Raw genomic sequence first — 121,793 nt, forward strand, 5'->3', positions numbered from 1 at the left:
AATTCTTTCATTTAGGACAGTAATGGAACTTTTTAGAAGGAGTAAATTCATTCAATATTATCAAAACCCATTCACTTATTCTCTGATTTGTTCCAGGGCTGACTATACTATAGATAGTGGCTATAGAATGGAATCCAATTCTACTAAATTGAGAAAGATTTAAAAATAGAAACTGAAAATCTCCCCTTGCTGATATAGGAAATGGGATAGATCACTGAACACCAGCTGTAATTGGTCAGGGTATTTCAAGACATAACTTCCTTAAGTAATTCAATTTAAGGTGAATTTTGAATAGACATTTTTCCAAAGAAGGCATAGAAATTACCACTAAGTATATGAAAAGGTGTTGAACATTACTAAACATCAGAGGAATTCAAATCAAAATCACAATTAGATATCATCTCACACATATTAAGATGGCTATTAGAAAAAAAATAAGTATTGACAAGGATGTGGGGAAAAGGATACACTTAGGTACTGTTGGTGGGAATGAAAATCAGTGACTACACTATGGAAAACAGTATGGTTACTCCTCAAAAATTAAAAATAGAACTATCATATGATCCAGCAATCCTACTTCTGGGAAAATAGTCCCAGAAATAAAAATTAATATCTCAAGGAGATATCTGCACACCTACATTCACTGCAGTATTATTCATACTAACCAAGACATGGAAAAAATATATATGTCCATCAATGAACAAATAGACAAGGAAGCTGTGGTATATGCATACAATGAAATATTATTAATCCTTATAAAGAAGGAAATCCTGCCATTTGGGACAACATGGATAAATCTGGACATTATGCAAGACACAGAAGAAAAAATACTATATGATGCCACTTAAAGGAAGGTTGAGATTTCTTAGCATGGCACATAAAGTTCTCTCTCATATTTCTATTATTCATTGTTGCTTTAATTGATTTCCAGTAACACAAAAACATTCCTAGTCTTGCTGTTTCCAGTATTCATGCTTTAGTTTATCCTGGCTCACTGCCTGAAAAGCCCTTCCCAGCCCCATACATTTGTTCTAATACCCAGATTATAGTGTTGTGCCTCATTTTAGTTCTAAGGCAGCGGTTCTCAACCTGTGGGTCGCGACCCCTTTGGGGGTCGAATGACCCTTTCACAGTGGTCGCCTAAGACCATCGGAAAACACATACATAATCACATATTGTTTTTGTAATTAATCACTATGCTTTAATTATGTTCAATTTGTAACAATGAAATTGGGGGTCACCACAACATGAGGAACTGTATTAAAGGGTCGCGGCATCAGGAAGGTTGAGAACCACTGTTCCAAGGTATAATAATATCAAATTACTATCATATACATAATATAACCAATATAATATTATATACCAACTATACTTAATAAACATTTGTTTACAATCATAGTAGGGCAATTATTCTGCTGTTTGAATCTCTAATCATTGGCCAGAGTCACCAAGTAAGGAAAAATCACAAGAATGAAAGAAAAAAAAAATCTATGTTAATTTGCCACTAGGTGGAAGCCAAACTTCTAATGACTTATTCATCCTGAATGCAACTTAGTACTTATCAGTGTATGAAATAATTATTTTGAGAATGAAATATGTATTTTCCTCTATTATTGCCATCATTAAGAATAATGGTAACTTTTTCAAAATTGGAAAAACTTGCTCTTTGGCTTCCTTACAACCAATTACAAGCAGTAGTTTAGAATATTATAGCAAGAGATGTAGGCTAAACCTAGCCATCTGATAGCTATGATAATTTCAAAAAAAACAATGATAATTTTTAAACAATAAAAGTAAAAGTGGAACTGTCAAATAGCCAGGTGGTCCCATACTCTTCAATAGACTCTGGGATATCATTAACAACTAAAAAAGTAGTATTCAATAACTGCTAATGTTCCCCAACTCTTTAAATGAAGTATAAATTTAAAGTAATACATTTTATAACATATTACAGAAGATATTCACACTAAATGTTTAATATAATAAAAATATTTAGTACCTCAAAGTAGCCACCTTTTTATTCAATAGTTCACACTAAGCAACATGTCTTGAAAACTATCATAAAGATATAAGAAGGGACATTTTCATTTGTATGAATCCTAGAGAACCATTCATTTATTCCTTCAACAACTATTTGAAAGTATGCTCAATTCTGGAGGTATAGAGTTAAACAAAATGGGCATCCAAAAGAGATATGCCCAACCTCCTGAACATTGTGGCTCATGGGTAGAGCAGGCTTTAAAAAAAAAAATCAAACTTTAAAAAGTCAAATAGAATAAAGTGGGTTGTTTATAGATGTGTTAAAGGTTTAAGTTTTATTTAACTGTAAAAGAGATATATGACAAATGAGAACTTTGCCAAACAGGTGAGAGGAAAAGAATTTCTTTTAAAGAAAAGAATAACAAGGGCTTAGTCCAATGACAGCTTTAGGAATTGAAGAAACTAGCATTTAAAATGGGTAGAGTTGAGGATACAAATAGAATGAAGAGGGATGGACACTAGAGAGGTGGTAGAATTGTTGACTTCTAGGCATTATTCTGGGACAAAAGTTAAACTTTTGAAGGGTTTTATGTGGTAAAATTACATGGAAAATTGATATTAAATAATAAACATAATTTGATTGTTGGGTTTCAGTTATCATGGTTTAGCATTAAGACCAGGAGAACATTGTGCTAAGTGAAGTAAGCCATTCAGAGGAAGACAAGTACCATATGATTTCACTCAGATGTAGAGTTTAATGAACAAAATGAACTAATAAGCAAAATGGTAACAGACTTATAGATAGAAAGCAGGCTGACAGATGTCAGGGGTAGGGCTAGGTGGGGGTTGGAGAAATTGAGATAGATAAATAAATAAATAAATCTATACTAATAATAGCCTAGGGCCATCATGACCTAAACAACCAGATGGATGAATGGTCACCAGGAAGTGCATGGAGTAACTCTCGGTCCCTCCCCTGCAGCCCACAGGCTCCTATCACAGCAAGGCTGGTGGCCAGCGGCCTGGTGGGGCAGCAGGGGGGGATGGGAGGGGTGAGGTGGATGCAGGGGCCAGGGCAGAGGCCTAACAACCTCACTGCTGCTGCAGCAGCTATGGATCAGAACCCAGAGAGGCCCAGAGAGAAAGAGAGAGAGAGAGACGGGCCTGATCCACAGCCACCACAGCTGCTGGCGAGGCCCAGTGAGAGAGAGAGGCAGGGCCTGATCAGCAGCTACTGCAGAGGCTGCAGATCAGACCCAGAGAGAGGCCCAGAGACGCTGACTGGAATAGAAACCGACCAATCAGAACCTAATCTGGGTGAACTATGAAGGCAGAACCTAAGATGGGGGCTGAGGAGGGGTTTTAAGGACAACAGTTATTTGGTGTAAGGTGGAAGAAAGTGGTTCAATTTTTTAATAACCAGTTTGGCACTATAGTGCATATGGCTGGCTATTAGTCCAGATATAGGGATTATGTCTTTTTGTCTGCAAAGGGCATCTCCTCCTGCTGAAAAAGGCTCCCCCCTCCCCCATTTAAGCAATCCTATCCTATGTAATCTATCTATATCAATAAAAGGGTAATATGCTAATTAGACCGGGTCGATCGGCCATCTTCTGGAAGTCTGACTTCCTTCCATACAAAGCCATGGTGGTGGGGGCTGAGGCAGAGGTAATTAGGAGTGATCAGGCTGGCAGAGGAAGACAGTTGGGGGCAACATCAGGCTGGCAGGGGATTAGGGGCAATCAGGCCGGCAGGAAAGGGCAGTTGGGGGTGAGATCAGGCCAGCAGGGGAGGGAAGTTAAGGGCAATCAGGCCAGCAGGGGAGCAGTTAGGGGTAATCAGGCAGGCAGGCAGAGGTGGTAATGGGGCAATCAGGCAGAGAGGCAGCTGAACAGTTAGGAGCCAGCGGTCCCAGATTGCGAGAGGGATGTCCGACTGCTGGTAGGGATCAGGCCTAAACCAGCAGTTGGACATCCCCCAAGGGGTCCCAGATTGGAGAGGGTGCAGGCTGGGCTGAGAGAACCCCCCTCTCCCGTGCCCAAATTTCGTGCACCAGGCCTCTAGTAAATTAATTAATTAATTAATTAATTAATTTAGAATCACTTGAGGTGTTATAAATGCAGGTTCCTGGGACTCATCTCCAGAAGATTCTAATTCAACCACTTGGGGGCAGGGCCTGGGAATCTATTTTAAAAGCTTCCTGATGTGCAGGCAAGGATGGGAGCCTTTGTATGAAGTATCTGCTGAAGAAGCAGAAGTGAAGCCCTCTGAACATGTGAAAAAGCATGTTTGTTCCAGGAATTTTCACTCCATCTAGAGATCATGACCACGGCAGCCTCACTGATGATCCAGCATTGTGTTTTAAACAAAAATTGTTTTGTTTCTTTTCATCACAAGAAAGCACATAAGAAATATCTACTTAAACTGGTAAAAACGTACTAACTTACCTTTAAAAGTACTTTAAAATTTTTTTTAGATTTTAAAAAGTCTTTATTGTTGAGAGTATTACAGATGTCCCCCCCTTTTTCTGCCCATTTCCTGCCCCCCCCCCCCCGCCACCCTACCCCGGATCCCACCCTGCCCCAGGCCTTCACAACTCTATTGTCTGTGTCCATGGGTAATGCATGTATGTATATAAGTTTTTCGGTTCATATCTTCTCCCCTCCATGCCTTGTACCATCCTTGTATAATGTACATAACTTTGCAAAGTAAAACTAGTAAGGCCTCTCTCTCCATTTCTCAACCCAGCCCTCTAGACAAAACTATCACTAGTAACAGGAGTGAAGAACACTTCCTAAGCATTTATGTAGAGAATTTAATTTTTTAAAACGCCCACACAAGTTCTATAATTCAAGATTTTGGTTCATTTACTAGAAAATATGTTTAAGGCCCTGGAGAGTAAAAAAAAAAAAATCACTTTTTTTTCTATAGAAATAAAGAGGACCCATGACAAGAATAGGTCATTAGGGAACATAAAGATTAGTAGACAATGAGAAAATGAGAAGACATTGAACTACACAGAAATTGTAGAGGAGAAAGAGTTTATTCTCATAGAAAAAGCCCAATAATGGACACAAAAAGAGGATGGCAATTTGGTCAAATATTTTCAGTGTAGTTCTAGTGGTCGTGGAAAAAAAAACAACTATTCTGAGTTGTAATATTGTGGATTCCCCAGATCATTTCCCAACCCTTTCCATTCAAGTCTTTTTTTATGCCATTCCTCAAATCAGATATTTAATATTCTAATTTTGGCATTTAGCTAAATTATTACAAGTCTTTTAAAATGTTCATTGTTACTGTATTATTTTCAATGTTAGAATATTTTTATGTATTTGCTTGTATATTTATATTTTATTATAGTCCATACTAGATTGTAAGTTTCAAAAGAACAGAGACATTATAAACTCTTCAGTGTTTCTATGCTGGTATTGTACACAGGGCTTATGAATAAATAAGTGACTACATACATGAATAAGCAACCCCCCAAATGTCTTCCATTGGGATCAATTTTATTTATATAATTTAGTTTGATGATATATATGTTATACTTGTAGATATCGTAGATATAGAGGGTTGAAGATAGATTGTGACTCTTGCAATCGTATTTTGCTGTTGTTGGACCTCGGGCCTGCTCTATTAGAAAAGTTTTCTATCCTCACTGCAGGAAAACCTTCCCAGGAGAATGCTGCACCTGCATCATCCACCACAAGGGAATAGTGGTCTCCCAGGAGCCTGGGTTCACTGGCTCATAAAGTTCTTCACTCCTCCTCATAACTCTGAGCTTCTGACTCTCTGTACCATAAGGACTGGCAAGGAAGAAAGCATTCGTGAGGCTAACTTAGGAGCTGCAGAGCAGCAGCCCTAAGCTGTCACTGTCACCTGCTATGTGTGGTGACAGTAGCTCAGAGAGATTAAAAGTGAATGAAGTTAAGCAACTTACTTGCTTAAAATGGTCAGGACATTGACTTGCTTCTGTAACCTCTGAGGCCGAATACTAAAGAGATTCCCTGTGAAATCATCTTGTGCTGTAGCTTATTCCAATGCGTTGAGTGACCCTGGGTTTCTACAGTTAGCTTTACCTGTGCTGTACTCTGGGGGGCTGTGTTATCTGACTATTTTCAAGGACAGCAGATGGTTGAAACAAAGCTGTGATTAAATACTTTTCTTATCCTGAAAATTACCTTCAAACAATCATGTCTGCTTCTACTACCAATTCCTCTGTATTCATTCTTACAGGGTTCCCTGGCCTGGACCAGTACTATCCCTGGTTTTCAATTCCTTTCTCCTCCATCTATGCTATGGTTTTCATGGGAAACTGCCTGGTGCTGCATGTGATTCGGACTGAACCGAGCCTGCATGAGCCCATGTTCTACTTCTTGGCCTTGCTGGCCCTCACTGACCTGTGCATGGGGCTGTCCACAGTGCACACGGTGCTGGGGATCCTGTGGGGGCTCAGCCAGGAAGTCAGCCTGGATGCCTGCATTGCACAGACTTATTTTGTCCATGGTCTCTCCTGCACAGAGTCTGGAGTCCTTCTGGCCATGGCTTTTGATCGCTTTACTGCCATCTGCAATCCTCTGAGATACAGATCCATCCTGACTAATAGCAGAGTCATTCATTTCATGGTGACCATTGTGCTGAGAAGCGCTGTGTCCATTCTTCCTGTCATTCGTCTGAAGTTCTTCCATTACTGCCGCCCTCATGTCCTCTCCCACTCTTTCTGCTTGCACCAGGACCTGCTCAGGCTGGCCTGTTCCGACATCCGCTTCAACAGCTTCTATGCCCTGGCTCTGGTGATCTGTACCCTGCTGTTGGATGCTGTCCTGATTCTCATCTCCTATGTTTTCATCTTGCATACAGTGCTGGCAATTGCATCTCGGGAAGAGAGGCTCAAGTCTTTGCAGACCTGTGTTTCCCACCTCTGCGCTGTCCTGGTTTTCTATATTCCCATCATTGGTCTCACCATGGTTCACCGCTTTGGGAAGCACCTCTCGCCTTTGGTTCATGTTCTTATGGGCAACATTTATATTCTCTTTCCACCCCTGATGAATCCAATCATCTACAGTGTCAAGACCCAGCAGATTCGAAGCAGGATGAAGAAGTGGTTTTCTTTGAAAATGTAGGGAAACCTTTGAATTTTATTCAGCAAAATGGTTTTTTCCCCTTCATTGATTAAGGTATTACAAATGTGTCCTTACCCCCCCTCACCCCCCATCTTGCCCTCACCCTTACCCTCTATTGTCTGTCCATTGCTTATGCTTATATTCATGCATACAAGTCCTTTGGTTGATCTCTCTCCTTTACCCCCACCCTCCTTATCCAGGAAAATATTTTAAGATAAAAACAATAATGCTAGTTCCCATATGTTCAATAACCTATAATTTGTATAATATTTTCTAAAAAGTTCTGTTCTTTTATGAGGACTAGAGTATTAAAAAAAAAAAAAAAGTTAGTGCTAATAGTAGAGAGGTGGTAGAACTAAGTTTTCCTAACACACATTCCAGAAAAGATTTCTGAAAGCTTGCTGGAGGATAATCATAGCCATTATGGACATGACAATAAGTGTCTTTGCATTTTGTTGACATTTTCTTTCAGCATGGTTATCATAGGAAAAGTGTGTTAACCTTAGTTTGACAATATTTTTATTTAAAAGTAGCCACATTTCTGTTTAAGATTTTGGAAGCATGGTTATAGTTTAGACTTTTTAAAAATGGTGTTCATATCAAAATATATGTGCATCCCTAGAGGAGAGTTGTGCTGAACTGTGATACTGACCCTTCCCTCTCCTATGTTCCTTTTTTCCCATTAATGACTTAGTGCAAGTCCATTAAAGGGATTTTGAAATGCAAAGATTTATGATTTATCTATTTCAAAGATATTTCTCTTTAATTCTTTCTACACTCTGAAGATATATCTTATTGCATATAACTTTTTCATTTAAATTTTTTTTAATTTATCTTTATTGCTGAAAGTATTACAGATGTCCCCCTTTGTTGTTGTTGTTCTTTTATCGCATTGACCCTCTCCACCCTACACTTGCATATATATATGCGTGTCCATGGGCTATGCATATATGCATATAAATTACCTGCTTTACCAACCCCCCCCCCAATCCCAGGGTATTATACTAACAAATATAAACCAGACAAGACAAGTATCACATGTTGTCATTTTACATTTTTATACATATTTTATCATTATCATTTCTTCATGCCATTTTAAGTTCATAAAATTTTCAGAAAAATATTTTAGAAGTGATTGCAAAAGCACAATTGAGAATTAATGGTGACCTCTCTTAGAGTAATGGTTGTGAAAATAAAAATATAACAAAGATGAATGATATTGTGGACAAAAAGGGGCCACATGTTAACCTGACTAACTCAGGGATGACCTGTGTGGCAGCCTTGCAAACTCAAGATGCCTAAAGTAACCATAAAGGATGGTCTGAAAAGAAAACCTTGAATTAAAAAGCAGTTTATAGTGGGTAGTCATGTCCTAGGTTAGTATCTTCCCTGACAAAGATCAACTTTGATCTTCACTAAACCGATTTTTTGCATCTAAGATAACATACCTTCTGAATGTCAGGGTAACTTGTAACTCCCCTTTTTCCAGACCCCTCAGGGCACAATCAATGTGCCAGGGCACCAGGAACAGAGACCACAAATTCCCTCATTGTTATTGTTAATTGCTGACTTTTAACTATCCTGCACCCACCTAATTAAAAAAAGCATGTGTCTATCATTTTACTTTTTGTCCAATCCCAGAGGTCCCCTCCCCTTTGTTTTCTCCTACCCCCTAATCTACCACCAATGGAGTTAAGGTAACCCACTCACATCTCCTCTTTTGACTGTAATCTATAAAACAAGGTAAAAAAACAAACACACAGACAAAAAACACCCACGCCATTCTCGGGAGCACTATCTCAATACTTTGAGATTCTGCTTTCTGGCAATCGTTGACTCAAATAAACTCACAAAAATATACCACAGGTTTGATTGTGGAGTTTTTTTTATGTTAACAACACAATATATAAAAAGTTTTTAATAAATGATTGTGGGTTGGTTTCATAATTGATGCTTAGGTTTTTGATGTGAAACCACGTTGATGGTGCTGGGGTCCAGCCCCAGCAGGTCCAGGGGTTCCCAAAGGTGTGGACAGAGTCAGCGAAGAAGGAATGACATGGAGACAGCGTTCAGGTGATCATTATAGCCAGGTTCCTCCTTTTATTGTCCTCTTACATCTCTATTTATACTATTTGATCTTAATCCCATCCATTCTATTCCAAAGGTTAGGGCGTTTCTTATCTCCATTCCAAGGTTACTCTATTGTTCTATTAAACTACAAGGAAGTAACTGAAGGAGATTATTCTAAGTAAAGATTATGTAGTTTAATGGTGATTGTTGGTAGTTAAAGTGATTAACTACCCACCTGGCACTTAGTTAAGAGGCTTTACTGATAAAAATCCTCACCTGGGGAAACAACCTTTCTCGGAGAGGTGACCTTGGTTAAAACACATAGCGCTTAAGAAGGGGAGCAAACATATTAAGAACAGTATACCATATATGCCAGGTCTCTTGAAACATAAGCTGTGCAGATGTTTCTTCCCTGCAATGACTGTGTCAAGCAGCAAGGATGGACCGGCTTCCAGAATGATGGTATGTCATTCAATGAGATAGTGACAGAGAATTACTATTGTTTATAAAAGGGGATAGTGAAACCCACTTTGAATGCTTAAATTTGAGGTGTCTGCGGAACATTTATAAAAATCCATTTAAATTCTTAAGTACTCCCAGTGTTTCAGATGCAGTATTAGACACTACTAAGGTACAGGAAAACAGTAGAGAGCAAAAAGAGGACTTTGCCTTCATTATAACAGGTGATGCAGACAAAAATTATTAAGGATACATCTACACTTACAATTATGATAAATGCTATTATTAAGAAATGAAGGGTAGCCCAACCACAGTGGCCCAGTGGTTGAGCATCAACCTATGAACCAGAGAGTTGCCGTTCCATTGCTGGTCAGAGCACATGCCTGGGTATGGCCTCGATCCCCAGTGGGTTTCAGGAGGCAGCCAATCAATGATTCTCTCTCATCAATGATCTTTCTATCTCTCTCTCCCTTCCTCTCTGAAACCAATAAGAACATATTTTTAAGAAATGAAGTGTAAAATGACATTCTAATAAAAAACTCTGAGCAAGGAGAAAATGAATAATGACTTCCCTAAGCAAGTGGTATGTAATTGAGGTCTAAAGATAGAGGGATAAGTAACCTAAGGAATATAAAAGAGAAGGAAATTTTAGAGAAACAATAGGAAAATAAAAATTGAGAACATATTGGACCATCTGAAAAACAAATGAGTAAGTGACTATGAAACTTCAAGTATAAATGTTGAAAATTAAACAGAAAGAGGGTTATGAAAGATGAGATTTTACTTTAGTTTTAATTCTTAGAACAATATGCAATTACTAATGAATTGCAATTAGAATGATGAAATTGTGGACGAAAGGGGCCACACGCTGACCTGACAAGCTCAGGGAAGGCCTGCGTGGCAGCCTAGCAGACTCAGAGACCTAAAGTAACCACAAAGGATGGTCTGAAATTAAACTTTGACTAAAAGCAGTTATGGTGGGCAGTTATGTCCTAGGCCAGTATCTTCACTGACAAGATCAACTTTGATCCTTACTGAGCCCATTTGCCTTTTTGCCTCTAAGATAACATTCCTTTGAAGTGTCTGGGTAACTTGTAACTTCCCTTTTTCTGGAACCCCTGGGGCATAACCAAATGTTCTGGGCGCCAGGGCAGATACTACAAATTCCTTCATTATCATGTTGATTGATCCTGCACCCACCTAAGGATGTGTCCATCATTTTACTTTTTATCCTATCACAGAGGTTTCCCCGCTTCGCTTAATCCCACCTCCTTAAATCTGTCACCAATGAATTTCATGTATAAATACGAATGTAACTCTGCCATTCTCCGGAGCACTATCTCAATTCATTGAGGTTCTGCTTCCCGGCATATGTCGACAGTTTGGCTCAAATAAACTCACAAAAATTCTTTACAGGTTTCAATGGTTTTTTTACGTTAACATTAATTGGCGTAGTCGGCAGGATTCCAAAGCAGCTCACCCAGGACCATCCCTTGGACTTTGACTCGGTGCTAGGATCCAGCAAAGGGCCCATTGAGCCCGCCGGTTCTCCGCCCATTGGGTGAACATGGGTGAGTTTCTCTTGGATCCAGAACCTTCCCTTCCTTTGGTCGAAGGTCGGACTTTATTTGAGCTGTTTTAAATCCTCGAGGTGGAACCAGGGTTGATAAGACCCCAGGTTAAGGGTTCAGAGCAGAACCCAGGGTAAGGCAGGATTGGAGGAAAAAATGGGAGGCTGGGTTTGATTTAGGCTTTTTAATTAAAAGGCTTTCTGAGAGTCTGAGCAAAAAAGAAAACCTTCGCTGTATAAATGGCTTTACTAGGGGGCCACCTTAAGGCTTGGTCTGCCCGGGCCCTAAACCTTTCCTGTGGTTTTAGACAGCCGGGAGACAAACTGAGGCCACATTTGACCCACTGCATAACATGTCTAGAAAGTTTGCTCAGACTACAGATATTTAATAATGATAAAAAAATTAACATGGGAAATTGTGCCTCCAAGGCCAGAAACTCCCGAGACACCAGCCCTCATTTAATACTCCTGATAGGAAGCCTTTACTTGCAAGTATTTTAAAATATTAACTGAGAAATGGCTAAAATGCAGTTTGTTTGGGGTACCTATGTTAATATTTTGCATGCAGAAATTAGAAAATGCCGGCTCTGAAATTAAACTGAATGAGTACATGGGAAGCATATCTTGATTTGAAAATTGGAAGCTTCTAGAGAAAAGCACAGGAAAAATTTATTCTAATAAGATGGAAATTAATAAAATTTTAGAGACTGTCTCAGAACTATTCTGAAGTTAATTAATGTCTACACCCTGTTTTTTCCTTTAGCCCATTGTTTGTTTGTTTTTTGAATAGTCCATTGGGAATATACTGAAATTCTAGAGAGGGGAAGTTCCTGAACCAGGGACAAAAGACACTGCTTTGGTAGTTTCTAATGCTGGACATTCTTTGCTGTAAACTTTAGTGTGTTCTGTGCGCCTTGATGTTTTTGTGTCTTTGTTGTAGTGAAATAGGAAAAAATTTTAAAATGTCTTTCTATTAATCATGACTTTGGGAAAATACGCCATTTGAGTCATTTGCTGAAACTTCCCCAAAGCAGGATGTGGGGAAGGGGAGAAGGGAACTCATGGTGGTCCAATATGGACGCCTCCTCCCCAAGTATTCTGATTTAAAATCTCCTTCTCGTAATTGAAAAGTTTTACAAAATTTAAAAATGCGTCTGGTACTTCTGTTCACATGTAAAGAGAAAAGCTGGTTTAAAACTAATGCGCGCAATTGTCCTCTTTTTGGACATTTAGATAGAGTTTTAAACTGGAGTCTCTTCACACATGTACAGAATAAAACCCAAGACTGATTATTTCTTAGAAAAAAAAAAATGGCGAATTTTACCCAGGGAAGAAATGCAGGCTTGTTCTAGCAACAAGCCTCCAAAAGAAAATTCAGTAAAATTGTCTCTGTTACAAAAATTTGCCGAAGTAAATGACTTAATAATAATAATTGGATTTGAATCTCAAGAAATTATGTAGCTACAAATTTGCTTCTTGACTTTCCCCAGAGAAAAATGGTCGTTTTAAAGTCAAGGGCTGGGCCAGGCCTGTTTTGCCAGCCTCAGGTGTGGTTTTCCAGAGCTGCTGGGAACTTGAGACCTTAGAGTTTACTGAGTCAAATGATAAAAACTTATGTCTAGGTATTTTGAAGTGACATAATACATAATGTTGATCTGAGTATGCCTCGTACGAAATCTAGAGGGTAGAATTGAATCTGTTGGTTGATTGTGTCTTATATTTTTGAAGTTTATTTTTAAAAATGTTACTGATGTTAAGGTTCGGGTTGAATTGGGAGAAATGTGTAGCTGTGGTAGCTAGATGCCTAAAATGTAGAAATTTTTGAGAAAATAATTTTTGCTTTCTCTGAAATAATTAGGAATTCAAAATATGCTGCTTATTGGTCTGATTTAAAAAAAGAAAGAAAGAAAGAGGATTAACTCTGTGATCTCAACTGAAATTCTTAATACAAAAAACCAGTTTAAATTTAATTGCAAAGAACTCGCAGAGCCAGGTGCAGACAGGAGGCTCTCAATGGGGTAGGGTAGCAGCTGTCCCGTCAGGGACTGGACAGCCAAGAGTCAGGATCCCCGTGGGGGCTTCTGCCAGTGATGCTCTGGTGTTTGCTTTTCACAGATTGGGAGTTTATGAATTATTTTCAATGCTGAAAACACTGCTTGCAATAAGCCATGTGCCTCATTTTAAAATCTTACATATTTATATTATAGAAAAGCAAAGTTTTTATCAAATCTACAACCATGCCACCTTTAAATTTTGTCATTTGTGGACAGCTTTATTCTGATGCATTTGTAAGGTATATTATATGTTTAGAAAAACCCATGAAAAGGACTCTGACTTAATCTAAATTGCAGGTTTTTAAGCAGGTCATATCTTTGAACTGGATGAAGATTTATAGAACTTCAAGGAATACCTGAATTCAAAACCTACTGGCAAATAATCAGGATAAACAAAAATAACTATGGGACTAAATGAATTGAGGATAATTATTCTTATGACTGTTTAAAATATTGTTGACTTTTAAATCTTTTGTTTCCCAAATATAAGGAAAAGTAAAGAGCAGACATTCTGCATTTTAGGAACTTACAAAATTGGTAACAGATTCATTTCACAGTGCACTCCCAGGCGACGAAGATTTCAAAGATCATGGCTTACAACCAAGAGATTTGGTGTGTTGGAAAAGATACCAAATAAAAGACTTTCTCCAACCTCGTTGGAGACGACCTTACCAGGTATTACTAACTAACCCATGTGCAGGTAAACTTAAAGGAGTTAGCTTTGGATTCACATTTCTCATTTGAAAAAGGCACCTGACTGTGAATGGACATGTACTTCCATCTCTGACACCCATCTCCATCTGGAGCGGAGATCAAAGACTTTTCAAGGATGAGAAACAGCAGAGGTCTTTCAAAGATGAGAAGTTGCTGACCACGGAGGCAGACAGCTATCCCAAGATGACGTCAAAAAGGCCTGTATACTCACAAACTGATATTGCTAGCTGTGGTGATCCAAAGTTTTTAATGGGGAATGTTATCTGTCTTTGTTGTTTAAGTATGTGTCTTTGTTTAAAATTATTTAGCTAGTAAAATTTCTGTTTGTGTCTCTTAAAAAATATATGAATGTATTGCTAATCTGAGGAATGTTAATTATTTACATGTCACCTAAAAATTAAGGCTAAGAGTTCTAACTAACTGGAAAGTATGGCTTAGGTGTGATGGAGGAAGGTCTGAGGCATGGCTATGCATTTTTGAAGGCTATGCATTTTTGAAGGCTAACTTGAAAGTGTGAAATTTGTGAAGGTTTTGTATGTGATGAGAAGGAAAGAGAAATGTTGAAAGAAAGTTGAATACATGATAGGCCAGTAAGCTGAAACAAGTAAAATAGGGAAACTGAGCAGAAATCCTATCTTCCTTAAACCAAGGACACTTGGGAGTAAATGATTTGCACTTGCCTCCCTAAACAAAGGTTAAATCATTTATGTCAATCTGATTAGTGTTATTTGCTGTCCACACCCAAGGACAAATGAAGTTAAAAAATATTAAGCCTTATTTTGATTAGCTCTTTTAGAATGTATGTTAAGGAATTTTAAAATTGCTCAGACCTTGCTGCCTTGGGTCCGGTTCTGCGTGTGTAAGAAGGGACAGAGTAAGGTTTAGCAGCAGGAGTGAAGAGGCAGGCAGGGCAGGAGCAGGCCAGAAGAAGCTGGCAAGGTCATCCAAACCACCCAGGCGCTATCGGCCAGAGCCGCCTGAGGCAGACCTCCTCGGACTGGCAACAGCTGACTCTGACTGGGACAGACTGGGCTCTTTCCAAATGGGCCCCCATGAGTCGATGGTTGAAATGAAAATCGGAGGCCAGACTGTGAACTTTATGGTTGATACAGGAGCAGAGCACTCCGTAGTTACTCAGAAGGTAGCTCCCCTCTCAGGACAGGAAGTCACCATTATTGGAGCTACCGGGGACCACAGCTGCAAAATGTTCTGCTGCCCCCGTTGATGTCAGTTAGGAGGCCACCAGGTGGTTCATGAATTCCTGTGTTTGCCAGAATGCCTGTACCCCTTTCTTGGATGTGATCTCTTACAGAAATTACAAGCCACCCATAAGCTTGGTCGAGATGCCCTGCGAGTGCCACCTTGGACTCCGTACATCCTTTCCAACCTGGGGACTCAGTGTGGGTAAAGAAGCTCACTACCTAAGGACTCACCCCAACTTGAAAAGGACTATACACTGTCGCCCTGCTGACGCATCCAGACCTGGCTACACCACTCCCAGCTCCTGCACCAGGAAACGGCCTTGATCCCGGCAGCCAGCGGCCTCACCCGTGAGAGCCAGGAGGAGGCTCGACGTCCGCAAGAGTGGAACTGGACTTCAGTGAGGACAGTACTAATGGGGACCGTGGCACTAGGGCACTTGGTAACTGTAAGAACATTTTTTTTTTTTTTCTAGCCAGTGAGAAAGTCCAGGGACAAGTGGGGCTAGATGCACAAGGGGACAGAAGAGCAGGAACAGAATAGAGAATGCCCCTAAAATAAGTGGGGTGAGTAAATGAAAATTAAATGTGCCAAACTGGCAGTTTAGAAAAATTAATTCGGTCTAACTACTTGTAGTTAGAGGGCAGTACAATCCCCTAACTAGTAAAGATAAGTCCATGATTTGACTCATGTACATAAAACCAGTGGGGAATGAAGTATGGTACCTATTTGCTTTGCTTAACAGTGGAAAAATTATTTTGATTTTCTCAATTGTTTACATCATCCCATGCGATTGAATGACCATCCCATTGATTGTGATCTTACTGGTTTTGGAAAGCACATTCTTCTGTACCTGGGAAACAGGACAGCACAATTATCCTAGGTTGTTTTAGTGACCACAGATAATGCATTCCAGTTGACTCAGTGGTCCCAAGGCCAGGGCAGCGCAATTACTCTAAATTTAATAAATTCCTGGCAACTCAGTGGTCTCAAGACCCAGGGGCTCTGGATAAGGTGTTTCTGTCAATTCAGTGACCCCGAGACCCAGAACTATAATTCTGCTTCTGTAAACTGTTTTGTTTTTTTGTTGTTGTTTTGTTGTTTTGTTTTGTTTTTTTGTTTTTGCGAACCAGGTTCCTCATTCCAAACCCTGGTATGTAATCAATACCTTTGTGATTTTTGTGTTCATGGTATGTAAATGTTATACTGGATGCAGAAAAGCAAAACTTAAGACAAACAGCAAAAAGACTCGGATCATGATGGCTCAAAAATTAGAAATGATCCAGAATACTTTTTTAACCAGGACGTATAGGACCTGACTGCCTCCCATTTACCTGCCCTTTTTTAAATAATAATAATTCAACCTTAAATGCCATCTAAGGTTATGGACTTGCCCCATCCCCAGTGGTCCACCTGTTCAGCAAGACATGCTGACACTGAGACATCCTAGGAATGAGCCTTCCTAGCACCATGGGACTCCGTTATCCAACCAAAAGGTTGGTCATCAATGCATCCTTTGGATTGATTTATGACCAAAAGGGGGATGTGTGGACGAAAGGGGCCACACGCTGACCTGACAAGCTCAGGGAAGGCCTGCGTGGCAGCCTAGCAGACTCAGAGACCTAAAGTAACCACAAAGGATGGTCTGAAATTAAACTTTGACTAAAAGCAGTTATGGTGGGCAGTTATGTCCTAGGCCAGTATCTTCACTGACAAGATCAACTTTGATCCTTACTGAGCCCATTTGCCTTTTTGCCTCTAAGATAACATTCCTTTGAAGTGTCTGGGTAACTTGTAACTTCCCTTTTTCTGGAACCCCTGGGGCATAACCAAATGTTCTGGGCGCCAGGGCAGATACTACAAATTCCTTCATTATCATGTTGATTGATCCTGCACCCACCTAAGGATGTGTCCATCATTTTACTTTTTATCCTATCACAGAGGTTTCCCCGCTTCGCTTAATCCCACCTCCTTAAATCTGTCACCAATGAATTTCATGTATAAATACGAATGTAACTCTGCCATTCTCCGGAGCACTATCTCAATTCATTGAGGTTCTGCTTCCCGGCATATGTCGACAGTTTGGCTCAAATAAACTCACAAAAATTCTTTACAGGTTTCAATGGTTTTTTTACGTTAACAAAATGATCAAACATGTATGTAAGAACATCTGTCCCATTATTGAATTGATGAGAAAGAGTAGAGTTGCCAGCAAAAAAAAAAAAAAAAGATAAGAGTCTTACTAAAAGGATATAGTAATAGTTGAGTAGAGAATTGTATCTCTTTTATCCTAACATTTCAGGAAAGATGAAGTTTAAAGGTAATTCTTATTCTAGATTTTATTTTCTCTTCAAATCTGTATAATTAAACCATGTTCTGTGGAAGGCTGCTTTCTCTTGTGGCCTTTGGTTTAAGATACCCTTTCTAAAGATGTAAATTTCTCTGCAATTCACCAGATTTCTAAAATGAGCAATGTGTGCTCTTTGTGACTGGCCCTGAGTACTGTTTGGAGTTATCAATGATCCACAGCTTCGAGGTTGCTGATTGCCTTTGGAAAGGACCAAGATGTGTGTCAGGTCTGGTTTTCCTAGCCCAGGGTCCAGAACAGGTGTGGGCAAACTTTTTGACTTGAGGGCCACAATGGGTTCTTAAACTGCACTGGAGGGCCGTCACAAAAGCATGGATGGAGTGTTTGTGTGAACTAATATAAATTCAAAGTAAACATCATTACATAAAAGGGTAGAGTATTTTTTTTCTTTTAGTTTTATTCATTTCAAATGGGCCGGATCTGGCCCGAGGGGCAGTAGTTTGCCCAGGGCTGGTCCAGAAGGAGATCAGGCAGACTCAGAGCCTCCAGAGATCTGCCTCTCCCTGCAAGCTGATTGTTATTCTCAGTCTTAAATAGCCTCAGGATACCAACCACAGCAAGGTGTAGACTCCACAGGATGAAGGGAGAGGTTTTTCAACAGGGTGGTGCAATTGCTTCCCCCAGGCAAAAGCTGCCTGGATGTCAAAGTTCTCCTGGAGAAAGATGTCCAGGGGAAAACTGGGGTAGCTGCCTTCTAAACTCTAACCCCAGAACCCCAACCCTGGATAGATCCAGAGACACAGAAACATGGAACAGGCTGTAGAATCTCATAGGGAAGGCAGGGTTGGGTCGGTGGGTGGGTGGGAAGGGATCAACCAAAAACTTGTATACATACGTGCATAGCCCATAGACAGAGACAATAGTGTGGTGAAGGCCTGGGGCAGGGGATAAGGGGGGAAGGGGTCAATGTGGAAAAAGGGGGGCACATAATACTTTCAACAATAAAGATTTAAAAAATAAGTAAATAAATACTAAAATGAGCAATGGAGATGTTAAATGAAAGTCACTTCCTGCACCCACGTACCTTTATCTTTCCATGTTGAACAGTTAGTGACTTGGGATTCTGTGCTGCGATTCTGACCACCTTGCTCAGACTTTTCTCATTCAATGTCTGTGAGGTAGACTTTGATGCCTGCCTCATCCAGATGTTCTTCTTCCATGTTTTTTTCTCAACAGTGGCAGGCATCCTCTTCACAGCGGCTGTTGACCGCTAGGTGGCCATCTCTAACCCACTCAGGTACACCACTGTTTTGAGGAATTTCACCATTGCTAAGATAGGTGCCTGGGGCTTTTACTATGGGCTGTGGCTGTCATTTATAGGACCCTTTCTAATTAAGTGAATGAGGTTTTGGAAGTCTAATGTGTTATCCCACTCATACTGCTCACATACCCAGATATCATTGAACTCTCCTGTTGTGACCACCACATCACAAGCATCTATGGCCTCATCGCCATTCTCATCACCTTCAGAGAGGACTGTGCACTCATTTTCCTCTCTTATTTGAAGATTCTGTCACTGTGCTAAGCATTGCCTCTGGGAAGAAGAGTTCGAGGCCCTTAACACTTGTATTTTCACATCTGAGCTGTGCTGCTGATCTATGCCCCTATGCTGGGGATATCCACTATGCATCATTTTGGGACACATGTTCCAACCATGGTGCACATTCTCATGGGCTATATATACCTATTATCCCTCCTGTTCTCAAGCCTGTTTTATGCACTGTTAAAGTCCAGGAGATAGGCATCTGTACTTTGGGTGATCTACTGAAATTATAGCCCAGAGAACTTTAGAGTCATTTATAGATTTCTGTAATAATTCCTATGAAATTAACTTCTAACTGGAGCAAAGGAAATATTATATATATAATGTTTCTGAGAAATATTCCTGTGTTTACAATCCTCATGCACTTGTTTGTCTTTCTCACTATTCTAGAATTTTTTGAACAATATCTTATGACCTTTTATTTACCACAAGTAACTAAACTAAGATAGGTAATAAATAATTGTACAAATAAAGAGTGCATTCTCAATAATCTATATAATCATGAAGCCCCAATATTCATGGAAATCAGTGATTTGTTAAAATATCAGTGATTTGTTAAAAACATAAGGTATTCCATGATTTTTCACAACCTATCCTTGAAATTATGTTTAGTTTTCTCAGCTTTCATTTATGAGAGTTTTGTCTTGCTTAGTATGACTTTAAAAGTATATTCTTCTACTTTACCATGTATATAACCTAACTTGTTTGAATCCATTGACAAGTATACAGTAAAACTTAGATAACAAAGCAGAAAATTACAGAATAGATTGAAATCACCATTAACTAGTATTTTGATATGCCAAATAGTAATCTTTGTCTCACAATTTTACTTGCCGATCAGGATTTTGCTGCATTATGAAATTACCAGGTATATAACTAAACTTAAATAAACTAGTCTATTAACTCTTAGTAGCTGTTGGAAAGTGTGTTGCTAAGTATATTCAATAGAGGAATGATACATTTTATTTGAACAGAACCCATTTTAAATATTTTTGCCTCCAAGCAGCCATTAAAATAGCATAAAAATAGAGAAATGTCAGTGCTTTTGGTAGGTTCATGCCCTGCCAAGAATGGGAAAGGAATACTTCATGACCAGTACATCAACCTCTCAAAGGCTACATGGGGCCTTACATATTCCTTGCTCCCACATTTTGCTGTTTGACTATGGCTTTTTTATACCTATTATATGAAAAAACAAACAAAACAAAAGTTTTCAAAACATTACTCTTAGAAAGCAAAGTTTTATAGACATGCATGAGAAATTCATAATATTTCTAAAAGGTTGAATCAGTAGGAGCTTGGAAGTTTCACACATTATCTCACCTGTGCCTCTAACCACTCTATTACCAGCCTACCTCACCCTCAGTCTAGAGATTCTCTGGAAAATATGTGAACACTTTTTGCAGTTGTTATTTTTAGTTCCTTACTTATCTTTCTCATCTTTATTTTTGGAACTTAGTGCCCTTCTGTTTCCTGGTAAAAGAATTTTGTTTTTCATTGAAGATTGTCTATTTGTTTTAGACCAGGGACATGTCTATTCTTTCCATTGAAGTATTCATACTAAAAAGGAATCAAGCAATGCATGTGACCTATACAATATATATTGGAAAAATTAAGAAGTAAATGAATGGTTGCAAATCATTTGAGACATAAACCACAAAGTGTAAAACAAAGAATCAAGACCAAAATCTATGCCAGGAAAAATTGCATAAATCGTATAAAGAAAAGCAATTGAAAGATTATTTTGTTTGGATCAGTGCAGAGATTTATGATTAAACAATGTCTTTTGAGAGCAACTAAATGATGAGAGACTGAGACCTATATTTTGGTATGTAGGAAAATTCTAAAAGAATATCATATTATTGAACCCTATCTTGAATGTTTATCACTAGAAAAGGAAGCACAATTTTATATTATTCAGTATTTTCTGTCTTATAGGAAATAGTTTCCCAACACTGGTGATAAAAGTGGTCATGGGTGTCAACAGAAAAAATGTCATGATGAATTCAGATTGGCAAATTAAAACAGGTGATTTACTAGATCTCTTTGAACAAAAAGGGTCCATGATTTCAGAGTTCAATGTTTAGCACTTGTAAACATTGGTAAATATTTGCAATTATTATTTTTACCATTACTGCTACATTGTCCTTTTCTGTGCTGACATGTGATATGTAGATATAGCAATTAGCTTTACAAAAATAAAAAAGAAGTTAATTTTTCTAATTAACTTATTTTTTCAGGGAGAACAAGATATCTCATAAGAAAGAAAGTAAAATATAATTAATTTTTGAAAATAAGATTATATATAAAGACAGTTGGCATTGATCTATAACTCCAAATACTAAATAGCATCTTAATTCTTTAATCTCCATTAAAGGAATCTTCTTATTTTAATGGTATTCTGTAACCTTTGCAATAAATGTGTCTCACTTTTCTGGGTATGCAACATTTAAGGAGTCAATTTTTGTTTTCACTCAGGTAAATATATATCTGTAAACTTATTTTAATTAATAATAGGTTGGTGTTTGTCCTTAGTCTTATGATGTATGTTCTCCACCAAAAATTGGGGTTTGTAACATAGCTGATATACTCCTTTCCTAGTCAAGGTTGTATATCCATACACATAAATTGTTATTTTAAATGGTAAGCCTAGTCAGCTAATCCAAATACTGATTGTGGTCTCAGGTGCTAGGGCAATCACTCAGCATGTAAAATACCCAAAAGACTTCTCAGCCCAGAGGATATTCCTCGTGTTGTTTTTATAAATATTGATGGACAATAGAGATGACTATATAGATGCATCTCTTTCTTCTCCGAATTCTTATAAGCTAAACATTATTATCTCGCTCATGAGACCTAATACTTAAGACCTAAGAATATCACGAGGAAGAAACATCTGCTTTTTTATGCTCCCAAAGATTCTGAAAAATCATGCATTTAAAAGGTAAATTAGAATAGCTTAATGGTTAAAAATCTGGGTTCTGCACTTAGGATCCCTGGATTTTAAAACATGCTTTATATACTTACTAATGATATGACCTTGGAGAAGTCCTTCAATGCTTGAGTTCCCCTCTGTGTAAAATTGGACACTAACAATAGCTACATCATATAGTAGTGGTGATCATTAGATTAGATAATCCACATAAAGGGGTTAGAATAGTTTTTAGGAAAAATGTTTAGCATTTGTAAACATTGATAAATATTTGCAATTATTATTCTTACCATTACTGCTATATTGCCCATTCCTGTGCTGACATGTGATATGTTCTCTGTTTAAATATGCTGATATTTTCTGTGTGATGATTACACAGCAAAGACAGGCACTGAAAAGGAAGCAAAACCTCTGTCTTACAAGGCTAAACACAGTGGTTGCACCTCCATATTGTTAACAAAATAACTATTAAAAAATATCTCTCTCTTTGAGATTCATTAAAAATCAGATCATCTCTTTTGATGAGAATTTTTTGTCTTTTTTTTCCTCATCTGAATTGTCAGAGAGGAAGAGAGAGAGAGAGAGAGGGAGAGAGAGAGAGAGAGAGAGAGAGAGAGGTGGGGGAGGAAGAGGGAAGAGATGTGTGAAGGAGAATAGATTGAAATATTTGTTGATCTACACATTAATAATATGTAAGCATTGCCCAGCCAGTGTTGCTCAGTGTTTGAGCTTCAATCCATATACCAAGAGGTTAACCATTCAATTCCTTGTCAGGACACATGCCTGGGTTTCGGGTTTGACCCCCAGCAGGGAGTGTGCAAGAGGCAGCCAATCAATGTTGATGTTTCTCTCTCATAGTTGTTTCTAACTCTCTCTACCTCTCCTTCTTTTCTCTCTCTAAAAACAAACAAACAAACAAACAAAAACATATATTAAATAATAATAATAAATATAATAATGTGATATTGGGTCCTACTACCTTATTAAGGGCTGGGATATTTACAAAGAATTTCAATTAACTAGAGGGGTGATAGTTAGAGATCTTGACATACAGTGTAGTTTTTCACCTACCTAATGGTGTGACTCACATGAAAGCCAGAGCCATGCAAATTCTAGATTTCAATGAATAATAAATCTAGCATTTATTATTCATAACTTTGAAACTTCCTAAGATTTATAGTCAAAAAGTCTTCATAAGCATAGTTGGTGCCTTTGCAATCTACTGCATTTGATTATAAACTTGACTAATTAAATTAATGTTTTATAGTCCTGGTAATAAATAATTTTACATGTCAGTTATTCTTTTAAGAAAATCAATTTTATTTTATGATTTGTGCTATATTAAAGTAAGAACTGCTGTTATTTTTTAAAAAGCTGATATTATTTTATTTGAGAATATGAAAAGAATATTTCTCTATCTGTAGAAAGCTCTTTCAATAATAGGCATTGAATAATTATGAACCTGATATCCTTCAGTGACTTTCTTATTCTGAATGAGAATAGTCAATACTCTGAATTTTTGTCTTCTTTGACTCTATTTAATGATCCTTAAGATTTAATGCTTATTAAGGTGTGAATGATATTACAATTTTAGCATAATAGTTTAAATTTCACATTAATTCAACCATTATCTTCAAGAGGTCAAATGAGAGACAGATGAATAAAAATTTTTTATTTATTGTAGAAAAATTAGGCCAAATGAACATATTTTATGTCCTTAGGATGAAAACAGAATAGGAGTCTTCATGCTGGCTCCAGTTATAGATCAGTCTACCATCCAACCCACCTCCTGCCATTAAATTTGTTCATTACAGAATGGAATATTAATTCTCTCCAGTGTTATATCTAGTTTTGTGAAAAGATAAAAAGTTATGTTTGGGATTTAAGAATTTATTATCAAGTTAGAATGGCAAAAACTATATACATAGTACAGTTAAAAGTTTAAAACTCATATACATCAATTATGTGAATATAGCAATTAGCTTTACAAAAATAAAAGAGTCAACTCAATTTTTCTGATTAACTTTTAATTTTTCAGGGAGAACAAGATGTCTCATAAAAGAGAAGTGGTTTTCCATAAGCATTTAGTTATTTAATGTATTTCTCAAAACATTTTATTCTCCTTCTACCTCATCATGCCAAAATTAATGATTAGGATTTGAGTAGCATGAGAGATTACTCATTTTCTACTATTACTTACATTCTCTTCTCTCTGTTTTCTATATAACAGATTTTGACTACCTCTCTTTAACAACATCCAACTATACATCCACTCCCCTCATTGCATTTCTGCTAACTGGAGTCCCGGGATTAGAGGACTTCCAAATCTGGATCTCTATCCCTTTCAGCTTTATGTACCTTTTGGCTGTGATAGGCAATGGCCTGGTTATGGCAGTGGTGGCCTGGGACAGGAGTCTCCATGAACCCATGTATTTGTTCCTGGCCATGCTGGCATTCAATGATGTCCTTCTCTGTACTGTCACAGTGCCCAAAATGCTTCTCATCTTCTGGCAGGGCCCTTCCCCATCAACGTTTCCTGCGTGTCTCACACAGATGTTTTTTGTTCATGCTCTGTTCCTCTCTGAATCTGCTGTTCTACTGGCCATGGCTTTTGATCGCTATGTGGCTATCTGTGCACCACTCCGTTATGCAACCCTATTTACAGGCTCTCTCATCAGCAAGGTGGCCTTGGCTCTGGTGTTTCGAAGTGTGGCTGTAGTTACCCCTGGTGTCCTCCTCATTCTTCGTCTGCACTTCTGCAGGAGCAACATTATCCGCCATACCTACTGTGAGAACATGGGCATTGCCAAGTTGGCCTGCAATAGCATTGCCCTTAATAGCATTTATGGGCTCACTGCAGCTCTCCTCACTACAGGGCTGGACTTTGTTCTCATATCCCTGTCCTACTGGGTAATCCTGAAAACAGTCTTTAGACTACCGTCTAGAGAAGCCCAGACAAAGGCCTTTGGAACCTGTGGAGCTCATATATGTGTCATCTTGATATTCTACACTCTGGCCTTCTTTTCCTTCTTTACCCATCGCTTTGGAAAACATGTGCCCAGGCACACCCTTATTCTCTTGGCAAACCTCTACTTACTGGTGCCACCTACCATGAACCCCATTGTTTATGGGGCAAAGACTAAACAGATAAGGATGAGACTACTAGTGCTCTGTAACCATTCAAAATGATCCAAGGGTTACAAAGCAATGAGAACAGGGAGTCCAGGATGGAGGACTAAGCTTAAATGTCATCTGAATTATTCTGGGCAGATCATTCTCCAGAACACCTAACCTCCGGATAGAGCTTGAAATATTCATATTTCCAAGTGTTATCTCCATAACACTGGGGAACAGGAAACTAAAGGAAGTGTTCAGGTTCTATCAAGAAATATCTCAGCATATTAAGGTAACAAACAGTGGAATATCACTATAACAGCATAGAGGATTTGGGTATTTTTTTAAAATAATACACAATGCCTCTTCTGTGTCAATTTGCTATAGACAGGACAAAATGTAAACTACTTAAATTCAGGGATTGGTTCTGATCCTAAACTTATTATTACATTCAGAGGGCCCAGAATATACAAAAAAAAATTTAATAAATATTTGTTTACTAGATAAATGCCTTAGCTAATCAAATAATAAATGCTGATGATTTTAAAATACTAGTTTCGTTTCTTTTCAGAAATCATCCCCTAAGCTCCCAGAAAATATCTCCTTCAATATCTCAGTTTAATAAAGGTCTTTGTTGTTGCACATAATAGAAATTTACCCTGATTAGATTAAGTAAACAAAAAAGCAGGTTCTGAGTAATGTCATGACATCCAAGGATGATTTGAAGATCTATGACTCAGGAAGGACAAAAGCCAGGCTGCTCTAGAGCCTCAACAGCAGGAAAGCATGGACTTCTCTAATGGATTTGGTGATATTATTCTGTCCCACCTGCAGTGATTATGGAACAAGAAATAAAATTGCCCCACATTGGGTCAGGTTGCTAGACCTGTATCAATCAGTTATATTCCTTCATATTCTGATTTAATAGGAATGAAACTGTGGCAGAGCAATTCTCAAGAGAAGAAATCATAGCAAATTGTCAGGATTATGTTCACTGGATTCATGTGGCTCTTTTATATAAGCACATGCAATTTTCCTAGTTTAGCTCTTCCCACACGGAACATTCTTGCTAATTGCATTCTATAGCACTTGGCACATACTTTATCATCTGAAAACCTATCTTCCATAATTCCTGCAGTGTAATCCCTTTTCCCTTCTCCTCTTGATTAATAAAAGAGCTAAATTATTTCCTTGGCATCAGACAATGAAAAGGGGATCATAAATATAATGTAAATACATTCATGGTCTAGTGGTTGAATTAATTAGAGTGAATGCCTTGAAAATACTTTCTATCATTCTCTTTATAAATGCATATGGTTCCAGATTCTATGTCTATACTTGTTCAAAGATGAAAGCAAAGGGGAAAAGGAAGACTTTTATACCTTTCAACATTTGTATAGATCTTAATAATAAGTACTATGCCGTGTGTCTGCCCTGTGCTTTTGGAATAAATTGGTCTATTTCCTGAAGCAAAAATAAATAAATAAATAAATAAATTAAATAAATAAATAAAAAGTACTATGTTCTCACGTCTTATTCTAGCTACTGTTGGAACTGTGCCTCAAAAAGTTTATTACCTGTAAGAATCAGCATTATGCTTTATGTAAAGAGGCATTTAATTATTATTGAATATATAAATGATAAAGAAATGAATGAAGAATAATGAAATGAATCTTGACATAAAGAATGAATAGTTGGGTGTATTTTTTTTTTATCTTGGAAGAAAATATTTTACCTGTCATGAGCCCACATTTCATATCACTTAACATTTTTATTTCAAAATTTAGGCATATGGAATTTCCAAGTACCTATTTCTGCTCTCTGGTTTTAACTCAAGTATGTTTGTTCCCACCCCTCTTTACCTTATTTCTTGATTCTATTTCTAATTACCCCTCTCCTTTAGCACATTAACCTTGATGAAAGAGATAACAACTAAAAATAAAGCAAATTATGTGAATATAAAAATTAGATAATATTTACTGTAATAAATAAAATTGATAGTAAAAAAGGACATTTTGAGGAGAATTCAAACATTACCATCAGTTGTACATTGTTTGTATTAGTAACATTTAACTATTTATAAACATCTTTAAATTAAGACCTTCAAATACAAAATATGCTTTTAACCTATGAATGCTGAATACACCATTGCTAGCACTTATGCTCCAAAAATGAAAGTTTTATTAAAATTTTGACAAAATATATTTTATGTATCCAATTAGTCAACTTTATGACTTGCTGTTTAATAAGTTTCGTAGGCAGTCTACTTCATCCAAGCTTTCATTCATAACCAATCAATGATTCTCTCTCATCATTGATGTTTCTATCTCTCCCTCTCCCTTTTCAGAAATCAATAAAATATATATTTTTAGAAAAGATAGTCACACTGGTTCCATAATAAATAGCTAACACCCTAATATATAAAAAGCCAGGGGCCGTCATGACCAAAACAACTGGATGGACTACTGAACAGCAGGTTGCATGGGACGACCAGGCCGGCAGGAGGGTTAGTGAGGGACAACCAAACAACTGAACAGCAGGCTGCGTGGAACAACCAGGTGGCAGGAGGGACAGTTGGGGGCGACCAGACCAGAGGGTGGTAAGGGGTCAGTTGGGGGCAACCAAGCCACCAGGGGGACAGTTAGGGGCAATCTGGCCAGGAGGCAGAGGCAGTTAGGGGTGATCAGGCTAGCAGGGGGAGTGGCAGTTAGGGGCAATCAGGCAGGCAGGCAGGTGAGCAGCAAGGAGCCAGCAGTCCCGGTTTGTGAGGGGATATCCGACTGCCAGTTTAGGCCCAAGGGGTCCTGGATTGGAGAGGGTGCAGGCTGGGCTGAGGGGACCCCCCCATACATGAATTTCATGCACCAGGCCTCTAGTCTCTATATACAAAAAACCAGCAACCAGAACACAGTAATGACCTGAATGACAGAACAACCAGTTGCTATGATGCCCACTGTGGCTTGTCAACTAGCCAATCAGGGGTGGGGCCAATGGCCAACCTCCCACAGCCCCTCCCCACATCCGGCCCCACCCAATTGGCCTCCCCTACCCTGAACAAGGGCGCTGACAGCCAAACTTCTGCGGCCTCTCCCTGCAGCCAACCCCACCACCAATGGATCCCCACCACCCAGATCAGCCTATGGTCCCTCCCCCCAGATGGCCCCACCCCTTAGCGGCCCCCCACTCCAATCAGGGAAGGGGCCAGATGGCCAACCTCCTGCAGCCTCTCCCCCTGGCCGATCCCACCCCCAGTCGACCTCCCCACTCCAATCAGTGGTGGGGCTGGCCAGCCCACTTCTTGTGGCCCCTCCCCCTGGGAGGCCCAGCCCTGATCTGGCCCAGCCAGACCCCACCTGTGCATGAATTCATGCACTTGACCTCTAGTATGTATATAAATATGGATATATGTATATATATTGTATTACATATAATATAAACTATTATCCTATCTAATAAGAGAGAAACATGGTAATTGGCGTACGACCGCTACCCTTCCCATTGGCTAATCAGCGAGATATGCAAATTAACTGCCAGCCAAGATGGCGGCCGGCAGCCAGGCAGCTTGAACTAACATGAGGCTTGCTTGCTTCAGTGTCGGGGGAAACCAACGCTCCCCGCCTGCTTTGCCGGCCTCTGAGCCTGCAGCTTAAGAAACATTGTAACGAATATAGAAGCTAAACAAAACCCCAGAAACCTGCTTTTAGCGAGGCCGGGATCTTAGAGCTGGAGTTATACAGTGTTTCGATTATAGAACTGAAACAAACCAGATACCTTCTTTCAGCAGCGGAAGCCTCAGAGCTGGAGCCAGAGCTAAAGCTGGCCCAGAATAAAAAAAAAAAAAGAGGAGCAGTTGGCTGCTTTAAATATTATCATTTAGGTCTCACTTCAAATATTAACCCCATCAAAAGGTCTCCCTGACCTTTTTCTAAGTTCTTCCTATTTCTAATCAGTCTCCATCACCTCCACTTCTTTCCTCCATCAAAGATCTTTTCTATTTCCTAAAATACTGTTTTTAAAATCAGCTTATTGGTGAATTTTCCCACTACAACAAATATTCCTAACATAATGGAACTTCTCTGCTTTGTTTGTTACATTCCCAATCTCTAGAATATTACCTATTACCTAGTGAGTAGAAAAGAATTGATTTAATGGATAAGTGCAGGAATGTAAAAAAATTCTATGTGCATGGTGGTCATAAAGTTTCTTTGCAGGATGATATTCAGAGTAATAAATATGCATAGTTTGTGGGGATTTTCTTTACTTCTATTACATTTCTGTCACAGTTGCACAAAGAATTGACCTTCATAATTTTTCTAGTCTGTGGAACAATGAAAATACATATATCTAGGAACTGGAAAATGATTAAGAGAATTACAGAACATAAAATAAAGGATTTATTGTATAACATTAAAATTATAACTATGAAAACCATAGCATTAATAGATATTTGTTGCATTATATTTTCTCACAGAAAATTAGAAATTATGTATATTCACCCAAGTCCAAAATTATTATGTAAAGTCAATGTTATAAATTGGAAACAATTTCAAGTAAATAACATCTGTATAAACTGAGTAATTTGGACCAACCATATGTCCCCAATGAAAATAGTTTTTATTTTATAATGAACCAGATTCCAGAGAAGAAATTATTTGTTTTTTCCCCTCTTTTTTGATCTCTAATAAAAATGTGGGAGATTGACTCTGAAAACTGGTACTTTCTTTTGCTCAAGAGTTTCTGCTCTGGCAGATGTCAAGGTCCCCCTGGAAAAAGCTCTCCAGGGCTCCTGAGTCATTGTCTTGGTTCCTGAGAAGCTGTTTCTTGAGAACTATTAATATCATTGAGGTTAGCTGAAAAAAGCAGTGAACCAAATAAAAACAGACCAGGAGCTCTGTTGCTACAGGGCAGGTAAGGTAAAAAATTAACACAAGCATCTCAGTATCTCCCTTCATTACCAGATGAAGGAGCAGGAGGTCTTGGCTACCACCTTAAGGCCAAAGGGATCAGAAAACAGAATGACATTGGAAGATTAAAATGAGTGCCTAGTAGGGCATGAGGAAATGATGCGGTGACTATTAGAATCTTCTATAAAGAAAAGATAAAGTCATTTTATTACACCTTTTACTTATTTGTCTCAATTCAGGGTCTGAGTCAACTGTAATATTTCTTAAACCACAGATATTAATTGGTTTTATGATTTTTATTTTTTCCCCAGTAGCTTTAGAGTCTGCACATCTGCTCTTGCTTCTGGGAAAGACATGTCATACAGTTGAGGTTTTCTAAGGATAATTAATGCCAGTGAAAAAGGCGCCCTGTTGAGTCAAGCCCTCGGGCAAAGTACACACATCAGCATTTGGTGTTTGTAAAAGAGACCCAGAGATAAGCAAGGTTATTTATCATATTTATCAAGGAGCTGAGGATGAGGAACTCCAGGGTGTGAGACAGAAAAAAGCACCTGGGCGGAGAGGGCTTGTGTGAGTTTACTGTTGTTTGATTCTGCATTCTTCGGAATGCTACCTGCACACCTCAAGTCTGAAGCACCTATCATTGTTGCTGCAGTGAGAAGCAGAAGCATGTGCTTTACTGAAGAAAACCCTGTTCCTATAATAAAAAGGGCACAGAAATGAATGAATTCCAAGCAAGTATGTGTCTTTGTGGCTTCTGGAGAAATAGACTGAAAGATGGTGTTCCAAATAGAAACGAGGTAGTCTGAATCCTGTGTTTTATTACACCCTACTGCAAAAATAATCTAAGAATATCTGAATTTCGAACTCAGGCTTCAGTCACTAAGTCTCCAGAAGAAAGTGAAGACTCCAAAAATGGTGAGTCTATGGTTTGATGAATGTGGAAAGAAAGTCTTTGTACAAAACAAATTCTCCTGACAGAAGAGCTATTGGGCTTACACTATGGGCCAAGTAATCCTTAATGGGCAATGTCCGTGAAATTGCACAGTAAATATATTGTTTGCTGTTTTGCATTTCTAAAATTGCATAATTTATTTTTATAGTTATCCTTAAAATTCATAAAATTTTGTCAGGTTTGGTCCTCTTTTAAATGGAATATTTTTTTTCTTTTCTTTTTTTTACTATTCTATTAATTCTACTTTTTTTCATTTCCTTTCTCTTGATTTTCTAGGAATTATTGTTTGTGCTGTTTGAGAATTTTTAATTCAAAGTTTATTTATTTTTATGACACATATAATAAAAGCAATGCAGTCTATTAATTTACTACAAAGTTCAGAATTGAAATTATGCCATACAGATGGCAAATGTTCTCATATTTTATAATGTTGTTTGAACTTGATTTACTCTTTACATATTAATATCTGGTTTCTAACTATTTTATTTGCTGAAATAGAGGTATTATTTAAAATAAATCTTGAACTATACAGGGTGAGGCAAAAGTAGGCTTATAGTTATTCATACGAAAAATAATACAGTAATTAATAAATAATAACAGAATAAATTCTGTGTCTGGAGTAGTCACAACTGTAAATCTACTCTTTCCTCACCCTGTATACATTGAGCCAAGTTCCTATTTCAGTACCAAATAATTTTAGATTACCTCTTTGTCTTTCATTTTGTTTATTTTCAAATGAGAAAAATTTTCCTATGCTTAGTGATTGCTAACTCCAAAATTGAGTGATGTTTATTTCTTCTCCCATGGCAACCTCTAGGCCAGCGGTTCTCAACCTTCCTAATGCCACGACCCTTTAATACAGTTCCTCATGTTGTGGTGACCCCCAATTTCATTGTTACAAATTGAACATAATTAAAGCATAGTGATTAATCACAAAAACAATATGTAATTATATATGTGTTTTCCGATGGTCTTAGGCAACCCCTGTGAAAGGGACGTTTGACCCACAAAGGAGTCGCGACCCACAGGTTGAGAACCGCTGCTCTAGGCTTTACTACTGTCAATTCTTTTAAACTCTGACCAACACCTGAAGTAGGTGTTGAGGATCACACCTCTAAGAAGATGTGCAACTTCTATATATTTTCTAACAGAGATGGACTTTTTGTGTGCAATCACCTCCTTGTTCTATCAAAATAAGTGTAAGGAATATAGTTAATAATATTATTAACTATGTATTGTGCCAGGGGGGTACTAGACTTATCAGGAATCACTTTGCAAATTATATAAATGTCTAAACACTATGTTACACACCTGAAACTAATATACTATTGAATGTCAACTGTAATTGAAAAAAATAATAATGATAGAATATGCTATTTTTATTTTTGCAGACTCTCTACTACATTAATTTTCATCTTTTTTTTCTTGTTTTAATTTATATATTTTGTTGTTGTTTTTCTTGTTTTAATTTATATATGTAATTTACAATGTACCACTATAATTGTTCTTATATATCTGGTTATAAACTGTCCTCAGAGTTAATAGTGGGACTTGTAAGCATAGCATAGCTTAGCTATACATTGTTAAATCCAGCAACCTCCCAAACTTTGTAGTCTAAACTTGTTGGATGGAAAGGTTGGAGAAAATAAAAGATGTTTGAAGAAGGAAAAGGATAATTATTGCCTGGTTTGAAAATAGTTACCAGCCATGTGAGGGTGGCTCCTGACTTTTGCTTAGTCTGAGGAGACAGATGCAGAATGTGCCTGGATTTAGAACCTTTTGCTGTCACTCTTATAGCTCTCATTCTTTAGAAAAGGAGCCTAAAATATGTGCAATTAAAATTCTATATCAATGCATGCTAATTAATGTGGCATAGTGGACAGTCAAGTGAAATTTAGGAAATAATCTTTTGTTCTTTTCATTCTACAATGTCATTCCATTTAAATATATTTCACAAATAGCTCTGGGCAAATTAATTTTAAACCAGGGTAATAAAGTTAAGGTTACAGTTTTTCATTGTAAACTTGATTTAGCTTACAATTTTCTCTTTATTTTAAAGGTTCAGAATGCTTCAGAACCCAAACTAAGCATCTTATCTATGAATCCTCTGACACATACAAGTGGAATAAATATCCATATCTACTGGCTAATAAAACTGCTTTTTCATATAACTTCACTGCATTTATCACATGGGAATTTAATCATTGATTTATACCAATTTCTCTCCTACTAGAATGTTAATATCAAAAGTTAGGTATTGGGTCCTATTTATCATTTTATCCTTAGGGTATAAAATGTTGTCAAGTATTTCATATAAATTAATAAATAAAGGCAGAATTAACTAAGTGGACAAGTAAATACGAAAGAATCTACACAACTGAACGCAGCCAGAAGTTTTCATCATGTCATTGACAAATAATACCAATTTTCATCCCAGTATCTTTCTTCTCCTTGGGATTCCAGGGATGGAATCCATCCACACTTGGCTATCAGTGCCCTACTTTCTAGTTTACCTAAGTGCTCTCCTGGTAAATTTATCTAATCTATTTATTATTAGAATAGATTCCAACTTGCATGAGCCCATGTACTTCTTCTTCTGTATGCTCTCTGTGGCTGACTTGATCATCTCCACTACGGCTCTGCCCAAAATCCTCAGCATTTTTTGGTTCCATGACAGGAAGATCTATTTTGAAGCTTGCCTTGTACAAGTATTTCTCATTCATTCACTATGCAGCATGGCCTCAGGGTTTATGTTGGCCATGGCCTTTGACCGGTATGTGGCAATCTGCAATCCTCTGAGACATTCTACTATCCTGACACACAGAGTCATCAAGAACTCAGGGCTGACTATTGTCTTCCGTGGGGCTTTGCTTTTCAGTCCTCAACCCTTCATGCTTCGGTGGCTTTCTTATTGCAGAACTAATATCATCCCTCACACATACTGTGAATTTATGGCTTTGATCAAGCTTGCCTGTTCAGAGACCAGGATCTACAGAATATATAGCCTAACTGCTGCCTTCCTTACTGGAGGTTTAGATTTCATATTAATTCTATGTTCCTATATTGTCATCCTTTACACTGTTTTCCATCTTCCATCCAAGGCTGCTCGACTCAAGAGCTTGGGCACCTGTGGATCCCATGTGTGTGTAATCTTAGTAGCCTATACTCCAGCCTTTTTTTCTTTTTTTACTCACCGATTTGGACACAATGTGGCTCCTCACATTCATATATTAGTGGCTAATATCTACCTGCTTATCCCACCTATGGTGAACCCAATGATCTATTGCATAAGAACCAAGAGGATCAGAGACCGATTTCTTCAAGTTTGGACTCTCACAAATTATAAAACACCTAACTCTTTCCTTAACACTTTTTTAAGACTTATGGGGGAGGGGGGAAGACATTAACCCTCTTTATAGAAGGCTGAATCCCTACATTTCCTATTTGTAATCTGTAAAGTACAATAGGTCCTAGGGTTACGTCGGAGATCCATTCCTACAGCACGACGTAATGCGATTTTCCACATAAGTCGGAGTCCACCTACATAAGCACTTAAGTCACTCACTTGGAGCACATACACAGCAGTAATGAAGTGAAACAGTAAAAAAAATTTAAAAGAAAGATAACAATTCCGGACCTTTACTTGTGGTAAATAAATACTGAAAAACATAAAGCACATATGTACATACGTCAAAATGATGGAACTTTTTTTTTTTTAATAAATAAATTGGAGATGGCCACGTAACCACTAAATGAAGTATGTGGAGTCCAATGTAATCCTAGGACTGTCTGTATTAGTAAGCATTGACTAGATTCTGTTCTACTAAAAATATATATTTGCCTGATAATGCAATATCTCCATATTATGTGATCATATTTGCTATGTTTGCTCCCAGTCTATTCTGTTTTGTCTTATTAGCTTTATCAGAGGTGTGTTATTGACTCATTATCTCTGACTTTCACTGATACATTTGTAGGACTTAATTAATGGGGTTGTCTACCTCTCCTAGACAATAAAATTAAAAGCATTTTAATCTATAACCTTGGAAGTTGAGATAATATGCCTCCCAGAGGCCATCCTGCAATTTCTTGTGACATATTATTTTATTATATATAGCTAGAATCATTTTAACATTTCTAAATAATAACAGTTCTCACAAACACCCCACAGAAGACTTAATGATATCCAGAATTGTTCTATTGTTTTTCCTTTTTCCATTTCTTCATTGTGGTTCAAGTTGATTCTTTAAAAATATCTATAGCTCCCTCTCCCATTCTTTGATCATCTCTCAACCTATCCTATATAATAAAAGGCTAATATGCAAATTGACTGATCGGTGGAATGACCGGTTGCTATGACTTGCACTGACCACCAGGGGGCAGACACTTAATGCAGAAGCTACCCCCTGGTGGTCAGTGTGCGCACACAGGGGGAGTGCTGCTCAGCCAGAAGCTGGGCTCACGGCTAGAGAGCGCAGCGGTGGTGGCAGGAGCCTCTCCCACCTCTGGGGCAGTGCTAAGGATGTCCAACAGCTGGCCTCATTCAGATATCCCCTGAGGGGTCCCAGACTGCAAAAGGGCGCAGGCCGGCCTGAGGAACCATCCCCTTCCAGTGCATGAATTTCACACACTGGGCCTCTAGTCTATATATATATATAAAAGGCTAAGCAACCGTCCAGCCATTTGACTATTCAACTGGTAGCTATGATGCACACTGACCACCAGGGGACAGACACTTCGACCAGTAGTTTACCTTGCTGCTGGTGTCCAGCCGATCAGGACTAGGCGAGACAGGTCAGACATGCCCTGGAGCCCTCCCATGGTCCCTCCCTGGCCCTGATTATGCACTAGTGGAGTCCTTCGACCTGGCCTGGGCCCTCTCACAATCTGGGACCCCTGAGAGGAGTCAGAGAGCTGCAGGCCAGGCCAAGGGATGCAACAGGTAAACAAATCCATGCACTGGGCCTCTAGTATTGTATAATAGAGAAACAGTTTGTTTTAGTATTTCCTCATAATTTATCATCTAGCCACTGTTGACTGTGATATCGTCCATTTTTCTTCTTTTTTTGAAGTTGAATAACTCATATTTATATAGAATATCATGTAGGATTAGATGTTATGAGTATATAATACAATTATAGCATTTTCTTATTACACTACTTTTGATGGTAACTCAAGTAGTTTTGGCATTAGGCCACAGTTAAAAAATTCATACTATTGTGGAATAAACAAATTAAACAGAAATGATTCATTCAGAACTTGCTTAACCACAGTATTAACTATCATTGTTTGCCTTTTGCAAAGATTCAAAGGCTGTCAGAGTGGTAGGAAAATTTTATAAGGAATGCAAGGGAAGGTTTGAGGTATGCTCTGAATGGAGGTTGTCAGCATATCAAAACTGGAAGTGGGTTAATTAGAAGTAGGCTTCTTCTGTGCTTGGCTTAGGAAACCTATTTGGCTGCCTCTAGTTGGTCATAGAGACCAACACAACTAGGGAGTTGGCAGTTGTTGATCAAGTTCTGAGTATTTTGGATTAATTGCTGAAGAGGTTGTGGGTAGGGCTTCTAGGCTTCCCATGTAGAACACACTTCATTGTCATATAAGGTCTGGCCACTTTCCATTTGTTTATTCAATCTCTGATAGAAAAATAATTATAAGAAAAAGTAGACAAATTTAATCATAGTTTAAGATTTAAAAAACTCATTAAATTATGAAGCAAAATATTAATAGAGATAAAGAAGATTTGAACAACATGATTAAAGGATATAGAAATCATTTTATATCACAACAAAGGCTGTATTTTATCTTTTCAAGCACACATAAGACATTTCCAGAAATTGACCATGTATTGTGTCACAGACTCAACAAAGATCAACAGATTGAAATCCTATAATCTCTGTTATTTTACTACAATAAGATTAAACAAAAAATGAAAAAAACAGTGATGTGAAAGTGTTCCATTTATTTCAAAATTTAAAGATTACATTTTTGAATTTCCAATTAATCAAAGGGAATTAAAAACACAATAAGATGAAATAATTATCCTGTGAGATGTAGTTCAAGTTGAGGTTAGATTGAAAACATAGATTTAAATATATGTGACAGAGAAGAATATTGGCTATAAATAATTGAGCTAAACACACATCTCAAGAATTTGGAGGAAATGTATAAACTTATAACCAAAGATAGGAAAAGAAAGTAAATGATGATGAAAAAAGAAAACACACAACACATGAAAACACTTAAGATAATCAAATATTTGATAACCATAGAAACTGGTTGCATGGAAGGAGCTACATAGCAACATTATAGATGTTATAAAATCATTGTGTCACCCAGCTGGGTGTGGCTCAGCAATTAAGCATCAACCCAGGAACCAAGAAGTCATTGGTTCTATTCCTGGACAGGGCATATGCCCGGGTTGCGGGCTCAATCTCCAGTAGGGGACGTGCAGGAGGCAGTTGATCAATGATTCTCTCACATCATTGATGTTTCCATCTCTCTCCCCATCTCCTTTCCTCTATCTGAAATCAATAAAAACATTTTAAAAAATCATTGTGTCTTTTGTCATATGTGGACAGAGCCTTGGTTGCAATAAATTTTTAAAATTATGGAAAGAGTAAAATTGGGGAGGGTGACTATAGACAACTGTTTCAGGGGTATTGCTATAAAGTGAGTAAGATCAATAAGGCAATAGCTAGCAGATATGTGGATCAAGCTAGCAGATATGTGGATCATAATTTTCTTTTGTAAAAATAATTGATTATATCATTGTTTTAGATGGGTTTAATAATAGCTTATCACATGACAATAGAAATAATACAACAGGAAGACAACGATGATTACCCATGAGAAGGAATGCAAAATTGCCATACCAAAATATTTGAGTTTCAAGACAGGGTAGGTTGTATCGCTTTAATGGATAAGTTGGCTTTTGTTAGAACAAATACAGCTCATTCATAGTAGCAGGAAATCAGTAGTAATATATGAGTTTAGAGGCAGATGGATGGATAGGTCTGCTGATGGGATCTTCTCTTGATTCTTTTTTCTCAGTGAAATTTGAATCTAGGTCATCATCTGAGAATAGGGATGGGGAAGAGTGACAGAGATTTGGGTTGAAAGAATATATGAAATAATTTTATTTATTATTGATTGAAGTATTACATATGTTTCTTTTTTCCCCCATTGGCCTCTCCCTGATCACTCTACCCCACCCCCAGCACATGCCTTCACCCCCCTAGTATCTGTGTCCATTGGTTATGCTTATATACAGGCATACAAGTCCTTTGGTTGATCTCTACACCCCCCACTCCCACCCTCCACTGCCTTCATCAGTTTATGTTGTTCATTATATTCTACAAGTGAGTGAGATCATGGGATATTTATCCTTCTCCACCTGGCTTATTTCACTTAGCATAATGCTCTCCAGGTCCATCCATGCTGTTGTGAATAGTAGAAGTTCCTTCTTTTTTACAGCAGCATAGTATTCCATTGTGTAGATGTACCACAGTTTTTAAATCCACTCATCTGCTGATGGGCACTTAGGCAGTTTCCTAATCTTAGCTATTGTAAATTGTGGTGCTATGAAGATAGGGGTGCATATATCTTTTCTGATTGGTGTTTCTGATTTCTTGGGATATATTCCTAGAATTGGAATTATTGAGTCAAATGGGAGTTCCATTTTTAATTTTTTGAGGAAACTCCATACTGTTCTCCACAGTGGCTGCACCAATCCGAATTCCCACCAGCAGTGAATGAGGGTTCCTTTTTATCCACATCCTTGCCAGCACTTGTTGTTTGTTGATTTGCTGGTGATAGCCATTCTGACAAGTGTGAGATGGTACCTCATTGTCATTTTGATTTGTATCCCTCAGATGATTAATGACTCTGCGCATGTTTTCATATGTCTGTTGGTCTTCTGTATACTCTCTTTCCAAAAGTGTCTATTTAGGTCCTTTGCCCATCTTTTTATTTGATTATTTATCTTCCTTTTGTTAAGTTGTATGAGTTCCCTATAAATTTTGGAGATTAAACCCTTATAGGAGATAACATTGGCAAATATATTCTCCCATGCAGTGGGCTTTCTTGTTTTGTTGATGATTTCTTTTGCTGTGCAGAGCTTTTTATTTTGATGTAGTCCCATTGGTTTATTTTATTCTTAGTTTCCATTGCCCTAGGAACTGTATTGGTAAAGATATTGCTATGAGATATCTGATATTTTGCTACCTGTGGATTTCTCTAAGATTTTTATGGTTTCCCGTCTTACATTTAAGTCCTTTATTCATTTTGAGGTCTTTTTTTCATGTGTGTGTATGGTGTAAGTTGGTGGTCTACTTTCATTTTTTTTTTATTGTGATTCCTCTTACTTTGTTCTTCTTTCTCAGGATTGCTGTGGCTATTCGGGGTCTTTTTTTTATTCCAGATGAATTTTTGGAGAGTTTTTTCTAGGTCTGTGAAATATGCTATTGGTATTTTAATGGGGAGTTCCTTGAATCTATAGATTGCTTTGGGTAGTATGGACATTTTAATGATGTTGATTCTACCAATCCATGAACATGGTATATTCTTCTATTTGTTTATTTCTTCCTCTATGTCTTTTTTTCAACATCCTATAGTTTTCTGAGTAGAGATCTTTTACCTCCTTCATTAAGTTTGTTCCTAGATATCTTACTTTTTTTGATGTGATGGTAAGTGGGATTGCTTTTTTTTTTTTTTAAATCTCTCTTTCTGTAAGTTCATTATTGGTGTATAAAAATGCCATAGATTTCTGGGTGTTAATTTTGTATTCTTCTACATTGCTGAATTCATTTATTAAGTCTAATTATTTTTGATAGAGTCTTTAAGGTTTTCTATGTACAGTATTATGTCATCTGCAAATAATGACAGTTTTAGGTCTTTTTCAATTTGGATGCCTTTTATTTCTTCTTCTTGTCTAATTGCTATGGCTAGCACTTCCAGTACCATGTTGAACAGGAGTGGTGAGGGTGGGCATCCCTATCTTGATCCTGTCCTTAGGTGAAATGGTTTTAGATTTTGCCCATTGAGTGTGATGTTGGCTGTAGGTTTGTCATATAAGGCTTTTGTTATGTTGAGGCATGCTCCCTCTATTCCCACTTTGACAAGGGTTTTTATCAAGATAGGGTGTTGGATTTTGTCAAATGCTTTTTCTGCATCAATTGATATCACTACGTGATTTTTATCTCTCAGTTTGTTTATGTGATGTATCATGTTTATTGATTTGCGAATATTGAACCATCCTTGCATCCCCGGAATAAATCCCACTTGGTCATGGTTTATAATCTTTCTAATGTACCAAGGGCTTGATTGTAGAAGATATTTTTCTCTAGCCATGTTTGGTAGCACAGGTGTACAGGCATGAAGTGGTCTGTTATATCAGTGAGCCAAAGATGGTCTCTGTGTATGGGTCTCTCTGACTCAGAGACTCCCTACCAATGCTGCCAAGTGACATGACTTAGACAAGAAAGCCTCCTTCTGATGCCCTTTTTCCTGGGAGTTTCCTTGTCTTCCTCTTTTATGGATGGTGGCCCCATCTTATAACCTCTGGGCAGTCTCATGCTATGAGGGACTTCTCCCCTCATTTCCCAGCTCATCAATAAGCCTATAAAACAGTGGTTCTCAACCTTCCTAATGCCGCACCCCTTTAATACAGTTCCTCATGTTGTGGTGACCCCCAACCATAAAATTATTTTCATTGCTACTTCATAACTGTAATTTTGCTACTGTTATAAATCATAATGTAAATATCTGATATACAGGATGTATTTTCATTGTTACAAATTGAACATAATTAAAGCATAATGATTAATCACAAAAACAATATGTAATTATATATATGTTTTCCGATGGTCTTAGGCGACCCCTGTGAAAGGGTCGTTTGACCCCCAAAGGGGTCGCGACCCACAGGTTGAGAACCGCTGCAAAGACATCACTCAAATAAAGCTTTGGGCTACTGCCATTCATAATCATATATTTTTTTTCTCGATCAGCCTTGAAATCTCTACAATGTCACATACTATGAGATTTATATTTGTTGCCATTTGCTTATTAAAGTGTTCTAATCTGAAAGGATAAGGGAAACTTTCTATTATCATCTCAGGTTTTAAAATGTTATAACCAAGGAAAATGTTATAACCAATAATAGATCACTATGTAAGTTCCCCCCCCCCCCCCCCCCACAACGTGCCAAGAAGACTAGAGCTGCAAAAGTTTTCTGTGTTTACATTTCAAAGAAGAAAGAAGGTCTAAGAACCTGGAGATTTCTGTGGACCTTAAATAACTTCAGGAAACTCTGGCTATATGGCTCCTGGAAAGACTGCATTTACATACCAAAGAGCTGGAGTAAGAAGGCTCTAGTACTTACCCTAGACCAGTGGTCGGCAAACTGCAGCTCGCGAGCCAAATGCAGCCCTTTGGCCCCTTGAGCGTGGCCACGAAGTGTCAATCGCACTGTACGTGGGTGCCCACACGTGGTATTTTGTGGAAAAGCCACACTCAAGGGGCCGCAGTTTGCTGACCACTGCCCTAGACTAAATACTAAGGTAAAGCAGGGAGGGAGGAGATTGATCCGCTTATTATTTAATGTGAGGTTATCTCGTATATGTTTTTGTTTCAGAGCACATATATGTATATTCAGAGTAAAACTGATAAAGATGATTATACTCAACAGGGCACTATTATAAGAAAGAAAAAAGAGTTTAGGACACATGTAAGTCTGGCCTTGGCGATTACACCAGGTAAATCAGGAAGTGATGATCTGAGGATGAGCAATAACAATGGATTGTTGAAGGATAGGACAGAATAAGCTGGAAAGTTATGAGGCAGTAGGTGAAAAGTGCATTACTTAATTTGTGCTTATGGAGGGATTCTGGTTTATTATTAATAAACTATAAGGTGTGGAATGGGAGATACTACCTGCAGTAGGAAAGAAAATAAGATCTTTGAGAAGAGGAGAATAAGGAATTAAAAAACTATATTATTGACATCGTGAAGAACTGAGATAAAAACAACCTCAGGATAATATGAACCAGCAACTAAAATTCGAAGATGCAATGTTTAATCAGATTTGAAGACAGATTATCAGGTATAAAACAGCGGAAACAATGGCAATTTTTTATTAAGGTTGTGTGTGTGTGTGTGTGTGTGTGTGTGTGTGTGTGTGTGTCTGCCTCTGTGAATATAAAGACAGTAATATTTATGAATAAGTAAGCAAAATCCCTGGTGTCAGTGTGTGTGTGTGAGAGAGAGAGAGAATGTAAAGTGAGATATAAAGGGAATATATATATATATATCCCTTTATATATAAACGTAGATAACACTTATGAAGATTTTAGCAAAATTTCTGATATATCATAAGCACTTGATGAATGTTTGTCATTATGATGTTTATTACAATTACAGTGATAATGTTGCAACTATTTTCCTGAAAGAATGTTATCCTAGAATTCTCCTAAGATATTTCGAATGATCCTTTCCTTTCCTTTCCTCCTTCAAATTTTTGAAAAGTGGCTGCTTAGTGTGAAGCATGGTATTCGGCATCACAAGGGTGCACGACAGAGATTATTTCTATGCCATAAATCCAGAGGACACCATTTATGTCATAGTCTATGAATTTTATATCCCCAGGTTTATATTCATTGCAACCTGTGTGACTGCATACTAAGCACTAGATTGTCATCATAGTCATTTAGTAAATATTTGCCAATATGAGAGAATGGAGAAATACAAAGTGTAGTAGAAATGTAACACATAAGCGCAATTTAAAGTAAAAACAAAGTTATCCTTGAGGCAGTGACATTCCATCTGTAACCTTAAAATGACTAGGAAATGAGAAGTCTTACATAAGAGAGATGTGAAGAGCATTAAAAGCTGAAGCAAGAACATGACACAGAATCTGAAAGGTAGTAAAAAAAAAAAAAAGTATAAACTGGTTGAGACTCAAGGGAACTAAAAAAAATGAGCCGTGTAGCAGAAAGTGATGCCAAAAGGGTTACAGGGACCAGGTTATAAAGATACTTACTGGTCATTTTGGATATTGCAATTATAATCCATGAAGGTTACCACTATGTATAAGAAAGAATAGAGACTTTAATTCGGACATATCTTATTTTTTAATCTTGGTGATGTAGTGGTTAAGTATATGAAATGTGGAACAAAGGATATCCAGATTCAGACCCTGGCGTCACTGTTATTAGTGTAAAATTGTATATGAATTATTTAATCTATTAGTATCTTTATTTTCTCATCTGTTCAGTGGTATTTATTTTTCCAAAGTCAGCTGTGCAGATCAGTGAGAAATGGATGTTAAGCTTTAAGCCTAGGGCATAGAACATGATGACCTCACAGTACATAAACATTATCCTTTCCCTTTATTCTATGGTTTTATAATATTTTGCTGATATATTAAGCAAATACATTTCATATCAAAGCACTCAGCAGACCTTTGGGAAATAATAATGTCCTTATTTATTATCTTAAGGGATAGCTAATAACAATTACTCTACCTGAATGTAATTTAAGTCTTGTAGTTTGGGAAAAGACCCCATATCCCAGAGGGCCACTGAGTCCCCTGCCACCTACCTCCTTTAATGCAGTGTGATTGGGAGCAGAGTAAAACCTAGCTCTTGTTCACTGTGCATACTTCCTAGCAACTACTTCTTATAGAAACTGGCTCTCTGGATGAATCTCAGCTTTTAATTTGGGTGAGTTGGTACATATGCAAGACAGGAAAAGAGAGGGAAGGGCTACATTCAAACATCTACATTTATAGAATTATAAGATTCTCAAAAAAGTAAATAATGTGTACCTCTTTGTACACCCTTAGTAAAGTTAAAAATAAGTACTGTAGCCTGGCCAGTGTGGCTCAATGGTTGAGCAACAATCTATGAACCAGGAGGTTACGGTTCAATTCCTGGTCAGAGCACATGCCAGGCTTGATCCTCAGTGTGGGGTGTGCAGGAGGCAGCCAATTAGTGATTCTCTCTTATCATTAATGTTTCTATCTCTCTCTTCCTCTCTGAAATCAATAAAAATATATTTTTAAAAGCGAATAAATACTGTAGACATACAATATGGTAAGAAGCTGAAAAGGGCCTTTTCCCCCCATAACTGTTGTAAATGTAGCTACTTGTTGACGAGCTAAAGTATAGGGATCATTGGGTCACAGATACTCTAAATTAGAATTAAAATAACTTTAAAGCTGTTTGACTAAGAAAGGCTTTAGAGTCAGAGAAAGCTGTGATCCAAGAATACATTTCTTTCCACTCAGCATTAAACTGATTAAGCAACACTTGTGGGAGGAAGAAAATTTAGGACTAAGGTGAAAAAATCTCTGTTTAATAAGGCAATCAGAGGACAACCCATAGCCAGCCATTATTTTTGATGTAGTTTATCTTCAAACTAGTTGAGCTATACTAGATAAGAGAGATGAGAAAGTAGAGAAAGATTTTCAGACTAAATTTCATGGGGCATAAAAATTTCTCCTGAATGGATTTTCTAAATGAGGATTGATATCTCTTTCTAGCTCTTCCGTACCCAGATCAATAATTCTGAAAGTAATCAAGGTATGTTCTGATAAGTAAAACCGAGTGCTTTGTTTGTGCATTTAAATATCAGCTTATTTAAATAAATTTGTTCATTTGGGAATGCACTTACCTGAGCATTAATATGGTGTGCTTGGAGGAGCCTTTATATAGTATTAGAAAGAGCCCCTGTGTGCTTGGCTCTGGATATATTATTCTATAATATATGGTAACAATAAGAAAACGTGAAATGTACTAAAATATGTTTGTTTGCCTGTTTAGCCATATGTGTGTACATATACCTAGGTCTTCTCTGAAGGAATATGTTAATTTTAAAAGGTTTTGGGAGCCAACAGAGACATTTGAATAGCTTTATATTTCTCTGGAAGTGGAGATCTAGGCAATCAAGATCTTTAAGCCCACAGATAAAGCAGTAATTGACTTGAAACCTACCTCAGTCTCTATGCCTAGACTCCTATCTTACAATCATAGCAGAGCAAAGCAGAAACAAAGTTCTACCAAGGAGAAGAAACTCTTTTATTTCACTACTAGAGGCCCGATGCACGAAATTAGTGCAAGGGGTTTGCTTGGCCCTCGCAGCTGTGGTGGCTGCCCTTGGCCCTTGCAGCCCCGGCTTCATCTGGAAGGTAGTCCGGAAGGTCGTTCAGCTGTCCGGTCTAATTAGCATATTACACTTTTATTATTATAGATAGACAGAAGTGGCAAAGAGTACTCTTGTGAAACATCATCCAATGCCAGTCTTTGGGCTAGGTTATGCTAATACCTACCTATGCTACAGTTTCTAGACTGAGGAGAATTTAATCTTATAAGAAAAACAGGAGTCATAACAATATATAATGACTCCTAAATTATTTAAATAATTATTAAATAATTATTAAACATTAAATAATTTACTATTTGATAAGGTCTATCACAATCAAATGTAAGAAAACATATAAAGATGCACAGAAAATTATCCTGCATATTTTTGTCTAAGTTAATTCAGCAGAGTCATAGAGGAGATTCTTTTGACCGAGATACTCAAGAAAGCTGTAGTTTGAAAAGGGAAGAGATTATAAGGGAGGGAGAGGAAAATTACAATCATAAAATTATGTGAAAAAGGGCACAATTTCACAAAGAGCATGTTGTTTCTAGAGAATAATTAAAAGTTTGGCATTATCTCATGGAGGGCATGGAAGGAGTACCTGGTGAAAAGGATGGTTTATTTTTTATACTAAATGCTAATTTGATCACATCATGCTTAAATGTTTTATTGGAGTCACATTATGTATGGAATAATGACCAGAGCCCAATACTTAATTTCTTAAATTACTCTGTGAAAGATAGTGTACTAACTTGTTAACATGTATTAATTAACTTAATCTTCCCAACAACTTTTTTGTTTTCTCCACTTCACACTTGAGAAAACTGGGGTGGGGGGGGAATATAATAAGTGTGAATAAGACAAATTAAACCTTATTATGGAAATAAATGTATTTATTTATTTATTTATTTGGAAATAAATTCCTTTAATAGAAGAACATAAAAAAAGCCTATGATAGAAATAAATATGATCACATGCAAGGGGGTGGGGGGGAAAGACAGAAGTGATAGCATTACTTATGATAGCTGAAAATTTTCAAGAATTATTGAACTTTATTTACTCTCAATCAAATATCATAATAACTCAAAGTAAATGATTATAAAACGGTCATTTAGTTGCATTATTTTTTCACCTAAAAATTAACATCTACAAAGATTCCAGATGATGTCCTTTTCATATTAGGATCACTAAGTATTACTTTCCTTCTTTAGTTTGAAAAAAAAAAATGAACTGAAATCACACTAATTATGTATAAATCAAAAGAGATACCAAGTACATGCATCTCATTAATGTTTAGGATCTTCAGACACAAAATAAAAGTTAAGAACTAGGTACATAGGGAAATATACAGAAGAGGTAGTAAATTAACATTTTTAAAAAACTGAGCTAAAAATAAGTAGATATATAAGTTGGAAATGTTTCATAGAAAAGGGGGAAACTTAGTACAGGCATGAGGCAAACCTCAGGTTTTGAAGACTTTTATGCAGAAGACAGGTGTGTCTGTAAAAAGCATCACAGTAGGAAAGCATTCATGGCTCCTCAGGTTTGGTTCTGTGACAGTATTAGGACATGTAATGGACTAAGAAATGAGTATCCATACTTAAGAGTACTCAAAAATCAGCTACAAAATTATGTTTAAAAATGACTCTCTAAGGTCACCTCCATCCCTGAACAGTTCATCTAAGGAGTGAGTCACCCCAAAAAAATAAGTAAATAAAATAAATTTAAAAAAAATGACTCTCAGATTCGTTTCATTTAAGATATCAGACATTTCTATCAAAAGCTAATTTGGTCTTATTAAATCAAAGTGTGAATTCAAAAAGTAATATTGAATTTTATTGTACACAGATAGTAACCATGTTGGGTTTTGTTTGTTTGTTTTAATATATTTTTATTGATTTCAGAGAGGAAGGAAAAGAGAGAAAGAGATAGAAACATCAATGATGAGAAAGAATCATTGATCGGCTGCCTCCTGCATGCCCCCTACTGAGGATCGAGTCCACAACCGGGGCATGTGCTCTTGACTGAAATCAAACCCAGGACCCTTGAGTCTGCAGGCCGATGCTCTATCCACTGAGCCAAATCAGCGAGGGACATGTTGGTTTTTTTGTTTTGTTTTGTTTCTAATAAATTGTGAGATTCATGACTTGGTTTATAGTAAGCCCTTTGTATCTGGTTGCATAGTTTTTGCCTGGCTTTACTAAGTTTCCCCCCACCCCCCATTATAAATTACAACCTTTTATGTTTAGGGTCTTCCAGATGTATTTTTCATTTGTTGCCAGACTTGGTGTGATGATCTTGGAAGATAACTTTTGTCCTAAAAAGGTTTCCATCAACAAAAGTCAGAGAGCAGCAGCACAATGGTACCAGCCAATAAATCTCAAACAGCTCCAAATACCTTCTTGCTGATGGGCATCCCAGGACTAGAGCACCTGCATGTCTGGATTGGGATTCCCTTCTGCTCCATGTACATAGTGGCTGTGGTGGGGAATGTGACCATCCTGGCTGTGGTGAGGGCAGAGCGAAGCCTCCATGAGCCCATGTTCCTCTTCCTGTGCATGCTGTCGGTCACTGACCTGGTCCTCTCCACGTCCACGCTGCCCCGCATGCTGTGTCTCTTCTGGCTTGGAGCCCATGACATTGCCTTTGATGCCTGCTTGGCACAAATGTTCTTCATCCACAGCTTTACTGCCATGGAATCAGGCTTCTTTTTGGCCATGGCCATTGACCGTTATGTGGCCATTTGTCATCCACTGCGCCATAGCACCATTCTCACCCATGTTCACATCACTATCATGGGTATCATTGTGGTGATTCGGGGTGTAGCCTTCTTTTCTCCACATCCCATCCTGCTCAAACAGCTGCCCTACTGCAGGACTCGAGTCATTGCCCACACCTACTGTGAGTTCATGGCTGTGGTGAAGCTGGCGTGTGTGGACACAGGAGCCACCAAACGTTACAGCCTCAGTGTGGCCTCTATTATTGGTTCTTGTGATGGCTTTTTTATTGTCATCTCTTATGTTCTAATCCTCCGTGCAGTCTTTCGTCTTCCATCACGGGAAGCAAGTCTTAAAGCTCTAGGCACATGTGGCTCTCATGTCTGTGTCATCCTTGTTTTCTACTCAACAGCTGTCTTCACATTCCTCACTCACCGCTTTGGCCACAATGTGGCCCCCCAGATTCACATCTTTATTGCCAATATGTACCTTCTGGTCCCACCTTTTCTTAATCCCATCGTGTATGGTATTAGGACAAAGAAAATTCGAGACTATGTCCTTAGTTTTCTAAGGATAAAGTTTGCCTGATTGTGCTGAAATTATTTACAGAGACAGTATCAGAACTTGAAGGGAAGAGTATAAATAATTTATTTCATCTCATAATAAACATGATATTTTCTTCTGCTGAAATAAGACTTTTTATCATATTTCAATGGGGAAGGGTCTTCCAGGTGTATTTTTCATTTGTTGCCAGGCTTGGTGTGATGATCTTGGAAGATAACTTTTGTCCTTAAAAGGTTTCCATCTACAAAAGACAGAGAGCAGCAGCACAATGGTACCAGCCAATAAATCTCAAACATCTCCAAATACCTTCTTGCTGATGGGCAAGAAGTTTCCCAATTCTAATGAAACTAGTAGGCACATTTCATTTTGTGTACATCTGAATTTTAGGGAGCTTACTTAGAACTTGATAAATTGGAAAGGGATTCCCTTCTGCTCCCTGCTGCTACCGACCTTCTGTATATGAGTGGAGGGTAATAGTGTATTGTCCAATAGGTAGTGCTTAAAAAAGCAAAGAAACTCATAAGAACCTCAAAGGATTCCACAGGAACTGTTGCCAAATGAAAAATAATGATCACTCAATATTCTATAGAAGAATCAATATAATAAGATTCATGTCTTCTGAGTACAAGAAATACTTGCCTATTATTTTCACAAGAATAGAAATGTAGAAAAGTTCCACATTGCAATAATTGTGTTCACAGATTACTATAATAAAATAAAGCTTTATGAATTACCTTTCTGCTGTTTCTCCTGTCATATTTATGCATCCTTTGCACACTCTGTTTTGTTTGTAAAGACTCCCACCTTCATCCAAAAAATAAGTTTCTTTATATCTTCATGGTTTTACTTAGAATGCTTCCCTTTGTCCAGGCACCTTCTTATCTACAAAAAACTTAGTTATACTTCAAGGTACATCACCTGTTTAAATTCCCCCATGTTAGTAGAAATTTTATTTCCTCAAGTAAAACTAACTAAAAACTGTCCCTACCATTATTGTGAAAAATGTCACTATCTATTGTAGTTAACCTGGTATGTCTTTTTACAATTAAATTCTTTTTTTAAAAAATATATTTTATTGATTCCTTACAGAGAGGAAGGGAGAGAGATAGAGAGCTAGAAACATCGATGAGAGAGAAACATCGATCAGCTGCCTCCTGCACATCTCCCACTGGGGATATGCCCACAACCCAGGCACATGCCCTTGACCGGAATCGAACCCGGGACCCTTCAGTCCGCAGGCGGACGCTCCATCCACTGAGCCAAACCGGTTTCGGCTACAATTAAATTCTTATAGTTAGAGGTTAAGTGCACTGATTCTAGAGTCAGAGTGCCTGGATTCATCCTTTATCTCTGCCACTTACTCTCTGTATATCCAGTCACTTTCTGGGCCTTGTTGTCATAATTAATAAAATGGGGATCATAAGATTTCCTTCCCTATGGGAATTTTAAGGATTAAATGAGTGAAAGCATATAGGAAAAGCACTTATACTAGTGCCACATAGTAGACCTTAATAAACACTACCTAACTGGATCACCATAACAAGTGTAATTTTGCATGTTTATTATATGCCACACTGTGTCAGACATGTATGTGCAATGTACACATGCAAGCATATATTATCACCATAATCATCAGAGTTTTAGTTGGATTTCATAGATGAGAAATTTGGACTCAGGGAGTTTAAATAATTTGCTCAATGTCACATGTTGATTAAGTGGTGCTGCCTGAATTTAAATAAACACAAAAGTACTCAATCCCATACTTACGATAAAGACTATCCTCCATTTACTTTTTATCACTAATACCTCTCAGTATCTATGAACACATGAATTCAATGAATGCTTCTGAAGGAAGGAATAATTCTATAAGATGTTTGAATTTATGTGTCCTGTATGTTAGAACTCCTAACTATGTGATAGTTATAATTAAGATACTAGCTGAATTAAAATTATAAAGACTAGACTAATGATGATATTTTTGTAAGATAATGGAGAAAAATGACAATGACAGGAGGAGTAGGGACAGATCTCTCTTAGGCTAAAGAGAAGAGAATCATTATGGAAATGTAAACTTTGGGAATATTGCCATTATATTGGATATTTCCTGAAGATGAACTGCCAAGATAGACCTTTTGGCTGTATTTTCTTTTTATTTGGAATACCATGAATTATGGAATTTAATTATAATACACTAGTGGCCCAGTGCATGAAATTCGTGCATGGGGTGTGGGGGGGGGGTCCCTCAGTCTGGCCTGCACCCTCTTTAATCTGGGACATCCTCTCACAATCCAGAACCACTGGCTCCTAACCACTCACCTGCCTGCCTGCCTGATTGCCACTAACCACTCTGCCTGCCAGCCTGCTCGCCCCAACTGTCACCCCCAACTGCGCCTCCTTGCCAGCCTGCTCGCCCCCAACTGCCCCCCCTTGCCAGCCTGCTTACCCCCAACTGCTCCCCCCACCGGCCTGATTGCCCCCAACTGCCCCCACCCTGCAGACCTGCTCACCTTCAGCAGACCCCTTGCCCCCCACTGGCCTGCTCACCCCCAACTGCCCCCTCATCCCCTGCCTGCCTGCCCACCCTGCCAGGGCTCTGTGATCAATGCTGCGCAGAGGGAGGCCCTGCCCACCAGGCCTGGGCTCACCGTTGATCCCCACCCACATGGAGGCCCTGCCCACTCTGCTGGGGCTCTGGGATCAATGGCAGAGCAGAGGCAGACATTTCCCACCCAGCCTGCGTGCACTCTGCCATTAATCCCCAGAAGGTTGCCGGAAGATCTCCTGGTCTAATTAGCATATTACCCTTTTATTAGTATAGATTCCTTGACAATTATCAGAATTGTTTATATGTTACATTTGGAAAATAATATGAACTAAGGAGTTAATACTTATAAGCTATCTACCAATGGCTCTCAAATTTGAATGTTTAACAGTAATAGTCACAAAACTAAATCTTCAAAAGCCCTGAATTAAATTCTAGTCAAATAAAAGAGATATGCAACTTGTTCATATATTCATACAACAAAAATCAATTTATGGAGTGGCTAAAATGTGCCAGATTGTGCTAAGTTCTGAGGAGAAGTAGGCAAAAGAGAATTTCATGTCTCAGGGAGTTTGTATCCTGATGGAAATGATATAATTGAGTGATATTCAAATGCATAAATGTACTGGATATTTACTGCTGTCAAGTAATAATTCTATAAGAGCACATAACATAGGGCTTTTATCTAGTCTAGGAGAATTAAGGAAAGCTCCCTCAAAAATGGCATTTACTTAAATGCTGATTGGGAGTTAACTAGCTAAAGAAAGAAAGAAAGGTCCTGAACGGGGTGGTAATGTTACAGGGAGAGAGAACAGGATGTGGTATCATGCATTCAAAGGACTGAAGGAAATCCATTTCATGGGCTGGAATAGAGGGTGAAATGAAGAGTTGCTAAGTAAGGCTTGGGTAGTAGTGATCAGGGGTGTGTAGGGTGTGCTAATGATTCTCAAATTTATACTGAAAACTAGACAATGTCAATGTAAGTTCTATGCACAGGAGTGACATAATCAGGTTTGTGTATTAAAAAGATCCTTGTGGGCTTCTTGTCCAAGATGGAGGCATACGAAGACCCTGAATGCACCTCGTCCCAGGAACACAATGAATTTACACCTACAGACAGAGCAGCTCTGGCTGAAGAAGACCTGAGATCTGAATGTACAGCTTCTACAAAACAAATGAGAGAGAGAGAGAGAGAGAGAGAGAGAGAGAGAGAGAGAGAGAGAGAGATATCACTAACAGGTCTCCAGTCCCAGGGATTTACCTCTGGCAATTCCTACAGTTCCAACCCCCTCCAGCTTCAGCTCCAGATCTGTGTGACTTGCCCTGGTACAACCTGAAACTCAGTGCCCCTTAAACTTGGTATTGTGCAATATTTTTTTCTAAATCTTCTCTATTGCTCCTACTTTAATCTCAACTCTCTGTGTTTCTGTTATATAGTTTACTTACCAAACAATGGCTTTAATTTAGTCTAGTAAAATTTATTTTGTGCAGCCCTAACCAGTTTGGGTCAGTGGATAGAGCGTCTGCTTGTGGACTAAAGGGTCCCAGGTTCGATTCCGGTCAAGAGCATGTACCTTGGTTGCAGGCACATCCCCAGTAGGGCGTGTGCAGGAAGCAGCTGATCTATGTTTCTCTCTCATTGATGTTTCTAACTCTCTATCCCTCTCCCTTCCTTTCTGTAAAAAATCAATAAAATATATTTAAAAAATAATAATAAATAAAATGAGCTTAGTGCATACTTTTTTCCCCAGCTTTTTTGGATTATAATTGCATATAGGAAATTAAGACTTAATTTCATTTTGTTTTGCTTATGGAGCTGCCAAGGTCACAGGAAATTAAAACGTTTTAAACTATTGGTTTTGAAGCAAGCAATTTGTATATGATTATAACTGCACAATTTGTTTATAATTATAACTGTAAACATGTCTGCCTTCTTTTATCCTAAGTTTCTTTAACTTCATATTAAATTTTTCCTCAGCCCTTCCTCTTCTCCTAGAGTATCTAAGCCATACGCGTCACCTCTCACAACACACACACACACACACACACACACACACACACACACACACACACACAAATTAGTTCTACAATGCTCCCAAACACTTGCTTTCTTAAATTTTAAATTTATTGGGGTGACATTGGTTAATAACATTATATAAGTTTCAGATGTATAACTTCATAGTACAAACATCTGTATACTCCATTGTGTGCTCACAACCCAAAGTTTACTCTCCTTCTGTCCCTTTAACTACATGTGCTATCCTCAATAACTGGCTCTAGGCTTTGTTCCCCAGAATATTCAAGCCAAGTCAAACAATTTGCTAACAGAGAGGCCCCTAGAGACCCTGGAGGGAGGAGAGGAGGCAGTGGCAAACCAGCATAAATTTGCTTCCAGCTCAGACACTTCATCTTATTCTGGACATCAACAGATCTTGTCTGAACTTCATGTGGACAGTTACTTTGCTGGTCCCAGTCCCACTGTGGTCAGACTCACAACCATCTACAGGTACTATTCTAGGAAAAGGGAGAAGAAGAGGGAGGGAAAAGAGTTGAAAATCCTGGGATGCAAATTCATGTAGGAAAAGGAGATTCCTAAATACCAAGCACCAACCCTTTCAAATTCATGGTTGGGTTCTGCAATTTTTAGAATACCCAGTGGCATTCTTTAGGAAAGAATAAGTATATTTCTAACTTTTACACCTAAATTGATGGTGTCTTTACTTGAAGTTAATGTTGATATTGCTGTTGCTGGCAATTATTTTTGATAACTCAGGCAAAAATTTACCATGTTGCTTAAAGTGCGAATAATATCCTATTGCCACCACCATATGGGGAATTTTATCTACTGTATTCCTGATTGATGATCATTTAATTTCTACCTGATAATGAGCTTCTGGTCCCACTGGGTATCTTTTCTGTTTGAGTTTTTGATAGGGTTATTTCCCCTATTGAGCTAAAATGCACCTTTTAAAAATTTTTTAGCATATTTTATTTGGTCAGGTATCTCTCTCTGGTGATACTAAATTCTTTTTTTCACTCAAGAATATAATGAATCTAAAAATATTTGAGGATAACATTACCAGGGCCATCAAATCTTTCAATTCAAGACTATTAATTTATCCTAGTTACGGTTCTTTCTAAGAAACAACAACAACAAAACAACACAAAAGAACAGTATGCCCTGGCCAGTGTGGCTCAGTTGGTTGGAGCATCATTTTCTGCACTGAAGGGTCACAGGTTCAATTCCCAATCAGGGCACATACCCAGATTGTGGGAGGCAACCAATTGATGTTTTCCTTTCTCTCTCTCTCCCTCTCCCATCCTCTCTCTCTAAAAAATAGAAAAAAAAATATATCCTCGGGTAAGGATTAAAACAAATAAAACAACAAACAAACAACAAACAAAAAAGAACATCAGTTTTTGCATCTTTCACTTAAACTTTGTACTTCATACTAAAGGAGGAAAATATTCAAAAAGTTATGTCAAGAATATTGTATGTTTTATATAATGTTGGGATTCAATGATGGATTTAATCCTCATTACAATTTTAAGGTAAGTTTCATCCCACTTTTGATATGAAAAAATGAGGTTCAAAGGCTTAAACAATTACATCTGAGTGTGTTCAAAATAAGTGGCAGGGCTGAGATTGTATCTCAAACATGTGTAATCTCAAAGATCTTGCTATTATCGCTATACCAAGTTAAATTCCAGGAGAACAACCTATCATTCAGCTGTGCTGTGCCTTTTACCAAATGCGGTTGATATATGACATATCTGAACATATCAATTATATGATGTATATATGTAGGATTTTAGCAGATATGCCACTCTATTTTGGTGTTTAAACATTTAGAATAAATTACCAAAAAAGATAAATAATTTAAGTTCATCAATAATTAAAACAAAATGACACAATATTAATATTACTATACTTTTATTTTTAAAGCAACTTTCTGTTGTATTGTTTCATCCTAATTTCAGTTTAAGTTTTGTATATGGTTACAGGAAATGAAAATGTTTTAAACTTGATTTTGAAGCAAGCTATAGCAATTTGTATATAATTATAGTTGCAAACAGCTCTGCAACATTTTTTAAAATAAACTTTTAAGAATTATTTTAAACTTTTATTGAAAAATTTCTTTGATGTGATTCTTTTAAATATTATATAGTTGAACTATATCTAACAAAATTTGGAATCTAAACTTTAATAGTAAAATTTAATTGTAATCATATTAATAACAAAAAAGCTGTATTTCTATTCCTTTATTTTATTTACTATATACTTTTTTGTTTTATTTTTACTTTTAATCTGTTAAATATACTATTTAATCTATAACATCAAATAATTTGTAAATATGAATTTCTATTCAAAATAATTATGTAGGTCAAAATGTTCAGCAAATACAGTAGTCTTATTTCTATGGAAATATGTATTACAATTAATCACTGAACTATGCTCCCCATACAAAACCACATGAATTCACATATATATGCCACCCCATTAAACTTTACTTTTACCCACTCCCCTACCATGCTTTAATACTAAAATACTGGAACTTTAATACTAAATTATTATCTATTGAGGCTTTTTTTGGATTCCACCTTTGTCATCCAAAATACTTGTTATTTCTCCAGAATTGTGATCAGCAGGTTTCTGAGGTTCTTTGTAAAAATCAACAAATACTCCAGAGAATCCCAAAGCACCACAGCCAATCTCAAGAGCTGAGGACCCTGGGATGATAAAAATCAGCTTCCTCATCTTGAGTGAAAGCCATGATTTCTAGCTTTTACCGATAATGTTGAAAATGTTGTGTTTCTTGCCAGGCCCTGCTATCTGAGAAAAAAATCCTATAGGATTTCACCCAGTGAATATTAAGTGGGATCAGAGCCACAATCTAAACTATGGAGTTGATATGTCTTTATTGAGAATTAATCCCTGAGACTATTTCTTCCTCTTACAGCCTAGGATTATCTTCTCTCTCATTATAAGTAGCAGAAGCATTTATTTGATCATTAGTTGACATAATTTAATTATGACTGCCACCATAAAGTACTACCCAGTATTTTAAATGGAAATATACACTGATTTCAAAATGTCCCTTGTCTCTTTCTCCTCAGGAATCAGCCCTTGGAGGAGCTCAGGGTAGGGATGTCCTCTTGCAACTGCTCCATTCCTCAGCCCCTGACATTTGTCCTGGCTGGAATTCCTGGCCTGGAATCTGCCCATGGCTGGTTCTCTGTGCCTTTCTTCTTGGTCTTTGTCATTACAGTCATTGGCAATGCCACCATCTTATGCATCATCCGAGTGGAGAAGAGTCTTCACGAGCCCATGTTTCTCCTCCTGGCCATGCTATCAGTTGTTGACCTCTCCCTGGTCAGTGTCACTGTGCCCCGCATGCTGGGTATCTTCTGGATGAATGCCAAAGAAATCAGCTTCAACGCTTGCCTCACCCAGATGTTTTTCATTCCTTCCTTTTATGTCATGGAGTCTGGGATCCTCCTGGCCATGGCTTTTGACAGATTTGTGGCTATCTGGCACCCTCTGAGATACACAACTATCCTTGCTAACAACATGCTTGTGAAGATGGCACTGGCTGTCCTGGCAAGGGCAGTGACAGTGCTGACCCCAGCACCCATCCTAGCAAAAAGACTGGAACGCTTCCAAACCCACGTCATTGCTTACTCCTACTTCACATGGCTGTGGTGCAGATAGCCTGTGGAGACATCTCTGACCACATTGTCTATGGCCTCATGGTTATCGTAGCATCTGTGGGATTTGATCTGTGTTTTATCAGCCTGTCATATGGGCTGATCCTTCATGCTGTCTTTCGAATACCCTCTTGGGAGGCACGGGGCAAAGCTCTCAGCACATGTGGCTCTCACCTTTGTGTCATTGCTCTCTTTTATTCTCCTGTTGTCTTTTCTGTTCTGGCCCAGATTTTAGGCTATCATATGGCTCCCCATCTACAGATTATCATTGACAATCTCTATTTCCTGGTGCCTCCCATGATCAACCCTTTGATATATGGAGCCCGGACCAAGCAAATGCGGGAGTGGGTGCTTCGGATCCTGCACTGTCGAGGAGACTGAGGTTGATACCTGAGGTAGACAGGGACCTGAGATATGGAGCTGGAAATCATGTTAGGTTGGAGGTAGAGATAAAACATGCCATATTGGGGCTTCATGGGAAAAGGAAAAACTAAAGCAAGAGGAGGACTTAGTGTGGGAATGTAATTGAGACATGTTCTTTTCATCAGAATATTGTTGTTGGGAAACCCTCATGACCAGAAACCTCTTCAAAGGCTGATGTAAGTAATAACATAGGAAAACACATTGTTTTTAATTTTATTGTTTATCTGATCACATTACATAACATAAATTGGAAGCACATTATTTCAAATGAGGTAACAATGAATTTAGGTATCAAGACCTCTGAGCAAAACTATTTATCCTAAGATTATTTTTATTTAATGATTTTTCTTTCACATTTATGGAATTATATAATATGGAAAGTAATCCTAATGTAAATAAATATGTATTAATGTCCATGCTTATGTCAATAAGTAAAGATATTTTATGTCTGAAGGGTTTTAATAGAGAAGATTCTTCTTTAGAGAGTTACTTTTAGTGTCAAAATCTGGAACCAATATACAGTAGACTGAATTTGATAGGAAAGCATCGGGGGAAGAGGGAGAGAACCTAAATCTATCCTTTCTCTAGCTTCACATTTTTCCTTCTACCTACCTATATTTGTTTTCACAAATTCAAGTCACCCAAATCTGTATCTTAAACCATGAATCATGTCTGTCTTCCAGAGAACACATTATAACAGCCTTGTGAACCACTCTTCACATGCATCTTAAGCTTAAGTCTTTCTAAACTAAGCTTTTAATCTCTGTGTCAGCTAGATTACTCCTCTATGTTCCCCATTTTTGTTCATTTGACTTGAGTTAAATTAAGTTTAAAACCTTGATATTCTTAATTATTTTTATTTTCTTCCCTTCATCCAAACAATCACCAAGATTTCTCTGTACATTTCCACTATATTTTTTTTCTGTCTTGCACTTTATCACTTAGGATTTCTGTACTGTAAAATTCTTCTAACTAATTTTCATATATCCAATTTCTATCATATCAAAGTTGTTATTAACTCTGCAACTGGAGTTGTATTCCCAAATATCTTCTTTTGTCTATTTAAAATCTTCAGCAGCCTAATTCTCAAGGTAAAGTCTTAACTTCATAGCATGGCATCCAAGTAATTGCATGACTTAACTCCAGTCTGCATTTCCAGGTACTTTATTTTTGCTAAATCACAATATAAGCATCAATTTGGCGAAACGTACTGCTTTATTTGTAAAGATGCTGCACATCCCTTGCTACTTTAGCTCATTCTTTATGCTACTTGGGAGGCATGTTCTCTTGATCTTTCTTAGTCAAAACCCTTCCCATCTCAAGAGACACTTTCTTCAATTTATTTTCCTTAATGCCTGTCTTCACATGACACCAACCTGTCATTTTCTGTACTGCTAGACACTTTAGGTTTCTTTGACATTTATTTGTGCATGATCTGAAATGGACTTCAGATATTAATCTGCATGCCTTGCCATTCCTTTTACACTGACATTTCTTGAAAGGCATGGGCCGTGCCCATAAATTGATTTTTGAACTAGACATAAGCAGATCTTAAAATCTTGTCTTAGTTTTTTTAAAATGCTATTAAACACCAGCTCATAAATCAAGGGATATTTGCATATAAATTATGATCATCTCCCTATCCCTAAAGTTCATAATCTAGATATCCCCAGCTCTACCTGAAACAAATATGACACAGGCGATATTTATTTCATACACCCATACACAAATATACATGCTTTTTATTCCAGATACATACCTCCAATCATCTTATTTGTTTATAAACATCACTCTCTCTCTCTTCCTCTCTCTCTAACCACTACCATACTCATGTTTATACATATTTATACATTCACAAAAACATGTGTGCATACATATACCTGATGTACATATCAATTATATCCATAAATATACAAAAACACTATTAACCTTTTCACAGTTTGACTGGACCAATTTTCAGATACATAAATTGACTCAAATACATTAATAACTCCTCTCAGAATGCTACAACTGAAAGGTTCAGAGTTGGATCCTGGTCGCACAGAACTGACTCAAGGCTCAGTGTAATCAAAAAGATATTTATTCAAGGCACCTGGGTGCAGGTGAACTGTGTCTAAGAAAGGAGTCAGTGGTGAATGGGGAGGGAGCAGGCTTTTTATGTACTCAGGGGAGCTGCAGACGGGGCTTCAGCTGACAGTCCTATCTGGGACCTGGCCCCCAGCTGTAGTTTTACGGCCTTGCCCTTTTTCCTTCTGCTGGTGCCCGCTGTCCTTGCTTCTGGGGGCTGTTTAGGAGTTATGAACTTCAGAAATTTCTGTAAAATAACCACTCCAGGGGAACATGCTTGTGCCAGCCTTAGGCTTGCAGAAGGAGCTTTCTTTTGTTAGCCCCTGCTGAGTTAGAACCCTGTTTCTTGATGAACCCTTTCAACAACCACATGCTCTTTATCAGCTTTTAGGGCTCATCTTAGGCAACACTTCCTCCTTCCTTAACCTCCTGCCTCTTTTTATTCTGTATTCTGTGTTACATTCATTTCAATGGTCTCCAATGTCCCCTCTCCTTTGTCAATCATAACACATATCACACAATATGACAATTGCCTATTTGCATAATCTTTTTCTACATTAAAATGAGTATTTTGTTTATACTTGTTTTCATAGTACCTAGAATTTCCATGGCATATAATATAAGTTTAATAAAGATATGTTGAGTAGGTCAAATAACTTCTCTGGTGAAGCAGCACAAATATAAAAGAATGCGTGAACTTATACATTTGGCTTATGTGCTAAAAATAAAAGAAAGGAAGTAAAGATGACAGGACAAAAAGAAAGGAGGAAGAGAAAGGACAGACGAGAGAGGGAGAGAAAAAGGGAAGAAAGGGGAGGAAGGAGGGAAGAAAAAGCATTGCGTTTAATTGGCCAACATTCTTCTCTATTGAGGGATACTTTCTTAGTGAAATCTCTTCAACTCTATTTCTGAATATTATGTAGGACATGTTCTTTCAACTTCAGTGGGCCAGTGTGTTCCCTCAAATACAATTCCCCTTCCCAATCATTATGATTGGCTTTTGCTATGTAACAAACAAAACATGTGTGGTGTTGACTGGGTTCATTTTATATTCTCACTTTATGTCTTCACATGGTTGCATGACACAAAGGGGCTGTATCTGGATTCTCAGAAGGCTCTTAAGCATGGACATCATTCACTAGGCTTCTTCACTGACAAGCCGGGTGCTTCAGTACTCCTTCCCTGGGCTCTCCCCCTAAAATTTGCCTGGGTTTCTTACCTGGTGTTTCGAGGCTTCAAAAGATAAAAGCAGAAGCTACGAGGCTAGATATGGTCTGTATCAAATGATTCTTTTTATTTTGAGCTGTCACTGTCCTTTTCAGTTTAACCTGGCAGTATTTTTGAATAATAAGGAATCTTAAAACATGCATACTGGTTTTCCAGAGGCCAGTTCTTACTTTAAGAGTGTATCAGGTTCAACTGAAGAGTCAGCCTGCTCCACCCAGAGAAGCACACTTTGTGAGAATCCATGGAAATGAGCCTGAGCTACTGGAACTCACTCCCCATAGATTCTTGGCATGATGAGTGTCAAAAACAAACCTCTGTACTAATAAAAATGTTTTTCTTAATTGAGTTGAAATGTGATGTTCCTTCCCCCACAAAAAAATAATTAAAGAAAACTTTGTGTCGTAAAAAAGAAGAGGAGATAATGCCTAGAAAAAAGTAAATGAGAAACCATTTTATGTTCAAACTCAGAAATATCATAAACCTGTATGGTTTTTCTGAGTCCTACTTGACTCATCTTTTTCTATACATCTTATTAGATGTGGTACTCTCAACATTTTCTTGAAATGTTCATTAGACATATATTTTTTTTATTTTCTGCATTAAAAAAGGTGATAGTTTTGTCAATTGTTCCACCACCACAAAGCACAGATCCCTGTATTCTCTGGTACGTAGTAACAATGTTGTCACTCTATTTAAAGCAGAGGTTCTCAACCTGTGGGTCGCGACCCCTTAGGCAGTCGAACAACCCTTTCACAGGGGTCGCCTGAGACCATCCTGCATGTCAGATATTTATATTACAATTCATAACAGTAGCAATTACCATTCATTATAGTTATGAAGTAGCAACGAAAATAATTTTATGGTTGAGTCACACAACATGAGGAATTGTATTTAAAGGGCCAGAAGGTTGAGAACCACTGAGTTAAAGCCTTCATTAACATTGGTACTCTTTAAGCTTCTGTCCATCTACTCTTAAAGTAAATGCTGCATGCTTTAGACCTTTGTTACTGCAAAATCCAACTCTTCACCATTTGTTCCTTATATTTAAATATTTTTGTGTAATACAACAACCCAACATTTGGTGGCTTTAAACAACAGCTTATGCTTTTTTATTTTATTTTTTCTCAAAGTTCTGTTGATTGCTTGCCCCCAGCTGTAAAGTTCTCCCTGGGAGTCCTTCAAGCAGTTGCTAATAGTGTTTGAAGAAGAATCCAGGTCTGGATAAAAGGCTTCTTTTCCTCTCAGATGTCAGGCACTGAGTCCTCCTCCACCACTGATTCTTGTACATAGTGCACACGTATACATAGTGCAAGGAGTTTTCATCTTAAACAAATAAATACATATATTTCCTTTTTCTTATTATTTTTGGATCACTCTTGGGTGTCAGGCTTCAGAGTACAAATCTGTTCAACCCGCCTGCGAATCTCTTTGGTCTTCACACCATAGACAATGGGGTTAAGGGCAGGAGGCACAAGAAGATAGATGGTAGACAATAGGATATGGACATAGGGTGACACATGTCCAAAACGGTGGCTGAAGAAGGAGAAAAAGGCAAGAATATAAAACTCCAGGAAGACAAAAATATGGGCAGTACAAGTATTGAATGCTTTAAGTCGTGCCTCTTTCTGGGGAAGATGAAAAACAGTTTGAAAAATGAGAATGTAGGAGATGAAGACAAAGATCATGTCAAATCCCAGAATTGCAAAAGCTACAAAGAGCCCATATGATTTGTTAATATGGACATCTTCTGCAGCCAGCTTGACCACAGCCATGTGCTCACAGTAGGAATGGACAATAACCACAGACTGGAAAAGTTGCAGTCGTTTAAGTAGAATGGGTAAAATCCCAACAAGCACCGTTGCCCGGATTGCCACCATCAGTACCAACTGAACTAGAAAGAAAGGTGTGAGGATGGATGTGTGCCTCAAGGGATTACAGATGGCAACATAGCGGTCAAAGGCCATGGCCAACAGGATGCCAGATTCCATACCCTGCAAGGCATGAATGAAGAAGAGCTGAGTAAGGCAAGCATCAAATGCCATGGAACAAGAGCCAAACCAGAAGATGGCCAACATCTTTGGAGCAATGGCTACACAGAGACCGAGGTCAGTGGCTGCCAGCACTGCCAGGAAGATGTACATGGGCTGGTGAAGACTGCGTTCCATAGGAATGATGATTAATAAGAAAATGTTCCCTAGCAGAGACACTAGGCATAAACCCAAAAAGGGGAATCCAATCCAAAACTGCACATGCTCTAGTCCAGGGATCCCAATCAGGATCACTGTCTTTGGGTTCAGATATGACATGTTGGTCGATTCCATCAGGTTGATAAATCCTTTCCTCACTGACAGCATTACCTATTCAGAGAAAAAATTATGGATAGGAAGAAAGAAGGGAATTTTCCTCACCATTTCTCCTAAAGCATGAAAACATAATGAAAAGGTGGCCACGTAATTTTGAATCTTTGGGAATCCATTTAAGTCAGTATCAGAATAGAATGCTTGGATATCTTTTTCCAAAGTCAATGTGGGTGTTTGTGGGTGAGGAAGGTAAATACAGTGTTTATCACCTAGAAATTGTAGAAATGTAAATTATGATTCTAGCAGCATTGATCTTGCTGGTTAATGAAGTGTTCTCGGGTGGTATCACAGATGATTACCTTTTTTTTTTTCTTTTTTTTGTCTATATCCACCTCCTAACTTCAGATACACTTCAGATTAGGCAAAATTTCTCTGTGACACTTAAAATGGTGAACTAGGTCCATAATTTCATAGCCTTGTTCATTTTGTTCAAAGCTCAGATCCCCAGATAGGGGCAGCCTTTCCAAATCTTTCCATTTTCTCTAGAATAGGAATCAAAATACCTCCCCACAAATTTAACAAATTGACTCTCAGAGGAGGGAGTGAAGAAGTTTGTTCTTTCAGCAAATATTGGTTGATATGCCTATGTGCAGGCTCATTATCCCGGTTCTTGGAAGTGATCTGGAGTTAGTTTTATCCATAGCAGAGGAGCATATTTGATTTAGTAAGATAATTACGGTCTGCTTGATTTAACAGTGGTTGTGTAACAGAAGGGGGTAGAAGGTGATGTAAGTACTCAAAGATATTATATGAGACAAAAAGTTGAGAAGATAGGAAAAAAGTCAGTTGAGTTAAAGGCACAATCAATTAGGATAGAATAATAACATATATAAACTGACCTATTGGCTAAACCCTGTAACTTAAATATATTGATGATATTAATGTGTTTCAGATACAAAAGGGTAGGGTTGGCTATGGGCCATGCTACTATTTATAATGAAGTTCAACATAACCAAGGTGCTTTCTTTCATTTTAATGCTATGAGTTGGCAATAAAAATAAATTGAAATGAAATTTCTTATTATATCGTTTCACTTCATACTCACTTCAAACTTCTGATATTTTTATAACATTTCAACTTTTTCCTTAGAAATCTATTCACTAAAGCTTAAGAAACTTTATATACCCCTTTTTCTTTTTCATTAACCATTCTACAAGCTTAACATCATTCAAAAGTTTTATCTTCTTTATGATTTTGTCATAGCCAAATACATTGAATAGGGAGTACCACTGTAAATGGGACTTTGTATATTTTTCTTTAAAGGGAAACTAGAGGGATTACTGCTGTAAAATTATAGAAAAAAATTAACAGATTCATAAGAATATATACACTTGAGTATAACTTTAACGTCCCCAATGTAATAAAATACTTTAAAAGTTGATGAAGAGAAAGAGATTTTGTTATGTGAGCTTTAGTAGCTACATTCATCAATAAACTATATCTAAGGCAATAAAGAGATATATACTAAAACAATTAGAAATTTTGTGAAAAGAAATTCCCTTTGCTGACCATATAAAATGAGATTAGGAAAGGTGGTTTCTCTAGAAGTGACGGTAATAAATATGGATATATCTTGTTATTGTGACATGAACAAAGGTCATAGCTTTGATATATAAAAGATGATATATCCTACATGATTATTTATAAATTGTCTGACAATGTAAGAATAAAAGTAAAATTTAGCTCCAAGTACACTATTACAGATGATAATGAATTCATCAAATTACTTTTCTTCTATATAGTATAGTTTGTGTATTATATAACATATAAATTAATATTAATTATATAATATATGTATATGTTATATAATATAAAGTATATAACATACTATTTTATATAAGTATATAATATAAAATATATAACATTATTTATATAAATATATAATATATCACCGTATATATGTATATATGTATATATGTACATATCATATATATGCATGTAATTTTTTGTATATTGTTGTTTTTGACATCTTAAAACACCTTTCTCCCTGGGTAGAGGCTGCCCCTCCCTATCTGGGCTAGAATATTCATAGAGATAGCAAAGGTCCCAGCCAGGAGCATAGCTGTGCTGTGCAAACAAACCAATCCATACCCCCTTTATCTGTCCATGCATTCCAGGAGGCAGTAGTCATCTGTCTTAATCATTCTAGGTACCAGGCAAGTAGAAGACACTCCTATACTCAAAAGTCCATCCAAATTATTCAGACTAGCTAATCCTAAAGTGTTCACCCTTCTCTACCTTGCCTTTGCTGTGGACACCCTAGGAAAGGCCTTGGCTTAAGCACTTTAACTCCCCCACCCCCATCTCCTCCTTGTGTCTCAACCGCCACCCCCATCACCTTATCACCTTGGTGGTTTTTATTTGATCCTGCAAGGCCTGCTGTGCCTCCTGTCTTTAGGACCTGTTGGTTTAATGACCTTATTTTCCTAAGCCTTTCCTCTGTCTTTTCTTGTGGCTGCATCTGACTGATCTCCCATAAAAAACAAACCAACCAACCAACAACAAAAAGCCAGTATTTAAAATCATGGGATAGAAATTTAGAAATATAATATAATTTAATGCTGGATCTACGCATTTATCTCACATGGAATCTTGTTCACGTTTTTTTAGCCTACGTAACTATACATTGGAATAATAATATCAATTAATAATTGAATTATTGGAAGGGCTAAATAAGTTTATACATGAAAAATTCAGTGCAAAGTATGGAAGAAAGTATTTACTTAATTTTTGGTAGCTAGTGTTTGTCAGAACTTTTAGAGAACTTTTGTGGAGACAGAGACACATTACTACCTTCTTAAGGACGTCTAAAACAAAATTCAGAAATGAAGAAACTTTCTGAAGAAAAGATCAAAAATCCATGAGATGATGAAAATTCCGGAACAGAATAACTGTCCTCAATTTGATCTATATGACTGGACATTCATGTAGCAGATGAAATGACCTCTAGTGATGTGGAGACCTTGGTAGAGTTAACATACTAGTATTTCACTTATTTAAATTGATTTAGCCACTTCACCTGAAAAATAATCATATTCCCCGTAAAGTCTTACTTGGTAGATGGAAAACATGTAAATAGGGAAAGCAGTTTTCTGAAAGTGTTTAGATTTTTAAAAATAGCTTCTAAGACATCCAAAGCATGCATTTTATGCAACTTGTCTTTCTATGGTAATCAGATCAACAAGTGTTAATTGCTGGACTCCTTGAAAGAGAAAGAAAAAGGAATAAAAAGAAATCTTAAGTGGAAATGGAGACAGGGTAAAGTAAGAAACAAGAGACAAAAGAAAAAGAAAAAAACACAGAAAAACAAACAAATGAGGTTTTAATGCCCTAGATAAAGAATAGACTGTATTTCAGGGGACAGGATCTGAGTTGTAGTTATAGCAACAACAAGACCAGACATCAAAGCTCTTTAAGTAACAGGATGCTTCTAGCTTTGACTTATGTTTTTTAAAGTTCTCCTGCTCAAACCGCAAACACACACACTTTCCAAACCACAAGATCATCTCCTCTTATTTTTAATAAACTAAGCAATATTAGAGCTACTTTGTAGGAAAACTTTAGAAAAGGAAGCTGAAACCTTATTTTCATCTTGCTCTGCCACTAATTAACTGGAGTGTGCCAGTTCTGAGTTTTCTTCAAATATAATTAAGAAGATAGTAATAGATCATCTTTGCATCTCTTCTATCGCTAAATGACATGAGTATAATCTATCTTCTTATAACTTGCATAAGAAGGAAAAAGGTGACATGCCAAAGGAAAGTTTGTGACTGAGAGATGCAGGATCAAGATTATTTAATTCACTGCACTTTCCACTTCTGTCAAATTTGCTGCAATTAGCTTGGCCAGTGTGGGTCAGTAGTTGAGTGTCAACCTATGAACCAGGAGGTCACGGTTCAATGCCTGGTCAGGGCACATGCCGGGTTGTGGGCTCAGTCTCCAGTGTGGGGCCTGCAGGAGGCAGCCAGTCAATGATTCGCTCTCATCATTGATCGTTCTATCTCTTTCCCTCTCCCTTCCTCTCTGAAATCAATAAAAATATATTTTTAAAAATTTGCTGCATTTAGAAACTCTGAGCAGTACACAGGCCCCAATTCATGGAGAAGAAACTTACCCAGAAAAACAGATAGCTGGCTAGAATGTAGAATCAGTGGATGGAAGAGCCCTTTTCTGCCAGGCTTTGGATTCTGAAAGGTATTAGCTACTAAGTGTCTTTCATGGACTGTCATTAGCTGTTGCTTTTCTTGGCTTTAGAATCTTATCTGATCCCAGTGCAATTTTCAGACCTTGCCCTAGAGAGGTCATTACACTGCTGAAACCCAGCTCTCTTTTATGGGAAAAAGAAAACCCTTGCCTGAGGGGAGGTAGCCAGGAAATACTTAGTACCTCTGAGTTGATTCCAAGAAATCTCAAATTATGGGTCACTTTCAGATATATATTAAATATATATTTATGTTATTTTTTTGTATATTATGGTTTTTGACATCTTAAAACACCTTTCTCCCTGGGTAGAGGCTGCCCCTCCCTATCTGGGCTAGAATATTCATAGAGATAGCAAAGGTTCCAGCCAGGAGCATAGCTGTGCTGTGCAAACAAACCAATCCATACCCCCTTTATCTGTCCATGCACTCCAGGAGGCAGTAGTCATCTGTCTTAATCATTCTAGGTACCAGGCAAGTAGAAGACACTCCTATACTCAAAGTCCATCCAAATTATTCAGACTAGCTAATCCTAAAGTGTTCACCCTTCTCTACCTTGCCTTTGCTGTGGACACCCTAGGAAGGGCCTTGGCTTAAGCACTTTAACTCTCCCACCCCCATCTCCTCCTTGTGTCTCAACCCCGACCCCCATCACCCTATCACCATGGGTAGTCACCATGGAATATATAACGTCTTCAATAAAAGACATATTTGCCTTAAGCAAGCCTTGTTCACTATTTCTGTGAATCTAGTTTGACATGCCTTTGAAATGCCTCCTTTCAAACCCCTCCTACTAAAGCATGACCCTGAGACTCATATTCTTAACTGGTTTATAATCCAATCTCCACTTTGCTTTCACCCACCTACATGCAATCTTCCTTATGTTCCCTCCTGAACCTCAAATGCATAAAAGAAACTGCAAAGTATTATTCTCCAAAGCATATTTCTCAGTCTGTTGAGATCTTGCTTCCAGGCATATTCTCTCTTTGAAATGAATAAATATTAATTAAAATTCTCTACAGATTTTGACATTCTAATGTTGACAAATGTTTTTGTTGGACCATCTCTAACAATGAGACACAGAGAAGACATTGATCTAATGGGTCTTCTAGGTTCCTCACTATATCTATCACACACTAGTTCATATTAAACTATAGTTATCTATGATGACAGCTTCCTTGCTGGAGCAGGTCTCTAAATACTTTCAGGCAGTTAAGGGGAAGGTCAGTGGTTTTTCCTGAATCTTTTGTTTCTTAAAAATAACTAGTTTAAAATAACCAATATCTCACAGAGGTATATTTTGGGTTGGAAAACTCTGCTACTCCTCCATGGTGTGAGGTTGGAATCAAGGTTAATTTTTTCCCATATGAATATTTCATTTACTCAGCATCATATATTGAATAGAAAAAAGGTGTTATTCTCTACTGCATCTTATAGCATATTTATCATATTCAGATAACTGTTCATATATGATCTATTTTCAATTTTATATATTTTACCTTAATCAGCTCTTTTTATGTCAAGACTATAGTAAAATAATGAATATAGAAGTTCATGTGTAAGATTTAGTGTATTTTATCAAGTTTACTTAGTATAGTAGATTATTACCTAGTAGGTTCCCTGGCTGGTGGGGCTCAGTTGGTTGCAGTGTCATCTTATACATCAAAAGGTGGTGGGTTTGATTCCTGATCAGGGCACATACCCAGGTTGTGTGTTTCATCCCTGGTCTGTGTGAGTGGAAAGCAATCAATTGATGTTTCTCTATTCTCTCTCTCTCTCTCTCTCTCTCTCTCTCTCTCTCTCTCTCTTTCTCTCTCTCTCTCTCTCATTCCTTCTCTCTCCTCTCTTCCTTTTAAAAAACCTAGCAGGTAGACTTTGTGAAGAAGAATAGAATGGTCTGGTGTTTTTCAAAATGGTCCCTTTCCCCTCACCCCGCCAAAAGCATGGGCAGATTTTTCTGTGGTATCATTCAGAGGACATAGTGAGCTCCTGGAGACAAAACTCAAAATTGTAGGACTCAGCAATGACTGGGTCCCCCTAGAGCAGCGGATCTCAACTTGTGGGTCGCAACCCCTTTGGGGGTCGAATGACCCTTTCACAGGGGTCGCCTAAGACCATCAGAAAAAAGATATATAATTACATATTGTTTTTGTGATTAATCACTACGCTTTAATTATGTTCAATTTGTAACAATGAAATTGGGGGTCACCACAACATCAGCAACTGTATTAAGGGGTCGCGGCATTAGGAAGGTTGAGAACCACTGCCCTAGAGTTTATCTCTCAGGCTTGCCTTCACTAAGCCTCCAGCAATTAGTTAATAACAGTTCACTTTCCTGCCTTGGCACTGTTTCTTACGGAGATTTCTGCTCTGTTAAATTGTGATTTTTTATCTTCACTTATTGATTTCTTTAATTTTGGGGGCAGCAGATCACCCTGTCTTATAGATATAAGAAGAGTTGTTGATTTTTCAATTAGTTCAAATTTTTACCATTAAGGCAAAGTGTCAAGTTCCAACTTCTCACTTGCCAAACTGGTAAACTGAAGTCTACATCCTGGTGTTTTAATTCATTCTGACATTCTATGTGTTTTGACCAGAGAGTTTAAAGCATTTACACTTAAAGTAATTACTCATAAGGAAGGACTTCTATTGCCATTTTTGTTTTCTGTATGTCTTATAACATTTTTGCCCTTCATTTCCTCCCATACTGCATTCCTTTGTGTTTAGTTGATTTGTGTAATGACACCTTTTGAGTCCTTGTCATTTCCTTTTGTGCATATTTTATATTTTCTTTGTGGTTAGCACAGGAATTACACATAACATCCTAGTTTAATAATAATATATTTAAAATTGATAGCAACTTAGCTTCAATCACATACTAAAAGCTCTACTCCTTTGAAGTTCTACTCCCACATTTGGTTATTAATGTGACAAATTACATCTTTATGTATTGTGTACCCATTCACATCCTATCTAATAATAGACAAACATGGTAATTGACTGTACCTTTGCTACGCCTCCCATTGGTTATTTGGTGTGATATGCAAATTAACCGCCAACAAAGATGGAGGCTAATTTGCATATACTGGCTGGGCACGAAGACTGAAGACACTGTAGAAGAAAGCCAAGCAACAGAGCTGAGGTAGTGGAGATCGGTGGGGTAGGAACCGCAGAGACGGGCGGGGCAGGAGCCACAGAGAAGGGTGAGGTAGGAGCCGCAGAGATGAGAGCGAAGCCCTATTCTTGCAGGAATCCTCCTGCAACGGGCCTCTAGTAGATTTATAATTTTCCTTGTGCTTTTGTCTTTTGAATTCTGTAGAAGTATAAGATGTGAAGTTATGAATCAATATTATGATAATGCTGTTTTTTCTATTTGTATATGTATTTATATTTACTGAAGAACTTTATATTTTTGTGTACATTTGAGTTACTCTCTAGCCTCCTTTAATTTCAAAATAAGGGTCTCCCTTTAGTATTTCTTATAGAGCAGGCCTAGTGGTAATAAACACCTTTAGCTTTTGTTTTCTGAAAATACCTTAATCTTTTCCTCATTTTGGAAGGGTAGTTTTGACAGATATAGAATTTTTTATCCTCCCTCCAAACACTTCAAATATATCTTTCAACTCTCTTCTTACCTGCAAAGTTTATGTCTCAAGTGATATTTGAATACAGTTGACATATTTAAGAAAAAAAAATGTCTTCTGTGTCTTTTCAGTTCCCTTTAGGATTGCTACTCTTAATTGGTTGATAATTACTCAAAATACTGAGGGATAGCTATAAACCTAAGGGAATGCACAGGTACATTACTATCCCTAAAATTAAGAATATTATGAATTACCAATAATACAAACACTCCCCCTTCTTCCAATGACTCCATAAGGACCTGTTTGTGTCAGGTGTTATTCCTGATTTTCCTCTGAGATTACTATGTTGATGTTTCTACATATAGAAGCTCCATTTTTAGGTTGCTTCTTTGCTCTGAATCAGTTTCTCTCTGAGCTAATTAAGGCTGTTATGAAACTGGAGAGGGATGTAGAGAAAGAGATAGTCTGAGTGACCTAAATAATTTTTTAGAGTATGTGGGACTCCCTCAAATAGCATCTTTTTAATTTTACAACTGACTTAGATTCAAGGGAAGAGATATAATCCTTTGAAACAGAGGAAATGATCATTTCTCATTCTCTATGGATGAAATGAATACAAAATTAGATTCTAGGAAGCAAAAGTTTATTTATCTTAGGATATAATAGAAGTAAATGATCTCTCATTTTGACCATATTTCATTTTGTATGAATCTATTAAGGAACAAAAATATGAATGCCTTATAATGTTTGGACTCAACTACAGGTTGGTATTTTTAGTAAGAAGGTATCACATAGATTATATCATGCATGTTTGTACCAAAAAAAGTGTTTTGGGAACTAGTGTATGTATGTGTGTTCACTTTACAAGTATGTTCTTGTAGTGCTCCATATTATATTTGCTCTGACATATGCTTATTGAATACCTGAGTGACAGCCTTTAATCTAGAGATTGCATTATAAAATTTTCTATTGTTTATATGATTATATATGAATATGTGGGGCCCTTCTCATCTCACTTGGATCTATCTTCTTGTAATCTTAGCATCCCAATTACATTCGATTTTAATTCATTACAACATGATTGTCCTTCCTGATTGAACTCTATTTATATTCCTTTATGTGTGTGCATATGTAGATTGATGATAGATAGAAAAATAGGTATATAAATACCTATTCATCTATATTAAAATCCCATGGGCTAAAGTCATATATTCTTTACATTCCAACATAAGTGCTGTCTATTCAAGAACGCTTTCCTTGACTAAATTAAATTTTATTTCTTAATTTCACTTCTACATAATTCATTCTATCTTCCCATTTGAGGTAAGTTTTTGCCTTATAAATTACTTGCTTAAACTTAAAGTGTAATTATTTATTTAAATCTAAATAGTTCATTTTAAAAAAGCCATCTTTGCACTATCCAAGTGTTTTTCACTTAGTAACACCCAGAAATGTAAATATATAAACCTAGATAATATTCCTCCAGTTAATGGCATTTGGAGAAGGTAAGTGTGTTGGCATAATTCTGGAAAGCATAGGTATCTCCATGAAAGTTCTTATTGATGCCTATTATATTTACTGTATAACAATTGGTTTGAGACAGAGAAAGTAGATTTTCCTTAAGTGTTAATGATAGTACTATCCAAGTACCAAGTACTGCCTTGAGGGTAGATGGGAAAAACAGGAAATTAGTAGCCAAGATTTTCTCTACAACTGAAACATTTGTGGTGACTGAAGAGTCCCTTTTTTTTTTTTTTTTTAACTTTTCCTCTTTCTGCTTCATGCTCAACTACTTTATTACAGGGAATCTCTGCCATGGAGATTTGACATCATTGGGTCAACTTACCAATCCAATGAGTAGACTTCTGTGCATGGTTTAGAATGTGGGTTTCTGGATCAACAACTGAAAAGGCACAGGATTTATCTGCACAGTGAAATTATCTTTGTCTAAGACAATGAAGATGAGAAGGTAGTGAGTGGGGTTAATGTTAAGAAATAAATTATCTTTAACAAGATATAGTGATATAAAAGAACTTAATATATGCCTACTTTAAGGGAACATGATAGAAGAAAATAATAAAAAAAAAACCAGAATATTTTATTTGTCAGATTAATCACAGATGCACAGGGGAAAATGAAAGGCTGAAGATGCATTTTGAGTTAATCCTATTTCAAAAGTTATGCTAAATACTTCAATATCATGTTCAGACAGAGAGGGACAGAGACCACTTATTTCTATTCCCACTTAAGGGTCTTTAAAATAATGCTCTACAATTTTCACAAAGCCTCTGATTTGATCACTGCCAGTTATGGAAAATTCACTCCTATGAGAGAATTACTGTATGAGAGCTTAAAGGAGAAGCATAATAACTTCTCAATAAATATTTGTTGAATTAAGGACAAGTATGACTGCAGATGGAATATTTTACTGAAAATGAAAGGACAAAGTGACTAATAGGTTCTGAAATGATATAAGCATTATCTTTCTATATTTCCAAAAATAATTATTTGGTATGTTATTGCTAATTTTATTAATCTGATTCTAGTGACTTTACTCCAAATTATGAATTTGAATTGTTTTTAACAACACATCATTAATGGCCCTTCTGGACAAAATCTCCATATGTTTTAAGCATTTGGTTGTGATCATCTTGACATAGCAACTTTATCTTCAGAAGCACTGATAAAAGTCAAAGAAAAAATCATCATGCTTCCTCTCAATACTTCTCTTCCCTCCCCTGTCACCTTTTTGCTGATGGGCATACCAGGACTAGAGCACCTGCATGTCTGGATTGGGATTCCCTTCTGCTCCATGTACATAGTGGCTGTGGTGGGGAATGTGACCATCCTGGCTGTGGTGAGGGCAGAGCGAAGCCTCCATGAGCCCATGTTCCTCTTCCTGTGCATGCTGTCAGTCACTGACCTGGTCCTCTCCACGTCCACGCTGCCCCGCATGCTGTGTCTCTTCTGGCTTGGAGCCCATGACATTGCCTTTGATGCCTGCTTGGCCCAAATGTTCTTCATCCACAGCTTTACTGCCATGGAATCAGGCTTCTTTTTGGCCATGGCCATTGACCGTTATGTGGCCATTTGTCATCCACTGCGCCATAGCACCATTCTCACCCACGTTCACATCACTATCATGGGTATCATTGTGGTGATTCGGGGTGTAGCCTTCTTTTCTCCACATCCCATCCTGCTCAAACAGCTGCCCTACTGCAGGACTCGAAGAATTGCCCACACCTACTGTGAGTTCATGGCTGTGGTGAAGCTGGCGTGTATGGACACAGGAGCCACCAAACGTTACAGCCTCAGTATGGCTACAATCATCGGCTCATGTGATGCGGTTCTCATTGCTGTGTCCTACGCCTTTATTCTGCGCTCTGTATTCTGCCTGCCATCCCGAGACGCTAGCTTTAAGGCTCTGGGCACGTGTGGATCCCACGTCTGTGTTATTCTTGTCTTCTACTCCACAGCAGGTTTTTCCATTTTTACTCACCGTTTTGGGAAACATGTGCCTGCACATGTCCATATTTTTATTGCAAATATGTACCTTTTGGTGCCCCCTTTTCTCAACCCCATTGTGTATGGAGTAAGGACCAAGAAAATACGCGAACATGTTCTTAGGATACTAATGGTCAAAGTTGCTTAATTTTAGTTGGATCAATCAATAAAAGAATTGGTTCAAGAATAAATGGGGATAATGTAAGGACAATAACTGCTGTCACTCTCACAAACTGAATTGCATTTACCACCAGAAAGGTATTTTATTTATTAGATGTCTATAAATCCCAAAAATTCTAATTTGAGAAGTTGTTTCAGCTTTTTTATATATTAAATGTTGGAGAAAAAATTAATTTCCTCTTAGGTATGTGTTTTTTAGAGGGTAATTACAAATACAGAGTAAACAGTAAAGGAAGAGGAAAAAGAAAAGTAAATAATAGAGAAAAAATTTCCAGAGAACTTAATGATGTCCAGTACATACCTGGCAATTTGAAGCCATTTGATTATGTGTGTAGCTGTGATTTCATAGAATAGGTGATCAGTGTTGTATCTCCTCTATAATGCAATCAAATTATAGAATTATTGTTCATTTAGATAAAGGAGTAGAAATAATATTTAAATATTAAACGATATTGAGCAAATGTCTCAACAAACGAACTTGAATTGGTGCGAAGGCTCTAATTTTAGTATTAAGGCTGACCCATTTTCTGGAGAAATTTTGATAGAGGAGGAGTGTATTTCTTAAAATAAATTAATATCATGAAGTCTGTTGTCTGTTAAAATTGAGGTCATGAATTCCCATTTTGATAAGTACTAGTCAATATTACCAAATTACCAGGCTACCATGTGCATTGATTCTGCCTCATTTATTAATTAGATGACTTGGAATCCAGTATCAAGAAACAAGATCTGAAATTTCTTATTAGCAACAATGTTGAAATATTGTCCCAGTACCAGGGACTTACAAGTTCATTGACACTAGATTCCCAACCCAGTTATCTATTTCTTATTATTTTTTTAAAAATATAACCTAAAGTCTGTGGACCTGTTTTATAATTGGGACATGTAAAAATTGTGCTTTGATATTTATGCTTTGAAACTTTTTATCTCCCCTTGCTTATTATCATTAGAAGCTCACACCCATTGTTAAACCTGCAGACTAACATCTCTGAATTCACCATTCTCGCTTCATAATTCAAATATGGGGAGAGTGTGAAGCTTTCTATTTTGGAGTACCAGAAATATTTGATAATCTTTCTTTGACTTCCTAATAGATGTGCAAACTAACATTCTTACTGTGTTAGAATTTAGACTTCATGACATTTTTTCCAGGTAGTCTATTCACTTAATATTTAAGTATCCAGGCTTTATAGTTAGACTGCTTCAGGTCAAGTCCGGTATTCATTGCTTGGCTAGCTTTATTGCTATTTGATTCCCCTTCCCCTCAATTTTATAATATTTAAAGACAGAGATAAAATAAGCATCTACCTCATATAATTGTATAGCAATTAAATGAAACATATAAAGAAGATCGGTGCTATGGCATAGAGGAAACAAAATAAACCATATATTTTAAATTCTTCCACTATGATTATAATTTTCTATGTTCTGTACCCTTTGTTTAAACTGCTTTAAGAAATACCATATCTTATTTAATATTACCATCTTTGCAATTGTGTATTATTTGTATTTTTGTTATTTATATAAAGAATATATTTGATTTCATTCCCTTTTAGCCACTTATTTGGTAAATCTACTAACACCTCAAAAACAAAACAAAAAACAAAACCCCAAAACAACACCACAACTTGTGTTTTAGTTCCTTTGCTGTATATTATGTTTTTTCATAGTATGCCATATATTGATAACTTTAAGCTCTTCTGGAGAATAGGATAGTTTTAATGCAGTGCAATAGAATAGTGATAAGAATATAGTAATTACCTTTAATGTCTTTTGTTGATAAAATCATTTAATCATTCATTCAATTATTTATTTTATTAAATTTATTGGTGGCATTGGTTAACAGGATCATATGTGTTTCAAGTGTACATTTCTACGATACATGACCTGCATATTGCTTTGTGTGCCCACCATCCAAACTCAAATCATCTTCCATCACCATTGAGTTGGCTCCCTTTACATTTCACTGCCCCCCACTTCCTTCTTTCTGGTAACTCATATGATCTATGAGTTTCAGTTTCATATCCCACATATGAGTGAAACCATATGGTTCTTAGTTTTTTTCTAACTGACTTATTCCACTTAGCATAATATACTCAAGGTCCATTCATGTCACAAATAGCAGTATTTTATCTTTTCTTATGGCTGAGTAGTATTCCATTGTATTTATGTACCACATCTTCTTCATCCATTTGTCTATCAATAATACTTTGGTTGTCTCCATGTCTTGGCAACCATGATTAATTATACAATGAACAAAGGGAAACATACATCTTTATGCATAAATGTTTTTTGAGTTTTTCAGGGAAATACCCAGAAGAGAGATTGCTAGGTCATATGGTAACTCCATTTTTAATTTTTTTGAAGAACCACATACTATTTTCAATTCCCACCGGTGTGAATGAGGGTTTCTTTTTCTCCACAAACTCTCCAACACTTGTTGTTACCTATATTGTTGATAATAGCCATTCTAACAGGTGTGAGGTGGTTGCTATCTCATTGCAGTTTTGATTTGTACTTCCCTAATAGCGAGTGAAGTTGATCATCTTTTCATATGTCTATTGGTCATTTTTATGTCTGCCTGGGAGAGGTGTCTGTTCACATCCTTTGCCCATTTTTAAATTGAATTGTTTGTTTGTTTGGTATTGAGTTGTATGAGTTCTTTATACTTTTGGTTATTAATGCCTTGTTTGCAAACTAAACTGTTGTTTCCAAATATCACCTCCCATTTGGTTAGGTGCCTTTTTGTTTTGTCTTTTGTTGTACAGAAGCTTTTTAGTTTGATATAGTCCCGTTCATTTATTTTTGCCTTTACTTCCCTTGCTTTTGGGATCAAATTCTAAGGCCAAGCTTCACACGTTTAGTACCTATGTTTTCTTCTATGTAATTTATTGTTTCAGATCTTATATCTTAGGTCTTTAATCCATTTTGAATTCATTTTTGTACCTGAGCACAAACTGTGGTCTAGTTTCATTCTTTTGCATGTGGCTCTCCAATTTTCCCAGCACCATTTATTGAAGAGACTTTCTTTTCTCCATTGTATATTTTTGGCTCCTTTGTCAAAAATTAGTTGCCCAAATACATGTGGTTTTATTTTGGGGCTCTCAATTCTGTTCCATTGGTCTGTGTGTCTGCCAGGGCGTTCCTGGGTGCTGACCCTGGGACTGACTGTTCACAGAGTGCACCCTTTGCTCGGGGAGAAAAAAGCTGTTCTGTAGCACCAGTGGTCAGATGTCCAGACAATGTGCTTCTCAACCTGACACCAAGGGTGACCTAAGCGAGTTCTGGGCTATGGGTTGGCAGAGTTCTGTGACTTTGTTTCTCTGCTTGAATTGCTGAGAGCCCAATAGTCACAACGGCACCCCCATGTTCTGGCCTTGCCCAGGTCACTGGGGTCAGCTGCAGCTCGCACTACTCATCTCTGCAGGAATGCCCAGGGAATCTCTCTGGTCCCTCCAGCTGAAGGGAACATTAGCCATAACTGGATTTGTTCCCTCTCCCGGCTGAGCTCTGCTGTGGGCTCCAGGCAGCAGGGCTGTTTCTATGGCTCATCTAAGCCCTTCTCTCCTCTCCCTTTCCCCCTCTGTTCCCACTTGTCCACCTTCAGATGTTTCAATATGTGGACCTTTCGGGCATATTTCTGCATTGAGCAGGGAATATTTGTTGAATTATAGCTGTTCAAGTTGTTGAAACTTCAAGGGGAGAGACCAAGGGGATTTCTTACATTGTCATTCCTCTGACATCACTCACCATTCATTTGTTTATAATGTGTTCAAAAAATGTATTTTAAATAAGTTTTGATTTATTTGGACTAATTTTTGTAACACTGAGATGTATCCCTCCATTACCATTAATTCAATCATTTTTCTTCTTTTCCCCTGAGACAAAAATAAGTATGAAGAGACCATAATGAAGCTACTTAGAATCCTTTGATAGCAGGTGTATCTGGCAAACATAAACTGACTCATCTTCTGTTAGGGCAAGTTTTCTGCAGCTTTCTCTGCTTGTTCAGGGACACCTTTCTACTCTTTTATCATATGAACTAAGGAGATGGGGTCACATTAGAGTGCTCTAGACCCATGGTTGGCAAACTGCGGCTCGCAAGCCACATGTGGCTCTTTGGCCCCTTGAGTGTGGCTCTTCCACAAAATACCACGTGTGGGAGCACATACAGTGCGATTGAAACTTCATGGCCCATGCGCAGGAGTCGGTTTTTGGCCTGGGAGAGTCTAGTTTGAAGAATTGTTGATATTTGGCTCTGTTGACTAATGAGTTTGCCAACCACTGCTCTAGACTAAATTATTAAGAAAACAGGCTATATTTTGTTTGATGGCATTTGCACATGCTCATATATGCTATTCTTTCTTCCTCAAATACCTTTTACTGCCAAATGTCACTGTAATACCCTTCACATTCCTATTTATAGAGCAGCTCAGTGTATAACTGAAAAAAAAAGCCTCTCCTGATATTTATCATTGCTAATATGTATTTTTATGTTAATAACAAAGAAAAGTCCATAAAGTTCTATTCACCTATCTAACTAATATCTTCACTCATGTTATTGGCATTAGTATGGAATGTAACTAAAGAGGATTTCACTGGTGTGGTTTTTTTATTGTGGTGAAATATACATAACATAAAATTTATCACTTTAACTGTTTTTAAGTGTATATAGTTCAGTGGAATTAGTGCATTTATACTGTTGTGCAACCAGCCCCACCATTCACTTTCAGAGCTTTTTTTTATCTTCCCCAATTGAAACTTCATATTCATAAAACACTAATTTCCCATTCCCACTTCTTTACATACTTTGACAACTGCCATTCCACTACTGTCTCTATGAATTTAGTTATGCTAGGTACCTCACATAAATAGAATCACAAAATATTTGTCCTTCTATGACTGGCTAGCTCACCTAGCATTATATCTTCAAGGTTCACCCATGTTTTAACATGTGTTAGAAATTCCTTCCTTTTTAATGTTATGTGAATTTATTTTTTTTATCCACTCATCCATCTATGGATGGGACTTGTGATGTTTCCACCTTTTGCTATTGTGAATAATGCTGCTATGAACATACAACAATCTGTCTAAATCCTTGTTTTTACTTCCCTGGGGTATATACTCAAAAGTGAAATGGATGGATCACATAATTCTATGTTTAATTTTTTTTAGTAACTGTCATGCCTTTTTCTGTAGCAATTATATCTCTTTACATTCCTCCTAGAAATGCACAAATGTTCTTTCCAATTTTTTCACATCTACACCAATAATTTTTCTTATTTTTAATAATAGCTATTCTTTTAATAATACCATTCTGAAATGGTATCTCATTGTGGTTCTAATTTGCACTTCCTTAATAATTAGTGATGTTAAGCATACTTTTGTGTGTTTATTGGTCATTTGAACATATTTTCTGAATAAAAACCTATTCAAATTATTTGCCCATTTTTTAATCCAGTGATTTTTTAAATTGTTGTTGAGTTTTAAGATTTTTAAAATATATATTCTGGATATTAATTGCTTATCAAATATAAGGCTTGCAAATATTTTCTCTGATTCTCTGGCTTACCTTTTCACTGTGTGTATAGTGTTCTTTGATGCACAAAACTTTTTAATTTTGGTGAAATCCAGTTTATCAATTTTTACTTTTGTTGCCTTTGTTATATCCAAAAAAAAATCTTTGTCAAATTTAATATCACAAAAGTTTTCTTTCTTTTTCTAAGAATTTTACTTCTTCTGTTTAGATTTTGATCCATTTTGAGGTTGTTTTGTTTCTTTGTCTGTTTGTTTTGTGTGTTGTTTTTTCATAAGATAAAAGTCCACCTTCGTTCTTTTGTATGTAGATATCTGGTTTCAACCCATTTGTTGAAAAACTACCTTTCCCTCATTGAATGGTCTTGGCACCTTTGTAGAAATTATTCAAACATCTTTGTAATAGTTTATTTTTGGGCCTTTTATTCTATTCAATAGTCTACATATCTGTTTTTATCCCAGTTAGATTATTATAGCTTTCTAGTAAGTTCCGTGTTTTTCAAGATTTCTTTTTGGATATTCAGGATCACTTGAGAATTCATATGGATTTTTATATTTCTACAAAAACTATCTTTCAACATTAATAGAAATTGCACTGAATCTGAAGATCAGTCTAGGTAGGATGGGCATATTAACAATATTAAGTGTTCTAATCCATGAACACAATATGTATTTGCCAGGAGCCAGTCCATCCTTGCTGTTTCAAGGGACCTGGCATATATGGCATACTGTTCTTAATATGTTTGCTCACCTTCTTGGCACTATGTGTTTTAACCAAGGTCACCTCTCTGAGAAAGGTTGTTTCCCCAGGTAGGGATTTTCCCCTGAAGTTAGGGAGGGAATAAAACCCCTCAACTAAGTGCCAGGCGGGTAATTAATCATTTTAACTACGAACAATCATGCTTAAGCTACATAATCTTTACTCCCTGGAATGGAGATAAGAAACGCCCTAACCTTTGGAATAGAGATTGATAGGATTGGAATCAACTGGTATAAATACAAATGTAACAAGACAACAGGACACAGAACCTAGACACAGAACCTACACAGAACCTAGCGAGAGAACATGGCAAAAGATCCTGGACAGAAACTGGCCACAGAACCTAGAGACAGAATCTAGCGAGAGAACCTGGCTGAAGAACCTAGAGACAGAGCCTGGCTACAGAACCTGGATAGAACATGGCAAGAGAACCTGACTAGAACCTGGTGACTGAACCTGGCTGGAAAACCTGGACAGAACCTGGCTGGAGAACCTGGATAGACCCTTACAAGAGAACCCGGCTATGATGATCACCTGAATGCTGACTCTGTGTCATTCCTTCTTCGCCGACTCCGTCCACACCTTTGGGGACCCCTGGACATACTGGCGCTCAAACAGGGACCCCTAGGTAAGCCCCACTCTCGGGATGGATAGGACTCCACCATAGGAAGAGGGTGGATAGTCTTCGCCGACTCTGTCCACACCTTTGGGAACCCCTGGAACAGGGTTTCCCTAGGTAAGCCTCCCCCCCCCCCCCCCATTGAGAGCTCCACACTCGGGATGGATAGGACCTCACCAGGGTACTGCAGACCCCCCTATAGAGGATAAGTAGAGTAAGAAGGTGGATAGTACAGAACTTAGATTGAGAAGATGTGCCATACTGAGAACCTGGCTGAAGAACCTAGAGACAGAACCTGGATAGAGCATGGCAAGAGAACCTGACTAGAACCTGGTGACTAAACCTGGCTGGAGAACCTGGCTGGAGAACCTAGCAAGGGAACATGGCTACAGAACCTGGCTGGAGAACCTGGAGAACCTGGCTGGAGAACCTAGCAAGAGAACATGGACACAGAACCTGGCTGGAGATCCTAACCAGAACTTGGCTGGAGATCCTAACCAGAACTTGGCTAGAGATCCGGGCTAGGCTTCTGATCAACTGAACGCTGACTCCGTGTCATTCCTTCTTCGCCGACTCCGTCCACACCTTTGGGGAACCCCTGGACCCACTGGGGCTAGACCCCAGCATCTGGCGCCCGGGTCCAGGGGTTCTCCAAAGGTGTGGACGGAGTCGGCGAAGAAGGAATGACACGGAGACAGCGTTCAGGTGATCATCATAGCCGGGTTCTCTTGTAAGGGTCTATCCAGGTTCTCCAGCCAGGTTCTGTCCAGGTTTTCCAGCCAGGTTCAGTCACCAGGTTCTAGTCAGGTTCTCTTGCCATGTTCTATCCAGGTTCTGTAGCCAGGCTCTGTCTCTAGGTTCTTCAGCCAGGTTCTCTCGCTAGGTTCTGTCTCTAGATTCTGTGGCCAGTTTCTGTCCAGGATCTTTTGCCATGTTCTCTCGCTAGGTTCTGTGTAGGTTCTGTGTCTAGGTTCTGTGTCCTGTTGTCTTGTTACATTTGTATTTATACCAGTTGATTCCAATCCTATCAATCTCTATTCCAAAGGTTAGGGCGTTTCTTATCTCCATTCCAGGGAGTAAAGATTATGTAGCTTAAGCATGATTGTTCGTAGTTAAAATGATTAATTACCCGCCTGGCACTTAGTTGAGGGGTTTTATTCCCTCCCTAACTTCAGGGGAAAATCCCTACCTGGGGAAACAACCTTTCTCAGAGAGGTGACCTTGGTTAAAACACATAGTGCCAAGAAGGTGAGCAAACATATTAAGAACAGTATGCCATATATGCCAGGTCCCTTGAAACAGCAAGGATGGACCGGCTCCTGGCATGTATTTCCATTTATTTGTGTTTAATTTCTTTCAGCATTTTTTGTAGTTTTCAGTGTATAAATTTTAATCTTAACTTCAGTTTATGCCTCTTATTTTTAAATATTATTGTCAATGAAATTGTATAATTTCTTTTTCAGATAGCTCATTTAAAGTGTAGAGATATGCAACTGTTTTTGTACATGATAATTTTGTAACTTGTAATTTGATAATTTATTTATTAAGTCTAGTGTGTGTGTGTGTGTGTGTGTGTGTGTGTGTGTGTGTGTGTCTGAGAAAGGGAGAGAGATCTTTATAGTTTTCTTTTTATAAGGTTATTTTAGTTGCAAACATATAATATTACTTTTCCAATATGGATGCCTTTTATTTCTTTTTCTTGTCTAATTTCTCTGGCTATGATTTTCAGTATTATGTTGAATACAAATAGTAAAAATGGGCATTCTTGCTTTGCTCCTTACCGTAGAGGAAAAGCTTTCAGTACTTCATCGTTTATCACAAAGTAGTTCTGATTTTTTCATATATGACATTCTTTTCTCTTCAGATTGTTGGTATCTTGATTATTCCCTTTCTAATATTTTTAAAGAGATAACTATGAGGACAACACTCTATCATTTCTTCAACTCAATGAATCTCTGAGGTAAATAGCCCTATATTATTATGAGTGGCATCTGTGTTAGAATCAAACCAGGAAATATTATTTATTACAGAGCATCTTTAATACAGTTCATTATTTACACAAATTATAGAACTTCAGATAAACCCAACATTTGACAGTGAGGACTTCCAGAAATTAGAAACCACAAAAATCCACAATAACTCTAGCCAGCAACACACAGAGGCACCACTAGTTTAATCACAACTCAGAAATACGAGTCTCTCACTAGAAGCTGAAACCCTGGAAGTACCCCCTGGCAAAATCTGGAGCCATGGAATAGATGCAGTTGAAGAAATAGAGAAATAGAGAGAATTGTCCTAGCACATTGAACAAACCCTGTCTAAAGAGAGATGATCTATGATCCTGAGAAACATAGCCTGTAATGTTCACTTTTCCTGAAATACAGAGCACAAGAGAATGAGAAGGAACATGTGTGTAGCAAAATATATACAATCATTGTATAGCATCCCAACTAAAACACACATAATAATGCTTTTATACATGGGGATAATGCATACACTGTATTCAATCTAACAAATAAATTTCAGGGGAATTCAAGAGTAGAAACATACTATAAAATATCCTGGAGCTTCAGTTGACTTTCAGAACTAAAACTGATTAAGGTGAATTATTTAAGAATATCAGAGGCATGTAAAGATGCATATAATCACCGTGATTATTCATAAATTCATTGCTCCAAAATATCTTCCACTACTAGCTCTCATTACATGTGTTGTAAGAAAGCTTTTAGTGCTTAAAACCATGGGTACAATAAACCAATGATCTCACAAGACCTGGAGTCCAGATACTATCTCCTATTGATGTCTAAGCTCAGAATTCAAGTGGCATGGACACCATAAGACTGAGTCCAAAAGACCAAATTGTGCCTTTTGAGACTGAGATTAGTGAAACTGCCTACAATCAAATAGCATTCTCATAAGAGTCTATACATAGGATATTCCTTGCAGGCCTCTGCTCCCCTAGGATAAGAAGTGTAATGGGCCCTGTTGTAATTATATCCAATATTATGTTGAGCCTCAGGCTGAGTAGTGAGACCATCTAGTTGTGGAAGTAAGATAATCAGGTTATAGACAGAGGAGCTGTGAATAAGGTAAGAAGGGACAACTCACTGATAAGGGAATGGTGGAGCCTAGGCTGGAGGCCCAAGTCCAGTCACAGCAGTGAAGATTTTGCCTTTGTGGTCATCTGAAAGATGGCACAACTTTTTGAATTGACAAAAAAATAAGGTAGAAGAAGATTAATTTAATATTTAAGCTGAAATGTATGTGTTGTTCATAATTTTTGTTAAGCTAGCCTTAGAATTTAGTCCTGAATTACATTTTCTCAAAACCTCATTTGTTTTTATTAAATTTTGTTCTATTCAGACTCAAAGGATGCCTAATGTTATATAAGCTTATTATATACAAATGATTGAACCAAAGTAATGTTTATCAGTTTAAAATTTAGGATGGTTAGGATACATTTCTAAAACAGTATATCCCAATACACACTTCTGATAACCTGCTATCTTGAGCCAAGAGTTGCATTTAAGTTTACTTGGGAAGCAAAAATCAGCACGAAGTGCATTGTATGACTGAAGAATATATTATGTACCTTCTGGAAGAATTTAATTGATCATTTTAGAAAGAGGACAAATATCTAGTAACCTGAACACCAGCACTTTCCAGACTTAGCCATTTTCTATATTGGATTATATTCAATACCATTCTGTTTGGCTGATTTTATGAAGATAAGCCTCCTTCCTTTATTAACTCAATTATTCATCTTCTACTATAAGATCAGTTTTGCCCTCACTTCTTTATTGAACCAATTTTTCTTTAGTATTCCCATCATCTCCTTTCTCCTTATAACAATTAGCACAATCTTCGGGAGGTGGTAGCAGGAGTTAAAAATATGAATTGTTGATCTCATTCATGGTGACTGGGCTTTTATTTTTTTGGCTGTTTAAAATGGTAGGAAATTCTATTTTGGTATTCAGGAATATATCGACACTTCCTCTAAAAACTACATAATATTGCTAAAATGTCTGTAGCCAACTGGATAACACTTTATGAAAAAAAAAGAAAAAGTAGAGGAGAGACAAAGAGAGAAGGAGGAGAAAAGAGGGATAGAGAATTCCTTTCTACTACTTTTCTTACCCCCAAATCAGAGCCCTGTGTATTGATGCATTGAGACAATTTATTGCTGAAGAAATTAATTCAATAGCCAGTTGCTTGTTATTGGATGTTAAGATCTCTCCCCAGCCATAACAATAAAAAAGTTGGTCTTTGTGATGTTTAATTTGGACAGGATCATGGAATATCCATTGTTTGGATAATGGCAGGTTATAACAAGACCAGTCTTCAACCAACCATCTTCCTACTGCTTGGAATTCCAGGATTGGAGGCTGCCCACAAATGGATTTCCATTCCTTTCTGCCTGGTCTACTTACTGTCACTAATGGGAAATGTTGCCCTTTTATTAATTGTCAAGACAGACCACAAACTGCATGAACCTATGTACTTCTTTCTATGCATGCTCTCAGTGGCTGATTTGATGCTTACTTCTTCTACACTTCCCAAGATACTCAGTCTCTTCTGGTTCAATGACAGAGAGATCTACTTTGAAGCCTGCCTCACACAAATGTATCTTATCCATTCTCTGTCTACTATGGAATCTGGATTTATCTTGGCCATGGCTTTTGACCGATATGTAGCCATCTGCCACGCACTAAAACATTCCACTATCTTAACACCTACAGTGATTGTAGGCTTGGGTATGTTCATTGTCTTCAGAGGCGCTGTCCTCCTCAGTCCACACCCCTTCCTACTGAGGTGGCTTTCCTACTGCAAAACTAATGTCATCTCTCATACTTATTGTGAGTTTATGGCCCTGATAAAGCTGGTTTGTACTGAAACCAAGATTCGGAGAGCCTATAGCCTAATTGTGGCATTCCTGACAGGGGGATTGGATTTCATATTGATCATCTATTCCTATGTCCTTATTCTCTTCACTGTCTTTAATCTTCCATCCAAAGCTGCCCGCCTGAAGACCTTAAGTACCTGTGTCTCCCATGTATGGGTCATCTTGGTGTTTTACACACCAGCCTTTTTCTCTTTTCTCACTCATAGATTTGGTCACCACATTGCTCCACATATCCACATTTTTATAGCCAATATATACCTTCTCGTTCCACCTATGATGAATCCTATTATTTATGGTGTTAAAACCAAAAGAATCAGGGAGGGATTCTTTAAATTGTTAGCAGTCAAAAGTGTTTGACTTTGCAAGGTTTGTGATTCCCCAAATTACCAACAAAGATGAGAGTTTTATTAAACAGGAAATGTTGAAAATGAATCAGCATTGCCCTGAAGTAGAAAATTTTCATCTAAATTTTGGATTAATATTGGATAGTAAAGATTGGCAAGTATATTGACTTCAGTGAGCAGTAGCAATTATAGAAGATACAGAAGAAGTAGAAAAAATTAGAGCAAAACTTTTAATTATTAGTATTATTTATCTTCCCTAACCTTGTATTTAGTATAGTCTTTGGGACTTATTAAGCCATGAATAATTTTATATTGAAATAATTTTAATTTTAATGAAGTCTAATTTATCTAATTTTCTTTTATGGATCATGCTTTTTGTGTTATATCTAAGACATTGCCTAACTTGGGGTTATGAAATTTTTCTGTTAAAAAATTCTTTGAAAACTTTATGTAGTTTGAGATGTGAGATTTAGGTTAAGGGACATATATAATACAAAGGTAATAATCCATAACCCATGGTTGTGAACTTGAGTCTTAAATAAAATAATATACATTAATAATTCTGAACATAATAAAATATAATTACCCCTTTTGCAACAAAGTTGTCTAATGTATATTTTACCCTCCTAAATAAAAAATAGTAAGTTTTTTTAAAAAGTAAGTACCCAAATCCTGTATAATAAAAGGCTAATATGCAAAGCAACCGAACAGCGAAACAAGCAGTCACTATGACACGCACTGACCACCAACGGGCTGACGCTCGACACAGGACCTGCCCCCTGGTGTTCAGTGCGTTCCCACAGGGGAAACACAGCTCAGCCAGAAGCCCTGAACTGGGCTCATGGTGGGCCTGCAAGCTCAGCGGCAGTGGAGGGAGCCTCTCCCACCTCCGCAGCAGCTTTAAGGATGTCCAGCTGACAGCATGCCAGCTCCCCACAGGAAACGGGCCTAAGCCATCAGTTGGATATCCCCCAAGGGCTCCCCGACTGTTAGAGGGCTAAGGCCAATCTGAGGGACCCCCAAATGCACAAATCTCATGCACTGGGCCTCTAGTAATAATATAAAAGTAAAAGTAGCAATATATATATATATGACAACACTAGATGAGATAATAAAGTAGGTCCTTGTACTTATGCATAGAAAAATGTGAATGTGAAAGTTATAAATTCTGGTAAATCCTGGTATATTTTATCGATTACTCAAATGCCATGAGAAATATTGCATTTGGTGATATCATTTTTTTTTAAAAAAAAGGAATTTTTTTCTATTTAAAAATGTTGAAAAACTTGTTATTCATAGTCTTAACACAACAATATACAATATTCACTTTATATATATGATAGTTAATTTTCTAGAACCGTGGTCGGCAAACTGCGGCTGGCGAGCCACATGCGGCTCTTTGGCCCCTTGAGTGTGGCTCTTCCACAAAATACCATGTGCAGGCGTGCACATACAGTGCGATTGAAACTTCGTGGCCCATGCACAGAAGTCGGTATTTTGTGGAAGAGCCACACTCAAGGGGCCAAAGAGCCGCATGTGGCTCACGAGCCCCGGTTTGCTGAGCCACAGTTTGCCGACCACTGTTCTAGAATATCAAGTTCATGTTTTCATTTTAAAACCATGAAAAGATAATTTATGGTAACTAGTATAGCAAAGTTTTTTTAAAAAAAAACTACATTCAGAATAATAAATACAAAGCACGGTAAAATTATACATCCAGAACATTATAGTATTTATTTTATCTTTCCTACCACCATTTATCCCCTTAGTCCCTCTTCCACCTCACCCACTCCCCTCCCCACCACAATCTCTACACTCTGGTTTTATTCTTTTTTCCCCCTTTTGTTGCTCAATCCCTCCATTCCCTCTGCCTGCCCATCTCTCAGAGCTGTCAGCCCACTCTCTATGAATCTGTCTCTATTTTGCTTCTTAGTGCAGTTTGTTCATTAGATTCCACATATGAGTGAAATCACATGGTTTTTGTCTTTCTCTGACTGGCTTATTTCCCTTAGCATAATATATAAAGTATTTTTTACTACACAATGTTCAGTTGAGGATCTGAAATTTCTCTCAGATACAGAACATTTGTGGAGGGTTGGAAGTATGGAGGAATTATGTATTGCATGAGGATTCTCTCTGGTTTACATTTACTAAATTTAATAGTGCTTCCCAAATTGTGACAATGACAAAACCACACCAAGAAATTTCTAAATTGCTCCTTAAAGTTCATCAACTTTGTTAGGAACCACTGATACAATTATAGCACTAATCACAATATCTGATTCATAGTAAACATAACATAAATATTGGCTACTCTTATTGTTTTTATTATGATTGAAAATAGAGAGTAAAGTTAGTAAGATAATGCCAAATATGTTGTGAAATTAAGCTTTTTTTAAAAAAAAGTGTGTTCATGTGGCAATTTATGATAATACAATGAAAACATTAAATTACAAATCTGAGTCTGAATCATTCAATAACAAACCAACCAAACAAACAAACAAAACCCATGGAGTTAGCTGAAGTAGTTGAAATGCCATGTTCTCTGGGTGACTAGACATTTGACATTTCTATGTGTATTTGGATTAAGACTTCATTGGATAGCTTCTGGGATTAAGAAAAATAATTTTAGAAATAGTTCTGACCTTAATACCTGATTTCTGATTAGACTCAGGAATGATGCTGTTAAGAAATTTAACTGCAATTGCATGTATGCATTAAGTGTAAGGTCCCCTTTAGTCTAAGTCTAATATGGATTACAAATAATTACACCACGAATCTTCTAGGCACACAACAATGCCTATTTTGAGTTGCAGTTTACTGACTTTAATTCTTGTTTTGATTTTATTTTCTCCCGTATATAGGCCATGAAATTCAAGATGCAATTAAAAATTAGCTCTCAGGTGTAAATGACAATGTTTTTCTATTATTATAACCTGTATTTCCTATTGAAAGCATTATGGCTTTTTTGAATCACTCTCATAAAGCAGTTTAATATTTACCAGTTTTATACCTACCTCTCATAATTAAGGTGAAATCATTCAGCAACTATGTTCTAGGATAAGACAGCTGGAAATATTTACCATAGGTATATCACAAAGGCTTCTGATATGATAATAAATGTTGGAGAAAGTCTCTACAATTTTTGTGAAGCAACATATCTCAAGTAGGGATCACAGGAATGTAAATTGCTTCCCTGTCTGTGATCCAGCACATTCTGCTAAAGCACCCTTCTTTTAAGAATGTGAAAAAATTGGAAAATATCAAGGAAAATGAGATGATTAGGGATATACACATCATCTCTTTAAAATAAAAACACAGCATAGCCTAAAGACATTTATAGATGTCTTCACATATTTAAAGGACCATAATAAGGAGTAGATATACCTTTTTCTGTATGGCTCCAAAAGGAAGCCAGCATATCTTTTTTTTTTTTTTAATTATTATTCTTTACTAGAGGCCCAGTGCACAAAATTCGTGCGGGGGAAGGAGGTGTCCCTCAGCCCAGCCTGCACCCTCTCCAATCGGGGACCCCTTGTAGGATGTCCTAAACTGGCAGCCGAACATTCCTCTCGCAATCTGGGACAACTGGCTCCTAACCGCTCACCTGCCTACCTGCCTGATCGCACCTAATTGCCTCTGCTTACCTGCCTGATTGCCCCTAACCCAGCCATGGGCAAACTACGGCCCACGGGCCGGATCCGGCCCAATTGAAATGAATAAAACTATTGAAATAAAAGACCGTACCCTTTTATGTAATGATGTTTACTTTGAATTTATATTAGTTCACATAAACACTCCATCCATGCTTTTGTTCTGGCCCTCCGGTCCAGTTTAAGAATCCATTGTGGCCCTCGAGTCAAAAAGTTTGCCCACCCCTGCCCTAACCCCTCTGCCTTATCGCCCCTAACTGCCCTCCCCTACCAGCCTAATCTTGCCCCTAACTGCCCTCCCCTACCAGCCTAATCTTGCCCCCAACTGCCCTCCCCTGCCAGTCTGATCACCCCTAACTGCCTCTGCCTCGGCCCCACCACCATGGTTTTGTCCAGAACCAAGTTGGACATCTGGAAGAAAGCCAGTCGACCCGGTCTAATTAGCATATTACCCTTTTATTAGTATAGATAGATTATATAGGATAGGATTGCTTAAAAGGGGGTGGGGGAGCCTTTTCAGCAGGAGGAGATGCTCTTGGCAGACAAAAACACATACCTATATCTGGACTAATAGCCAGCCATATGCACTATAGTGCTAAACCGATCATTAAAAAATTGAACCGCTTTCTTACTCCTTACACTAAACAGCTGTTGCCCTTAAAACTCCTCCTCAGCCACCACCTTAGGTTCTGCCTTTGTAGTTCACTCAGATTAGGTTTTGATTGGTCAGTTTCTATGCCAGTCAGAGTCAAAAGCTCCGCCTCCTAGGCAGCCATTAACTCCTCGCACTTCACCCAGATTTAGTTCTGATTGGTCAGTTTCTATGCCAGTCAGCTTCTCTGGGCCTATTTCCGGGCCTATCTCTGGAGCTGATTAGAGAGGCGGGGCTGATCAGCAAGGCTGCTGGTGAGGCCCAGAGAGAAAGAGAAGCAAGAGCTGATCGACAGCTGCCACGGAGGCTGTAGATTAGACCCTGCTTCTCTCTCCAGGCCTCTCTCCAGGCCTGATCCACAGCCCCCTCAGCAATCAGTGCTGGGTAACCGCACCCACAGCAGCAGCAGTCAGTGCTGACTTCCACCGCAGCGACCCAGCACTGAGTGCCATGGGGGCTGCGGATCAGACACTGCTTGTCCCCTTGGGACTCTCTCAGGTCCTGATCCACAGCCCCCTTGGCGATCAGTGCTGGGTCACTGCGGCGCCCACGGCACGTACTGCAGAACTAACTTCCAGTGTTTGGTTGAGCTTTTGGTCATTTTGGATGTTACAGACCCTGGCTCTTTATATATAGAGATTGCTGAAAGTATTACATATGTCCCCTTTCCTCCATTGTTCTCTCCCAGCCTGCCCCTGCCTCCCAGCCCCAGCCTTCATCCCACCCCCACTTATTGTCTGTGTCCTTTGGTTATGCTTATGTGCATACAAGTTGATGTCTTACCCCCTCAACGACCCCTACCCCCACCCACCCTCCCCTGCCTTCCCTCTGAGGTTTGACAAGTCTGTTCTATGATTCTATGTCTCTAGATCTATCTTTTGTTCATCAGTTTATGTTGTTAATTATATCTTTAAGTAGATGTTAAAAGGGCAGGTTTCAGTTTTTTAGAATGTTTTTATTGATTTTTTAGAGAGAGAGTAAGGGATATGGATATGGAGATAGAAACCTCTATGAGAGAGAAGCAACACCAATTGGCTGCCTCCTGCACACCCCCTACTGAGGATTAAGCCCACAACCTGGGCATGTGCCCTGAGCAGGAATGGAACCAGTGACCTCTTGGTTCATGGGTCAGTGCTCAACTGCTGAGCCACACAGGCAGGGCACAGTTTTCATTTTTTAGAAAAGATAAAGAAAAAGAAATTTAACTCTCAAATAAAATTCCAAAATTTCCCATTATATACTTTGAAGTATCAAATGCAAATCTCAGTTTGTTCCTCAGGGGAGGAAGAAAAGTAGGTAGCAGGTAGCAGGCTTAACACCTGCAACAGTGATGGAGTCTCTGCTCCTTTTGTGTGGTCAGACTAAGTCTGTTAGGACACTTGGCACAGTGAGCTCTGTCTGTGTAGATAATTTCCCACTTATTTCAAAGGGATTAAGAAGTACAAGTACGCAGTTACACAATAATCTACTCCTGAAAAGTAGATATTATTATCCACCTTTTAAAGATAAGAAAATAATATAAGATAATTGATATAATAGACAATATCTAGAAATACGAAATTTTAGAAAATATCTGGGGGGAAATATGATCAATCAGGTGATTTTGAGGCAGATATTGCATGGATAATATTTTATTAGCATTGCTCTAACTAAACCAGCAGTTTTCAACCAGTATGCTGCAAGAATTTTTAAAATATGGAATACCTGACAATTTAGTCAGGGAACTGACCTCTTTTCCTTAAGAATGTCAAATAAAAAATGACAAGAGCACACAACAATAGCCTTCTGGTGTGAATACCCTGTCTTGAACCATAAATACATAGGCCATAAAATAGAGATGTCTCTTATTGGTCACATCGCAGAAGGAGGTTGTGTCTGATTTGTTGATATTTGGTACCTGATAACCCAATGTATAAGTAGAGACACCTGATTTTTTTTTTTTTAATCACTTTGGATCCAAAAGGGTAGGTAATTATTTTTATTTTTATTTTTTGCAAATCAATCGCAATCATACCTATTTTTATCAGGTTAGCAAAAAATACGTTTTTGTCATTTGTTTATGTGTGTCATGAGATGAAAAATGTTAAAAAATCACTGCTCTAAACCATACTGACTCATAATTCTACTGTTGAAAAATGTGGGACTATGGAAAGCTAAATCAGTTTCATGCTGCAAAGAGAACTTTTTGCCTATATAATCAGTATATGTTTACTCTCACCAAAGTATAAGTAAATAATCACCATTATGATCCTAATGCCTTCCCAGAGACTTTTTAATTATTAGTTCCTGAGGCTAGTCCTCTGGTGGCTGCAAAACCCTCAAAGGATGTCATCTGCCCAATCAGAACAAAGAAAGGTCCTCTCATTTACGACCATTGACAGCCATTCACATGAGGCATTCATTTTGTATAACCCTCTTGAAAGACCGTAGGCACTGGAGGAAGAAGTGGGAGGCAGCTGATTTGTCTTGTAGCCTTCTGAGAGAAGAGTGCAACCCAGGCAAAAATACCAGCCAGATGAAGAGGTAGCAGGACTACATGAGACAGCAGCATTGCTAGTGGAAAGAAAAACAGGAGAGGAATTAAAAATATTTAACACTCTATGCAGCATAGATAATGAGCAACAAATGGACTCCAGCCATAGGGCTGAAGCAGGCTCAGACACTTCTCCTGCAGTGCCAACCTTGAATATTTTAGTGGCTACATTGTAAGGTCATTTACAGGGTATCCAACACATGGTGGGTAAAAGAAAGGCAGCCATTCAGTAACTTTTTATGGACTTACTAGTATAAACAGCTGAACAAAATATTTTGGAGATGTAAAGATATTTAAGACATAGAATAATGATAAATGAAATTATTCATACTGAGATAGTGCACAGTAGGACACCACTATGGAGATGTGTCTAGGAAAAATGGCTGGATGCTTAGTTTACACTTTATAACGTGATAGTAACATAGAGATCAAGTAAAACTAAAAATCGTACTCTCTTTAAATGGTCCATATATTCAAATTTGTCTTTGCTTATCAATCTGATCATATTCACATAAATTGACTTATACTAGGTTTAATAACATTGTTTTTAACCTAAAATAGCAATGTGCTTTATATTATGATTGGCTTATATATAAATAATTTTCTAATGAAGTTAAATAAATGGGCCTCATAGGTAAAAATATGCTTTGGAGACATAATCAGAGCAATAACTTTCTAATTCTCATTTGAAAATCAGCCTCTTTTGTTCTTATTAATTTATATGTTTAATAAAATTATAAGTCATTTAAATAAGCACATGTTATATTTGCAGCACTTATTAGGTGGTATTTATATAGTGGAGCAGAAATGCGATACATGACCTGTTCTTTCGTTTCCCTAAGACAGAGTCTACTCTTTCTTTTATCTTTTGGATTTTGAGTTTAAAGCAAATATTACTGGCTAATTCCACATCTCTTCACCACATACTTGAAACAGGTGCAAAATTTCCTACCACTGATTGTCAGAATAGGTGTCACATATTTTAGGTATAATCAGAGAATGTATGTTTTGCTCAATCTACTGAAAATAATTTCACAACACTTAGGCTAGAGCAGCTTTAGCGACTCTGAAATGTTATTTCCAAATAGAACCAATGTCCACCCAGCTACTTTCCTCCTCCTTGGAATCCCAGGGCTGGAGGCTGCTCATGTCTGGATCTCCATCCCTTTTTGCCTGGTTTATCTGCTGGCTGTGAAGGGGAATTGTGTCCTTGTATTCATCATCAAGACACACCCCAGTCTTCATGAACCCATGTATCTCTTCCTCTGCATGCTCTATGTGAATGACCTGATGCTTTGCACCACGGTGGTTCCCAAGATTCTCAGTCTCTTCTGGTTCGATGACAGACAAATCAACTTTAAAGCTTGCCTCATCCAGATATTTTTCATCCACTCTTTGTCCACCATGGAGTTGGGATTCCTGTTGGCTATGGCCTTTGACCGATATGTGGCCATCTGCAACCCTCTGAGGCATTCCACCATCCTGACACATGGAGTGATCATGGCTTTGAGTCTGGCCATTGTCCTACGTGGTGTTATCCTGCTGACTCCACATCCTTTCTTACTGATGAGGCTTCCCTATTGCAAAACCAACATCATTGCCCACACCTACTGTGAATTTATGGCCCTGATCAAACTGGCCTGTGTTAATACCAGGGTCCACAGATTATATGGCTTAATTCTTGCCTTCTTTACTGGTGGGCTGGACTTCATAATGATAATCTGCTCTTACATTCTCATTTTTCATGCTGTGTTTCGTCTCCCATCAAAGGAGGCCAGACTCAAGACCTTGAGCACATGTGGCTCACATGTTTGGGTCATCTTAGCGTTTTATACACCTGCCTTTTTCTCCTTTATCACCCACAGGTTTGGTCAGAACATAGCTCCACACATCCACATATTTATAGCCAACATGTATCTTCTGAGTCCTCCTATGATGAACCCTATCATCTACGGTGTTAAAACCAAAATTATCCGGCAAAGTATTCTTAAAGTACTCACAAATATGTATGTTTGAGTTTGTATGATTTTTTTAAAAATTAATCAGCAAGACAGGTGTTACCATGGAACTATGGTCTTGTTTATATTCAAGTAAATCTATATTATCTGAGAAGACAAACTTTCCAGGTAAAAATTGTGTCATATTTATTTTAAAGAGTATGGTTAATATATGAAATAAAGTAGTCCTGGCAATTGTGTGCTATTTTGTGAGAGACATGTCTATATTCAGTATAGGGTCATTTCTTAATTCATGTCTGCCCAGTACCTAGAAACCTAGAATCAAGTTCAAAATGTATAAATAGGTATATATATATATATTTAATGGCACGTGCTTGCTCATTCTATTATTTATTAGCTAAAATATGTACATTGACCTTGAGTAACTGATATATAGGTGTCAGTACAAATTTATAGAGACAGCATTATTTCTTGCTTTAGCAGTTAATGATCTAGGAACTAAAAGTAGAATAATAATCATGGGCAAAGTATGTATCTGAAAATTTTAAATCTCTTTTCATTTTAAAGAAATTGGGACTATGATTGAGATAGCTTATCAAATATTCTTTGGTATTTAAAAATACTTTAGCTTATAACAAAGTCTTTGAGTTTTCTAAGTAATGTAGAGGTTTTATATAACTTAGTATGTGTCACAGCAAGATTTTAGGAGATGTTTTGTTTTAATAATAGCATATACCTTAATAAATCTTAGTTTGGAAAAAATATAAAACAAAAGAAAAGAAAAAGAAATGGAAGTTATAGTGGTCAGATGGAAATCTGCATAAACTTTCCCATCCAACAAGAATATTCTGCAATCAAGTCACTTTTTTTAAAGGTTTTAAAAAGTATAGCCTTAATACTGAATATTTAGAAATATGGTACACACAGTCACCTTAGTAATATAAAATTTTAAATTACTTTCTTATGAACTCTTAACATGGATGGCTGATAGTTTCCAATAGATAAAATTTTGGACAAAGGTACCAGACATTTTAAATACCATTTAGTCATTCAGGCAATTAGGAAGTTTTTTAAAACATAAATATGACAAATACATGGCTTTCTGAAGTATAAATTGACATACAAATCTGTATATTTTTATAATGCTTTTCACTGAAATATCTTTAAAGAAACATTCTGTAACATGAAGTTGAAAGCTCAAATTAGATATAATGAAAGCTATGATTTTATTAAAATTGTGTAATTCACATACCAAATATTTACATAAAAGCAAACATAAAACCACAAACATAGTTTTGTTCTCTAAGTCTAAAATTACTACTGAAATAACTGTAAGATAAAGTTGCCAATTCAGAATGCTCATAAGGAAACATACAGGAACAATATATGAAAAACTTTATTCTCCCTTCTGAGAAGCAGTAGAGTGACAAACTGCCCCCGGGGGTTGTCAAAGCTCTCCTAGACCTCCAGGGGAGTAGATTCTTTTGTAAACAGAACTACCTACATCCATCACCAGAACACAAACCTATTATAAGTTTTCTTTTCCAAACTTTGTAAGAACAACTAGGATTACTTTTGAGGATAAATGCAGCATGTTATTTTTTTTCAGTTATATTAAGAAATAATCTACATACATCACTGTGTAAGTTAAGGTGTACAGCATGATAGTTTGATTTACATAATTGTGAAACGATCACCACAAAAGGTTTAGTATCTATAGATAATAATAAAAAATAAAAGTAATTTCTCCTTGTGATGAGAAGTAATTTATTTTTATGATCTACTCTTATAACAGCTTTCAAATATACCATGCAGCAATATTAACTATAATCTTCATGTTGTACATTATATCCCTAGGACTTATCTTATAACTGCCTCCTCCAATTCGCTCCCCACCTCCTGCAGCATCTGTTATTAACTTGGCTTTATATGATATAGAGCATCTCAATTTATTCATAATGACAGTGACTATAAATTTTCTCTGATTATGCTGTTGAATTTTTATTTTGTTTTTGTAAAATTTGAACAGCACTGAAAAGGTAAAGGAAAAAAATTTTTAATGTAAATTGAATATACTTACCAAAATCACAGTGGGAATTTTGCAGCCTTCTTTTCATGAAACTATAGTTTGAGTATATATGAATTATATAATTGTCCATAATGTGGACAGTTCATGTTTACTTTTTGACACTAGATACCTAACTTTTATTTGCTTTTTCCATTCCTTATATACTATCAAAGATCTCTCTCAAGTTCACCAGTGTGACCAAGTTGTCTATCTTTTTATACCTTTCATCCTTCCTTTACTTGTATTTAAAAGAAAGTCTTAGGATCAGGCAAATGTAAGTGGTTTTGAAATTTTTAGAAACGGAAATATATATTTAAATGAACTTATGTACTCAACACTTAAGTTTTACTTTATAATTTTGAAAATGTTAAGGATAACTCCAATATCAATATCCAATCTTTATTCACCTTAAAAAACTATTACATGATATAGATATATTAAAACTTATTCAACATATTCTCTTTTATTAAACATTCTATTCATTCTCTAAAATTTTTAATTATCTATGTAAGTATGTGTATATGTATGTAATCATTTACTTACATAAACTTTATTTTTTGAACAGTTTTAGGCTCATAGCAAAGTTGAGAAGATAGAGAGTTCCTATATACTCTCTGAGCCCACATACACAGCCTCCCCTACTATCAACATCCCACATGAAATGGAAGGTGATACATTTGTTACAATCAATTAATCTATGTTGGCACATCAATATCACTCAAAGTCCATAGTTTACTTAGGGTTAACTCTTGGTATTGTACATTCTGTGGGTTTTGACAAATACATCATAACATGTAGAGTGTCATACAGAAGAGGTTCATTGCAGTAAAAATCTTCTGTGCTACCTCTATTCATTATTTCCTCCCCTCAGTCCCTGAAACCACTGATTTCTTTTTCTGTCTCCATGGGTTTGGCTTTTCCGGAATATCACTAAATTGGAAACAAACAGTATGTAGTCTTTTCAGATTAGCTTCTTTTATTTAATAATATGCATTTAAGATTCCTTTATATCTTTTCATTACTTGACAGCACATTTATTTTTAGGGCTGAATAATATTTTATTATCTGGATATACTGCAGTTTACCGAAGAACCCCTTGGTTGCTTTCAAGTTTTGGTAATTATGAATAAAGCTGCTATAAACATTCATGTGCAGATTTTCGTGTGGGCACTAGTTTTTAACACCTTTGGGTAAGTATCAAGGAGTGTGATTGCTGGGTTGTAAAGTAAGAGTTTGTTTAGTTTTGTAAGAAACTTCCAAACTGTCCTTCAAAGTAGCTGTATGATTCTGCATTCCCACAAGCAATTAGTGAGATTTCCTGTTGTTCCACATCCTCATCTGTATTTGGTGTTGACATTGTTTGGATAATCCTGATAGAGGTATTGTGGTATCTCACTGTTGTTTTAATTTCCAATTCTCTAGTAAAATATGGTACTGAGCATATTTTCATGTGTTATTTGCCATCTGTACATCTTCTTTGGTGAGGTGTTTGTTTAGATCTTTTGCTTGTTAAATTGGGCTCTTTATTTTCTTGTATTTAAAATATGTTTATATTTTTGTGAGTTGTTTATCAGATGTGTCCTTGTATTTTCTCCCAGCATGTGACTAATAGTCGTGTCCTTTCAATAGTTTCTTTTACAAAGCAGATGTTAATGAAGTCCAACTTCTCATTATTTTTTTCTTATGTAATGCATTTGGTGTTGTATCAAAAAAATTATTGCTACCCTGGCTGGGTGGCTCAGTTGGCTAGAGTATCCTCTGGATAAGCCAAGGTTTCAGGTTCGATCCCCAGTCAGGGCACATAAAGGAAACAACCCATGCGTGCATAAAATAAGTGGAACAATAAATTAATGTTTCTCTCTCCCCCTCTCATTATCTCCACTCCTCTCTCTCTAAAACAAATAAATAAATAAAAATCGTTGCTAACCCCAAGGTCATCTACATTTTCTCCTATGTTGTATTTTTGTTTCTTAGTTTTGAATTTTACATTTAAGTGTATGATTCAGTTTGACTGAATTTTTGTGAAGTAAAAGAAAGTGCTGCCCTAACCGGTTTGGTTCAGTGGATAGAGCGTCAGCCTGAGGACTCAAGGGTCCCAGGTTCGATTCTGGCCAAGGGCATGTACCTTGATGTGGGCACATCCCCAGTAGGGGGTGTACAGGAGGCAGCTGATCGATGTTTCTCTCTCTCATCGATGTTTCTAACTCTCTATTCCTCTCCCTTCTTCTCTGTAAAAAATCAATAAAATATATTAAAAAAGAAAAAAAGAAAGTGCTGGGTGGGGCCTTGATGCTAAACCAAAATTAATTTGGGTAAGTCTGAGCTTAGGCCACTGGCTTCAAAGGGGACAATTATGCATGGGCAGCAGAAAGCACCTATAAGACCTCTGGTAACCAGAGGGTAAGAGATGCAGGAGGAGAGTAAAACCAAGAAACTACAGAAATCAAGGGTTATGGTATGAAAGAATTATCTCCTTTCATGGCCCATTATCATTAGTTTCTCAAAGACCCTTAACTAAAATGGATTATAACAGTAACCAAATTGGGGGCTGTTTTCCAAAGCATTTAACATAGACTCAGGTACATATTAGGCATTAAATATTTACTGAACATCAAATTTTTATAATCACACACATACACAAATACATATAGGTGTGTATATCTATTTTGTGTATAATATATAATATCACCATGCTTTGTATAGGTGCAATAATTTTTATGCGTACGTATGTGTGTATATTTATATATTTATATGCATATATGTGTGAATGGGTGTGTTTACATATGTGTATAGAACTACATATATCTGAATACACATGATTATTTTATACACAGAAAGAGAGAGAGAACCATGTATGTTAAGTCTGACAGTATCACAGGAATCTAGTTTACTACTTTCTTTCGTGTTGCCTTCTTAGGTAAGTCCCCTATATGACTACAACCGTCATTTTAACTGAACTAGGTTTGATTGAACTAATTTTAACTAACTAGTGGGGTCAGAGGCACTTGTATAAATAACCTGTTTCTTTAAAAATCTCCTTTAATCTCGCTCACATCAAATTTCATAACCAATTGATGTCATGGGATAGAGAAAATGTGTTCTCCCGCAGGTATCACACTTCTCAGAAGGTGAAGAAGCATCTGTTTCAGAGTTTGAGCCCCTGGGGCTTCCCCCCAGTGGGACTATAAAACCTGCATGAGCCTCCCATGCAGGTAATGATTCAAAAACTGAGTTCCTGGCTTTGATTCAAGACAACACAATTAATCTGGAGGCATTAACAACTCATGTATTAACAACTAGCCAAAGAAATGAGAGGCAGTAGTGGGGAGACTGTAGCATCCTGGTATGAGGAAGAGCTTCATAGAGATGAGGAATAAATATTTAAAGTTACTGTGGATTATTGAGACTCAGCTGTGCTGCAAATAGACTGAGAACATGCAGCAGAGGCTGACGGTGTGGTACCTCTGAAGATAAGTTAGAGACTTCTCTGGACTGCCTCGTGTTTAACAGGTAAATCAGTGTAGTCCTGCTACTTGGAACAAGCCACTTGTAAGGTTAGATCAGGATGCTCTTGAGTTTTTCCTTTACCATCCTTTAGGATGTCATGCACCAGTCAACTGGTACCAACTTTGGAAAAGGAAGTGGTGCAAATGTGTCCTCTGGTGTTAAGAATAATTAATTTAGAAATAAAATGCTTACCACTAGTTTCACAATGACCATCACAATGAAATCAACTGAGATGTTGGAATAGAAAGATTTTAGGATTATTTTATGGATTTGCTATAAACCATCTTAATCCATAACACCACATTTATAAAACAATAAGTAAGCACAAATGTCCTACTGCTTCTAAGTGCCCTATGAGAATCATTCATGATAATGCCTGGGAAAAAACATTACTATCTGTTGTCCCTTTATTTTGATTACATGTGGTAGAGGAACAATGGTGAAATTTTAGAGTGAATCAGGGTGTATTATATCCTTCTAGCACATGCTGAGTATGTGACTTAGGAGAAATTTAGCTTATGTAAAGTGCATGTTTCTTTTATAAATTAAAAATGATAAAGGTTACCTCATAATATTTTATACAAATCAGCAACTGGACACTTGCTAATGACTCTTAACATTTTTTGTGGTACATATTATGACACAAAAAGTAGCAAATGACTGAGCCAGCTGGTGTCTGTAATTGCATGTTGGTGTGGGAAAAACCCCATTTGATTACTTGATTGATTTAGAGCTCACCAATCTTTCTTTCCCAAAGTGTATGGTGTATTCTGAATTCTTAAGTATCGTGAGAAGCTCCTGTACTGTAGTTAGCATCTCAATATAAATTTGGTAAAAATAAATATTTAATGATAACTCTTTTGAGGACATACATATTTAGGATATACTGGTATATATATCCAAGTGTAGGAGTAACCATTAAATTACATATCTGAATTACTATGAAAACATGGATATTTTTTCAAGTCACATTTTCCTAGAGATAACAGAAAATCCAGGCAGCATACCCTTTGGGTGTGTTAATGGCTTTTCTCCTGTCTTAGAGCTATTTAGATGATTAGATGTTGTTTGTTTTATGGCCAAAATTCATCAGGGAGGAACATTTCAAAAAGTTTTGTCATTAAAAATATTGTAAATATGGAGAGCTTATTATTCCTTTATATGTTGTTTTCATTAATATATACTTAGAATAGTGATTTTCAACCTTTTTCACCTCATGGCACACATAAATTAATTATGAAAATTCTGTGAGACATCAAAAAATGTATCTATTGCCGGTCTGACAAAATATATATAAATATAATTTTGACTCATTCACATGGAAGGCTATCATTGTTTTGGCTGTTGTCATTTTTTGTTTGACAATGTAAGGAAAAAGCTGTTAGTACCCCTAACTACATAGTCAGGTATTGGATGTCTTAAAAATTCTTCTGGCACACCGGTTGAAAATGGTTGATTTAGAGCAGTGATGGCAAACCTATAACACACGTGTCAGAGGTGACACGCAAACTCATTTTTTGGGTTGATTTTTCTTTGTTAAATGGCACTTAAATATATAAAATAAATACCAAAAATATAAGTCTTTGTTTTACTATGGTTGCAAATGTCAAAACATTTCTATATGTGATATGCACCAGAGTTAGGTTAGGGTTTTTCAAAATGCTGACATGCCAAGCTCAAAAGGTTCACCATCACTAATTTAGAGTATACCTCATGCAAAACGTCTCAAAGTCCATAATTATTTTGGAGGGGTACTTTTCAATGAAGATGATATGAAAGTTTTTCCCCATTGTCTTATTAGGATGCAAGGAGCTGGTGTTATTTTTCAGGATGTTCACTTAGCCTGGCTTCCATAGACAGACGGAAAACACCTAGTATCAGGTTCTGAGCCAAAGGCAAAGTAGTAAGCAGTTGGAGAAGATAGTTTCTACTACAACTAGTTCTTAATGAGATTAATATCTGGGAATGAGGGATGAAATAATTCTAATTTCAGAGCTACTTACCAAGGGGCAATTAAAATTTATTTGATTGTATTTTTACACTGAATAATTCTATATTGTATATTTACCAGAATATATGTGCCTTTGATTACTCCAGGGACAAAAGAGGGAAAGAGATGTCTTCATTTAGTCAGAATCATTATGCCTGACTTTAACTCCACGGCCTTCACCAATCCCAGTGTCTTCATCCTGATGGGCATACCTGGTCTAGAAGACATGCATATTTGGATATCTATCCCTTTCTGCTCAATGTATGTCGTTGCCCTCATGGGAAACATACTCATCCTTTTTATCATCAAAACTGAGATTGCTCTTCACGAACCCATGTTTTATTTTCTTTCCATGTTGGCCATCACAGACCTCATCTTGTCAACCTCCACTCTTCCCAAGATGTTGGTTGTGTTCTGGTTCAATTACCATGAAATCAACTTCCATGCCTGCCTCACTCAGATGTTTTTCATCCATGCTTTCTCTGGGGTGGAGTCAGGGCTTCTCGTGGCCATGGCACTTGACCGGTATGTGGCAATCTGCAATCCTCTGAGACACTCATCCATTCTAACAAATTCTGTGGTGGTTCGGGTTGGCATAGTGGCACTTCTGCGTGGATTAGTGCTAATGACACCACATCCCTTTCTGGTAAAGAGGTGGCCATATTGCAGGACCAATATCATCCCCCATACATACTGTGAGCATATGGCTGTGGTGAAGTTGGCTTGTGCTGACATTTCCATCAATAGTCTTTACAGTTTGGCAGTCATTGTCTTAATTGTGGGGACTGATGTGGCATGCATCTCTCTGTCTTATATACAGATCCTCCGTACTGTTTTCAAGCTCCCTTCTAAAGATGCCAGGTTGAAGACTCTCAGTACTTGTGGGTCTCATGTTTGTGTCATCCTTACTTTCTATATCCCTGCTCTCTTCTCCTTCCTCACCCACCGATTTAGCAAGCATGTTCCACGCCACACCCACATCCTGCTGGCCAACATGTACTTGTTGGTACCCCCTATGCTGAACCCTGTTATCTATGGAGTAAGGACCAAACAGATCCGAAAATCCGTCCTACAATTATTCATGACTAAAACCAACTGAGACTTATGGGCCCTACTTTTCTACTTATTTCCCTCCTCTAATAATTTCTTTGACATAAATTTTTTTGGATTATAGGATCAGCAAGATCAGGAATTATAATCTTAATTCTTCCACTTACTACCTCTGTATGTTATAGTTATATATAATTTAATCTATCTAAACATCTATAAAAGAGAAAAATGTAATAACTGTGTAAGGTTAATGATTGCAAAGTGTTTAGCACTGTTTCTAGCATATTTCAACACTTAATAAAGGTAAGATTATTTTAGTATCATTCCTTCCCTGAATATGTATTTGTTCAATGTCTTTTCAAAGCATGCACATTAGTTTATCTTATAAGGTTAATCAAATAAAAGCATCCTTCTGACAGTGGCTGGTATTTTTTGTTTGCTTTGCAAATTGGAAGAATCTACAAGTAGATAATTCACCTTGGCCAATGTTGCTCAGTAGTTAAAGCATCTGTCTGCACACTAAAGGGTTGAGGGTTTGATTCCCAGACAAGGGTATCTACCTAGGTTTCAGGTTCAATACCCAGCCCCAGTTGGGGTGTGTGCAAAGGCAACTAATGGATATATCTCACATCAATGTTTTTTTTTCATCTCTCCCACTCCCTCTCTCACTCCCTACCTCTAAAATCAATGGAAAATATATTATCAGGTGGGAATTAACCAAAAATTTAAAAATAGATAATTCAGATGACAATCAAGATTTGGTTAATTTGTACTCTCATTATAACTGTAAGGGAAAGCTAAAGAGAAGTGAGCAAAAGAGAAAAATGTGTGGTAAGCCATATCCTTTCCACCTAGCTACTGATGAGAAGGGCGCATTTTAGGGAACCCCTTGAGAATGAATATTGATTGTAACATGACTTATTCACACTGCTGGTGTGAACATTGGGCATCATTTGAACTTGTGGAAATTTGAAGGAGCAGAACTATTGTTCCTGCAATATAAGTAAAATAAAATGATGGCATTGATTTTAGCAATCATCATTATGTACCAGGCACTTACCTAGTCTTAAAGGATGTGATAATAAACAAAAGATTAATTCCTCTAGTGGAGTTTATAACTGATTTTTAAAAAATTTCTTAAAGGATGGTAAGTAAAAGTAATGTATACTTATTATCATACTAGAGGTCCAGTACATGAATTTGTGCAAAGGTGGGGTCTGGCCTGCCTGCCCCGATGAGGGCCAATCGAGCCAGGTTGGTGTGTGGGAGGGGCCACGGGTGGTTGACCGCCCAGTCCCACCCCTGATCGGGGTGTTGGGGGCCAATCAGGGGCCAGGCTGGCTGGAGGGGAGGGAGGAAAGAGGCTGATTGGGCCCCAGATAAGGCTGGTCGGCTGCCACAGTGCACATCATAGCCACTGGTCGTTCTGGTCGTTCTGCCATTCTGGTTGCTGGAGATATATATATATATATATATATATATATATATATATAGCCTTTTAAATAGTATGTAATGCTATACATTTTAGTCTAATTCATTTTTCAGTTACATCCTATACCTTTTGATTGTTCGTTTTCTCTCTACTTATTCTATTGGATACTGAAAAAAGAATCTTGAATTCTCCAAATATATCTGTGGATTTGGTTGTATTTCCTTTTAATTCCATCTGTTTACCTTCATGTAATTGGAGCTCTGCAGTTAGGTACATGTGCATTTAGTATTGTTACGTCTTCCTGAAGAAGTGATTCTTTTATCATTATATAACATCCATCTTTATTTTTTACAATATGTCTTATTCTGAATTCTGTTTGATATTAATGTAGCCACTTTGGTTTCTTTTAAATACTGTTTGCCTGACAAATTAACTTAACTACATGTTTATATATAAAGTGGGGTTTTGTGCACAACATATAGCTGGATTTTGCTCTTTTATCTGATTTCACTAGCTCCATCATAAATCAATGTGTTTAAACTATTTCTACTTGATATAGTTAGTGAAATGGAAGGAAAGAAGGGAAAAAATAGGGATTTCACACTTAATCTCTAAATCCAAATCTTTTTTCCTCCTTCCCTCTCTTCCTTCCTCCCTCCCTCCTTTCCTCCCTTTTATTGCTTGTGTAACCTGCTATTTCCCTGCTGGGTGCTTGTTCTTTAACCAGTGGAAGGAAAGAGCATAGGGGAACTTTTTTTTTAGACTATACATGATACAGTTCTTCAAATTTTGACTCCCTGTTTCAACTTGCCTGATTTTCTAATTTGATAGGTGACTGCTTTGAATTTTGTCCAGATTTTAGTCTTAATCTGTGGGAGATTAGTTGTAGCAGAGTCATTGCATTTTAACCACACTGGACTACCTTAATTCACAAAGTTTTAAGCATAAATATAAGGTAACAGTTAAAAATAAGTGCTATGTTTAAAAAACCAAGAAAAAGGGAATGAGGGGAGTGCTGTGTATGTGGTGGAAGGTGTGGCCGATGAAAATGGGGTCCTTTCACAGAGTTGCAAGATTTATTGGAATAGAAATAGAAGGCTGCCCCCCGGTTCTTGGTGTCTCATCTCTGTCAGTTCCACTTTGGAAAAAGTCCAGCATTGTCTTTATCAGGCCCAGAAATAGAGCCAGTGATCAGAGATTCTTTGCCTTGCCAAAGCTTAGTCCTATTTAGCCTCTGTCCCTGTCCAGCTAGCTTTGTCTTTGCACTCCACCTGGCACTACATTTCAGTACACAAGCTCCTGCTTGGAGCTGGCACTTGGCTGTTAGGCCTGCATGGCTGTTACAGAGAGAGAATATGGGAACACATGAGTGCATGAATGAACACGTGTTACAGGGAGAGAGAGAGAGAGAGAGAGAGAGAGAGAGAGAGAGAGAGAGAGAGAGAGAGCCTTTGTTAAACTTATATTATATTATCTAGGGTTTGGGCAGACCACGTGCACTTTCAAACTAACCAATCAACTTCCTAATCCTTTGAAGACTGGTGTTGGGCCCTCCCCCTAACCAATCCATTTCCTAGATCTTCTGGGATTTTCTGTCCCTTATCTAATCTGATCCTTTTCCCAGGCTAGACAGGTCTGATCTTGGCTCCTATTATGCATGTCTCATAGTAGAAGTAGCTCTTGGCTTCTACTAGCATGTGCCCAGCAGAGAATTCCCCCTTTATTGTTTTATCTCTCCCTCAGTAATACTGGCTAATGACCAGTAATGATCTTTCCTGCCCCATTCAGGAAATAAGTCTGGACCCAATATGAATACTGTTACTTTCTAGTGAAGCAAGCTTGCTGTCCAACTCAGCTCCCTAGTTTATTAACTTAATAATGTCTGGTTCTCTTTGATCTCTTCCTTTATTAATATCTAGCTACCTAGGCTAACAAGGGTATCTTTATATTTAGAGTTGTCAGGAAAAGAATCACTTGGCAGATGATATGTGAGAGAGTATTTAAAGGCAATGAAGGGTTTTAACAAGGCAACCTCTGATAAAAAGTATTTTAGGGTGAAGAAATAGAAAGGCAAAAACACTGTTTCACTGTTCATAAAATCTGAAAGAAATGATGAAGGCAATATAGTTTGTGAATAATGTACAAAGAGAATAATACGACAAAAAGTTCAAGGAATTTTCAGGCACCCAACATATAGAATAGCTAGGAAACACTAATACCTTTGGCTTATATTGTGAATAAGTATGGCATTCATTAAGGATTTTTAAAAAATATATGTTTTTATAACTTTATTAATATCTGACATACAACAAAGTGAACACATTTAAATTGAATAGTTTAATGTATTTTGCCATATGTTTTCAACTATGAAACAATTGTCATAATAAATATAACAAGCATATCTTTTATCCTTTAAAATTTCCTCATGTACCTATGAAATGCATACCTTTTATCATTCCCTAAACCCATCCTACTTTTCTTAGGAATTACCGCTTATATCTACTAGGTTAATTTTTTTACAATTTTATGTAGATGTAATAAAATAATATGTCTCGTTTCTTCTGGTATATACTTCTTTCACTAAGCATAATTATTTTAAGATTCATTCATACATGTTGTGTATTCTTATTTTTTTTCTTTATAATGCTGAATAGTATTATATTTTATGGATGTGTCTGAATTTGTCCACCAAGTCATCATGCTATGTATTTGTGTTGGTTTCCATTTTTGGATATTATGAATAAATCAACTATAAATATCTGTGTACAAGACTTGGTGTGAACATGGGCCTACATTTATCATAAGTAAAATTACCTAGGAGTAGTGAGCAATGTTAGCAAGGTTTCAGGATACAAAGTTAATATAGTTTTTACACTTTTAATAAACTTTTACCTATACAACAACAATAAAGAAGTGGAATTTGAAATTATAAATATAAAACAATTTATATTAGCATCTAAAAAATAAATGTTTAGGTATAAATCTTTAAAAATATGTACAGTATCAATATGTGGAAAATTATATAAATCTGAGGAAATATATCAAAGAAATGAGCAAATGGAGAAATATCACATGTTCATAGTTAGGAAGACAATATTGTCAATATGTCAGTTCTTCTTAAATCAGTCTGTAGATTCAACATAACCCCAATAAAAATCCTAGCAAATTATTTTTGAATATTGAAAAACTGATTTTTAATTTATGTGAAAAGTAAAAATACTAACGTGGCAAACACAGTATTGAAGGAAAATAATAAAGTTGGAGAACTGACATAACTGGACTTCAAGACTTACTGAAAAACCACAATAGTTAAGAGAGCATGGTAGTGGCAAAAGAATAGACAAATACTACTGACATGGAGAACATCATTAACCCACACATTCAAGAATCTCATTACACATTTTACTTAGCCTTACTATCCTCAGTCACTTTCAGTGAGAAAAAGCAGTATAATTGATTGAAAGTCAAATAATATAAAGGAATCATTGAGTCTGAGTTTAAGAGATTCTAATAAAGGCTGATGTAATGCCCGAGTGACTTTTACATAGTCTCATTTTCAGGCACCCTGAGAGATGTATAAGCTAAATATTACCTGGAAAGAATATCAATTTCCAAATACATTTGGGTCACACACTCTTTACAAATATTCTTACAACTCTGTTCTAAATTTGCTTTGTCCTGACCCCATAAATGACTGGATTGAAACAAGGAGGAACAGCCACATATAGACTGGCCAGGAGTATGTGAATGTAGCTAGGGACATTTCTACCAAACCAGTGAGTCATAAAGGAGAAAAGGTAAAAGGTTAAAATGATACATACATGTGAACCACATTTACCAAGTGCATTGTGTCAGGCATCTCTGGAAGGAAGACAGAAAACAGCTCATAGGATCTGAACATAGGAGAGGACAAAAAGGATTAAGTCAAAGGTGAGGGCAGCAATAGAAAATGAGCCATAGATGATGTAGACTCTTACATTAACACAGGCAAGATGGGCAATTCCCATATGTTCACAGTAGGTATGAGGGATAATGTTGTGGCTACAGGAGGATAATAATTTAAGAGGAGGGTAGAGGGGAATGACAAGGAGTACAGTACTGACCTCCTTGCTACAAATGAGGCCATAATGACTATCATTTTGTTGGTGAGAATAGTAGTATATCTCAGTGGATCACAGATGGCAACAAAGTGGTTAACTGCCATGGCCAAGAGTACAACAGATTCCATACCAGTGCAGGTATGGATAAAGAACATTTGGATGAGGCAGCCTTTAAAGCCTATCTCCTTACACCAGAAGATGGCCAGCATCTTGGGGTTGGTTGAAGTGGAAAGGCCTAGATCAATAAAGGAAATAAGAGCCAGGAGGTAGAACACGGGTTGATGAAAATTCTGCTCAGTCTTAATAGTTCCCGCAAGTGCCATCAAATAAACAACAAAGAAAGGGAAGGTAATCCAAATATGAAAATCTTCTAGACCTGGTATACCCAGCAGATGGAAGGCAGAGGGATGTGAGGTAGTGTCACTGACAGGACATCTTCCTGAGAACTCTTGGAAAAGGCTCTACTGTCTTCTTTGGTATTTCTGGGGAAATATAAGGGATGGCTGAATATCACTATGTGTAATAGCATACCAGTAAAACTCTTAACAACATAATGAAAGAAATGTGAGGCTAGTTAACTACCAGAGATATTAAAATTATTGCCTATCTCATTTAATATTCCATGGGGATTGTGGAAGTTAGAAAGAATTTTTTCTGCTGGTAGAGTGGTTCATGGTCATCTTTAGCTCACTCTTTTGTGAAATACTCATCTGGTTACCCTCCCAGTAACCATAACTTGTGTAATATTTTCAAGTTACTTTGGTACCTGAGTTGATCAGGTACATAAGAGAAACCCTCAAAATGTTATTTTAATAAAGGGCAAGAAATTGAAATGTAAGAAACTTTGGATATGATGGTCAAGAGGATATCCACTTATGAAGCTCATCTGTGCAGCATAGTCCCATTCTGTAGGTGCTACTTTTCCCCATTTTTACTTTAATAAGACTGTGGTGATAGCTATCTTTTGATGAAATGGGTGCTTCCATGCTGTGATTGATGAAGCGATTATTAGAATTTTTAGTCAAAAAGTTGTAATTCATTATATAAACAAATAATGCAAAAAAGATGATCATAATTGAATTAGAAAAAGTAGTTATTAAATTCAGCATTCATATATGAGAGTAAAAAACAAAACCTTTTTAGCCAACTAGGCAAAAAAATAAAAGTTACTCATTTGGTGAAAGGAATCCATGAAAAACCTATAGCTAATATCATTTTGAATGGTGAAACACTGGAAGGTTTGTCTCTTGGGTTTAAAAAAGGCAAAAACATCAACTAGCATCAATTTTGCTAGAGGGTCTAACAAGCTAAATATGTCCAAAAAAAAAGTAATACTGAAATGAAAAAGTAAACGTTCCTATTTAGAAATTACCTGAACAGTTACAAAAAAATAAAAAAATGTAGAAGCAATCATTTAGCTTATTAATTGCTCAGGTATAAGCATCAATACTATTAGCAAACAATTACAAATTAATATTTTAAATTATAATTTTGTAAAATTTTGAAATATCACTTACAATGGCATGAAAACATGGAGTACTTAGTAATAAACATTTAAATTATAAAACATGAAAGAATTTAAGGAGACAATTTTTAAAAATTATATAACATTCATGGTTTGGATGACAATTATGTTAACAAATATGTCTTAACAAATATGTTAAGATGTCAATTCTTCCTAAATTTATCAATAAATTTAAGACAGCTTCAATCAATACCAAAAAAAGTAAGCTTATTCTAAAATAACTATAGAAATATCCTAAAATCATTGGAAAAAGTACATATATCAAAACTGGGGGACTTACAATAAAGGACTTCAAATTTACAAAACTATAGTAATTAAGATAGTGTGGCAATTGCACAATGATAGATAAGTAGAACATAATAGAAAAAAAGACAGAACTAGGCACGTTTCATGTCCTAAATTCAACTGCATAAAGTGACCAATGTAGCAATTCAATGAAGATAGAAAAGCCATTTCTAACAATGATAACGGGTATAACTGAACATAAGTTCAGGGTCAATTGCTCATTTACCTTTGTTGAGTCTAAATTTGAAATAACCTTTGGAGGCTTCCTTGATTGAAACAGAACTGAATCTCTGAGTTGTTTTATAACAGTGTAGAGACCTGGGATCAATGATGATCATCCTAAGGGCATGCTTCAAATATTTCTAACTTACAAATGCTTCCAGGATGGGAACCAAGTATTTCTACCTTTTGGCTTTAGATTTAGTTAAAATTAGAGAAAGTTTCATAATTATAGAAGAGAAGAATTTCAGTATAAATTAAGCTTAACCACATCTTGCACAGAATCTATGAAATGCAGTTTAATTGCATTTCAAGTTAACTACTAAAATTTATACTCAGCCCCGCAAGCATGGTTCATAGTTGAGCATTGACTTATGAACCTGGAGGCCACAATGCGACTCGCGGTCAGGGCACATGCCTGGGTTTGGGGCTCAGTCCTTAGCAGTGGGCATGCAGAAAGCAGCCAATCCATGATTCTCTCTCATCATTGTTGTTTCTCTCTCTCTCTCTCTCTCTCTCTCTCTCTCTCTCTCTCTCTCCCTCTCTGAATTCAATAAAAATATATTTTTTAAAAAATTGTATTTGGTCGTTTTGACATGTATGGAGATTTTTCCTAATTTCTAGTTGGCACTGATCTGAAAACCTCCAATAGATTGTAAAAATAAATCTCTTTAAGAATTTTTTAATTGTATAAAGATTTAATCTTGCCCTCCCCCACCTCCCAAAAAATAAATCCGGCCACCACCATATGCCATCCATTTGCATAACTGTTTAATAACAGTATGCATATGTATTAGCAGTGTTAACCTATAATCCCCATGGGAAAAACTTGTTCACTGGAGTACAATGCTTATGGTTATTTTTTTCCTTTCATCTCTCAGATTCCACTCATTCCCAAAGTTACTTAGGTTAACACAATTACCCCCATCCACTTTAATAAGGTTGTTCTTTTTCCCTATATTTATAATGCACTGTACTTGTCAAAATCTGCATTTCATTTTGGGATCTTACTATTAGTAAATGGTGTTTTTAAAATTACATTAAGTTGTATAATTCTATGCGTTTTGTCAAATGTATAGTATCATGCATCCACCCTTATAGTATCATACAGAATATTTCACCAACTTAAAAATTCCCATGTTCCCCCCGTATTTAACAACCCTCACTCCTTTTCCTCTGGTAAACATGAATATTTTTACTGTCTCTTTAATTTTGCTCTTTTCAGAATATAATATGGCTAGAATAATATAATATGGATCTTCTTTAGATTAGCTTTTTCTAAGTGAAATCACTCAGCTATGTGCATTTGAAATTTATTTACATCTTTATATAGCTTGACATTTCATTTATTACTGATGCAGAATAGTTACCATTGTGTTATATACATTGGGTATAGCACAATTTGAATAGTCTTTTATCATTTATCTGTTGAAGGGCATCTTCATTGTATCTAATTCTTAGCAATTATGAAAAAAATACTATTAATGTATATGTGCAAGTTTTTGTGTGAATGTAGTTTTCAAACTAGTTGGGTAAATTCCTTGGAGTGTGATTGCTGGATTTTATGGCAAGACTATCTTTAGCTTTGTAGGAGACTTCCAAACTTTATTCCAATGTTGCTGTGCCATTTTACATTCCCATCAAAACTGATGAAAGTTTCTATTGCTTTGCATACTCACCTATTCTTGGTATTGCTTTACTTCTTTTTAATTTTCACCATTTTTAGTGGTAGGTAGTGAAATCCTACTGTACTTTTAAAATTTGCAATTCCTTATGGAAATATATGTTGAGTATCTTTTTAATCTGTTTATTTTCTATATGTATATTTATGAGGTGTATAGACAAATATTTTGCTCAAATTTTAATTAGGTTATTTTTTATTATGCATACTAGTAGCTCAGTGCACAGATTTGTGCACCAGTGGGGTCCCTTGGCCTGGCCTGCTCCCTCTCGCAATCCAGGACCTCTCGGGGAATGTTGGAGAGCCGGTTTCAGCCCAATCTGTGCACCAGGCCTCTAGTATGCATATAACATCTTTGGTTAATCTCTTCCTGCCCTCCCCCTCACCTCTTCCCTTTGAGATTCATCAGTCTGTTCCATGTTTTCATGCTTGTGAGTTGAGTGGCTGCCCCCTGTTGGTCAGTGCACATTATAGCTACTGGTCAAATGGTCAAATGGTTGCTTAGGCTTTTATAAAGGTGTCCCAAAGTTCAAGCAAGATTTGCCATTCAATTCTATTGCAAATCTTGCGTGAATTTTGGGACACCCTATAGAGTAGAGGCCCAGTGCATAAAAATTTGTGCACTCAGGGGAGGAAGTCCCTCAGCCCAGCATGTGCCCTCTCACAGTCTGGGACCCCTCGGGGGATGACCACCTGCTGGCTTAGGCCCACTCCCCAGGGGATTGGGCCTAAGATGGCAATCAGACATCCCTCTGGCAGCCCGGCAGCCCTCGGGGGATATCTACTTGCCAGCGGGAGCAGGCCTAAGCTGCAGTCGGACATCCTTAGTGCTGCTGAGGAGGCGGGAGAGGCTCACGCCACCACCGCTGTGCTGGCAGCCGTCAGCCTGGCTTATAGCTGAGCAGAGCTCCCCCTGTGGGAGCACACTGACCACCAGGGGGCAGCTCCTGCACTGAGGGTCTGCCCCGTGGTGGTCAGTGTGTGTCATAGTGACCAGTCGTTCCCAGTCATTCTGCTGTTAGGGTCAATTTGCATATTACCCTTTTATTATATAGGATAGAGGCCTGGTGCATGGGTGGGAGCCGGCTGGTGTGCCCTGAAGGATGTCCCAGATCATGGTGGGGGTCCTGCTGGGATGCCTAGCCACCCTGGGTGAGGGGCTGAGGGCCATTTTCAGACTGGCCCCACCCCCTTCAGGGTAGGGGTCCTCGCTGGAGTGCCTGGCCAGCCTGGTTGAGGGGCAGAGGGCCGTTTTCAGACTGGCCCCACCCCCTTTAGGGTGGGGGTCCCCACTGGAGTGCCTGGCCAGCCTGGGTGAGGGGCTCATGGCTGTTTGCAGGCTGGCCACAGCCCCTTCATGGTGGGGGTCCCTGCTGGGGTGCCTGGCCAGCCTGGGTGAGGAGCTGAGGGCTATTTTCAGGCTGGCCAGCAACTGAAGGGAATGGGGTCCTGCTGAGGTGCCTGGCCAGCCCTGGTGAGGTGCTGATGGCTGCTTGCAGGCTGGCCACAGTCTCCAGTCACCCAAGCTCCCAGTGGAGGCTGGCTAGAAGCAGGTATCTGAGATTTATTTATCTTCTATAATTGAAACTTTGTTGCCTTGAGCAGAGGCCGCAGCCGGCCAGGGTAGGCAGAAAGCTTGGCTTCCTCCATCGCTGGGGCAACCAAGCCTCCTGCTTGCTCCAGCTCCGTGGCTGCCGGCCGCCATCTTGGTTGGGTTAATTTGCATATAGTCACTCTGATTGGCTGGTGGGCATGGCTTGGGCGTAGCAGAAGTGCAGTCAATTTGCATGTGTCTCTTTTATTAGATTAGATATTTAGTTGTAGATTTTGATTATTTTTAAATCAACTTGAGAAAGTTCTCTATTCCTTATTTGCAAGTGTTGTTATAAATATGTGCCATGTTTTCCTTAAAGATTTTTCTTGCCCAGCCAAGATAGGTCAGTGGTTAGACATACACCCATGAACCAAGAGATCACTGGTTTGATTCCCAGTCAGGGCATATGCCCAGGTTTTAGGCTTGATCCCCAGTGGTGGGCATGTAGGAGATAGCTGATGAATGTTTCTCTCTCATCACTGTTTCTATCTCTCTATCCCTCTTTCAACCCCTCTCTTGAAATCAATAAAAACCTATTTAAATAATATTTTTATTAATCATTCATACAATGAATAGAATTTTTCTCCCTTAAGCTGAGGTTCTACGTTATTTTTGTGGATTGTGTTTTGAATGTTAAACCAGCTTTGCATGTCAGGAATAAACACCACTTGGTCATGCTATATAGTTATTTTTATAAATTATTAGCTTCAATTTTCTAATATATTATCAAGTGTCTTTGCATCTGTTCATGAGAAGTATTTTTGAGGCATATTCAGCATTTTAAAAATTGTTTATTTTTTGGATAATATCTTTAGCTGGATTTGGTTTTGGGGTATTTCCAGCTCCATAAAATGAAGTGATTTTTTTCTGGAAGTGATTTTAGGTAATTGCTGTAATTTTCTTTTCCTTTAATATTTGGTAGAATTCACTGGTAAAGCCATCAAAACCTGATTTTGGTGAAAAGGTAATTAATTAGTGATGTAATTTATTAATTAACATAGAGACATTTAGGTATTTAGAACTATAAATTTACTTCTATGGAAATTTACATATTTCTATATTTTGGGGCATTATATTATAAATATATCTGAGGAGAAACTGCACTTAAAGATAGTTTCAGTGCTTTTGCCACTGATTTCAACTTACCATTTAGGCCATGAAAATATAAAGAAAAGTTAATGCTTAGAGACATAAAAAAGACTGTTTAAAAAAAAAAGGGCATATAAGGTAGCCTTTAAAATTTTAAAAGAAAACATTTACAGATTAATACATTTAAACTTTATCATTCACAGCTGGAATAAGACTAGAATACTGTACCTGGCTAGTGTGGTGCAATGGTTGAACCTCAACCTATGAACCAAGAGGTCAGTGGTTCAATTACCAGTCAGAGCACATGCCCAGGTTGCGGGTTTAATCCCCAATAGGGGCGTGCAAGAGGCAGTTGATCAATGATTCTCTCTCATCTTCGATGTTTCTACCTCTCTTCCTCTCCCTTCCTCTCTGAAATCAATATGTATATATATTTTAATCCATAAGAATGATAGAGAGTAGCTATTGCACAGAAATATGGCACATTCTTTAAATCCTACTTAATATCTACTGATACCATTGATTAAAAAAATTACATATAAAGACTGATGAGCCATATTTTGCCATATGAATTGGACAACAAAGCTTAGACTTTTGACTGTCTGAACTCATTAAAATGCTTACAGAAGGGAGCCAAAATAAAGAAACATTTATGTCAAGCACATTTAAATTTACTGAATTTAATATAACAAGGCATTTCATCTCATATATATTAGGCACTATTTCTTTTTAATTACTTATTTTTAAATAATATTTTTTTCACATGGTTATATATCTGCTTGGTTCTGACTCCATATATGACAGGGTTGAGCATTGGTGGCACTATGACATAAAGATTCGCTAGAAGTATGTGGATATAGCGAGGGACATTTCGGCCAAAGCGATGTGTCATGAAGGAAAAGAGGGCGGGTGTGTAGAAGGCAAGAATTACACAAACATGAGAACCACATGTGCTGAGAGACTTGAGCCGGGCTTCGCGGGAAGGAAGGCGGAAAACAGCACGGAGTATCTGAACGTAAGAAAGGGCAATGGCTACAATGTCAAACACTAGGATTGAAATAGCACCCAAGCCATAGATGATATTGATCTTGATGCTGGCACAAGACAAACGAGCAAGACCCATGTGCTCACAGTAGGTATGAGGAATGACATGATTCCCACAGAAGGGCAATCGCAAAATGAGAAATACAAATGGAATCACAGAAATAAATGACCGCACTACCACACCAAGACCAATCATTGAAACGACCTTATTGGTGAGGATGGTGCTATACCTGAGTGGGTTGCAGATGGCCACATAACGGTCATAAGCCATTGCCAAGAGGACTGCAGATTCCATACCGGTGAAGTTGTGAATGAAAAACATCTGGGTGAGGCAGGCATCAAAGATGATCTCCCTGAGATTGAACCAGAAGATCCCAAGCATCTTAGGGATAGTAGCTGTGGAGAGACCCAAGTCAATGGTGGCCAACATGGCCAGGAAGTAGAACATCGGCTGGTGGAGGCTGCTCTCAGCCTGGATCACAAACAGAATGGTGAGGTTCCCTATGAGTGCAATCATGTACACAGCACAAAAGGGAAAGCCAATCCAAATGTGGAGCGTTTCCAGTCCTGGGACTCCCAACAACAAGAAGGAGGCGGGATGATACTGAGTGTCATTGAGAAGGGACATCCTGATAGGTAATGCGTAAGTCCATGTTCCTTCCAAATGTGCTTCTGCCAACCTGCATGTAGGTTACCAGGTAAAACTCTGCAGTGTTTTAGACCTAAAGAAAAATGACAGTTGTGAATATTCTCTTTTTTAGTTAATTCACACAATTAGAAATGTACTATGTAAAAAGCAAAGTGAAGATGTGAATTATCAATAAGAAGGCTTTAAAAGAAGTTACATGTAGATTGTAATAAAAATTCTACATAATATATTCATCCTTCTTGGAACAGCTTCCTCTTCTGTTAGAAGAATGGTCTCCTTTGCAATGGTTACCTCATTGGTAATATGCTAAGATTTTGCGTTAATACCTGCTTCATTAATTACCTTTTCTTATCATCACCAACATAATTTACTTTCAATTTTAACATTCAAAGGGCTCTATCAGCCTCTATAAATGGTTATTTCTATTAATTCCATTTGGTTGGTTGAATAGTAACACTTAAGTTAAATTACAAGATGGGCAGTAAGTGCTGATGAACACCCAGATTCATTAAGATGTGTTCTCAAATACTAAAAATAAATCTAAAAGATTAAAATCAACCCATTTGTTAATATTTATTTCTTATTATTACAAAATATGAAGTAAATGTAGTGAACAAAACATTATCAACTACCATTTATTGAGGTACTGCCTACCACTTTCAATGCTGTCAGAACCTTTGCAAATATCATCCCTAATCTTTATAAACACTCTTAACTTGAATTTTTACATATTGATCTGAACCTGAAATAGCTTAAATGACTTGCCAACTGCTTAAAATGCTTATAATTAATAAAGGTGTATAAAAAGTAAGTAGAAAGTGGAGAGAATATAATTGAGTTGAAATGGAAAGATAATGGACATAAGAAAAATATAATCCATGCCTCACACTCATGTCATATATACAGAGCCCCCTCTTTCACACACAGTTACTCAAACACAGTGTCTTTTGAGCTCACATATATCTAAAAAAGAGATATCAGTATCCTCACTATAAATCTGAAGCAATTGTACTTTAAGTGTTTAAGATACATGGCAAATATTTTGAAGAAGAAACTAGATAGAAAGTATATTCTGAACAAACTGAATCAATCATTTTCAATGATACTTACACTGTTCTCATGTAATTTCATGTACCTTAGAGTATGTATTTTCAAAGCATTTGACCATTCATTATGTATAGCTGTTTTATAGTAAAAAAGTGCCTTTTCATGATTTGGCATCACGGGAGGATTCCAAATAACAATACTAATTATGATCACAGTTTCATTAAGACAATTGTGATATTATGAAGACCCTGATACCTGGGAAACAAAGCCAAGAAGAATGTCCTTTCTGTTCATGATAAATACGTAATAAAAGGAAAGTACAATATGGGTGAGGAAACAAGGAACTCCTAGGAGTAAATGTTAAATATTGGAAAGGGATCTAAGAGCATTAGATGTCATTTGAGTGAGACACTCGAGAAATGTCTAAAGGAATAAAGTCTTTCTAATATAATGTTCTGGCCTGGTCATGGGACAGCAAAAAGGTGTGACATGGACAACATAAGGAATGAAAGTAGGATCCAATTATGAAAGCAAAATTTTCTGTGATTTATCAGTGTAAGTTCCAATGGCAAGTTCTTGTATTAAATAAAGCTCTTGTATTCATAAATAACATCTCAGATCAGAAATGTAGGCAAATAGTCTCAGAAAAGTAAGAAAACAATGTTTTCCTTTTTTCCATCATTCCTATGTGCACTAGATTCTCAAGAAATAGAATTACTTTGGCTAGTAGGGGCAGAGCTCATCATTAAACAAGAGAATAAGCTGCCTTTCTGGGGTTTGTGAGGTTTTTTTAGTTGTTCTTAGAGGGAAGGATGGTATTATATTCTGTAGTCAAAAACAAAATAATAAGGAAATTATATCTCTCAACTCAGATAATTGTGTTCTGCAATAGAGCCTTATTAGCTGGTTAAGTAAAAAGACAGTGTAGCAATAATTTGAAGACATACAGAAAAAATGAACTTTTGTACTTGTTTGTCCTGCATCATTATTATTCCATGAACTGGCTAGATGAAAAAATCTGAATAGCATCTTCCTCCCCTCCCAAGCATTTAAAAACACAACTGATTCTACTTCTTCAATATCTTTAAAATCAGTACATTTGTTGTATTCTGATAGAACTAGTTTAAATCCTCATCATTCCGTGGGTTTATTCTAGCACAGAACTTTGCAATGCTTAAAAGCATGAGCTCCACCATCAGACTAATTGCGTTGAAACTAACTTTAAAACTTATTCACTCTGTAATGAAAAGAAAGCAAACAACGAGCATTTTTACCTATAAAATACAGATAAGATAAATGTGTTCATAGTTTTAGACAAGTAATTCATTTCAAATATTTTTGAACCTATTCCAAAAAATACTATGCTATCTGTCATTTTTTAGATATCAGGAAATTGATTTTTCTAAGATGCACAACAAAAGGATTCAGGCTGGAATCTAGTGTTATATGGCCCTTTTAAAATGTGGTCCTATTCGTTTCCCAAGTTTCAGCCGTAGTCTTCTTTCCCCAAAGCATATCCTGTGCCTCTTCCCTTCCTCTCCTCAGTTTGTTTCTTCCTTCATCCATCACTGTGAAGTAAGGATGCTCTGAGAGCTGCGACATGGGGAAGACTCACCGGGCTGAGCACCAGGAATCCTGTCTCTATCTTGTCTCAACCTGCTCGGTTTTTATGAGGGCACTACTCTTTGCCTGGGAGGAGCCTCCAATGGAAAAATCCCCTAGAGGCATTTTGTAAAGGACACAGGTCTCTGAGGATCTAGTGTCTAATCTGGCTCTAACTCAATAAGAGAGAGGAATAAGGAGCTCTGGCTTCTAAGGAAATGAAGGCAGAAAAGTGAGATTTAGGGTAATATGATGACAGAATAGGAGGTAGTATCCCCCCTCCCCTCCCTTCCACCCACCCCCCATAGAAACACCAAGATAACAACCATAAATCTATGAAAAGACCTTTGTGAGAGTTCCAGAATCCAGAGGTGAGGTTATATGACCCCGGTGGAGCATAGAAGGAGAAAAGACAGATTGAAAGAATATGAAGTAAAGTTTTACTTTACCAACATCACCCCTCCTCCCACCTAGCACTGCTCTGCTCAGGAGAGATTCCCTCAGCCCATGAGTTCTCCCACGGGGGAAAGAGAGCAAGCCCACCCCCGGACAGTGTGTTTGTGCGGATGTGTGTGTTCACACATATATATGTATTTGCAGGAACACATAGTCGATTCTCATTATTCCCATTAGTGTTCTATAAAGTCATTCTGAACACTAAATTTAAAAAATAGAACTATTGTTCCTAAGGGAAATGCAGAATTAGCTTCCTGTAGCCTCTTGTCACATTTTGTCAATCAATAAATATGCAATCTTGTTTTAAGTGTGTTTCTCCTTAAAGACACCTCATTTAATACATATTTCTTACAAATTATTAATTGCATGATCTTTAAATGGTTAAAAGCCAGGAGCTTAGGCATCCACTTGCATTATATACTTTCATTCACAACATCTTACACAACAAGCCAGTCTCATCAGTGTTGAAAACCTGCTCTTTCACAGAATCCTTCTCCTGTACACTTAGCAGACATTTAAAAATTTTTTCTCTGGCCTCCTGATAAGCAGAACCTGCCTCAGCAGTAGGTTGACTGCTTTTCATGCCTTGATGCCTTTTGAAATGTGCTAGCTAGCCAGCACAGTCAATAAGAATGTGACGCTTTTCTGACTCTGGATGATGGTGATATCTTTGACCTTGCAACAGTACCGTCCACTTCACCTTTTTTTAAATAAGTTGTTATCTCATGAACCCACAAATTTACCCTCTTTTTCATTCCTTTACCACACACAACAGAATTTTCTTTAGTACATTCCAGCATGGCTTCATATACAGATAGACAAATTCCCTCTCCCTTTGTCTAGGTGTACCATATTTTTCATTCATTAACTTTGAACTCACAACCAACAGTGTTATAACTCATACTTGAAAGAAGCCTATATAACACAGGTATTTTCTCCATAAAGTACATTACAACCTTCTTGCACTTAAGAACACTAGCAAAGTATTATTTTATTCCAGTGCACTTCATAAATAAATAAATAAATAAAATATTTAGTCCATTATACTTCAGTGCTGTCCTTGGGGCCATTTTAAACAGTGGAGTTGTCAAAAAAAAAAAAAAGCATTAAAAAAACATGGCACTGAATAGAATACAAAAATGACACTTGTTTACAGCTAAAAATCAAAAGCTAGACTCTCACCTTGTTCCAATCCAGCTGGGGATGTGCTTGTCAGGCAACTCAAAATTTTTCCCACCTCTTTGCATTTCTTCAAATAACTGTTAAAGTGACACAGGTATTTATTTAGGTTTAC

At 37.3% G+C, this 121,793-nt stretch overlaps 10 protein-coding genes and 2 pseudogenes across 12 annotated transcripts; 9 read left to right on the forward strand and 3 right to left on the reverse strand.

Moving 5' to 3' along the window:
• Positions 1-6,173: 6,173 nt before the first annotated feature.
• Positions 6,174-7,103, forward strand: LOC308524134 (olfactory receptor 51V1-like; the record flags this gene model as incomplete). Its single annotated transcript, XM_081098282.1, has 1 exon — positions 6,174-7,103. One exon carries the CDS (start codon positions 6,174-6,176, stop codon positions 7,101-7,103), a length of 930 nt encoding a protein of 309 aa, XP_080954408.1.
• An 8,210-nt stretch (positions 7,104-15,313) lies between these two features.
• On the forward strand, positions 15,314-25,202 carry LOC308525473 (olfactory receptor 52Z1P-like; the record flags this gene model as incomplete). Its single annotated transcript, XM_081100290.1, has 2 exons — positions 15,314-15,374; positions 24,244-25,202. The coding sequence occupies 2 exons, from the start codon at positions 15,314-15,316 to the stop codon at positions 25,200-25,202; spliced, it is 1,020 nt and encodes a 339-aa protein (XP_080956416.1).
• Positions 25,203-33,388: 8,186 nt separating this feature from the next.
• Positions 33,389-34,393, forward strand: LOC308525474 (olfactory receptor 52E8-like; the record flags this gene model as incomplete). Its single annotated transcript, XM_081100291.1, has 1 exon — positions 33,389-34,393. One exon carries the CDS (start codon positions 33,389-33,391, stop codon positions 34,391-34,393), a length of 1,005 nt encoding a protein of 334 aa, XP_080956417.1.
• Positions 34,394-47,488: 13,095 nt separating this feature from the next.
• Positions 47,489-48,433, forward strand: LOC308524106 (olfactory receptor 52M1-like; the record flags this gene model as incomplete). The annotated part of the gene is made up of 1 exon (XM_081098257.1): positions 47,489-48,433. The coding sequence occupies one exon, from the start codon at positions 47,489-47,491 to the stop codon at positions 48,431-48,433; it is 945 nt and encodes a 314-aa protein (XP_080954383.1).
• Positions 48,434-56,100: 7,667 nt separating this feature from the next.
• Positions 56,101-57,041, forward strand: LOC308524117 (olfactory receptor 52D1-like; annotated as a pseudogene). The gene has a single exon. The product of its transcript is annotated as an olfactory receptor 52D1-like (transcript).
• Positions 57,042-61,747: 4,706 nt separating this feature from the next.
• Positions 61,748-62,698, reverse strand: LOC308525475 (olfactory receptor 52A1-like; the record flags this gene model as incomplete). Its single annotated transcript, XM_081100292.1, has 1 exon — positions 61,748-62,698. The coding sequence occupies one exon, from the start codon at positions 62,696-62,698 to the stop codon at positions 61,748-61,750; it is 951 nt and encodes a 316-aa protein (XP_080956418.1).
• A 10,529-nt stretch (positions 62,699-73,227) lies between these two features.
• LOC308524109 (olfactory receptor 52D1-like) lies at positions 73,228-74,172 on the forward strand (the record flags this gene model as incomplete). The annotated part of the gene is made up of 1 exon (XM_081098260.1): positions 73,228-74,172. One exon carries the CDS (start codon positions 73,228-73,230, stop codon positions 74,170-74,172), a length of 945 nt encoding a protein of 314 aa, XP_080954386.1.
• An 11,261-nt stretch (positions 74,173-85,433) lies between these two features.
• LOC308524107 (olfactory receptor 52K2-like) lies at positions 85,434-86,378 on the forward strand (the record flags this gene model as incomplete). Its single annotated transcript, XM_081098258.1, has 1 exon — positions 85,434-86,378. The coding sequence occupies one exon, from the start codon at positions 85,434-85,436 to the stop codon at positions 86,376-86,378; it is 945 nt and encodes a 314-aa protein (XP_080954384.1).
• A 7,896-nt stretch (positions 86,379-94,274) lies between these two features.
• On the forward strand, positions 94,275-95,219 carry LOC308524108 (olfactory receptor 52K2-like; the record flags this gene model as incomplete). Its single annotated transcript, XM_081098259.1, has 1 exon — positions 94,275-95,219. The coding sequence occupies one exon, from the start codon at positions 94,275-94,277 to the stop codon at positions 95,217-95,219; it is 945 nt and encodes a 314-aa protein (XP_080954385.1).
• A 7,658-nt stretch (positions 95,220-102,877) lies between these two features.
• On the forward strand, positions 102,878-103,825 carry LOC308524094 (olfactory receptor 52E4-like; the record flags this gene model as incomplete). The annotated part of the gene is made up of 1 exon (XM_081098246.1): positions 102,878-103,825. One exon carries the CDS (start codon positions 102,878-102,880, stop codon positions 103,823-103,825), a length of 948 nt encoding a protein of 315 aa, XP_080954372.1.
• A 5,045-nt stretch (positions 103,826-108,870) lies between these two features.
• LOC308525476 (olfactory receptor 52E4-like) lies at positions 108,871-111,456 on the reverse strand (annotated as a pseudogene). Its single transcript has 2 exons — positions 111,345-111,456; positions 108,871-109,747 (listed from the first exon to the last, which is right to left on the reverse strand). The product of its transcript is annotated as an olfactory receptor 52E4-like (transcript).
• A 4,978-nt stretch (positions 111,457-116,434) lies between these two features.
• Positions 116,435-117,373, reverse strand: LOC308524119 (olfactory receptor 52E2-like; the record flags this gene model as incomplete). Its single annotated transcript, XM_081098268.1, has 1 exon — positions 116,435-117,373. One exon carries the CDS (start codon positions 117,371-117,373, stop codon positions 116,435-116,437), a length of 939 nt encoding a protein of 312 aa, XP_080954394.1.
• Positions 117,374-121,793: the final 4,420 nt, after the last annotated feature.

The sequence above is a fragment of the Myotis nattereri genome (assembly GCF_964212035.1).
Source record: "Myotis nattereri genome assembly, chromosome: 9".
Lineage (NCBI taxonomy): Eukaryota > Metazoa > Chordata > Mammalia > Chiroptera > Vespertilionidae > Myotis > Myotis nattereri.